General features: G+C 34.9%; 3 protein-coding genes across 3 annotated transcripts; 1 reads left to right on the top strand and 2 right to left on the bottom strand.

Moving 5' to 3' along the window:
* Nucleotides 1-40,981: 40,981 nt before the first annotated feature.
* On the bottom strand, nucleotides 40,982-61,870 carry LOC124355524. The gene is made up of 4 exons (XM_046806688.1): nucleotides 61,717-61,870; nucleotides 49,667-49,871; nucleotides 46,493-46,743; nucleotides 40,982-42,114 (listed from the first exon to the last, which is right to left on the bottom strand). The coding sequence occupies exons 2-4, from the start codon at nucleotides 49,737-49,739 to the stop codon at nucleotides 41,062-41,064; spliced, it is 1,377 nt and encodes a 458-aa protein (XP_046662644.1). The 5' UTR covers nucleotides 49,740-49,871; nucleotides 61,717-61,870; the 3' UTR covers nucleotides 40,982-41,061.
* Nucleotides 61,871-64,130: 2,260 nt separating this feature from the next.
* On the bottom strand, nucleotides 64,131-107,016 carry LOC124355523 (very long-chain-fatty-acid--CoA ligase bubblegum-like). Its single transcript, XM_046806687.1, has 18 exons — nucleotides 106,941-107,016; nucleotides 102,581-102,843; nucleotides 94,108-94,184; nucleotides 93,250-93,287; nucleotides 92,315-92,522; nucleotides 90,356-90,490; nucleotides 82,196-82,391; nucleotides 81,019-81,120; nucleotides 79,970-80,116; nucleotides 76,715-76,783; nucleotides 72,898-73,079; nucleotides 72,319-72,484; nucleotides 72,091-72,225; nucleotides 70,621-70,770; nucleotides 69,853-69,993; nucleotides 66,861-66,986; nucleotides 66,195-66,315; nucleotides 64,131-64,688 (listed from the first exon to the last, which is right to left on the bottom strand). The coding sequence occupies exons 1-18, from the start codon at nucleotides 106,999-107,001 to the stop codon at nucleotides 64,612-64,614; spliced, it is 2,394 nt and encodes a 797-aa protein (XP_046662643.1). The 5' UTR covers nucleotides 107,002-107,016; the 3' UTR covers nucleotides 64,131-64,611.
* Nucleotides 107,017-121,103: 14,087 nt separating this feature from the next.
* LOC124355522 (E3 ubiquitin-protein ligase AMFR-like) lies at nucleotides 121,104-133,895 on the top strand. The gene is made up of 3 exons (XM_046806686.1): nucleotides 121,104-121,248; nucleotides 124,420-124,614; nucleotides 132,527-133,895. Exons 1-3 carry the CDS (start codon nucleotides 121,237-121,239, stop codon nucleotides 132,527-132,529), a joined length of 210 nt encoding a protein of 69 aa, XP_046662642.1. The 5' UTR covers nucleotides 121,104-121,236; the 3' UTR covers nucleotides 132,530-133,895.
* Nucleotides 133,896-144,179: the final 10,284 nt, after the last annotated feature.

Raw genomic sequence — 144,179 nt, 5'->3', positions numbered from 1 at the left:
GGCGTCTTGTTCTAAAGATTTACTAAAGACGTACAAATTGGAATAAGGAATCAACCTATTGTAGATGAAATTCAATAATAAAGTTGTTTTTCCACATCCACTTGAACCAACAATTAACAATCTGATTGGTTGATCTTTCTTATTTTCTTCAAACGTTTGAAGTTTTATCTGATCTTTTTGCTTTAAAAATTTCTCCATTTAAATAGAAGATTTTCATCTTGAAGCAACGCTTGCGAAAATGAAGCTGTTCAAGTTGACTTCAGAAAGCTCTAAATTAGTTTTAAACTTGGAACATCCTATTCATTTAGAGGAAGAATCAAATTATTTTATCGGTTTAAGCGGATTTTATTCTGATAATTTTGTAATAAATATTAGTGAAAGTTCTCCTTATTGTATAGGATTTAGTGAGAAGAACGTAACAAAATATTATGGTTTAAACAAAGGATATTATACTTTCGATCAAATAAAAAATTCCCTTAAAAATTATCTGAAAACATTCAAACAATCAGATAAATCTTTAAACTTTGACGAAAACAAGTTTGAAATGCAAAAAAATTATCTCTCTAATAAAATTCAAATAAAATCACCAGTAAGAATAATGTTTTCAGCAATTATAGTACATTTATTAGGGTTTGTTCAAGAAACTATTGAGCCAAATCAGGTATATTTAGGAAATAAAACGCCAAAATTTAGACCGTTCGATGTAATTGAAGTACATTGTAATCTCGTTGAACCTAGTTTTGAAAATCATTCCGAACATCTTCACAAAGAATCGGAAATTTTGTACACTTTTTTCCCAAATGTTGCTTATGGATCAAAAATCAGTGAAAAAACCAAATGAAATCGATTATATTCCAATTAGAAAAAATATTAAAAGAATTCAAAAAATCGTTCTGACTATTCAAGACTCTGAAGGAAATCTATTAAATAATGAGAGTAAAACAACAATATATTTAAGATTGCAAGTAACTAGTTAAATTTCTTTCTATCTAAATGGAGTCAGTTGTAGACCTACTCAACAATCAACTTACATTCAATAATAAAGACATTTGCACGATTGTTGACGAAAATAATGAATTTTGGTTTAAGGCTAAAGATGTTGCAGAAATTTTACAATATGAAAATACTAGACAAGCTATCATAAATAATATTGATAATGACGAGAAAATAGCCTTTAAATATATAAATTACAAGAGTCTATGCCATAGACCCTTTCAAAATCTTTATCCTGACACTATTTTCGTTAATGAATCTGGCCTTTATTCTCGAAATAAAAATTACTAGTTAAATTTCTTTTCTATCTAAATGGAGTCAGTTGTAGACCTACTCAATAATCAACTTAGATTTAAAAGCAAACATATCTTTACAATTGTTGACGAAAATAATGAATTTTGGTTTAAGGCGAAAGATGTTGCAGAGGTGTTAGAATATAAAGATACGAAGAAAGCAATTAAAGAACATGTTAAAGAAAAATATAAAAAAAGCTTCGAAAACATACATTCTGAAGGTAGGGGTGATTCGCCCCCGCCTTCAAACTTTCAAAAAAAACGCTGTTTTCATTAGTGAAGCAGGCATATATTCTTTAATCTTGAAATCTAAAATGAAAATAGCAGAAATGTTTCAAGATTGGGTTTTAGAAGAAGTTTTTGCCAAGTATTCGTAAATTTGGTGAGTACAAACTTGAAAACAAGATTAAATATTTAGAGGATGAAGTAAAACACTTGCAAATTAAAGATGAAATCAAAACGGAAATAATCGCAAAAACAAAGTGTAAAAATTGACTTGATGAAACCAGACCTTGTTTGTAAAGATTTTGATAAGAAAAAACACCATGTTTTTGTGTTAATTAAGAAGAATCACATGTGGGAATGGCCTTATTACGTTATCAGAGCTCAAAAGAGAGAAATACCGAAAAAGATTAAAACATCTAAAAATAAATTATCCTGAATTAGATATTTTTGTTCATTGATGACGAACCAAATTCTATCAATCTGTATAACCAAATGAAAGAATCTTTGAATATTTTATACAACGGAAAATCATTTTACTACAAATATGGCAGAATCTCGACTGATTTATAGAATATCTAAATTACACGATGAAAATGTTAAACATTCGAATTATGATAGTTTGTTTGTAAATGTCTTTTAAGACTATAGAAATGTTGAATTTCTCTTCCGCATACGCAAAGAACTGGTCTAGCAAAGATTTGTTTTAGCACAATCTTTACAATATGCTTGTTTGTTGTCTTTACTATAATGGAGATTATAAAATTCTGAAATATTCTTAACCTTTTTACACCGTGTGCACTCTTTCTCTTCTAAAGTTAATTTTTCCATTTTATCATATAATTCTTTTCTATATTTTCTTATTACAATCCTTACAATAATAGCATAATCCATCTTTTCTAGTCTTATCTTGAAAAAAACTTCGACAAATCTTTAAATTCTTGACACTTTATACATTTCTTTTGGGCCTCCATTTATATAGAAAAAATTACAGCTTTGACTTTTTCAATTCATATTCGTAAAAACTTCCGGTTATTTCTCAATTTTCAAAGTTTCCAAGTTTATTTAATTCGTCTAATATATCAGATTTTGCTTCATTTTTATAGCCATAAGGTACTGTATCGATCTTATTTTCTAGAACGATTCTCTTATCATCTTTAGCGTTCAGTGCCAGCTTGTTTATGGTGATGGTATACAAATCATGTTTATAGCTTTTGATTACTGTCATCTCCCTAAATTCTTCTTTATCTTCGAACAAACATCTCTTCAAGTTTTCGATATTTATTGTTTTATTTACAAACGCTTCTCTTAATTCCTTTACACCTAACTGGATTTTTGTCTAGATATTTGTACGAGTACATCTTTGATCTCAATCCACAAAATTCTTCTAATATCTCGCCGTTCAATTCGTCTTTGAATTTCCCTATTACCTTCTTATTTTTAGTAGTGAAACATTCGTGATCTTTTGGATAATCGCTCGTATCAAAGTCCTCTATATTTTCTTTAATAATTTTGTAAGGATCACGTTTTAATTCTAGAAAATAACTGTCTGTATCCATGTAACACAGATTCAAATCTGGATCAAACTTCTTTAATTTATCGTAATAAAACTCGTACATTAGCAATTTTGAGAGGTCGAGAACTGAAAAGCCTATGTAGATTGGCTTGTTAAATTTAACCTTTTGTTTGTACATGTGACTCGCTATACAGTTGTCGTCAAAGATGTTAAAGCATTTGAAATTTGTTTTCTTAGCTTGTTTCATTGAAAATTCTTCATTTCCTAGTTTGATATCAACATCTATTTCGCACATTTTCCATAGATTTTCCAAAAACTGAGTTGTTCATTAACTTGTAAAAATCTTTCTCAAAGTCACTTGTAGCTTTGGTTCTCATGTTTGTGTTAAAATCAATGTACTTTTTCATAAAAGGCTTCTGATCAAATGCAATAACTCTATTCACATGTTTCAAAATCATACCTTGTTTCCAGATAGAATTTCAAATTTCTTGAATGAACAACGTATTCAGTTTTATCCAGTAAAGTTGTGCAAAGTTTGTTTTTATAATGTTCGGGAGCAAGAGGTAAATCCTTGTGATGTTCGTGTAAATTTGTTGGATATTCTAGATCGACTTCAAGAATATAGCCATAATCTTCGTCGCCAGTGAGTTCCAAAATTGTTTCTTTCCATTCTGCAGTTGTATACGTTTTAGGATCCATCCACTTGATTTCGTTATATGGTAAATTTTGCATAAGACCATACCCATAAAGGTTGTTTGCATCGACGTACAACAAATAGTTTTCGGGCTTTGTCTTATCAAAATCTTTTAAATATTTGTTATTTGCTTTCACATATCGTTTAATACACTGAGAAATGCCTCCGCGAATACCTTTTTCGATCATCAAATACATATTATAATCACTAATTAACTGTAATTCTATCTTCGTTAATTTTAACATAGCGTCCCATGCGAGACTTGGAGCTGTTAGATAATGTGCTGGATCAAGTTTGTAACAATTTAGACAAATATTTCTGAAATTTTCGAATATATCAGCGAGCAATAATACATCTTGGATATTGTACAAATCAGAGTAATTTCCTAGATTTTTCACTTTTAATTTGTTCCAAACGCTCAAGTAGTGTTGATAATCTTTCTCAGATATGCTCTCGTCTGTCAAAAGTGAATAGAAATCTTGAATTCTCAATTCTTCTGTGTAATCAAGTTTTTCAATACTGTCGATAAATTCGTAAGGAAATATGCCTTTTCCAGATAGAATTTTAAAGATTTCTTCTTCGTCATTTGGTTGTCTATCTAGAATTGCGTTCAGACCATCTTGTATAAAATGATTTGTATGCTTGAAATCATCTTTTTTTGAGGTTTTTAGCTAACTTTTCTATAGACGAGGCCATGAATCTGAACGTATCTACGAATGAAAACTTGATGAACTTTCTTGGTTTATCATCTTCAAACTCATACCCATATCCTGAATTTACTGAATAATTTATATATTTCTCATCTGTGTTTGCGATCAAATCAACATTACCATACTGTTTTGCCAATTCTTTTATGTACAAATGAGTATCATAATTTGACATATTGTGACAGAAAACTGGAATATTTTGAGGAAATTTGAGATTCAGATTACAAGATAAATGAGCAGCACCTCGAAATTTGCCGGTTAAATGACAATGATCTCGTACTTTTTTTCTTGTTTGATTATCAAAACCCTCACATTCACAAATATGACAAAGACTGGAATTTTGGTACGCTAATTCTTCTTCTTCGGTCAATTTCATAGGTTTTTTGTTCTAAGAATTATACTTTTTAGCTATGTATTTTGATATTTTATTGAGTTCTTCAAACAATTTTGCAGGAACATTTGGCAAATCTTCTTCATTTTTTGCTCTATAACATATAGGTTTGTACATGCGATTTGTCACATTTGACACTAAATATAGAGTAAAACCATAAGAAATGTGCTTCTGAATCTTGGTTGTAATCGATCTTTGGGGATTGTTTCTTGCATGTCGGAATTTTTTCTAATATGCTCTCAAAATCCATATAAATAACGTAAGGATGAGAAAATTTCTTTTGATAATTAGTAAATGATGTTGTTTGACCTGGAAAGGGCATAATTGGCTTACAAACTTCGTGTTGCTTGCAAATTTCTAAATGATCTGTTAAATCTCCAGATTTGTAGAAATGGCTTAAACATCTTCTGCATAGAAATTTTTTATTTTTACACTTAGATAACTGAGAAAATACAAGTTTGTTTAAATCTGTTATCAAAACATAATGAGATTTTTTCATCTTGTTTTACATACAATAAATTGATTTCTAATTTGGCGTCATAAACTTCTAAAAATTTGCAACGGAACAATATTGAGTTTTTCATCAAAACTATAGACATTTACAGACATTTTCGGATAATTATACTTTGCTTTACTGCTTCGTTTTTCAAATAATTGTATATCTTTTAAAGACATAGGATAGTCGAACCCAGAAAATATCTCGTCATTTACAAATTTTTTGTATTGCTTTGCGCGTTCACAGTCTCTTTCGGGTTTTTCAATAGCACATCTGATTGAGTAAATAAAGCAAAAATCATCTTTATTTTTTATATTTACACAAGCTTTCTTCACCTTTATCTCTGGGGGTAAATCGATATATGATCCTGCGTTCATAAATTCGTGTTTATTAAGGCTCAAAACTAGTTGTTTGCAGCTTTTAAATGTCCATCCAGAACCCTTATTTGGATGATTTGTTTGTTCACGATGTGTTAATTTATTAAATTGTTTTAGAAATAAAGTCGTTTACATCAAATATTTCGTCTGCTTTTATAGTAAAATACATTGGGCAAATTTGCGTTTCACCGTTCACTAAAGTTCGTTCATATTCACATTCCAAAGAGATATATCCTTTACTGTTTTTCACAGTTTCTTGAAATTTTTCTATTAAACTCTTAATCTCTGGCCGCAAAATAGAAAGATATTTGTAAAGTGGCATGAAATTATCGTTTAAATTCGTTAAAATGTATTGCTTGAAAAGACCGTGTATAGACGATAAAACTTCTACATCAATGATATTTTCAGATTTGTGTTTATCAATTTTCTTCGATCATTTCAGACTTTGTTTTATCATTAGTTTCGATAGCCAATTTTTCAGCGATTGAATTAATTTTTTCATCATTAAATAGATTGAGATTTTTCTTTTCAACTTTGAAATTTCTCTTTAATTCTTGTAATTGTTCAATATTGAACATCTTTTCGTGATCGTCAATTTGATTTTCTTTGGCCCATTGTCTTAAATGATTCAATTCCTTGTAGTAAATGTCTTTGTTCTTTAAGTGAATCTTTGAGTTGTAATGTCGATCGAAGTTTCTTCTTAAAATTTCTTTTTTGCAGAATGGACATGACATTTTGTCACCCGCCATTTATTAAGGAAAATTTTGAATGCTTCAATTTTCACTATTTAGTAAAAATATCTTTTTTATTAAGGAAAAATCAACTTTTATGGTTAAAATCCGCAATAATTCAGTAGATTTTAAGGATTTTTCAAAAAAACTCTAGTGTGTTTGCACATTAAGATGCGCGATTTTGACCCTAAAAACCGTGTTTTTAGGGTCAAAACCCGGGATTTTGTATTTAAAAAATGTTTGATTTTCAATTTTGTTACTAAATTTTCTTCCTACTAAATAATGGAGCTACTAAAGGAGCTGAATGAAGTTGGTGAACTAAGATTCAAAGAGTATAAGAAAATTAATGGAATTAGAAGAAAAAAAGAAATATAAGATTTTGAATTTGGAGAAACTGAAAAGATAAATTTGGGATGACTATAATTGCCGAGTTAGAAGATTATAAAGTACACTTGCCGAACAGATTTTTGACTGTTTTGGATGAAAAAAAGATTAAAGAATTGAATAAAAGAGAATTCCACTTGATTGTTACTGGAAAGAAGACTATTAAAGATAAAGACTGTGTTACAATTAACTTTGTAGAATAAAGATTTCGAAGATTTGACAGCTTAAGAAAGTAGAAGCAATAGATTCGGTTATTGTTTGATTTTTACAGATTCGTTTATTATCCTTTAGACAGTATTTTCCGTTGGTTTTCTGTTTACTCCAAAAAGTGCGCTAGAACCCTCATATTCATATCTACTCCTATCAACGCATATAAAAGGTGTTTGCCATTGGTTTACTTCTACCAATTCGTTAGCGTACCATGTCAATTAGGATAATACTTATAAGGCATTACACAATTATTTGTTTATGTTGTGTGGGGGGTAAGTTTTTGTATGAGCTTGTTGGTAAGAAGTGTACTTATATTTCAAAATTTAAAAAAATTAAAACGGGTTCTGCACCCTACCGTCAATCCGTTTCAAAACTCGTATGTTTCCGGTTGACATGTTTTAAACGAACATATTTTTCAAGATCATGTTTCAAACCATCGGACCTTAGCAGCAATGATTTGACATAAAATTAAAACGACACCAACGACAGTTTATGGTATTCTCGTACATATCGTAGAAACAGTAGTGCCAGAAAACTCATTAAAGCAATGCCTGCAGAATTCTGCAATCCCCATTTTTTGGGATCACTCTTATAGCTTTCTTCTACAGAATAAAGTTTCTTTGAAAATATTATGTTTTGCACATCATATACAGTAGGTTATGTAGTATGGAGTGTTACCAAATAATGCCATAATACACAGTTTTTAATGCTGAAGATACAACACATTCAACAAAGTTTCTATACAAATTATAGATTCCCTAGTATATTCTACCACAGACTGTGTCCATTAATGTTAATTGTTATAAATGTCAATGGTACAAAACAATCAAATTTAATTTCGAATCGTTCCCAAACCCCAAATGGCTGTGTCACCGAGGTGAGTTGTTACATTAAATTATCAAACATTTTGGGGTTCAGAATAAATTGAAAATTACAGATGATACTATTGACGCGTAATGCAATGGCCTCTCTGAAGAACTTTAGAGTGGGACATTCATTTAATATTGTAAAATACTTTGATTTTATCAGTTAAGAAAGAGGCAGACATCATGTAATCTAGGTAGTTCTGCGGAAAAAAATATTCAAGAACATATGTCCCAACTAGGAACCTTGTGGTACAAATACCTTTACCAATATATAGACCATGTAATTTTTATATTAGGCGACAGTTCAATAGTTACTCGTCAAAGTATCTATTAAGATAACTAAATAGTACACTTCCCAAGAATTTCAATTTTTTTACTAGGTGGTGATGACTAACTACTGAAGTTATAGATCTTGAGTAATTTTAGATCATGTCCGTTAACAAAATTTCATCGACAGTCTTCTGAAGCACTATAGTGCGAAACTGTTACCATAGCAATAACCAATAATAGAAAACAAGAAAAGATATCGAAAACATTGTGGTAAAGAAGTCCGATGTACAAGGTGGCACGGGCGGCGGCTAGCAGACTGCATAAGTCAGCGCTCTCAATATTAATAAATCCCACCCCATAACTCTCCAATAAACCCCCGCCGCACCCCGCAAAACCAAATCTGCCTTTCAACACCTCAACCTCTATCTCAGGCCGCAATAAAACATCTCATCCCCACTGCTTGGTTTATTGCCTGCAATAAATGTAAACCTGCGACACAGGGTGCCGACTATGCATTTCTCGTTTATTTAATATGGGAGGTAAAATATTTAGACTTCATAAACGGAGGAGGGTTGTGTCATTATGCTACAAGTGCATAATACCATCATTGACGCTAAGAGAAAAATATAAATATCGTCTGTTAAAGCCTAAATATTTATTTATTTAATAATTACGATTGGGAATACCTATTTACTATGATTAGCGAAGCAAAAATAAAGAAAACACATGTGCAAAAACACAAATTCCTGTAGTACATGAACGATAGTAAAGATTAAAATACATGCAGCTTAAATACTTCTAAATAATATGCGAATGAAAAAGAGAAACTAAATGTACACCAATCTACTTCATAATACGATAAAACACAGAAAACAAAATGTAAAAGTAGGATAAAAATATAACAGAAACTTAGCAACAACAAGCTATGATAAATATAGCAAAGTTGATACAGTAATGGAGCAAAAAACATATGACCATAAAGTTCATTATTAAAGTTTAAACAAGAATAATAACATATTGTATAGTTTATACAGTGTTATAGCACAGTGTAGGTCCAATACTTGCAGTTCATTTAACAATTCTCTTCAGGCCTCTACTTGCTTCTGGAGTCTTTCCATCAAAACTTGAAGCAGAGCTATGTAATCCCAATATTTAAGTCTGGAGATAGAGGGAACATAAGAGACTATAGACCCATTGTGATACAGTCTGCTCTCGCTAAGGTGTTTGAAAAGTATCATCTTGAACAATATATATTCTCAACTCAAGAGTCGCATCTGTTTGGAGCAACATGGTTTCTTGAAGGGCCGCTCTACCACAACCAATCTACTGATGTTTCAGGAATATATAATGTCAGCTTTTGCAAATTCTCACAGGTAGATTGCATATATCTAGATTTTAGCAAAGCATTCGATAAGATTAATCACAGTCTACTTATATCAAAGCTTGAAGGCTATGGCATTTGGGGACCTCTGCTTCGTTGGATGAGTAGCTATTTGCGGGAACGTACTCTTATAGTCAAGTACGATGGAGGTACGTCCTTGCCATTCTCTGTCCCCTCAGGTGTACCACAGGGATCTCATCTGGGCCCACTGCTTTTTAACCTGTTTATCAATGATATTTCTAGTGCAATATCATCGAAGTTTCTTCTGTTTGCTGATGATATTAAGGTTTTCAGCAGGGTTACATCTCCTCATGACCAAGAGGAACTCCAACATTCCCTTGACAGGATAAGTACCTGGTGCAGAGTAAATGCTTATGGAGCTTAATATAGCCAAGTGTCTTGTCATCAGCTACACTCGAAGCAACACAGCCAGGCCCTTTGACTATTCTCTAAATGGATCCCCTCTTAAGATAGTAGACAGAGTCAGGGGACCTCGGAGTTATTATGACACCCTCCCTAAGCCCTTACGAACACATAATGCATGTTACAAATAAGGCCTCTTCTATGCTTGGGTTTATTGCCCGAACTTGCAAAGACTTCAGATCCCCTCTACATTGGCTATCCTCTATAAGACTCTTGTGCGTCCTTTGTTGGAGTACTGTTCCGTTGTTTGGTCTCCATATCAAGCAGGCCACATTGTGCTGCTGAACAGAGTACAGGTGCGTTGCTTAAGACTTCTTGGAGTCAAACTGGGATATAATTATCTTGCAACCCCCGTCGCTGAGATTGAGATGCTATATGGACTGCAACCTCTCCAGGAAAGAAGAAAATATATTGATATTTTATTCCTGTACAGGCTGGTGAACGGCTTCCTCGACTGCCCTCATCTAGTGTCGGATATAGACTTCTCTATACCAAGAGGTACCCGCTCTAAGACACTTTTCTGCAGAAGATTTAGGCCCACATATTATGCATCAAACCATGGAATATGCAGACTTCTAAAACTGGGGTAGCGAGGCAGCGCACATCGACTTTTTTCACGATTCAAAATACACCCTGAAAAACAAATTATTAAATGTAAACACCTAACACATGCTTAAACAGATCCACTTACAGTAACTAACAGCTACGATTGTAATAATTATTGATAGTATATTGTTGAATTTCTAAATTTTATTAATGTTATAGCATTGGTCAACTATTTATTTATCGTTGCTGTTACTGTATTGTTATTATTCCTTGTTATTTATTGTTGTTTTTGTTATTTATATTTATAGTATATCACTCTGTTATTGCCTATGTTGTTCAAGTTAGATCTTACATAAGACTGTGTATATTGATTATGATTTGTCATCTTGATTGCTAAGTACTTGATTTGTTGAATTACTTTTGTAAAAATGGTGGAACCGTTGAAATAAATAAATAAACACACTGAATGCGACAGACGCCCTAGTGCACTTGATGTCTTAAGAGATCAGTTATTTGATAAAACCGTTCCCCTGGGTGAGTGCGGTTGCAAAGAAACGTACTCAGCATGTTGATCACAAAAATTATGTGCCATTTACGTCCTTTTTAATTAGTGCCAATTAGCACGGCCACTGGCTTAATATTTATAAAAACATTAACATACTTTCAATCGAGAATTTATATTTAATCTAATCTATCAAGTAATATAGATTACAAGAGCTGCATACTTTATTACATGTCAGTGGAAAGTGCGCATGTCACACCTCGTCATCAAATGTTACTCAGGGCCCCGTTACATGCCAGATACGAATTGCACAAAGCCATCTGCTCCAGAATATGGCTTGTAATATTCTCAGTCCAGATGTTCTTTATCGCACAAGTCAGCACCGACCAGTTACAGACTACTCGACATCTTGGCACCGATATTGTTACTGCTCATATTGGAGTGTCTTTAATGGCTTGTGCAGACTACAGAATATGGCCTGTAATATTCTCAGTCCAGATGTTCTTTATCGCACAAGTCAGCACCGTCCAGTTACAGACTACTCGACATCTTGGCACCGATATTGTTACTGCTCATATTGGAGTGTCTTTAATGGCTTGTGCAGGCTACAGAATATGGCCTGTAATATTCTCAGTCCAGATGTTCTTTATCGCACAAGTCAGCACCGTCCAGTTACAGACTACTCGATATCTCGGCACCGATATTGTTACTGCTCATATTGGAGTGTCTTTAATGGCTTGTGCAGGCTACAGAATATGGCCTGTAATATTCTCAGTCCAGATGTTCTTTATCGCACAAGTCAGCACCGTCCAGTTACAGACTACTCGATATCTCGGCACCGATATTGTTACTGCTCATATTGGAGTGTCTTTAATGGCTTGTGCAGGCTACAGAATATGGCCTGTAATATTCTCAGTCCAGATGTTCTTTATCGCACAAGTCAGCACCGACCAGTTACAGACTACTCGACATCTCGGGCACCGATATTGTTACTGCTCATATTGGAGTGTCTTTAATGGCTTGTGCAGGCTACAGAATATGGCCTGTAATATTCTCAGTCCAGATGTTCTTTATCGCACAAGTCAGCACCGACCAGTTACAGACTACTCGACATCTCGGCACCGATATTGTTACTGCTCATATTGGAGTGTTTTTTAATGGCTTGTGCAGGCTACAGAATATGGCCTGTAATATTCTCAGTCCAGATGTTCTTTATCGCACAAGTCAGCACCGTCCAGTTACAGGACTACTCGACATCTTGGCACCGATATTGTTACTGCTCATATTGGAGTGTCTTTAATGGCTTGTGCAGGCTACAGAATATGGCCTTGTAATATTCTCAGTCCAGATGTTCTTTATCGCACAAGTCAGCACCGACCAGTTACAGACTACTCGACATCTTGGCACCGATATTGTTACTGCTCATATTGGAGTGTCTTTAATGGCTTGTGCAGGCTACAGAATATGGCCTGTAATATTCTCAGTCCAGATGTTCTTTATTGCACAAGTCAGCACCGACCAGTTACAGACTACTCGACATCTTGGCACCGATATTGTTACTGCTCATATTGGAGTGTCTTTAATAGCTTGTGCAGGCTACAGAATATGTCTTGTAATATTCTCAGTCCAGATGTTCTTTATCGCACAAGTCAGCACCGACCAGTTACAGACTACTCGACATCTCGGCACCGATATTGTTACTGCTCATATTGGAGTGTCTTTAATGGCTTGTGCAGGCTACAGAATATGGCCTGTAATATTCTCAGTCCAGATGTTCTTTATCGCACAAGTCAGCACCGACCAGTTACAAACTACTCGACATCTTGGCACCGATATTGTTACTGCTCATATTGGAGTGTCTTTAATGGCTTGTGCAGGCTACAGAATATGGCCTGTAATATTCTCAGTCCAGATGTTCTTTATCGCACAAGTCAGCACCGACCAGTTACAGACTACTCGACATCTTGGCACCGATATTGTTACTGCTCATATTGGAGTGTCTTTAATGGCTTGTGCAGGCTACAGAATATGTCTTGTAATATTCTCAGTCCAGATGTTCTTTATCGCACAAGTCGGCACCGACCAGTTACAGACTACTAGACATCTTGGCACCGATATTGTTACTGCTCATATTGGGAGTGTCTTTAATGGCTTGTGCAGGCTACAGAATATGGCCTGTAATATTCTCAGTCCAGATGTTCTTTATTGCACAAGTCAGCACCGACCAGTTACAGACTACTCGACATCTTGGCACCGATATTGTTACTGCTCATATTGGAGTGTCTTTAATAGCTTGTGCAGGCTACAGAATATGTCTTGTAATATTCTCAGTCCAGATGTTCTTTATCGCACAAGTCAGCACCGACCAGTTACAGACTACTCGACATCTCGGCACCGATATTGTTACTGCTCATATTGGAGTGTCTTTAATGGCTTGTGCAGGCTACAGAATATGGCCTGTAATATTCTCAGTCCAGATGTTCTTTATCGCACAAGTCGGCACCGACCAGTTACAGACTACTAGACATCTTGGCACCGATATTGTTACTGCTCATATTGGAGTGTCTTTAATGGCTTGTGCAGGCTACAGAATATGGCCTGTAATATTCTCAGTCCAGATGTTCTTTATCGCACAAGTCAGCACCGACCAGTTACAGACTACTCGACATCTTGGCACTGATATTGTTACTGCTCATATTGGAGTGTCTTTAATAGCTTGTGCAGGCTACAGAATATGGCCTGCAATATTCTCAGTCCAGATGTTCTTTATCGCACAAGTCAGCACCGACCAGTTACAGACTACTCGACATCTTGGCACCGATATTGTTACTGCTCATATTGGAGTTTCTTTAATGGCTTGTGCAGGCTACAGAATATGTCTTTTAATATTCTTAGTCCAGATGTTCTTTATCGCACAAGTCAGCACCGACCAGTTACAGACTACTCGACATCTTGGCACCGATATTGTTACTGCTCAAATTGGAGTGTCTTTAATGGCTTGTGCAGACTACAGAATATGGCTTGTAATATTCTCAGTTCAGATGTTCTATATCGCACATGTCAGCACCGACCAGTTTACAGAATACTCGACATCTTGGCACCGATATTGTTACTGCTCATATTGGAGTGTCTTTAATGGCTTGTGCAGACTACAGAATATGGCTTGTAATATTCTCAGTCCAGATGTTCTTTATCGCACAAGTCAGCACCGACCAGTTTCAGAATACTCGACATCTTGGCACCAATATTGTTACTGCTCATATTGGAGTGTCTTTAATGGCTTGTGCAGGCTACAGAATATGGCTTGTAATATTCTCAGTCCAGATGTTCTTTATCGCTCAAGTCAGCACCGACCAGTTTCAGAATACTCGACATCTTGGCACCGATATTGTTACTGCTCATATTGGAGTGTCTTTAATGGCTTGTGCAGGCTACAGAATATGGCCTGTAATATTCTCAGTCCAGATGTTCTTTTATCACAAGTCAGCACCGACCAGTTACAGAATACTCGACATCTTGGCACCGATATTGTTACTGCTCATATTGGAGTGTCTTTAATGGCTTGTGCAGGCTACAGAATATGGCTTGTAATATTCTCAGTCCAGATGTTCTTTATCGCACAAGTCAGCACCGACCAGTTACAGAATACTCGACACTTGGCACCGATATAGTTACTGCTCATATTGGAGTGTCTTTAATGGCTTGTGCAGACTACAGAATATGGCTTGTAATATTCTCAGTCCAGATGTTCTTTATCGCACAAGTCAGCACCGACCAGTTTCAGAATACTCGACATCTTGTCACCGATTATTGTTACTACTGCTCATATTGGAGTGTCTTTAATGGCTTGTACAGGCTACAGAATATGGCTTGTAATATTCTCAGTCCAGATGTTCTTTATCGCACAAGTCAGCACCGACCAGTTACAGAATACTCGACATCTTGGCACCGATATTGTTACTGCTCATATTGGAGTGTCTTTAATGGCTTGTGCAGGCTACAGAATATGGCTTGTAATATTCTCAGTCCAGATGTTCTTTATCGCACAAGTCAGCACCGACCAGTTTCAGAATACTCGACATCTTGGCACCGATATTGTTACTGCTCATATTGGAGTGTCTTTAATGGCTTGTGCAGGCTACAGAATATGGCTTGTAAATATTCTCAGTCCAGATGTTCTTTATCGCACAAGTCAGCACCGACCAGTTACAGACTACTCGACATCTTGGCACCGATATTGTTACTGCTCATATTGGAGTGTCTTTAATGGCTTGTGCAGGCTACAGAATATGGCTTGTAATATTCTCAGTCCAGATGTTCTTTATCGCACAGGCAGCACCGACCAGTTACAGAATACTCGACATCTTGGCACCGATATTGTTACTGCTCATATTGGAGTGTCCTTTAATGGCTTGTGCAGGCTACAGAATATGGCTTGTAATATTCTCAGTCCAGATGTTCTTTATCGCACAAGTCAGCACCGACCAGTTACAGAATACTCGACACTTGGCACCGATATAGTTACTGCTCATATTGGAGTGTCTTTAATGGCTTGTGCAGACTACAGAATATGGCTTGTAATATTCTCAGTCCAGATGTTCTTTATCGCACAAGTCAGCACCGACCAGTTTCAGAATACTCGACATCTTGTCACCGATATTGTTACTGCTCATATTGGAGTGTCTTTAATGGCTTGTACAGGCTACAGAATATGGCTTGTAATATTCTCAGTCCAGATGTTCTTTATCGCACAAGTCAGCACCGACCAGTTACAGAATACTCGACATCTTGGCACCGATATTGTTACTGCTCATATTGGAGTGTCTTTAATGGCTTGTGCAGGCTACAGAATATGGCTTGTAATATTCTCAGTCCAGATGTTCTTTATCGCACAAGTCAGCACCGACCAGTTTCAGAATACTCGACATCTTGGCACTGATATTGTTACTGCTCATATTGGAGTGTCTTTAATGGCTTGTGCAGGCTACAGAATATGGCTTGTAATATTCTCAGTCCAGATGTTCTTTATCGCACAAGTCAGCACCGACCAGTTACAGAATACTCGACATCTTGGCACCGATATTGTTACTGCTCATATTGGAGTGTCTTTAATGGCTTGTGCAGGCTACAGAATATAATTTACACTTTATTTTCTTTAAACTACAGGAGATTGGTGAATTTGTACGAACATAATTAACAACTAGGGAAAATTAAACAATCAATAAATGCTTCTATTTTCACTACCAATAACAGTAGTAGAGTTATTGGTAGTTTCTTTAGAAACTTTCTGGCCCCTATTACAAGTAGCTTGATAGATTTTATAAAAATAAAATCACCAACAAATAACTAATATAGAATATATATAGTAATTATATATATATTCTAGACCGAGGCAATAAGGCAAACGCATCTAGGACAACGGGAATAATGCACATCGAAAGAAGATTATAAGGTCCAAAGATAGACACTTTTTTATTAAAGGGGTTTTCTCAGACCAGGTATGAATATATGTATTTTTATATTTTAGCAATAGAGGAAGCTCTACTATAGCATGTTAAAATATAACTTTTTCGAACATTAAATGCTCCTTCACGGTGCTAAACCTGAATAAGAGTCAGTGGTACTTCCCCCCTCCAATTTCAACCTCTTACCAACATGAAAACTTAAATAGTCTGTACAATCTTATGTATTTTTCTCTAGCGACAGGACGTGGTGCGCTAAAGTTACATAGCAGAGTGAGTAGTACCTTTTCCGCTTCGCGGAAGGAACTGACATGTTCTTGGTTTTCTTTCTTAAATTAGTTAATTTTCTGAATATAATTAAACTTTAATTACTTAAATTTTCATTTGTTTACTTAATATAATGGGTAAAAATTAGTGGCATTGTTGTTAATTTTATTCAGCAAATCAATCAATTTAAATTATAAAACCTACCATGTAAACCTAATTTTATGCTAAATTCAGCGTTAATGACCTTCATGTTGGGTTTGCAAACATATTGAATTGTAATTATTTGTTGAAGTGAATACTTCGTATGGCGAGCTATTGATGTATGTTTTGCACGGGGGAAAACTTACGTTTCGCGTCAAGCGTCACGTCACGCTTGCTTGCTCTGTAGCCGCTATATAGGACGGGACTATCGCGACTATTTTTATGTCAGAGCGATAATTGATTTTTTTAAATAAATTTAATTTAATAATGTCCAATGATAAAACATAAGTACAACGATATACTGCATAACAATAGATGCTGTGGTTACAACATTTGTTTTGCAAAAGTTTGTTCCGTTTTTTTTTTTAATTTCTTATTATAAACCTATAATTTAATATTTAGAATATGACTATGAAAATGAAGCGATTATAATTCTGCAATGAAAATGATACTGACCAAATTATAGAAACTAATATAAATAATAGTAATGAAAATGTATTAATATAAAATGTTTAGAAGTCAGTGATACAATATATAAAATTGTTTTTAAATATAAAAAAATATGTTTCTAAACTAATATAAAGTATACCGCTTTTTTATTTTAAAGAATTGATTGTCTAATATGATATTAAAATATAAAAAAATATCCATTTTTCTAGATAAATATTCACAGCTCGTAATAAGAAATTTTCACTTCCACTAGTCAGTCCCACGATTCCCTTTGCATTTTTACATTCTTGAACGGTAAACCAGGCATAAGTCTTGTATTCTCCCCTTAACATTTAACGACGTTAATTACTTCACTACAACTCACAGTACATTTATTACAAATATTTATGATATATTAATATAATTTTCAACTAACCACCTTGTATCTATACTGTGCGTGGAAACATGTCTGGAACAAAGTTGCCGGAGTTTATACCACTTAAGGGCAGTTAACTAGTTGGTTACAAAGTAAAGTTAGAACTCTCGCTTGTAGCAGGGGAGAGGTGGGGAGAGGAAGGGGTACTTTCAAAGACTTGACAGTCACGTGATTAATGGAATTCCCGTGTTTTGGTGGCAAGTGTTCCAGAACAGGTGGTCACTCTACCGTTAAACCTTTATATGACTGATACTGGACTTTCCGGAAACCGACTTGGTTTCGATTGTGGCTTTACTTTACCCTGTGATGTTGCACTGGCACTGTAATGCTTGGTTTTGAAATGTTTATTGTTACACTAGTTTACCTACTTGTCCCTATGATTCACAAATGTACTGAAATGTCAATGGACGAAATACTACTAAAGAAAATCCCAACCTATGAAATTTTACCTGTATTTATGTTATTATATAAAGATCTAATTGTCCCTTAACGTGTGTTTGTTTACGTGTTACTCACTCACGTAAAATCTACTGAGCCGATTGTACTGAAATTTTATTAGTAAATTTAGGATATCTGGTAAACCTACAGGCATATACCACATAAGAACCCCTTAGGAATACGCTCAACTGATCTTGAAAACCCTCATAGCCACTCTATTATCCATTACATTTAGTGACGACTTAATCATCATCATACCACATAAGAACCCCTCAGGAATACGCTCAACTGATCTTGAAAACCACTCATAGCACTCTATTATCAATTACATTTAGTGACGACTTAATCATCATCATACCACATAAGAACCCCTCAGGAATACGCTCAACTGATCTTGAAAACCCTCATAGCACTCTATTATCCATTACATTTAGTGACGACTTAATCATCACGTGTAAAACTCAAGATTAATAAGTATGACACTTTATATATATTTCAACAGGTGATAGTACTTGTTTGTTGTTCAAATCAGTCAAATTTATTTACGCTTTACAAATTTGATGTTATATCTAGAAGCTTTTCTTTCTCTGGGTTTATTTTTGAATGGTATTATTTTAATTAACTACAGTAAAGTCTTAATATTTTACATCAAAGGTGTACTAAATAAAAAACTTTAGACTAACTTTAGATCTAGGTTTTTTTTTCACACTGGCCTAAAATACTTTAATTCGTACTGAAATTGTTGCAACTATTCAATAAAATATTTAAAAAAATATTGGAGAGAAATTCGATAAATTTCGGTTGTACTTATAGAAAACAGTTTTCAATCTCCGACTTCAGGATCTCATCGTTAACCTCAAATCTTAACAGAGTCAATACATCGGATATTTGTCAGTGAGTACCTTAGGATTGGTTATAATTCCATTTAAACAGAATATGCTCATGGTGTCTCTGCCTTTACAAATGTAATTGCATACGGAACCTCGGGTAACTAAAAATTTAGAAAAAATATTGCTTTGCCTGATACTTCAATTTTTTATTTTTGTAACACACTTTTTACTTTTTATCTTTGTTCATTTTTACACTGAAACCTTGTTTTGGTACAAAATTTTTAATTTCCGATTGTAAAAAAAATAACTGCCCTTAAAGAAACCCTTTAAATCACTCCCAAATTATTAAAAATCAACCCTATCCATTCATTCAAATTTGAAATGATAGTGTTTAACATAGATAAAGGCGTAAAATTACCCTTTTACTTTAATAAGTCAGCTAAACTACTGATCAATTCAATTCTGTAATGCTGAATTAAATACTTTTCGTGGCTGTAAGGAAATTTTAAATAAATACGGAAATTTACACGCACATTTTCATGTTAAAGATGGTTGTAATAAACTTCTATCCCATACAATGTTTTATTGCAGTTCAAATTGATTGTTTAAAAACGAGCACGATTCCTATATGATTGATTTTATCAGACTTGCTAATTAGTAGTATTAACAGTTCATCGATTTTTTTACCTTACTCCACGAGATAAACTCGAACCACTAAAATGCTCATAATGTTTATAACATATTTGTCCATCAAAGCACATTTGGTTTCAATAGTATATATTTTAAATAAGAGGCATGCTTATGACATAAATACGTCGTTTTAAGATCACAAATTCAATCCTCCGTTTAAATTTATTCCGATCTTGATATGTAAATAAATCATCACCTATGTATAAATCAAAATTTTACATAACAAAATAATTACATCATGTCATGCACGATCTACAAAATAGATGATAAGGCTTAAGTTGTTACGGTGCGAGGTACGCCTTGAGTATTGGAATAAATTGTTTGTCTATTAATAAAACACTGGCTGAAACTGAAAAACTACTATTACAGCGATTATTATTTGACTTATACGTTGATGACGTGATACTCTTGACACTCGTAGTCTACAATACTGTCCTGTCTATAAATGTCCTATAAATGAATCCGGCTCGAAAGACCATGCTGCGGTGCGAGGTACGCCTTGAGTATTGGAATAAATTGTTGTCTACTAATAAAACACTGGCTGAAACTGAAACTATGTAACACAAACTACTATTACAGCGATTATTATTTGACTGTATTATAACGTTGATGACGTTATACTCTTGACACTCGTAGTCTACAATAATGTCCTGTCTATAATGTCCTATAAATGAATCCGGCTCGAAAGACCATGCTGCGGTGCGTGGTACGCCTTGAGTATTGGAATAAATTGTTGTCTATTAATAAAACACTGGCTGAAACTGAAACTATGTAACACAAACTACTATTACAGCGATTATTATTTGACTGTATTATACGTTGATGACGTTATACTCTTGACACTCGTAGTCTACAATAATGTCCTGTCTATAATGTCCTATAAATGAATCCGGCTCGAAAGACCATGCTGCGGTCCGAGGTACGCCTTGAGTATTGGAATAAATTGTTGTCTACTAATAAAACACTGGCTGAAACTGAAACTATGTAACACAAACTACTATTACAGCGATTATTATTTGACTGTATTATACGTTGATGACGTTATACTCTTGACACTCGTAGTCTACAATAATGTCCTGTCTATAATGTCCTATAAATGAAATCCGGCTCGAAAGACCATGCTGCGGTCCGTGGTACGCCTTGAGTATTGGAATAAATTGTTGTCTATTAATAAAACACTGGCTGAAACTGAAACTATGTAACACAAACTACTATTACAGCGATTATTATTTGACTGTATTATACGTTGATGACGTTATACTCTTGACACTCGTAGTCTACAATAATGTCCTGTCTATAATGTCCTATAAATGAATCCGGCTCGAAAGACCATGCTGCGGTGCGAGGTACGCCTTGAGTATTGGAATAAATTGTTGTCTATTAATAAAACACTGGCTGAAACTGAAAACTATGTAACACAAACTACTATTACAGCGATTATTATTTGACTGTATTATACGTTGATGACGTTATACTCTTGACACTCGTAGTCTGCAATAATGTCCTGTCTATAATGTCCTATAAATGAATCCGGCTCGAAAGACCATGCTGCGGTGCGAGGTTACGCCTTGAGTATTGGAATAAATTGTTTCCTATAAATAAAACACTTTGAAAATTTGAAATTGAATTTTATATGAAAATAAAACTAACTACCATAAAAAATAACTAATAATAATGTGAACTGTATTTGCAACTTGAATTATTACTAGAGTTACCTGAATGACATATAGAGAGCTGCTTCCCTCTGTCCTAATCAATTTATGAGATTTAAAGAAGTGGTAATCTACTATAGCGAGTTCCGAACTGAACTGATTTCAAGGAAAGGGGTTCTGACCCCGTTTTTGAGGTGAAAATATTGCTCTCCCCCGCGAGGCGTGAGGTCCAACACTTCACATCCCATTACAACCCTACCATAAACTTGGGGTGACGTCCTTTGGTTAGTAGAAGGCCTTTTTCTATGTCTGGGTGTGAAAACTCTGTCGCTTCTCACCTTGTGAGAACTTGCAGTTACCACCTCTAGGCAACCCTCTCCTAAATATTATCGATGTCACCCTTAATATTTAAGACTTTACCAATTGTCCTCTGTAATAATCAAATAATGTCTACAGGAACGTACACTAAGATAATAAGCTGATTACAATGTATTTACATAAAAGACATGATTAATAAACAAATAATATTAAAAGAAACAAAGCCGGGCCTGTAAGTGTATTTATTCAGTCATTTGAACAAATGGAGGGAACCCTAAAGGAAAATCGGTTTCGTATACAATTACTCTAGATTCCTTATGATCGCATAGGGTTCAAGCAAAAGTGACAACGATCTATGAGACAAAACTTTAACCATGGGTAATTCGTGGACATGAGCCTACCTTGTCAAACGTAAAGAATATTACAACAGATTTATTTTCTCACACACAATATTTGCTACTTTAAATACATGTGAATATATTCTAATAATAAATAGCAACGGTTTAGTCCCAAACCTCTAAATTCACAGGTGCAGAGAAGCACAGCTTTAATGTCTGTTCATGATGAGGTCATTTATGATTAGTACGAAGGCTTCCCTTGTAGAGCAACCCCAACCTAACCCCGACTTGACCTAAGGCATAAATCAGCCCGTCATGTTTGTCAGTAAGTGTACACTTGTGGCTAGTGCCACATTAAAGGTAAGTCTATCACTACTACTGGTTTTTGGTGACGTTCACATAAGTCAGTATTGTATGGTCAGTGAAGAATGAATCATTCCTAATATCCCCAATTAATGATGCAATTAAATTGCTGACGTTCAGAAAAACTCCTATTTCCTAATTAGCTAGAGAACTTGTAGGTTTTTTGTTATTTATTGTTAAAGGAAAACATGTAAAAATACTTATAAGACTGTATTTTTTAACTCCGATATTTCCAACCATGACAAATTGAAAGTAGTGTTATCATTATCACGAGGCCTCTAAGCATTGTTGGTTTGATTTGTCTGCTAGGTATTTTATTTCCTTTGTATTAATTTTCTTTTTTTACAACTACTTTTACATTTTACATCAAAGCATGTGCATGACAAACCCATCTACTTAGTACATTTTAATAATTCCAAACAGTGGTATAACAACTTAGAAATGGTAGAAATACAACCTAAAGGTTGGAATCGGTCAGATGTAATTCAATAGGTTTTTCTTTTTTAATCAAAAGAAAACCTTTTTTTAATAGAGTACATTTCGCTAGAGAACCCAGCATTTGTTTCTTGCCAGTTTAATGGGGGGGTGGGGGGGGGGGGGGGTGGGGGGGGGGGGGGGTGGGGGGGGGGGGGGGTGGGGGGGGGGGGGGGTGGGGGGGGGGGGGGGTGGGGGGGGGGGAGGTAACGTGCAATGTACTCGTACTTGTTTAGAATCATACGTTACAGAGTAGCCTACTCTTAAAATGCTACAGGTACATGCTCCAGTACTGTCACTGCTAAACCCAGGAACGACGGTAACCGTGCAATGTAATGGTACTTGTTTAGAATCATACGTTACAGAGTAGCCTACTCTTAAAATGCTACAGGTACATGCTCCAGTACTGTCACTGCTAAACCCAGGAACGACGGTAAACCGTGCAATGTAATGGTACTTGTTTAGAATCATACGTTACAGAGTAGCCTACTCTTAAAATGCTACAGGTACATGCTCCAGTACTGTCACTGCTAAACCCAGGAACGACGGTAACCGTGCAATGTACTCATACTTGTTTAGAATCATACGTTACAGAGTAGCCTACTCTTAAAATGCTACAGGTACATGCTCCAGTACTGTCACTGCTAAACCCAGGAACCACGGTAACCGTGCAATGTACTCGTACTTGTTTAGAATCATACGTTACAGAGTAGCCTACTCTTAAAATGCTACAGGTACATGCTCCAGTACTGTCACTGCTAAACCCAGGAACGACGGTAACCGTGCAATGTACTCATACTTGTTTAGAATCATACGTTACAGAGTAGCCTACTCTTAAAATGCTACAGGTACATGCTCCAGTACTGTCACTGCTAAACCCAGGAACGACGGTAACCGTGCAATGTACTGGTACTTGTTTAGAATCATACGTTACAGAGTAGCCTACTCTTAAAATGCTACAGGTACATGCTCCAGTACTGTCACTGCTAAACCCAGGAACGACGGTAACCGTGCAATGTACTGGTACTTGTTTAGAATCATACGTTACAGAGTAGCCTACTCTTAAAAATGCTACAGGTACATGCTCCAGTACTGTCACTGCTAAACCCAGGAACGACGGTAACCGTGCAATGTACTCGTACTTGTTTAGAATCATACGTTACAGAGTAGCCTACTCTTAAAATGCTACAGGTACATGCTCCAGTACTGTCACTGCTAAACCCAGGAACGACGGTAACCGTGCAATGTACTCGTACTTGTTTAGAATCATACGTTACAGAGTAGCCTACTCTTAAAATGCTACAGGTACATGCTCCAGTACTGTCACTGCTAAACCCAGGAACGACGGTAACCGTGCAATGTACTCGTACTTGTTTAGAATCATACGTTACAGAGTAGCCTACTCTTAAAATGCTACAGGTACATGCTCCAGTACTGTCACTGCTAAACCCAGGAACGACGGTAACCGTGCAATGTAATGGTACTTGTTTAGAATCATACGTTACAGAGTAGCCTACTCTTAAAATGCTACAGGTACATGCTCCAGTACTGTCACTGCTAAACCCAGGAAACCACGGTAACCGTGCAATGTACTCGTACTTGTTTAGAATCATACGTTACAGAGTAGCCTACTCTTAAAATGCTACAGGTACATGCTCCAGTACTGTCACTGCTAAACCCAGGAACGACGGTAACCGTGCAATGTAATGGTACTTGTTTAGAATCATACGTTACAGAGTAGCCTACTCTTAAAATGCTACAGGTACATGCTCCAGTACTGTCACTGCTAAACCCAGGAACCACGGTAACCGTGCAATGTACTCGTACTTGTTTAGAATCATACGTTACAGAGTAGCCTACTCTTAAAATGCTACAGGTACATGCTCCAGTACTGTCACTGCTAAACCCAGGAACGACGGTAACCGTGCAATGTACTCGTACTTGTTTAGAATCATACGTTACAGAGTAGCCTACTCTTAAAATGCTACAGGTACATGCTCCAGTACTGTCACTGCTAAACCCAGGAACGACGGTAACCGTGCAATGTACTCGTACTTGTTTAGAATCATACGTTACAGAGTAGCCTACTCTTAAAATGCTACAGGTACATGCTCCAGTACTGTCACTGCTAAACCCAGGAACGACGGTAACCGTGCAATGTACTCGTACTTGTTTAGAATCATACGTTACAGAGTAGCCTACTCTTAAAATGCTACAGGTACATGCTCCAGTACTGTCACTGCTAAACCCAGGAACGACGGTAACCGTGCAATGTACTCGTACTTGTTTAGAATCATACGTTACAGAGTAGCCTACTCTTAAAATGCTACAGGTACATGCTCCAGTACTGTCACTGCTAAACCCAGGAACCACGGTAACCGTGCAATGTACTGGTACTTGTTTAGAATCATACGTTACAGAGTAGCCTACTCTTAAAATGCTACAGGTACATGCTCCAGTACTGTCACTGCTAAACCCAGGAACCACGGTAACCGTGCAATGTACTCGTACTTGTTTAGAATCATACGTTACAGAGTAGCCTACTCTTAAAATGCTACAGGTACATGCTCCAGTACTGTCACTGCTAAAACCCAGGAACGACGGTAACCGTGCAATGTACTCGTACTTGTTTAGAATCATACGTTACAGAGTAGCCTACTCTTAAAATGCTACAGGTACATGCTCCAGTACTGTCACTGCTAAACCCAGGAACCACGGTAACCGTGCAATGTAATGGTACTTGTTTAGAATCATACGTTACAGAGTACTACTTAAAATGCTACAGGTACATGCTCCAGTACTGTCACTGCTAAACCCAGGAACGACGGTAACCGTGCAATGTACTCATACTTGTTTAGAATCATACGTTACAGAGTAGCCTACTCTTAAAATGCTACAGGTACATGCTCCAGTACTGTCACTGCTAAACCCAGGAACCACGGTAACCGTGCAATGTACTCGTACTTGTTTAGAATCATACGTTACAGAGTAGCCTACTCTTAAAATGCTACAGGTACATGCTCCAGTACTGTCACTGCTAAACCCAGGAACGACGGTAACCGTGCAATGTACTCGTACTTGTTTAGAATCATACGTTACAGAGTAGCCTACTCTTAAAATGCTACAGGTACATGCTCCAGTACTGTCACTGCTAAACCCAGGAACGACGGTAACCGTGCAATGTAATGGTACTTGTTTAGAATCATACGTTACAGAGTAGCCTACTCTTAAAATGCTACAGGTACATGCTCCAGTACTGTCACTGCTAAACCCAGGAACCGACGGTAACCGTGCAATGTACTCGTACTTGTTTAGAATCATACGTTACAGAGTAGCCTACTCTTAAAATGCTACATACAGGTACATGCTCCAGTACTGTCACTGCTAAACCCAGTAACGACGGTAACCGTGCAATGTACTCATACTTGTTTAGAATCATACGTTACAGAGTAGCCTACTCTTAAAATGCTACAGGTACATGCTCCAGTACTGTCACTGCTAAACCCAGGAACGACGGTAACCGTGCAATGTACTCGTACTTGTTTAGAATCATACGTTACAGAGTAGCCTACTCTTAAAATGCTACAGGTACATGCTCCAGTACTGTCACTGCTAAACCCAGGAACGACGGTAACCGTGCAATGTAATGGTACTTGTTTAGAATCATACGTTACAGAGTAGCCTACTCTTAAAATGCTACAGGTACATGCTCCAGTACTGTCACTGCTAAACCCAGGAACGACGGTAACCGTGCAATGTAATGGTACTTGTTTAGAATCATACGTTACAGAGTACTCTTAAAATGCTACAGGTACATGCCCCAGTACTGTCACTGCTAACCCCAGGAACCACGGTAACCGTGCAATGTACTCATACTTGTTTAGAATCATACGTTACAGAGTAGCCTACTCTTAAAATGCTACAGGTACATGCTCCAGTACTGTCACTGCTAAACCCAGGAACCACGGTAACCGTGCAATGTACTCGTACTTGTTTAGAATCATACGTTACAGAGTAGCCTACTCTTAAAATGCTACAGGTACATGCTCCAGTACTGTCACTGCTAAACCCAGGAACGACGGTAACCGTGCAATGTACTCATACTTGTTTAGAATCATACGTTACAGAGTAGCCTACTCTTAAAATGCTACAGGTACATGCTCCAGTACTGTCACTGCTAAACCCAGGAACCACGGTAACCGTGCAATGTACTCATACTTGTTTAGAATCATACGTTACAGAGTAGCCTACTCTTAAAATGCTACAGGTACATGCTCCAGTACTGTCACTGCTAAACCCAGTAACGACGGTAACCGTGCAATGTACTCATACTTGTTTAGAATCATACGTTACAGAGTAGCCTACTCTTAAAATGCTACAGGTACATGCTCCAGTACTGTCACTGCTAAACCCAGTAACGACGGTAACCGTGCAATGTACTCATACTTGTTTAGAATCATACGTTACAGAGTAGCCTACTCTTAAAATGCTACAGGTACATGCTCCAGTACTGTCACTGCTAAACCCAGTAACGACGGTAACCGTGCAATGTACTCATACTTGTTTAGAATCATACGTTACAGAGTACTCTTAAAATGCTACAGGTACATGCTCCAGTACTGTCACTGCTAAACCCAGGAACGACGGTAACCGTGCAATGTACTCGTACTTGTTTAGAATCATACGTTACAGAGTAGCCTACTCTTAAAATGCTACAGGTACATGCTCCAGTACTGTCACTGCTAAACCCAGGAACCACGGTAACCGTGCAATGTACTCGTACTTGTTTAGAATCATACGTTACAGAGTAGCCTACTCTTAAAATGCTACAGGTACATGCTCCAGTACTGTCACTGCTAAACCCAGTAACGACGGTAACCGTGCAATGTACTCATACTTGTTTAGAATCATACGTTACAGAGTAGCCTACTCTTAAAATGCTACAGGTACATGCTCCAGTACTGTCACTGCTAAACCCAGGAACCACGGTAACCGTGCAATGTACTCGTACTTGTTTAGAATCATACGTTACAGAGTAGCCTACTCTTAAAACGCTACAGGTACATGCTCCAGTACTGTCCCTGCTAAACCCAGTAACGACGGTAACCGTGCAATGTACTCATACTTGTTTAGAATCATACGTTACAGAGTAGCCTACTCTTAAAATGCTACAGGTACATGCTCCAGTACTGTCACTGCTAAACCCAGGAACGACGGTAACCGTGCAATGTAATGGTACTTGTTTAGAATCATACGTTACAGAGTAGCCTACTCTAAAAATGCTACAGGTACATGCTCCAGTACTGTCACTGCTAAACCCAGGAACCACGGTAACCGTGCATTGTAATGGTACTTGTTTAGAATCATACGTTACAGAGTAGCCTACTCTTAAAATGCTACAGGTACATGCTCCAGTACTGTCACTGCTAAACCCAGTAACGACGGTAACCGTGCAATGTACTCATACTTGTTTAGAATCATACGTTTACAGATTACTCTTAAAATGCTACAGGTACATGCTCCAGTACTGTCACTGCTAAACCCAGGAACGACGGTAACCGTGCAATGTAATGGTACTTGCTTAGAATCATACGTTACAGAGTAGCCTACTCTTAAAATGCTACAGGTACATGCTCCAGTACTGTCACTGCTAAACCCAGTAACGACGGTAACCGTGCAATGTACTCATACTTGTTTAGAATCATACGTTACAGAGTAGCCTACTCTTAACCCTTTCCGGGCCAGGCGGCAATATATTGCCGCCATAGATCGTGTCTGAAAAGTGCCAGGCGGTTAGATTAAAAAGATTAAAATTTATAACTTTTCATAAACATTAGAGAATGACCTAAAAGTTGCACCAAATTACTCGTATAGATATATACTATCAACAAAAAAATATATAGATGTAGTTTTAAGTAATTTAAAATTTTAAAAAAATAATGTTTTAATGGATTACATAAAAAAAAAAAATTATTTTTTAATTTTTTTGTTAAATAACTAAAAAAGGAAAAATAATTTTACAGTAGGAAGCTATGTTATTATATTGTACATTTATAACGAAACAACCATACAAAATTTTGTGTTATTTCTCTCATAAATAAATTTTTTATGACACATTTTGTATAAATACGCACAATTGTACTTCGCAACAAGTGATAAAGCAACTGACTCTTACACTGCAAGAAACTTAAAATAAATATTCACATTATGGATGTACCGGTAAACAGATGATTGTAGGATCCATAAGCAGTTTCAATACAGTTAAAAACACTATTTACCAAGAAATATTTACACAATTTTATTTGAAATTTATTTATTTTCTATTTACAAATATGCTACTTACAATTACACTCCCGTGAGATCGCAAATTGTCAGTCATTGTAACTACTACACACAATAGCTAAGCAGGTAACACTACTAATATTTACAACCACTAAATAAAATAATGAAGAAGAATCCAGCATACAATAGTACGATTACACTAAAGCATAAAGAATTAACAACAATAGATCGAGTCACCTGATAATGTCACGTGACAATTACGAAATAAAAATGCATAGACTCCAAAATAAAAATTATATTCATATTAACTATCTACAAATATAACAGGGAATAAAAAAACATAAAACTTTAATCATTTGACATCGTATTTATTTAAGAAAACAACGAATATCAGGAACGAATATAATGGTACTTGTTTAGAATCATACGTTACAGAGTACTCTTAAAATGCTACAGGTACATGCCCCAGTACTGTCACTGCTAACCCCAGGAACCACGGTAACCGTGCAATGTACTCATACTTGTTTAGAATCATACGTTACAGAGTAGCCTACTCTTAAAATGCTACAGGTACATGCTCCAGTACTGTCACTGCTAAACCCAGGAACGACGGTAACCGTGCAATGTACTCGTACTTATTTAGAATCATACGTTACAGAGTAGCCTACTCTTAAAATGCTACAGGTACATGCTCCAGTACTGTCACTGCTAAACCCAGGAACCACGGTAACCGTGCAATGTACTCGTACTTGTTTAGAATCATACGTTACAGAGTAGCCTACTCTTAAAATGCTACAGGTACATGCTCCAGTACTGTCACTGCTAAACCCAGTAACGACGGTAACCGTGCAATGTACTCATACTTGTTTAGAATCATACGTTACAGAGTAGCCTACTCTTAAAATGCTACAGGTACATGCTCCAGTACTGTCACTGCTAAACCCAGGAACCACGGTAACCGTGCAATGTACTCATACTTGTTTAGAATCATACGTTACAGAGTAGCCTACTCTTAAAATGCTACAGGTACATGCTCCAGTACTGTCACTGCTAAACCCAGGAACGACGGTAACCGTGCAATGTACTCATACTTGTTTAGAATCATACGTTACAGAGTAGCCTACTCTTAAAATGCTACAGGTACATGCTCCAGTACTGTCACTGCTAAACCCAGGAACGACGGTAACCGTGCAATGTACTCATACTTGTTTAGAATCATACGTTACAGAGTAGCCTACTCTTAAAATGCTACAGGTACATGCTCCAGTACTGTCACTGCTAAACCCAGGAACGACGGTAACCGTGCAATGTACTCATACTTGTTTAGAATCATACGTTACAGAGTAGCCTACTCTTAAAATGCTACAGGTACATGCTCCAGTACTGTCACTGCTAAACCCAGGAACGACGGTAACCGTGCAATGTACTCGTACTTGTTTAGAATCATACGTTACAGAGTAGCCTACTCTTAAAATGCTACAGGTACATGCCCCAGTACTGTCACTGCTAAACCCAATAACGACGGTAACCGTGCAATGTACTCATACTTGTTTAGAATCATACGTTACAGAGTAGCCTACTCTTAAAATGCTACAGGTACATGCTCCAGTACTGTCACTGCTAAACCCAGGAACCACGGTAACCGTGCAATGTACTCGTACTTGTTTAGAATCATACGTTACAGAGTAGCCTACTCTTAAAATGCTACAGGTACATGCTCCAGTACTGTCACTGCTAAACCCAGTAACGACGGTAACCGTGCAATGTACTCATACTTGTTTAGAATCATACGTTACAGAGTAGCCTACTCTTAAAATGCTACAGGTACATGCTCCAGTACTGTCACTGCTAAACCCAGGAACCACGGTAACCGTGCAATGTACTCGTACTTGTTTAGAATCATACGTTACAGAGTAGCCTACTCTTAAAATGCTACAGGTACATGCTCCAGTACTGTCACTGCTAAACCCAGTAACGACGGTAACCGTGCAATGTACTCATACTTGTTTAGAATCATACGTTACAGAGTAGCCTACTCTTAAAATGCTACAGGTACATGCTCCAGTACTGTCACTGCTAAACCCAGGAACGACGGTAACCGTGCAATGTAATGGTACTTGTTTAGAATCATACGTTACAGAGTAGCCTACTCTAAAAATGCTACAGGTACATGCTCCAGTACTGTCACTGCTAAACCCAGGAACCACGGTAACCGTGCAATGTAATGGTACTTGTTTAGAATCATACGTTACAGAGTAGCCTACTCTTAAAATGCTACAGGTACATGCTCCAGTACTGTCACTGCTAAACCCAGTAACCACGGTAACCGTGCAATGTACTCATACTTGTTTAGAATCATACGTTACAGAGTAGCCTACTCTTAAAATGCTACAGGTACATGCTCCAGTACTGTCACTGCTAAACCCAGGAACGACGGTAACCGTGCAATGTAATGGTACTTGTTTAGAATCATACGTTACAGAGTAGCCTACTCTTAAAATGCTACAGGTACATGCTCCAGTACTGTCACTGCTAAACCCAGTAACGACGGTAACCGTGCAATGTACTCATACTTGTTTAGAATCATACGTTACAGAGTAGCCTACTCTTAACCCTTTCCGGGCCAGGCGGCAATATATTGCCGCCATAGATCGTGTCTGAAAAGTGCCAGGCGGTTAGATTAAAAAGATTAAAATTTATAACTTTTCATAAACATTAGAGAATGACCTAAAAGTTGCACCAAATTACTCGTATAGATATATACTATCAACAAAAAAAATATATAGATGTAGTTTTAAGTAATTTAAAAATTTTAAAAAAATAATGTTTTAATGGATTACATAAAAAAAAAAAATTTATTTTTTAATTTTTTTGTTAAATAACTAAAAAAGGAAAAATAATTTTACAGTAGGAAGCTATGTTATTATATTGTACATTTATAAAGAAACAACCATACAAAATTTTGTGTTATTTCTCTCATAAATAAATTTTTTATGACACATTTTGTATAAATACGCACAATTGTACTTCGCAACAAGTGATAAAGCAACTGACTCTTACACTGCAAGAAACTTAAAATAAATATTCACATTATGGATGTACCGGTAAACAGATGATTGTAGGATCCATAAGCAGTTTCAATACAGTTAAAAACACTATTTACCAAGAAATATTTACACAATTTTATTTGAAATTTATTTATTTTCTATTTACAAATATGCTACTTACAATTACACTCCCGTGAGATCGCAAATTGTCAGTCATTGTAACTACTACACACAATAGCTAAGCAGGTAACACTACTAATATTTACAACCACTAAATAAAATAATGAAGAAGAATCCAGCATACAATAGTACGATTACACTAAAGCATAAAGAATTAACAACAATAGATCGAGTCACCTGATAATGTCACGTGACAATTACGAAATAAAAATGCATAGACCTCCAAAAATAAAAATTATATTCATATTAACTATCTACAAATATAACAGGGAATAAAAAAACATAAAACTTTAATCATTTGACATCGTATTTATTTAAGAAAACAACGAATATCAGGAACGACGGTAACCGTGCAATGTACTCGTACTTGTTTAGAATCATACGTTACAGAGTAGCCTACTCTTAAAATGCTACAGGTACATGCTCCAGTACTGTCACTGCTAAACCCAGGAACGACGGTAACCGTGCAATGTACTGGTACTTGTTTAGAATCATACGTTACAGAGTAGCCTACTCTTAAAATGCTACAGGTACATGCTCCAGTACTGTCACTGCTAAACCCAGGAACCACGGTAACCGTGCAATGTACTCGTACTTGTTTAGAATCATACGTTACAGAGTAGCCTACTCTTAAAATGCTACAGGTACATGCTCCAGTACTGTCACTGCTAAACCCAGGAACCACGGTAACCGTGCAATGTAATGGTACTTGTTTAGAATCATACGTTACAGAGTAGCCTACTCTTAAAATGCTACAGGTACATGCTCCAGTACTGTCACTGCTAAACCCAGGAACCACGGTAACCGTGCAATGTACTCGTACTTGTTTAGAATCATACGTTACAGAGTAGCCTACTCTTAAAATGCTACAGGTACATGCTCCAGTACTGTCACTGCTAAACCCAGTAACGACGGTAACCGTGCAATGTACTCATACTTGTTTAGAATCATACGTTACAGAGTAGCCTACTCTTAAAATGCTACAGGTACATGCTCCAGTACTGTCACTGCTAAACCCAGTAACGACGGTAACCGTGCAATGTACTCATACTTGTTTAGAATCATACGTTACAGAGTAGCCTACTCTTAAAATGCTACAGGTACATGCTCCAGTACTGTCACTGCTAAACCCAGGAACGACGGTAACCGTGCAATGTAATGGTACTTGTTTAGAATCATACGTTACAGAGTAGCCTACTCTTAAAATGCTACAGGTACATGCTCCAGTACTGTCACTGCTAAACCCAGGAACGACGGTAACCGTGCAATGTACTCGTACTTGTTTAGAATCATACGTTACAGAGTAGCCTACTCTTAAAATGCTACAGGTACATGCTCCAGTACTGTCACTGCTAAACCCAGGAACGACGGTAACCGTGCAATGTAATGGTACTTGTTTAGAATCATACGTTACAGAGTAGCCTACTCTTAAAATGCTACAGGTACATGCTCCAGTACTGTCACTGCTAAACCCAGGAACGACGGTAACCGTGCAATGTAATGGTACTTGTTTAGAATCATACGTTACAGAGTAGCCTACTCTTAAAATGCTACAGGTACATGCTCCAGTACTGTCACTGCTAAACCCAGGAACCACGGTAACCGTGCAATGTACTCGTACTTGTTTAGAATCATACGTTACAGAGTAGCCTACTCTTAAAATGCTACAGGTACATGCTCCAGTACTGTCACTGCTAAACCCAGGAACGACGGTAACCGTGCAATGTACTCATACTTGTTTAGAATCATACGTTACAGAGTAGCCTACTCTTAAAATGCTACAGGTACATGCTCCAGTACTGTCACTGCTAAACCCAGGAACGACGGTAACCGTGCAATGTAATGGTACTTGTTTAGAATCATACGTTACAGAGTAGCCTACTCTTAAAATGCTACAGGTACATGCTCCAGTACTGTCACTGCTAAACCCAGGAACGACGGTAACCGTGCAATGTAATGGTACTTGTTTAGAATCATACGTTACAGAGTACTCTTAAAATGCTACAGGTACATGCCCCAGTACTGTCACTGCTAACCCCAGGAACCACGGTAACCGTGCAATGTACTCATACTTGTTTAGAATCATACGTTACAGAGTACTCTTAAAATGCTACAGGTACATGCTCCAGTACTGTCACTGCTAAACCCAGGAACGACGGTAACCGTGCAATGTACTCGTACTTGTTTAGAATCATACGTTACAGAGTAGCCTACTCTTAAAATGCTACAGGTACATGCTCCAGTACTGTCACTGCTAAACCCAGGAACCACGGTAACCGTGCAATGTACTCGTACTTGTTTAGAATCATACGTTACAGAGTAGCCTACTCTTAAAATGCTACAGGTACATGCTCCAGTACTGTCACTGCTAAACCCAGGAACCACGGCAACCGTGCAATGTACTCGTACTTGTTTAGAATCATACGTTACAGAGTAGCCTACTCTTAAAATGCTACAGGTACATGCTCCAGTACTGTCACTGCTAAACCCAGTAACGACGGTAACCGTGCAATGTACTCATACTTGTTTAGAATCATACGTTACAGAGTAGCCTACTCTTAAAATGCTACAGGTACATGCTCCAGTACTGTCACTGCTAAACCCAGGAACGACGGTAACCGTGCAATGTAATGGTACTTGTTTAGAATCATACGTTACAGAGTAGCCTACTCTTAAAATGCTACAGGTACATGCTCCAGTACTGTCACTGCTAAACCCAGGAACGACGGTAACCGTGCAATGTACTCGTACTTGTTTAGAATCATACGTTACAGAGTAGCCTACTCTTAAAATGCTACAGGTACATGCTCCAGTACTGTCACTGCTAAACCCAGGAACGACGGTAACCGTGCAATGTACTCGTACTTGTTTAGAATCATACGTTACAGAGTAGCCTACTCTTAAAATGCTACAGGTACATGCTCCAGTACTGTCACTGCTAAACCCAGGAACCACGGTAACCGTGCAATGTACTCGTACTTGTTTAGAATCATACGTTACAGAGTAGCCTACTCTTAAAATGCTACAGGTACATGCTCCAGTACTGTCACTGCTAAACCCAGGAACCACGGTAACCGTGCAATGTACTCGTACTTGTTTAGAATCATACGTTACAGAGTAGCCTACTCTTAAAATGCTACAGGTACATGCTCCAGTACTGTCACTGCTAAACCCAGGAACGACGGTAACCGTGCAATGTACTCGTACTTGTTTAGAATCATACGTTACAGAGTAGCCTACTCTTAAAATGCTACAGGTACATGCTCCAGTACTGTCACTGCTAAACCCAGGAACGACGGTAACCGTGCAATGTAATGGTACTTGTTTAGAATCATACGTTACAGAGTACTCTTAAAATGCTACAGGTACATGCTCCAGTACTGTCACTGCTAAACCCAGGAACCACGGTAACCGTGCAATGTAATGGTACTGTGTTTAGAATCATACGTTACAGAGTACTCTCTAAAATGCTACAGGTACATGCTCCAGTACTGTCACTGCTAAACCCAGGAACCACGGTAACCGTGCAATGTACTCGTACTTGTTTAGAATCATACGTTACAGAGTAGCCTACTCTTAAAATGCTACAGGTACATGCTCCAGTACTGTCACTGCTAAACCCAGGAACGACGGTAACCGTGCAATGTACTCGTACTTGTTTAGAATCATACGTTACAGAGTAGCCTACTCTTAAAATGCTACAGGTACATGCTCCAGTACTGTCACTGCTAAACCCAGGAACGACGGTAACCGTGCAATGTACTCGTACTTGTTTAGAATCATACGTTACAGAGTAGCCTACTCTTAAAATGCTACAGGTACATGCTCCAGTACTGTCACTGCTAAACCCAGGAACGACGGTAACCGTGCAATGTACTCGTACTTGTTTAGAATCATACGTTACAGAGTAGCCTACTCTTAAAATGCTACAGGTACATGCTCCAGTACTGTCACTGCTAAACCCAGGAACGACGGTAACCGTGCAATGTACTCGTACTTGTTTAGAATCATACGTTACAGAGTAGCCTACTCTTAAAATGCTACAGGTACATGCTCCAGTACTGTCACTGCTAAACCCAGGAACGACGGTAACCGTGCAATGTACTCATACTTGTTTAGAATCATACGTTACAGAGTAGCCTACTCTTAAAATGCTACAGGTACATGCTCCAGTACTGTCACTGCTAAACCCAGGAACGACGGTAACCGTGCAATGTAATGGTACTTGTTTAGAATCATACGTTACAGAGTAGCCTACTCTTAAAATGCTACAGGTACATGCTCCAGTACTGTCACTGCTAAACCCAGGAACCACGGTAACCGTGCAATGTACTCGTACTTGTTTAGAATCATACGTTACAGAGTACTCTCTTAAAATGCTACAGGTACATGCTCCAGTACTGTCACTGCTAAACCCAGGAACGACGGTAACCGTGCAATGTACTCGTACTTGTTTAGAATCATACGTTACAGAGTAGCCTACTCTTAAAATGCTACAGGTACATGCTCCAGTACTGTCACTGCTAAACCCAGGAACGACGGTAACCGTGCAATGTAATGGTACTTGTTTAGAATCATACGTTACAGAGTAGCCTACTCTTAAAATGCTACAGGTACATGCTCCAGTACTGTCACTGCTAAACCCAGGAACGACGGTAACCGTGCAATGTACTCGTACTTGTTTAGAATCATACGTTACAGAGTAGCCTACTCTTAAAATGCTACAGGTACATGCTCCAGTACTGTCACTGCTAAACCCAGGAACGACGGTAACCGTGCAATGTACTCATACTTGTTTAGAATCATACGTTACAGAGTAGCCTACTCTTAAAATGCTACAGGTACATGCTCCAGTACTGTCACTGCTAAACCCAGGAACGACGGTAACCGTGCAATGTACTCATACTTGTTTAGAATCATACGTTACAGAGTAGCCTACTCTTAAAATGCTACAGGTACATGCTCCAGTACTGTCACTGCTAAACCCAGGAACCACGGTAACCGTGCACTGTACTCGTACTTGTTTATAATCATACGTTACAGAGTATTCCTAAAATGGTACAGTTACATGTTCCAGCAGTACTGCTAAACGAGCCTGATTATTTTGTACAGCACGAGTACCGTATCCAAAGATCTGAAGCTGCTTATGTACATTAAATCTGTTCATCGCTTTTGAAGAATGCTCAATTTCATGGGGTATACATCCCGAACCGTAATACTATTCTAAGCTGACCAATAACCTCTTAAGTGTTCAAATGCATTCATTTATGCAGTAACAGTGGGAATTCGATAAAATAAAGGGTTATGTTGACTTCTGCTTCATAGTGAGCATTTATTATGTAAAACTTCTTAATCCTACAAGAATACCAGCAGGTGCATCAACATTGGGAATGGGTGGTGTCAATACAGCAAAAAAATTACAATCAATATGTAGACTAGTGTCATTTCACACATTGTCAGATATTGATAAGACTACTCAAACATAGAAAGTAAATGTAGCGATTGTCTGTACTGAACAAATGAAAAGAATTTATTTTTGGCAAACAATTTCTATTGAAACAAATCACAAGTAACCTACAACTAAATATGTTTAAAAAAACCACCTTTTTCAAAATTTAAAACAAATTTTAAATATAGCATTTAATAGTATATGCTGGGAAGTTTTTAAATCAGGACTCAGGTATCTCCTTGTTATCACGTACTTACTTAGTATGTATTAATCCAGGCTACATTCAAGAAATCATAAATGTGAGTACTAGCTCTGTACTCTTGCGTTGTTTGTTTAAAACTCAATGTCCATTACCCAGAGTGCTTGACTTTAACTGCACATTGGGAAACGGTTGTAACAATAAAGAGGTATTTTTCTGGCAAAACCACATACATAAGTTCAATTTGGTTTACTTATCTAGTGAGTAATGTGTGTGTGTGTGTGTGTGTGTGTGTTTTTGATTTTGTTTAAGTTAGGCATTCAAAAGTTGTGAGAAGTTTAACAACTTTTGCATACGGTTTAGCAGTATGTTTCAAACAAAATAAATACTGCTTGTGTTAAATCATACACGTAGCAGTTGTACTTTTCGGTAGTCAAATATGTTGTTATAGAAGTTAATTACAAAAAAATGTATTATTCTTGAAAAAAGCAGTCAGAATTTTCTGTGATACACGTTTAATATTTTACTACCATATGGATCCAGAAAGTGTATACACTGTCTGTGTCGTCCTTATCTCTTTACACTAAATTGACTCCAGATCCCACTAAACTGTCTTGCCTCACTTCAACCTTAAGTACTTTTGTGACCTTGACCTTCTTTACTCTTTCTGTTTTACATTGTAGGAGAAATGAATTCTCAGAAGACTTTTTTAACGCATTGCTTATAGTAGGATACACTAGTGCTAATAAAAGATGGGCACATTTTTAAAGTTTGTTTTAAAGGCATGTTAGTGGAAGAAAAAAATAACTAATGGCTTTAATTTTGAATTTTCTTTGATTTTCAAGTGTCACATGTTTGAACAGAACTCTATCATATTCGTGCAACAAATGTTCACAAATACATGTATTGCTGCTAGATTTATATAATATTGGTATCGGTCTATGATTTCATATTTGGTATATGAAATACCAGTTCTATAATATGCTGTAATTCCAAACAATTTATATACAAGGTGTGTAAAATGTATTGTTGTCAATGCAATGTTATTCCCAATATTAATTTTAATAACTTTAAGTTTCAATACTTTTAAAAAATGCAGTACTGTTAATACTCAAAGTGATTTATTTTGTGATAGATTGATTCCTTCAACTTTTATCCATTACAAAACACCAACTGTTGAAAGGTTAAATATTGAACTTATTTCAATAGCCACCATATTGTAATGAATAAGCTTGTGAAGTGTGGTTTGCAGCATTATGTTCTAATAATAATAATTTTTTAGATTATATGTGCAGGCTGTCTCTATTTAGGTTATTATTGCACAAAAAGTTGTTACAATAGATTTGTAACATTCTGCAAAGTTTGTAACTTTTATTTGCTTTGATTTACAGATTTCATATGACATGTTAATAAAAATATAGATTTGTTTTCAGACAATTACACAGCCTGTATATATTCAATCAAATATAAAACCAATTAAGGACTCAATGACTGACTAGACACAATGAGATATCTTTACTGTAAACATCTGATTACAGAATTTAATGTCCAAAATTGGATTACAGGATGGGAGCGTGCTTTTATATTTGTAATTCCAGAAAATATATTATTATATTTATATTATTATATAATTTTATATTTGTATGACTCCAAGTCCTTGAAGTCTGGACTTTATGGTGTGCAAAAGGGTCAGTTCAAGGAGATAAGGCTTGATTGCTTCCAATTACCATATCTGCAGTCAAAATGCTTATAGGCATCTCCAAGATCCAGTAATTGGTTCTCGGTTTGTTTGGATACCTGTTAAAAGCCGCAAACTTCTGATTTTAATTAGGTAGTTAATAGTATTGTGAATTTTTAACAATGATGACCATTGATATTAAGATACTAAGGATTGATAGAACTGGAAGGTGAATAGGAATAAATATTTTCCTCGTTAACCATCATTAACTGTATTGATCCCCTTCACCAACCTGATTCTGCTTTTTTTATGTTGGATATAGATACTTGGGAGTTTAATGCAGTCTTTATAACGGTGGTTACCTGTGATCCTGCTGTTAGAGGATGTAAAAATTCAAGGTGTGTTATAAGAAGATATAGGGCAAGGATGTTTATTGCTTCCAATTACTCCAAGTAACCTCAGGGTTGCTTCAACATCTTTACTATCATGGTAATGCCCTTGAGGAAAGTCCTGAGATCTCAGACCTTGAATAACGAAAGGGAATATGAATGTTGAGTTTAGCTCCAGTTTACTTTCCTCTTGATGGTGAAGCTTAGAACTGGAGCTGAACTCAACATTAAAATGTATTCAACTCTTCCAAACATAGCTACATTATGTGTAGAAAAGGAATATTTTACTGTAATGAAACTTCTCCAATTGTATATGACTGATCTCAGGAGTGCGTTGGGATTTTCAACATTTTCATGTCTGCAATGTAGTCACACTTACAACCATATATTTACAAAATTGTAAAAAAAGACAATGCCAACATTCTCACAAAGTTATAAAGTGGCTGGTATAATTGCGTCATTTAGCAGCTCTTGTAGATTTCATAATAAAATATTTGTTTAGTTCTGTGTTTGTTTGATTAACTTACTAGCATCAATAAGTGTAGGCAAAGACTGTTAGTTCAGAAAGGTATTTGAGGTAATATTAAACGCTTTGTAAAATGTGTATCGAATATTTAATTTTTAAACGTGCAACTCTAATCTACAAGTTAAAATTTTACTGCTTGTGTTGACCACATAATATGTTGATTATGGTAGAGGGGAGGCATAACCAAATGTCAGTATTCCAAGGGAGGCACAAAGCCTGGAAAGTTTAGAACCCTATACTTAGACCATGTAGACATCAGTTCTCCTATAATTTCATACAATGTATCAACAATTGAGCCAAAGAGGGTTTTCATAAATAATAAAAGTCCATGTCAATTTCTACTTTACTATAATTTAATAAGATATATTTACAAATAAATAACTATATACCACTAATTTAAAACCATGTTAACTAGAAAATACTTTCATCCAACCGTGATTCATCTACAGTTAGTCCTTCTTCATGTGGTGGTCTTTCCAGGGAATGTTCTTGATTCTCATTTTCTACATCATCCAATTGTTGTAATTCTTTTTTTATGGTCTTTTCTACATCAATATCGCTAAAAATCTCTTGCATTTTTATTTTTAGTGGTTCTTCAATCGCAAGCATTATTTGGTGGCGTAGCAGGTTTGGTAAAATGTTCACAATCGCCTCAATCACATAATCTAGTGTTCCGATGCCATCAAACTGCAACTGAAAGTTTCCAAGAGTAATTTGGAGATCTTCGAGGTTTGGTCTGTTTCTTACATCCAATGACTGATTTACTTTAGCATTGACCTCCAAGTATTCAATGGTAAAACTAACTTTTCCTGTAGTACTCAGCAAACCTGCCATAGAAATCTCCCAGTGGCATCGTCCCTCAAGTTGTTGCGTTCCAACAGAGGCTTCGAAATAAACAGTTTTATTCTCCATGGTAACAGTAATGTTCCCAACTCGATGAAACGTTGCCAATCCACTTACCCATATTTGAGTGACTTCTAGTCCCAGGATTCCTGTAGTGTGGGTAAAATCTTTAATCTTGTAAGGATCATATCCCATCTTCCGAACGATTTTCCTTCCTTCAGCAAAACCCATATCTACAGGTGCCAAAGAATTGGGAAAAGTCATTTTAAAACCTCTCAAGTTTTTGTTGACATCTCCTAAGACATTAGTATTAACCTTGTTCAATATGAAAGGCTTCATAGTTTCAAATACAAAAGTACCGATCGTATTTAAAAACCCTTGAAACATGGAGCCGAGTAAGCCACGATTCTCAAGGTGCACATCGATGTCCGCTACGGTCAGATCCAGTAAGATTTCTGTGGCTTCTAGGTGACCCTCTCTTGCTACCTCCAGCTTAGCAATGCCTTCAGCATACAGGCCTTTCAGGGTAATGTTGGATGCACCCTCACTTCTTGACCAAAAAGAACCAAGTGAGTAGTTTCCTAGAACCTGAAGAACGTCCACGCTCAATCCAATAAACACCTGAAAAATATAATGCAAATAATTTTTAGAATAACACTCAACCTTTTTGTATAAAACATCAAGCAACAAATGTCATTGAGCAGTGCATCAATAATAATAATAATACTTTCAGAAGCATTGAGAGCCCATGTAGGCCCAAAAGGATAAATATAGTCTGATATAATAAATTTTATTTAAATGTTCTTTAGAGTAGAATGTGACAGTAAACACTGCTAAGTACGCAATTAATCCTTGGTTCCAATGTAAATAAATTATAAAATATCACTTAAGATGAAATAATCTTCAATAGCTTCACAATCGCTAGTACATATAAAGAATTCCAAACAAATATTCATAAACCTTGACATAATGACCACTCTAAAGTTGTATTTAGTGATTATTTTATCAGAACTTTAGCATTGAATATGTTCGCCAAAAATATTGTTGTGGTGTTTTCTTCCTAACGATATTTTAAGTGTTTCTAATGTTCTGTTCTAAGTTAGTAATTAATGATCTGTTATAGCTGCTTATAAACCTCACTTTTATTAGTGTCTCAATTTTCTTTTCAATATGATCATAATGAAAATTAGTTTTAAGTATGGCAGTAATTTTTATAATGGAAAGTGAGTGCAGATGTATCTGTATTACTATCACATAATTTCAAAGTATTCCATGTAAATTTATAATTATTTATCATTATTAAGACATTGATTAGATCTTAGCAGCAATAAGCCTCATTTACCCAATTAAAAACATTTATCATCATGTTTGCGTTAAAATATATACTTGTATTTATGCCTTCATTAGTATTTTTATTGCAATCAGAAGTGGTACACTAAACTTCTAATTATCTAAAACCCTTTGAATTTTAATATTTCCCCTAACAAGTTTAATATTTCCCTTTTAGTTCAAAATTTAAAAAATTACTAAAAAACCTTATACTCTCACTCAGATGCTAGGATGAAAAACTATTTATAACCTATAAAACAGTTAGGTAGATTGCTTTGTGTTACATCTACATATCCCAATGTACAGTATATATGTAAATAATGTCTTTTTTCATTAACTTAGTACGGACATTCTACAATTGAAATCTACAGTCAAATTTATTGTTGGGGTAAATTGGACCTGACAGAGACTCAAGGGCGAAGCTTTTTCTACACAACTACTATAAACATAAAATAGTGGTCAATTTTATTAAAACAATACTTTTCAAATTTAGTTTATTTTTTGGATGAGGCCTTTCGAAACCAAAGGTTTCATCACAGACTACTCCACAAATAAATATTTATATTATTTTTATTACAATTAATATTAAAATATCATATGGTGTAAATGATGATGTGAATACAAAAATTTGGAAATATTTCAGCCAGCATGAAAAATTAGATACTTCCTGTGGTTTTGGAAGGCCTCAACCAAAAAATAAACTATATTGGAAAAGTATTGTTTTAATAACATTTACTACTATTTAATAATTTTTTTCCAATTTCTCCCAGTGTTTTCAATACTTTAAACATGTTACAGTTCGATAGATTTTAACTGAACCTATTAATTTCAATTGGACATTATTTGTAAACAGTGTACATGCACGATGAATTTTCTGTGCACTTATGAGACAATGGGGTGGATCACTGGAGTAAAAACATTTTATAAAGAATTAAACTAGACACATTGAAATTGGATGGATATTAAACGACAGTTACATGAATGTTCTATAGAAGCAATAATAATCAGCTCATAACTGGCTTTGGGACCTAAGAGGCTCCAGAACAAAATCATTTTCTACACACAAGTCAATACATTATACAAGTAAATGGCATTGTAAACTTAGTTGTTGATGCCAATTGGATGAAAGGAGATGGAGCACCAGTAAAAGAATGTAGTAGTCTCCTGCCTTAGGTGGCAATATATGGCAACCTCTAGTTGTTCAATGTCTCTATTGCTGTTAGCAACACAGTGTCATCAGCACACATCATCTTTGCTATCCTTCTCAAAATGCAGGAAAGTTATTAATGAGCAGCACGAACAAAACTGGATCCAAAACTGAACCTTTGAGAACTCCTCTGTTAATTGGTAGAAGTTTATATTTTGCTGTGCTTGTTAATCCTTTTTTTATTTGCTTTATTTTGACCATTTCAGTCTTTTAAATAACTCTCAAACTACTTCAGCCCTGTTTGCTCAATTAACAATCTTTTCTGATTTAGATAATTTATAAGATTATAGCAATCAAAAGTTTTCCCAGAGTTAAATATGATGATAAATAAAACTATATTTTAAGTAATGTCTGTTACTAGGCTAACAATAATGTTCCCCACTTCAAAGTTTTCAATTAAATATTCAGCAAGATCAATAATTGCCATTGTAACTGAATTTCCAGTTGAAAATCCATGCTGTGGGTCACCTTGTTTGTCTTTTGGGCAGATTTTATCTGTCTTCGATTTGGAACGGAAAATACCTTCTGCCATTGACATGTTGTTAATATATAGAGGTGTTAATAGTTAATTTCCAAATATTTTGAGAATTTTTGAAGTGCTATTTTCTGTCATCATTTGCTCCATAAAACATTCATACTAGTTTTTTATTAAAATCCATCCAAGCACAAGACGTTTAGAGTAACTGTATGTCCAATGGTTAAATATCTAGCGCTTCTCACTCTTGTCGCAAATGTGCTGAAAAACCATCCTTGGTTAGCATTATTCATATAGAACATTCATGCCAATTTGTCTAAAACATATTCAATCGCTGGGTGTCTATGGTAGGTAAGTAAAAACGGATTTTGTACTCAAAAGTATAAATTTTATAAGGAAAATTAAAAAGGTTTGGATATACATTAATTAATTCTATTAGGTATAGCCAAAACTTTAGGAATAAGATTGTTTGAGGTTCAACATTGTTCTTATGAGTGAAAACTCACGATCGTTTCACCACAGCTGGTTCTTAAAATTCCAAGTGACATGCTAAAAGATTACTTTTCTATGTTTACATTTACATCCCCCCACTTATTATTTATTCTAACCTAATCTATCTTGTATTTCTTACACAGTATTATTACTCAGAATTAGACTTGACGACAAGTTTGAGATTACTCTGATAACTCTAACTACTAAGTGACAAAATGGCTCAGTTCGGTTACTTCTACTGTAAAGTTAGGCACCTAAATTAAGATTACAAAAAATTAAGCTGAGAAAAAAAATTTTGAAAGGTTTATAGACTATGAACAACTTTGACAACGAAGAATTCCTTTAATATTTAAATTATTGAAAACAGACCGATAATAACAGAGAAATCCCCTAACGCAGTAAAAATAGTAATAATAAATCTGTATTCAACGAAGATGCATATATATAACAATACACCACAACAAAACTTATACACCAACAACAACCACACATATTTACCAAACTGCATCTTCCACGAAATACCTTAGTATATGTTATATAACGTAGTATGCATCATTACCAGAGTGATAAAAAAATGTGTTATATGAATGTCCTTGTCTGGCTTACAATAACAAAAACGCAACAGTTTTTTTTTTTTTTAAGTACTAGCTACGTTACATGAGACAGAAATTAAAAAATGATTCATCTATATCCTCATCTCTAGATTTGGTTCTTTTCGATTACCATCTATCCTATGGTATAAAATGTACATTGGAAATAAATTTCTATAATACCGGTATGTAGAATACTATAATATGAAATTTATATACTATTATAGAAATTTCTATAATATGTAGATACCAAACTATATAATAAATGATCATATAAATGAAAATATAAATTTAGGAAACAGTTTAAATAAATTTTAATTGAAAAAGCAATTTACTCCATAGATAAGTTCTGCAATTCAATACAAATTAACTTCTGCATTTTTGCTAATCTAGTATTTTTAGATTTTAATTCATACTTTTAAGAAATGGCAATAATTAATTTTAATGTTATTTTCTTTTAGTGACACTATTCAATGTACCAAGAAAGTACATAATGATTAATTGATTTTGAAGTTGAAATATAAAAATACTCCAGAGAGTTTTTTTTGTTCACACTAGGATGAAATTGAGGGAAAGAAAGGGTACTTTAAAATCTTTTTCCTTTGCATGAGTGAAATGAGGGCTAAATACAGAATAATAATCTATTATGGCTAAAAACTGATGTTAGTTTGTTAAGTAACTTAATATAGTATAACCTACTAATAGAAAAAATCTTAAGATATGCACTAGTGTTCTCATCTCTTAGACATTGTACAGACTCTTAAATGCAGTTAGTTTTACACTGGAAAAGTAGTTTTAGTTAAAACTATTGCTATTCTACTTTGAATTATAACTGTGCTAGCTTGAACAAACATTCAATAAAAATATAAAGAAACAAGACCATAAACTGAATTGACTAATAATTACCTCCATGTCACCAAGATTTGAATTGGCAAACTCTATCCGAAATTTTGATAGCCCATAAACAGACTGTTCTTTTAAAGTTAGAGTCCCAAGGGCTATGCTAGTCTTCATATCTGGGATTGGCATTGGGTCCGGGATAGGTGCTCCAGGCAGTCCCACGGGATCTGAGGACTTGTAGTGTTCGAGCACTGCCAATACCTGCTCACTGAGCCGGTTGACTCGTACATCAGCATCTGGCACCTCTTCATTGGCATCTATAAAGTGTTACAGTCCATTTTCACATGGATTTAAAAGCTAAATTATTCAATAATAAATGCTAAATGAATGGAATGTTATTTTTGCAAAACCCTGATGTTTTGTATTTTTTGACTAGTTTTATGAATGCTTTGATTCATTTTTTTTTTTATTTAGGACAAGAAGCATGGGAATCCCCTCATTGTACACAGTCCTACAAAGAACCTTTGTACTTACTTCTGCAGTGACGAGTTAATCAGGATGTGTAAGTTTGAGGGAGGTGTAGTCTCTTGTCAAGATTCCATGAGGAGGGATAGTGGATATTATATCTCAGTCAATGTCACCCTTGAAGAAGAAGGGGCTAGCTCTGTTTAAGTTATATGAATGAATCCAGTGAATGTTGAGTTTAACTCTATAGTTCACCTTCGTCCTACTTGCATCTTTCCTCTAGTTCACACTGTCACGGACTTGACTCCTGGAATTTGGAGTCATGTTTGTCTGAAGAGATCCAAAAACAGTCAGTGAAGAAGTAGCTCAAAATCAACTCTTTACATCTCGACATCAGCGACACTCAGACTATAAAATCAGGCGTCCATGCACAGTTCACTCAGAAAATATTCTCACTCGATTTTCAGTATGATGATTTTGCAAAGGAGATTAATACAAAATTTTAAAAATTATCTCAAAAACATCCTTAAAATAATTTTAAATGTTTGTTTATGACATTTTTTCTAACAAATGACAATTATTCTGAAAAAAAAAACTTTAAAAACCAGCTGTTTTGGTGGCCATCTTTATTTTAGCTCCGTAATAACAATGTTAAAATCTTTAACGACCATAATTTTAGTTGTAGAATAATAGGAGTTGTCTCATTTTAAAAACATAATCAAACACTATCTTATTTTGCATTTTTAGTGGTTATTCAGACAAAAATTCCCGACCTTTTGGAAGTTCATGATTTAAATATTAAACAGTACACACTAAAAAGGAAAAGCTTTGAATGCATATTAACCATATCTTTAAAATGAGACATCACCTTTCACTCTACAATAAAAATATGAGCATAAAAAATTAAATTTAACATTAATTTTTAGAGATAAAACTTAAGGTTTTTTCACTTCAACTAGCTCTTAACATTTTCAGTTATCATTATCTCTAAGCTTCACGTGGGGCTAAGAGTGTTAAAACTGCGCACTTCAGCTAGTCTAGTACTACTATTTAATTTCAAAAGAACCATCCAGCACCTTTGGGTATCAATGTACAAAATGAGATAAATACAGTTTGGGACAAACAGGACCTGTCCATGAGACCATTGGATTTCAAAATAATATATTGCCTAATTGTAGTCTATTTTTGAATAAAAATAAAATGTACATTGGAACTTTGAAATCACTCATAGTCTAAAATATAAATTAAACTGTACAAGTATTTTAATTGACAAAACACATGCACTGCACATATAATTATTCAATTTTGTTCAAAGCACTAAATATATAAATTTAACCGTCACGCATTAGCTACGAAAGTGGTTCTTATTTTTTGTGGCTTCTACCTGTACCCGATACTTTCAATGACCGAGTACAAAATGCTCTTGTACCGGTACTGATTTAGAATCATACATTAAAGAGTACTTCTAAAATGGTATAAGTACATGTTCCATTTACTGTTACTGTTAAATTAAATGAGTCCAAGTACTTTGAACCAGAAACGGCTGTAAACTTGTAAAGTGTCTATCTCGTTAAAGTGCCTGAACAGTAACCTGTACCGGTTTGTGGACAAACAAGTACCTGGTACAAAGTATCTGTTACAGTAATCCCGACATGACCAGTTGTCATAGTAGTGAGTGAATTGCTCAACTCTGAGCAATTCTGTACTGCGTTAGTTTTTTGTCATTCGTTGTTACTTGAGAGCTCTCTAACATGGTGACTAATACCAAAATATTAGACCACCCTTTTATTTAAAAAAATAAAAGTTAAAATAGTAACTCAATAACAACTTTATTTTTATGCTGTTCTGACCTTCTAAGATTATTAATTAGAATACACTTGTATCTACCTTGTATAAACGTTTGGTCGTAATCATATCACAAGTTTCCGAGTTATAAATTTTCAAAATTGAAAATTTGTTAAAAGCCACAAAAAATCAGTATTTTTGGTTGTTATTTATGTAAAACTTAAAGATACCGTTTGTAAACAGTTTTATATGTCGAAACGAAGAAATAAACAAGCTAATTGTAATATAACTCCAGTTATTCTAGATTTATTAATTAGTGATCAACTTTCAAATCAGATATCAATACTTTTTGATCCAGAGTAAACATTAAGATTTAGATTTAGTCTTTATTTTTTTATTTAAACCTAACTATTTTCTTAATATTATGATTAAATACTGTTTTAGTTAAATACACTTCATACTAACTGTATTTGTTGCAGAAGATTATAATTATTCATGTATAAGCTTCCTGGTGATTAACAGTAGAGTGGTTTTACTGTATACTTTATTCACTCTGACCTATAAACTGTCCTCCTTTTATAAGTTCAGAAGTACTACAAAATAACGATTTTAGGACCTAACTGTTTTTGTTATTTTCCAGGATGGCCCCCTGGATTTCCCCCTACCAATCTGGAGGGTTTTCTTTATTCCCCGGTGTTCCGGACACCCCCCAGAGAACTATCCATCAAGTTTGTTGAGGAAGTATTAGAGTAAATACCTCAGTTGCATTAGACTGATAATAAACTGAATATTCCAGTCAGTTACTACAGTAACTAAAGAGCAAGGTGATTCATTTTAGTTATCATTACACTATTTTACTTAGAAATCCAATATTTACTAAATACTGATGACTTAAAGTATTCTACTAATGTGGCTGCTTGTCATATTCCAACTACAACTACAATGTAACCTTATTTAAATAGTAAGAGCTATTAAATATGTCCTACTTACTTATGGCAATAACAGACAGAAGAAAAACCAGGCTGAGGTAGAAACTAGATGCTTTTAAGTTTTCAGAATACATTGTTTGATAAAATTAGTCACTCACTGTTTACAAATATAAAGATCCCACTCAATCTATGAAAACTGTTGAAGCAATGGCTTGTTAAATGACCACGCCACCATTGTGCCTGACGCCGTGAACTTTAGCCTGAAACTGATTACACAAATTTATCACAAAGACCGTCATTCCACACAAAAATATCTGATTGAGTAAATAGCAAAATGCTAGATCAGACTTTTTTCACAAATGAAAATAAATGCTTTAAAGAAGTTTCTTTTGATTAAAGTGTACTTGTAGGCTATGTGGTGCACATTGTACACAGGAAAGTCACTTTGGCAATCAATGCCTTAATTAATTTAGTATTAAATGTTGCTGTATAATACCTAACTGATGGAAATAGATTTTTACATGTACACTACATTATAACTTAAAATAACATACGTTTTAATAACCACAATTAAATTTACATTTTTAAGTAATGAATGAATGTGCAAGCAAAAATTACATATATTACTTGTACATAATTTTGACATTCACAAAGAGTTATGAAACAGAATTCATTGTTTGAACTATCTTGTCTACTCGTATACGTCTATTCTACATCCGAACTAACTAATATTAGACGTAAAACTAACACCCTTAGCTTTCTGTAAAAAACTTGATCAGTTTGTATTATTACGGAAACAAATAAAATAGAAGTACAGCATGACAGAGAGTTGATGAAAGGTAACAATAACAGATTTATTTAATGACTAATTTACAAATGTAACTGAAGAAATATTTAAAACAGGCAGTGTAACTAATAATTCTGTAATGACCACAGTGGCGGTTTTTCCATTTGAGCACATGAGCACGTGAGCCCCCTAGGGTAAAAATAATAATTAAAAATACTTTCTTATTGAATCCACAACATAAATAACATTCAGTTAGTACGGAGTAAACGAATTATTAACAACAATGACGCGTTAAACTCGAAGCGAATCGAGCAGAGACGCGCGCGGACAGTGCATGTGCAGTGAGCTGCCTGGCATCTAAGCGGGGATAGGCGAAGGGCATGCGGGGGGAAGCGATGGGAGGAGGGTCTCATATAACAGCGTGGGTGCACGAGCCAGTAGTGCGACGGCTAGTCGCAGCTGATGTATATATAACCTCATTTCGTTGCGTCTCTGCTGTGTGAATGTCATAATGACCGCTGTTTTGTGAATTATTGTGCCTCTTTTGTGTTGTTTTTTTGTTTCAGAGATTTGTATGTGAGTGTTTTGTAATATTTTATTATTCATTTGATTAATATGGCAGTGACAGTAACTGAACTTAAAGAACTTAGGTTTTCTAACTTAGCCTATCTCTCGAAAGAAAGGTTGAAATTAAAGTAAGTGGAAAACCGACCCCCCAACTTAACATTGTTCACATAACCAAAGGTAAGAATAGAGACTTTAAGAGGGAATTCAATCAAACGTATATACCAGAACCCCGTGGATTTGTGGATGTGAACAAAGCAATAGATTTTATTGCTTCCCCTGTTTACTTTTTTCGAAGCAAACTGGTGAATCTAACTGGGTAAAATATGGGGGTTGCTGATCTTTCCCATTTGCAATCAAAAATCAGAAAACATGAATGTTCTCACACTTAAACTCAGTTTTGGAACTCAGCTTACATACACCGATGCTGTGCGAACAAAAAAAAAATGTAAAAACATTTATTGAATGCGTCGAAAAAGAAAGGCAAAACATGGATAGTGTCAAAATTGATGTTGATCAACTACCTATGCCTGTGAAAAGAGCCCGACGTGATGAAAATATTCTTGTGACGAGGACAATTGCCGCAAAAGAGGTGTGTGATGTTATTTCCAATCAAATAAAAGAGAGATACTCTTTTTTGACACACCATTCAGCGGTTTCTCTGTTTGATTCAAAAAAGTTCACGCACTATGAGAAAACGTTTCCCATTCAACTTTTGGAAGAAACAGTGCAGGTGTATTCATTTTTAGACAAAGAACGATTGAAAACAGAACTTTCAGTGATCCTACAAACGAAAAGATTTTCAAGTCATGAACGGGACTGTGCCGTTGTTACAGTTCGTTATTGAGAATGGCATACAGACTTCATTTTCAGAAACTCACAAACTTTTGACCATTGTTTCTACCATCCCTATGACTACTGCGGAAGCGGAAACGGTGCTTTTCGACCTTAAAACGCATCAAGACATTTTTGAGAAGTACCATGGGGCAAGAAAGACTAACAGCATTGGCTATGTTGTCTGTGGAAAAGGGTATGATCAGGAGTATACCTAACTTTAATGAGGTGTAATCGATGTTTTTGCTAGGCAAAAAGAAAGAAGGATGGACTTCAACTTTAAAAACTGTACATGAACTAATCATCTTACAAAGAGTGTTTTTGGAGAAAAACTGTGTATAAAATGCTGAACTATGATTTCATGAAACATTTAGTTAATTTTCAATTAGCCTATTTAACCTATTTTCAAAGTTTACTTATAACCTTACATTTTTCTTTGTATCAAGAAAAATAAGATTGTATTCACATTATCTTTCTTTTATTTCCATTGTTCATAAACATTTTGTTAGCCATTAAATCAGTTATATTTGCTAATTACTTTCTGGGCTATAAGCAATTATTAAAATGCAAGTAGTCAAATATCGTTGCAAATTTTAAGGGTTTCTTTTTTACGAATTATTCATTCCACAGCACGAAATAACTCACAGTCTTGTACACCTTTTACAAACAAATCAATTTGGTGCTATAAAAGAGCCTAAAAGGACTGAAATATTTTGTTTACTATTATATTGAGACGATAACTATGTTGGCGACGTAAGTTAATTATCTAATCCTACTGTTATTTTCTTGTGTGCACCCCCCGTGACCACTTATCAGGAGCCGCCACTGAAATGACCAGTTCAACTTCCTACAAGCCTCCAGAAATTCTAAGGATTTTAGATTCAACAATACTTGAGGAGATATATTTTCAACATCAGTGGAAACAAATGATATCTCATCAAGGATCATTAAATATTGCACAGATGAGCGGATATCTTCTCTGCTAAAAATCATAAATACATCCATGAAGGAGTTTTTCTCTCTAATTAAAAGAAAACAGCTAAAATCTTTTTGAAATTAGAACTATAAGACCCAAGAAATATTTCCAGTTATAAACCATTCTCACTGATATCAGTTTCCAAAATTATTGGAAAACAATACTTTCTACACACATGAAATACTTAACAAATTATTAAGTGAATACATGAAGAGAAGCATGGTTTCATCCCTGTCAAATCTATGACCACAGCAATTTATGACCCACATAAGGAATTCAACAATCTTGGACATGACCTAATAAACTTTACAACCTTGGAATCCAACAAATGGCACTCAGGTGTTTGCAAGGTATCTCAAAGAACAAAGTCAGTTTAACTGAAAGAAACTATTAATCGCCTTGAACAATCAATACAGTCTAAACTTTTTCTGGTAAAAATAGGTGTTCCACAAGGCTCGGTGCTTGGGCCAATACTGTTCAATCTATCTATGCACGACTTCCCCAAACATTTAAGAGAATAATGTAAAACAACAATAATTGCAGGTCAGAACTACTACTCACAGCCAATAGAAGTACAGAACAAGTATAAATAAACACATGTACTGTATTGCATTCAGTATAGCCCAAGAATAAATATTCAAAAATGTATCTTGTTTTTGATGAAATAAAACCAAACAAAACTTATGTGCTACCAAGAATGCACTCCACTGAACTACCCAGGTTCTAAGTAGCAGGCACAATTAATCATCTTCATGTAATCTTGACGAAAACATGAATTGGAAATACCATATAGACAATCTTGCCTATAGTTTAGCATAGCGCTGGTAGCATTACAGAGGACCAAGACAGCTAGTACACCAGAAGCAACAAGAATAGCACACCCATGCACTATTTGAAAGCCACCTTATGTAATAGCATATCAGTCTGAGCCGGTTCTTCAGATAAAAATCTTCACTTAGTTCTTACATTACTTTGTTTGCTCTGAGTTGTTATACAGAAAAAAACAGTAAAATTTATGTCAGTAAGAGGATCTAGGTAGAGTTGTAAGACCTTTCTTAAATACTTAAACTACTAACAGTTACACCCATTTACGTCTTGAAGACAGTCATGTATTGCATAGGCAAGGATCATTCAAGATAAAATCTTAATCAAATTAATTATAAAATAGTATTCTGTAGTGCATAAACATGTGAAATATTCAAGTGAAATAACTTACTACACAATACACACTTTTTATCATGCTACACAAGTGGAGAGCACCGCAACATACCATAATTCTGAGGCTAAAAATAAGGACGTAAAAGTTTGTCATTGTTCTTGTGTAGCTAAAATCTAGATAGTTTTTAAATTGCAACGATAAATCATAACCATTCAATTATGGCTTCATAAAATAAATTATGTTTTGTAACTAATTTATCCTTTGCTCCATTAACAGTCTTCCAATTAATAACCGTGGTTTGAATGCCACTGCAACCCCCACAAATATATTTCCTTAGTTAATGTCCATACTAGATAAATAAAACAAGAATTCATACAGAAAAAAAAACAAGATACATCACAGAAAATAGAGAAATTTTAAAATTAAATTATTACAGCTAAAAGGTTTCATTTAAAACAGTTATAATTAAAAACACATTCAAAACAATTACAATTAAACCAGTTTTGGCGACAAAACTATCAATTATGAAAGCGCCCTACTTCGAATATCATCAGATTACAATTTATCAAAGGAATATATGGTCTTATGGATGAGAAACATTGTTAGTTTTATTTTAAATTTATTGAATTTATCCTCTGACTTAACTTCAATAGGAAGATTGTTATAAAATTTTTATCCAGTATAATTCGGTTTCTTTAAAAAAAATTTTAATGTATAGGGGCTTATTGCTACATTATTACGATTTATAGTTAAATAGTGTGATTACAAATTCCTGTTCCTGAAGTTTGCTTTCAATTGACAAAATAGTTTCAAAAATATATACCACATAATATACTGTCCTTTCTCCTCTAAAGTATTCTTCAAAAAATGCTCTATTATGAAGAGAAAAATTATTCTAATGGCTATTTTCTGCATTTTTAGAATAGAATTAAGATTATTTACAGCAGTAGCATCGCAAAGTGAGATTCCAACAGATATTATTGAGTGAATTTACAAAAAATAAATAAATTTTAAGGTTTCTTTTTGTACGTATTTCTCAGTTTAATTAATCAAAGTCAAAGTCAAATACTTTATTGCCATTGATCATTACAATGAAATAGGCACAGTCACATTTATACATTAAAAACAGGCTATTAAATAAGATACATAAATAAGACATTTCATGAATGAACAATTAGACAGATAAATAGGCTACTTATGCTTAAAAGATAAGGCAAACATCAGTTTGTAAAAAACTCCTCTACAGAATAAAATGGATTATTCTGTAACCAGGTGGTCAATTTGTGCTTAAAATTAGATAATGGAGTGTCATGAGCCGAAACGTGTAATTTGTTAAAAAATTTGACACAATTTACCTGATGTGAGGAGCCTGTTTTTTGATAGGCGATGCTGCGGCAAGTCAAGCTTATGGCTGAATTCTAGTCAAATGGCAATGAAAATGCTGCCTAGTGAAAAATAAATGTAAGTTAGTTTTTAGTGTAGATAAGGATATGGTAGATGTACAAATTGATCACTGTAAGAATTTTAGCTTGGATGAACAAGGTCGGCAGTGTTCAAGATACCTGGCTCCACACAGTGTTCTGACGACTTTCTTTTGTATGATGAGAATATCTGATACACCAGAAGAATGACCCCAAAGAATTAGACCATAAGATAAGTGTGATTGAAACAGTGCAAAATAGAAGACCTCAGATGTTCTATTGATATTAAAGCTCTTAATTTTCCATAGTAAAATAGCTGACTCTCGAGATTTTTATACACACATTATTTACATGCTGAGCCCCAGGTCAATTTCGAATCAATAACAAAGCCTAACAACTTTTACAGGATGAGGCTTTTCTTTAGATGTTAAACTCAGCAACAGATTTTGAGTTTTTTTCTGGATTGCAATGTAATTTGTTGGAGGTGAACCAATTTAATGCTCCGGTTTGAGCATTTTCAATCTCTGTTTGAAGAACGTCCAGATATCGGTTACTCGAGAAAAGAGACGTGTCATCCGCATAGATAACTGAGTTTTACATTTAAGTTCACTGACAGGTCATTAATTATTACAGTAAAAAGAAAGGTCCCAATACAGACCCCTGTGGGACTCCAATTGTTACCTCTTTCATTGAAGAATTACACCCCTTAATAGATACAAACTGCTTTCTATCCGATAGATAAGAGGTAATAATCTGACAAGCACTCTCAGAAATACCATAATATTTGAGTTTTTGAATGATTGAATCAAAGGGGACACAATCAAAAAGCTTTGCTTAAATCTAAGAGAGATAGAGCCGTTGATTCCCTCCTCTCGAAGGCCACAAGGGTATGACTAACAACCTCCAACATCGCTGAAGTTGTGGACCTGCCTGGCCGAAAACCAAATTGTGATTCAGACAGGAGATTGAAATATTCAAAATACAAAAAAAGCTGTTGGTGCATGATGGTTTTCCAAAATTTTAGAGAAAATGGGGACAATAGAAACTGGACGATAACTTTTGCGGCTTGTCCTTGTCACCTTTTTTGTAAATCGGAATAACTTTTGACACTTTTAAAGAGTCAGGGAAAAAACCCGCCTCCAGACATTTATTGAAGACAATAGCCAATGGCCTTTTGATTTCATGGATGGTTTTCTTGATTATATTGTTAGATAACCAGTAATAGTCCATACTTTTGGAATTTGAGAGTTTAGAAACCATTTTAACTAAATCATCTGGTTTAATTTCTTTCCACTGAAATGAGTTAGGAGGAACAGGAATATTACCCAATAAATCCATGAAAGGAGAATTAATTCTGTGGCAGATTGTTTGAGAGCTCAGTGACTGAATCAAGGAAAAACTGGTTAGTAAGTTCAGGATCTAAGTAAAATATCTTTGGAAGAAGCAGGAGATTTTTCCAAATTGATTATTTCCCAAGCAGCCTTACAACTGTTAGCTGATGTCTCTATATACTGCTCATAAGCTTGCCTTTTTTTGCGGTGGTCAGATTTGACCTGTAAGTTCTTTTAGAAGCTAAATACACGTTGTAGGCTACAGGTGTCTGCTCTGACCCCCTATCTCTAAGGCATTTATAAACATTAAAAAAATTTAACATAACATTTCTATCTTCTGCCAATTTATCATTATACCAGTTGATTTTCCTATTACTATTAATATTCTTCTTTTTTACTTTTACTGATTAGTGGAGAGCTAAAGTGCCACAAGTCTACATATTTCTTAAAAAAAATTATTAAAAAGTTGTTCTACCCCCTAAGTTTCAATAACATATTTTCATCCAATTCATTCCATTTTTCCTCCTTCAAAAACATAATAAATTTATTTATTTGTGCCGCATTTTTGTTTTTCTAAACTCAAATTTAATACTACCCATATTCTCTTTTGAATTCTTATTCTCCAATTGTCTTACATAAATATTAATCATGCTAGATTTATGATCGGCAAATTGATACTCCATATTGCAATTTTTATACAAGTCCTCTGAGAAATTGACCAGAATATTATCTATACATGCCTTTGCATGGGTTGGAGACTTGACAGTACAGTTTAAATTTAGAGATCTGAGTAAATTAGAGAAACTGATAGAAATATTTTGATCAATCAACGCCATTTCGATGTTGAAGTCACCACAGACTGTCACCAGGCTGTTTTTTTTAAAGATTGATTCATTGCCAATTCAAAATTGTCAAAAAAAACTTTGAGATTGCCCTGAGGAGACCTATAAAGACTTACAAAGGATGATATTCTGTTCAATCAGCCTGACACCACACAACTCAATATCTAACTCCGCATTATACTGACAAAATCGAAAACTTCAAACTTTATACTACTTTTTAAGAAATCCCCGACCCCCCATTCTTTTTTTCCTCTTCTACAATAGAAGCTTGCAGGCAAATATCCACTGTGCACAAACAAGTCAATTTCATTTTCTGTCATCCAGTGCTCCCGAAACACAAATTGCATCTATCTTATGACTTTCGCCCACATGTTCAAGCTCAAGTAGCTTGTTACATATGCATTGTACATTAGCCTGCAATATTCTTATAAATTTCCTACAGTTAGCTTTACTTTTGAAAGGAATGTCATTATTGTTATCCGACACCCTCATATCTTTACCAGACTTCTGATAACCAAGGCCTTGGTTACCTCTACAACAGTTTCACACTTTGTGAATACAATGCATACAAACCTGATTAATTTTGGAAAGTAATTTGTCTACACAAATGTCCCAAGAGTTTTTCTCTATTTCTAAACCCAAAACTTTAATACTATCCTTATTTTCAATTATTTTATTACAAATTGTGACAGTAGGGTGACTTTTTTGTAGTTTGCCGGTTTTGAAAATGAATTAGATTATAGGTTTGTCTGCATTTAGGACTATGTTATTAGAATTAAAAAAGTAATTTAATTTATCTCTGAATTTGCTTCGGTTTCTAGTTTGTTAATAGTTGAGGCTGTAGTTTTCAAATTGGTGTCATCAGCATAAAGCTATCATTTACTAGCCTCACTGAGTTGAGGGAAATCTTTTAGGTAACAAATGAACAATAAAGGACCCAAGATAGATCTGTGAGGTACTCCATACTTTACTTCTTCCACTGATAATTGATAAGAAGTTTTGTAATTGTTTTTAATTTGAAGAATTTCGACAAATTGTTTTCTGTTACAGAGGTATGACCCGATCTAGTTCAATGCGTTCTTTTGTATTCTTAAATTACCCAATTTTAATAATAATAATTCATGAGATATCAAGTCATATGCCTTTCTCAAATCCATAAACAAGCCAACAACTTTACATTTTCTATCTAGACTGTCGACAATTGATTCCACAAATTCAGAGGCTGCTTTTATAACAGACCTCCCACTTCAAAAGCCATGTTGAAAAGTTTCAAATAAGTTGTTTTGAAGATTTTTATACTCTTCTCATAATTTTTCATGTCCTAGATCAATAAAACTATAAAGTCCTAGTTTCATCAATTCTTATCCACATAACAATTGATAGATTTACTCTTCAGAGCAAGAAAAGTATCACAACCTGAGTTGTTAGTTACATGAAAAATCATTTACATATAATTGACTCACTGAAATAGGAAAAACACAGCGTATGTCAATGATGAAATAGTTAATCCTAGAATTCTGCAGATATGATGTAGTTTAGAAATCATGAAATGGTGTAACTTGTATCAATATTTTATTTAGCAGATAACAATACCCAGTAAATGTTTTGATTTAGTACAAAACAGATTTCTTAAAAATCCATGTTTTTTTTACCTTATGACCTTATTTTTCACCCTATACTGCTAATTTATGAAACCTATTGAAATGCTCCCATTCAAATTAAAGTCAAGATTATTCTTTCCGATCGGCATTAAACCTGTATGATTGTGATCTTAGATCACCTCACCGCAAGGGTGGTCATGCCTGTTCTCTGCATCAGGTCAGTTAGGTCATTGATTTATCACCATGACTTATTCCTATTCCTCGCTGTTTTGCTGTTCAGCTTATCAGACCACTGTGGCCCACAATATTTCGGTTCTAACATTCAATCCTTACTCAGTTGTAGCTGGATAGAGGTGCAATCATTCAGCCAAATAAGAAACTAAATTAATATTCCTCTATTTTCAGCACAAACCATAGTAAACATCGTTCAGAATTGTTTTTTATCCGTCTGTCAATGTCACTGTAGCTGCTATAGTGTATCTTATCAATTTATTGAAATACTAGTGCATTTGGTGGAAACAAATTTCAATATATAGAAACGAGTTTATATTCTGATGATACTAAGGACCTACTTAAGACAGATTTTATTTTTATTCTGCAAATAAAAAATACTTTTAAAACAAATCAAACTAAACTTAACTTAAACTCTACTTAACTACTAAAGTTAACTTAACTTAACTTAACTTAATCTAACTTAATTTAAATATTATTTGGTTCATTTTAACCAATCGATAAAGTTTCAACATTAAAACTAATAAACTTTGTAAATTATTTGAGAATTTAATTTAAATCTCAGCCATTTAAAGAGACGAGGGTCAAACACAGCTGTTTGAATCCAAGTAAAGTACATGGTTACGCAAATTCTGAGTGCTGAGGCAGAATGCAGAGCTGGCCACTATGGATGCTCAGAGAGCTGAGAGGACGACCACCTGAAACTCCATCCGAACTGAGCGACAAATAAGTTTTGGCCACATTAAAAGCCTTCCAATCACAAAGTGTTAAACCGGGAGTATAACTGAAAGTTGATGTGTTTTGACAACAATCTAAGCCATAAATGTTACATTTTTGTGTTTAATTATCAATTCATGAGTTTTCCTTTCTACTAATCTTTTACTGTTATAAATGCTATCAAAATATGAATTTTGGTCTTATTTCATCAATTGCTGTGAAAAAGTAATTAATTATAATGTACGTTTTCAGCTTTTAACAGACTTAAAGATAAAATTTACTACAATACTTTGTTAACACAGCTTAAAATTAGCAAAGTTTGTTTTTCTTCGCTGCTTTCAATAATATTTTAGAAGGCTTTTGTAATTGGCTCAAAACCTCTGCATTCTACTTCTCTTTATGCTTTGTGCTAATTAAACCATCTCATTATGCTTAATGATTGGACAGTCAGGTTCTTATCAACAGGGCTGAATAACAATGTTTTCATTTGAGAAGCTCCATGGAAATTGGAATGTCAGATTCAAAAGAAATACGTTGCTTGCAGGCAACAGTCAGTACGTCCACAGGACACGTACCAAGTACCTGTGAGCAGTGTACATACTGCTTCTTACCAATAGCTCCCTTCTTTGTAACATACAGAGAAACAGTCAGTACGTCCACAGGACACGTACCACGTACCTGTACGTGTACATACTGCTTCTTACCGTACGCCCCACAGGACACGTACCATACCTGTGAGCAGTGTACATACTTGCTTCTTACCAATAGCTCCCTTCTTTGTGGACATACAGAGAAAACAGTCAGGTACGTCCACAGGACATGTACCACTCGTACCTGTGAGCAGTTGTACATACTGCTTCTTACCAATAGCTCCCTTCTTTGTAACATGCAGAGAAACAGTCAATAATAATAATAATTTGTTGTTGTTTTGACATTGTTCCTACAAATACATTGTCTTTACATTACATTACTCTAAAAACAATATAAAGCAGCGTTTTTTGTACAGATTAAATTTATTTACCCTCAAATGTTGCTGCCCTGGGCCCAAGCCCGTGTGGCCCATACCTGAATCCATCCACATCTAAACAGATGTGATCACATTTCCCTTTGTCAGAGATTAAAACGAAGCACAATTTTCCTTTCACTTTTTCTTCTTATAAATAATTTACTTGAACAGGAATTCTAATCCAGAAGCAACAACTCAGAGAAATTTGAACTTGTCTAAATATGTGAACAATCTGAATACTACATTTCTAGTCTTCATACACAAACTTTCCAAACCTCCGTGTTCTATATTGAAAAAAGGTGTTCGCAAATATTTGAAATGAGAGAGAACAATAAGTAACTTTAAATGGCACAAGTATAGTTGACTATTGCAGGAGTAATACTTGTACATCACAGTCGCTTCCGAAGGGCACATTAGTAGTGAGATGACACGTATTAGAGACGCTACCTTGCTTGGCAGCCGTGTGTAAACATGAAATATACTTAGAAAATTTAGAAAACTAGTTTTGATGAGGTCATTGTTTTATTTCAATAAATTTGTTCAACTTTAGCATTTTAAGGGAGAAGTTAAAACCCGTAAACAATGCAGCCATAAGGCCATCTTTATAACCTACAATGACCTTAAAACTGATGACGGACTCACCTGTACTGCTACGGCATGAACCTGTCACCAATCACAGGAAGTTTAGTTCACACAATCACAAACACGCAAGTGTCTGTCTCCCTGTCTGCCGGTAATGGGTCAATGAGGGGAACTGGTCAATTACTACAGCACTGCAGTCAATCTCAGAGGCACAGTCAATTGTGGCTGACATGCTGTGCATGATTATGATACAATGCCCCTTTATCATATGCATGCCTTTGTTGAGGTATCAGAAATAAACTACACACTAAGACTGAGGCTTGGATTAAACCAAACCTTATATTTAATATTCTTTGTAAGGTAATAAGTCATTTAAGCTTAATGTTTACTTGTGTTTTTGATTACAACTGCAACAATTTAATTTTATAACAGCCATTTGTTTCTTGAACAGCGCTGTAGTCATGAAATGGGATATTAGCAGTTTGGGTAAAATAAAGTGTTGGCATATTATACTTACATAATTATTACAACCATTTTTTATGTGCATGGAAATAAATCTCCGTATAGTTCTTTTGAAGTAAAATCCTTGATAAACTCACTCTTTGCCAATATCAATTCAATAAATTTTCATATCCCTGCACCTTCAAAATCTCACTTCTCACTTAAGATATAAAAAGGTAAACTACTAAAATATAAATCATAATTACAATATAATTTCTTGTGTTAATGATTCTTTCAACCATTCCTGAATAAGTAAATTCTAGTCAAGCTAGGATGATTACAAACAAAAGTTTTGAACTTTGGTGTGAATGATGGGTTTTGCTCTGGTTCAACTTCCTCTTACTGCAGCATCTGAAATCTGACGTGGGCAATGCTCCAGTTCGGCACTTCAGTAATCCAGCCTATTTCGACAGGCATGAAGTGGGGGATTCAAGTTGAGATACATTACAGAAAACTGTGTTAACAAACAACCTACGATTGCCTCAGTTGTCTCGTGGTTTACCTTCTGTTTACATCAACAGTGCCAGTGTTATCCATGTTATTGCTACTGTGTTTGTGTTGTAGTTTTTGCTTAATTTATACTTCAAGGCAGTAAGTGAAAAATGTCTCAGAGTAAATAAAAATATAACTCCTTAACTCTGCTTCAGAAAAGCGAAATTTAAAAGAGGCAATGTATGCATTAAACTTGCTAACCTGAACTTAAGAATGCCTTTGCAACTTCTGAGAAGTGGGCAGAAGACAATGACGTGTACACTAGTAATATTTTTGTTTTAAAGATGCTTTAAGAGAAATTACTAAAGGTGTCTTTTCACTTTTAGCCAAGAAACTAAAGAAAATTGAAATTTGTTGCTCCAATGGAATAGACCTACTGCACCGTAAGTTAAGGTTAGCCTATGTTTACTTCTAGTGTGGTACAACACTAATAAAAACTAATTATTACACACATAAAAAGAATGTTTAAAGAAAATGTTTGTGAATACCTTTAATTAAAAGTGTAAACGGGTAGTGTAGTAGTAATTTTTAACAGTGTTCAATGTAATATAACACATTTTAAGCATTTTTATTTACAGCCTTCCAATAATCCGTTTTCACTAATCCGGTAGTACCGTGGTCTGATATCTGAGTCTATTGAGCAGTGTTAGATTCCAGATACTCCACTAAGAGGAAGGTAAACTGGAAATTAATTCAACATTAACAAATCATGTATATGTTGTTTGTAATAACTTTGTTCATAAGTTAGTATCATTAGAATTAAAATGAAGGGATCTATAAGTTAGACTGTCACTCCTTACTTTCAGTATGGTATTAATAATTTGAGCCTCTCAAGAAAATTTGCTACTGTTACACGGTAGATGCACACCCAACTTCAAGTCATTTCATCTCAGATGTCCTTCACTTACACCCACCTCATCCTCTTTCCTATATCTTTGTTCATAAGGATTTATAACCTGTCCCAACAAAGCTGGATTGTTGGTTGTTTGTTAGCTCCAACTTTAAAATACGGTTTTAATAAGTAGCTCATTGTTGCTAAAAACTTTTCCTTTCATTTTGCCTTGTTGTCAATATTGGGATTAAATAAAATAGTGTACAACCCTTTTTCCCCTATGTTTAACATTTTAGATATTTTTTATTAACTTTTATTTCAGAAAAAATTGTGGAAATAAAAATGCTGCTAGTAAATTTGTTTACTAATATTTTGGGTTTCATTGTTCAAACTAAATAATTGTATCAACTTGCCATTTGAATAAAAAAGTATTGATTGATTTTGTCTCCATGGCTTAACTAATTACTTTTCCGATTGTTAAAATATTTCCAAACAAGATGTTTGGCTGGTTGTGGAATTTCAGTGATTAAAATTTAGATTAAGAGCAATTAATTAAAGGTGGGTAGGAGAGCGGGAAGGTGAATATATAAAATAAGGATTACTGCCAAGGAAAGGTGCTGAATTTGATTGACAGGTTGAAACCAACCAATTTGTACTTACAGTATTTTTCTTTATTTATATACATTTTGATTCATAATCATGGTAAACTTTACTAAGTACATAACAAAGAATATTGCACATTTTGGTTCCTTTGTGTATAAACTTATTAAAAAATATAACGAATCTAGGAGAAAATATAATTATTCTACTTTTCTTTCAAAAACACACATAAATACCTATATGTGTATGCAACTATATACAAACAGATTAGAAAAGCACAAAACCATATACAACGTTTCATACACATTATAAATCTATCAACAACAAATCACAGAATATCAATTAATAACATGCTTAGAACCACAACATTTATTTACTTTTTCAGTTGAGCCATTCAGTATAGGACAGATAGACTACTTCTTATTTGAGCACCTTTTGATTTAAACGATGTTAGGAAAATAATCCTTTATTTAAGTACAACAGATTAAGTTGTAACCCTCTTGAGGTGTTAGTACAGTAATGAATTATTTTCATTCTTTGTAAAAGTTTTCAATTATATCTGCATATTTCTCGTACACAACATTCCTCTTCAACTTCAACGTTGGCCCTGTAACAGAAAAATAATTTATAATTTTAAACAAACTTGCCTTGTTGCATTATATGTTGTGTTTGTTTTATAAATTGAAAATCAATATTTCCTCACTTAGATGTAGCAACCGTACATGGATAAACATCAATTAAAAAGCATTACTATAATTGAAACATAAATATAAAGTTAAGATATTAAGCCTTGTCATATAACTCCTTATTGGCTGGACATTTTGTATTGTTCTGTAAGTCTCGCTACAATACGTGTCATACAGGCTTCACTGAGGTTCCATGCAAGGTTTCAAATCTATACCTAATCTCACTCTTGAGATAGACAGAAAGACAGTCATAAAAAAAGCTGATACGAAAACGACATATCATAAAAATCATTGTTGTAAGTTGAAATTTCGTGTAAAATTTAAATTCAACTAATGAAATCTTTCTCAAGATATCTTTTTTTTTAATTGGGCTTCATAAACAATGTTTGAATATTAAACTTCTACACACCAAGTCACCATAACATGATGTTTTATGTTTTAGGATAGTCAGTCTATTTGTGTTAATATGTCACACACTTGACTCTCTTATGGTGTATTGAGTTTGTTTACAAACTTATTTATTCTGCTTTTTTCTCATTGCCATCATGGTTACCCGTAAGACCAATGTAAACTTATTCTTTATCTCAGCCAAATCCCATAGAGTGACATGTACCTTCATCAGATCAAATTGTTCAAAATATTCATTTTCAATATAATGTGCAGAAATAAAAAAACACAGAAATTAAATTTTTCCAGCCCCACAAGTAATAGGCTTAGCTGAAGCTCAGCCAATTACAAAAATAGAAATTAAGTAGAACCCTTCATATCCGTCTTCGGCATAACCGACTCCTCGGGATATCCGACTGTATGCTTGTTTCCGATATGAGTCGATAATGTTAAACAGGTTCAGATTTTTTTGGATTTTTGCCGTTATTATACAGTACAAAATATACTCTAATTTTTAGCTAAAAATCATTTCACTAAAACTGTATACACCGTTATATATTCGTATTACTGTACAAGTGTTTTGTATCAAATATATTAGACATTTTGCTTAGGAAAGAGCTTTTTTGTTCCTTGGGTTCTCTAACTTTTTGCAATTTTGACCATGGCCCAGATCCATCAACATCATTTATATGAGGGGTTCTATTGTCCATACTAATATAAATATTGCTATTATCCTTTGTTTTTACAAAGAAATTGATAGTTTTACTATGTTGAAATAAAATAATGTATTTATTTGTATTTCTTATTTACATATTTGAAGAAAAATGCCAAAAATGGAAAGGACTATACTTTAAAATTGTATAAATTTTGAAAAAATGACAAATCTGAGATAGCCATTAGCTTGCAAATGTTATGTAGTTCCTAAAAATACAAAATCTGTCACATAATATAAAATAATACGATAGTTACCAATAGAAATGTGATAAAGTGTATCAAACTGACAAAAGTTATTTTATTAGCAAACAATCGAAAATTCTCACCTAATTCTCCTGTCGGAACGGAGAAATCCGCTGGAAGGATAGCGAATTTCTGTATTCTCTGAGCATTAGATACAGCCTGTGTATTCGCACGGTCAATTCCAGCTTGAATTGCATCTAAGATCTAAGAGAAAAACAAAATAGTTATATTTTATTCATTATTATAGCAAAAATATTTTTAAAGTTTAAAATCATCTTTACAAAAAAAAACATTAGGTTTTAACACCTTCACTGCTAGATGAATACTGAGTAAAACCAATTACTCTCACTGTAATCGTGCACCGAAAAATCATCTGCTGCAGTCAACATGTTAAAGGTTATGGGAGTAACATTTATTTCAGTTTTAAAGAAACTTTTACAATGGTGACTTTCTAAATTAAGTTCAATTTTAATCAAACTTCATATTTACTATTCATAAAAAGTTCACTAAATATGTTTTTAATTAACATTTCAATTTCTTAGTTAGGATTTCATATTAATAATAAACCATACTTTTTTTGTTCATAAAACCATTTAAAACAAAAATAAATCCAAGAAAAACAAAAAAAATCTGTGATTATATATATATATATTTTTACCAGATTTTCTTAAAACAAGAATTTAAAATGTGTGAGAACAGGAGTTTATTAGAATGAGAATACAGAATTGAAATTAGTGGTAATGAATTACTTCTTTCTTTGGTCCTTGTAAAACATCAGTCACTGTGTTGACCTCGCAGCCTAGACTCTTGCACCAGGTCTTCACTTCCGGGGTCAACTCGTCCTTGGGTGCTCCACTCTCCAGATCCATTTCAGTCTGAAACAAATATTACGAACTTTAATACATCAATCATAAAAGTACAGCTAATAATAATTATTATTTTTATCACTTTGGTATCATCTCACTTGTGGAGTTCTCAAATTAAGGCTTCCCGTCTTGGAATTGGATACATGGGTATGAATATGATATAAGAACACACCACAACAACAGGTTGAGGGGAGGGGGTGATTCAGATAAATCTGAATAGCCTGCATGTTGGATTGCTTTAATATTCAAGAGATTACAATTGACACTAATTGTTCATTAAAGAGTAGATCACACGACAGGCAATACAAATATAAATGGCTCATTAAGGACAAGACAACAAAAATTGCTAATAATGCAGTGTACACTAGTGGCTCTTCTGTGGACTACATTATTATTCAAATTTCAGTTGGTAAAATAAAAAAAGTAGTTAATAATCTGTTATTTGAAATGTACTCACACTTTAGGAAACATTTCTATCTATAATATGTGTTTATATAATTACAATGAATAATGTATCTGCCATGCAAGAATGTAGCCAGGATGGGGGGTCAAGACAAATGATATTTTCCTGTAGTGGACAGAAAGTAAGGCAAGTTCAATCAACTGCTCATTTCCTGTTTTTTCTTTAAAAAATTATTTACCCGTTTCAATGTTGAGAATGATCTTTCAGCAATGTCATTAATACTGAATTATTTAAATTATAATAATCATTTGCTAAAAAGTAATTGCACAAAATTTTAAATTTGAGGGGTCCCTTGGATTCCCTTGCTGGTTATGTCCTTCCTGTCAAGCTCTGATGATATCCGATAATAAAACTGAATTAATTTACTATATGGATGAATACTATATAAAACAATCAAGATACCTTCTTTCCAATGTCCTGGTCTTCAACTCATCACTGGATGCAGCAGTTACAAAAATAATTGTCAGTAATAAAACAACCATACATTTATTTAAAATTACTCATTTCTTTTATCATATTAAGGTAATAAATCATAACTGTATGTAAGCCAGTGAATAAAAACTTTGGGTGATTACACAACAATGCAGTTTTATTACATTATCGTAACTCAACAAATTAACTATCATTACAGGTAAAAAGTTAATTAATCAACAATAGAGTTCTATCAGTATGTTTTTATGGTTTGAGAATAATTAAAAAGTTTTTCTTTACTATGTAGATTTTCAAATATTGGTCCTACAGGTTTGTTTATGGGAAACTGATATGGAAGAAACAAATCAAATGGGAAATTGAATTTTAAATTTTTAAATCTTTTGTGTTACAAGATTCAGAGATTTTGGATTTACAAGATATATGTATAAAAGTAAACATACATTTTATAAGTTTTGCTGATTTGGAGATTGTTATTGTCAATATTTTTTAGAATTATATTGGTACGTACACTTCTGAAGTACAACAAAATTTCCAGCTGTATTCATTATTTACTTTTTCAATGGCAGCTGCTAAGGTTAGATGTGTTTTATAAACTCAGCAATTTTCGTTAGTTAAAATAAATTGATCAAAGAATTTGTATCAAATTTTGTGTGAAAAATTAAATAAAGGTAAATCAGTGTGGGAAACATTAACAAAGTCCCATTGTGAGTCTGTTACGAGTATAACAGGGGGTTTAAAATGTTTTAAAGATGGTTGTGAAGCCATTGAAGATGAAGAACGTTCCGAACACCCCAGCACATCATCAACCAATGAAAACGTGAAAAAGTGGAAGAAATGGTTATGTAAGATTACTATATTACAATCAGAGAAGTTGCTGATAATGTTGCTACATCAATTGCTTCACACCATGAAATTGTTTTTTTTGAATGTTTTAGGTATGAAACGTGTGGCAGCAAAATTTATTCTAAAATTGTATTTTGAATAGATACAGTGGCGAATAAAAGTTGCTCAGGAGTCATTAAATGAAGTCAACAATGATACAGAATCATTGAAACATATTATAACAGGTGACAAAACATAGGTTTATGGATATAATGTTGAAACTAAGGCTTAATCATCCCACTGGAGAAATTCAAGACATGTATATCAAGACAAAAAAAAAGGCTCAACAAGTGCAATCGAATGTGAAGGTTAGGCTCAATGTGTTCTTAAATTTTAATGACATAATTCATCATGAAGTCTTGCCACAAGGTCAATAAGGAGTACTACCTGCCAGTTCAACGCCATTTTTGTGAAGAAATTAGAAAAAACCTCTGGATTTGTGCCAAACTCACACTTCATTGCTTGTTCGTGAAATTTTGGCCAAAATCATTACTGTGATGATGCCCTAGACTCCATATTCTCAAGACATGGTTCTATGTGATTTTTTTATTTCCAAAAATATAGAGAACCTTAAAGGGCCATCCTTTTACAAGCATAGATGACATTAAACGTGTATCACTGAAAGAGCTAATGGCTATCCCAGATATCGAGTTGTAGAAGTGTTTCGAGGATTGGAAGAAAGACTGGCACAAGTGCATTTATAATCGGGACTATTTTTAAGGTGACAACATTAATATAGACAAATAAATATTTTTTCAAAATATTAAAATTCTAGTTACTTTTTGGACATATCTCGTAAATCCAAAAACTAATTACAAATATTTTCCTGCCCCTAGGACGATTCACTTCTGGAAGGCACTTCCAGTTGAATCACTTCAACAACCACGACTTTTACTTTATTCATTATTTTGTAATTAAATACTTAGAAAATATTGATACCAGAATCAGGTGAAAAAAGGTACACTGTCGAGAATAAACTTCATCCATACCACTAATTATAGGGGTATTGAGGTACTTACTATTGGAAATATGAGCAAGTAAAGATTGAATTAAAATGATCACAACACATCAAGTTTACTTAAATTGTCACAATCTTACCTTCAATGTGAGCAGGATGGAGAGAAACTTGCGTCTGTCACCAATGAGTTGTGCGTTGCTGATACAAGGCAGCTCTTGTTTCACTACGTGTTCTATTATAACAGGGGGAATGTTCTCTCCTCCCGCAGTGATCAGCAGCTCCTGTCAGTCAACAAAGGATTCATGTATACAAGCTTAACAAGACAGTAATTAATTACGGTACTTGGTTAGTAAAGATATCACAACAGCCATTAATGCTGTACTTTATTAGGATTAAAATATTGTTTAGTAATGGATAAACTAGTCACAATTAATTAGAATGAATGTTTGTACAACTCAACAAGTTAACAACCAATGCTACAAATATCTGTTAACTCAGATATAGTTACAAAACTATATTATAGTTAATCCCGATAACGTTATAAAAATATTATTATAAGTAGTAGTAGCAATATTAAACATGTTTATGATATTTTTAATCCTATGTAGAGGGGAAACAACATTTTTATATTCGAAGTTCATGTTTTAAGTGATATAACTTTTTAAGCAAATAAATTAAAGATTTATTTTAATAACTCTTTAGATTCCTTAAAAACATAAATAATTACAAAATATTTTTTCAATTTTTGTCTGTAAATTATAATTTGAATCTTAATTCCAAATATTTATAAATCTGCATGAACACCAGTGTCTTTTTGCTTTAAATTTTTAACACTTATATTATGGCTATTAAAAAATATAATTGTAATTAATTACATTATATCAGGATTATTATATTATATTAGTCACCTTGATCCTGCCTGTGATACGTAAGTACCCCTTACTGTCCAATGTTCCGACATCTCCGGAATGCAGCCAACCTTCAGAGTCCATAGCCTTCTCTGTCTTTCCAGGTTCCTTCAGGTATCCCATGAAGACATGCCTTCCTTTCATGCAAATCTGGAAGTCCAAAATCATTGTTATTGACAAATCACATCTCGTTTTATAACATTGAACTAACAATGCTAGTTTTATAGTGGAACAAACATATTTTAGAGTGCTTGTACTAAAGTGACCACATTCAGTATGTAATTTATAGTTCCTAATTTTAATTTATAACCATATATTTGGTGAATCACTGAGATAAAGATCAGATGTATAGTTTTAAAAATTCAATAAGTTTAGTTTACAGTGTGGCACGTCACACTTGGTGCACTTTGTGAGTCAAGTCTTAATAACGGCCTTATAACTTTGTAAAGATAAACATCTTTAAATATGACACCATATTATTTTTATTTTCTTAAGTATTAGGTGAAATGTAAGGTGATCAATGCATATAATTGAATTGTCTTTATTGAAATACTTTATTGAACTGTTTAGACGTTTTCTCTTTTGTTTGTGCAGGATAACTACTGACTATCGACTTTAGGTTAAACAAACTACAAATAAGTACAGTGCTATTCTGGTGTGTGGGGGTGTGTGTGTGTGTGTGTGTGTGTGTGTGCGTGCGTGCGTGCGTGCGTGCGTGCGTGCGTGCGTGCGTGCGTGCGTGCGTGCGTGCGTGCGTGCGTGCGTGCGTGCGTGCGTGCGTGCGTGCGTGCGTGCGTGCGTGTGTGTGTGTGTGGATGTTATTATATGTTATATTTTACTGTGTGCACTTATTGAAAACAAAACACAAAATATTTACTAAAAGTTTTTTATACCAATGGTATTTTTAAACAAATTCTATAATGTAGGTTAAACTTTATTTTCTTTTACACATTTCACAAAATAAAAGGTTTCTCACATTCTAACCCTTACTGACCTATCACTAACTACAACTCAATCTTTTACTGATATTTTTCATGTTATAATACAAAATGAGACTTATATTATGATGCCATATTTTCGGACAAACATGATTTGCAATCCAACATTTGAATATGTGTCTTTTGTACTTGCAATTCAACTAGCAGTTAACCGTAGCTTTACTCGCAATTTATAACTGAATAACATATAAATCATAGGTATATCCTTTTTAAATGGCTTAGAAACTCCTGATCAACTTCAGAATTATTGTCCTGAAGTCAGAGAGTGAAATAAGTTAAATGAGTAGTTAAATTTCATACCAATGAAATACACTAATCTTCATGACATTTGAATGAATAGCTCCATCAATTTCAGAAGCACTTTAAAACTTTTAAACCTTCAAGGGCAAAATACAGATAGTACAAAAAATGATGGTGTTTGTAGTTTTAAAAAGCTTTTAAAAATAAAAATACATTAATCAAATCCTATTACCTCTCCTTGCCCATCCTTGTCCACATTGTCTAACTTGGTCTCAGCTCCGTCAATGGCTCTTCCTATGCTGTCTATCTGGAAGTCGTCCGGTTTAGACATTGTATGAGCCCCTGTACTCTCTGACATGCCAAAGGCCTGAAAACCACAACCAATGCAATTATTAATAACTACTTGCTAATTAACTAGTTTGTCTATTTTAGTATATTCTAGATGTAAACAAATACTAACGTCAGTAACGGGAATATCAAGGCTCATGAAGTATTTCTTTATGTCTGTAGAGATTGGAGCAGCTGCGGACAAAAATATTTTACACCTGTCTAGCCCCAGAGCAGCTTTAACCCTGCTGAAGACCAACCATCGGTAAAACCTATAGCGGTAAGATTCACTAGTGTTCCTGCAACAAGAAATGAAATAGGTCACATACATTACAAAAACTCATTATAGTATAAATAAAGCTAATCTCTTACAAGTTTCAACATTAAAAATGTTATAACTCTATTTGTGCATTTGGAGAACGGATGACAGGAGTGGCAATGAATTGCCCATGAGCTGTGCTATTTACTGTATTTTATAAAGTTACTTATTTCAATGCAACATAGAGTTTCAAATATAATAAAATAAGGCATATATATTGGTTTAACAGGCTCTATGTTTGGACCTTGTACTATAAAGTTGCTAGAATAATTAGGTTAGTTTAATTTTATTATGTATCCAATTCTTATATTTATCGTAAGTTTCATGGAACAAAGGAATTTTAACTTATGAAGAAATACATATATAAATGTTACGTAGTTTTAACAATTTTACCCATTCATGACGTTTATGTGATGATTCAGACAACAAGCCTTGCCCCAACTTGCTATCATTTTCTTCAGTCCGGTGGTCTGTGCCCCGATGCTCATCATTCTTTCGTTTATCTTCTCCCAGACTCGAGGCACACCAAGGAACACTGTGGGTCGCACCTCTCCTAGGGTCTTTACCAAGCTGCCCTGCACAATGCAACAGAAAATGTGACACTTGGAGAGATGATTGGTGATAAATTTTCATTAAATCTTAAACAATTAAAAAATTAAACACTACTTCTTACTAAGTTACACATATTGAAATTTCCAAGTAGACCAAATAAAAATAGTCCTTCATTTCACAATTAGCTGGATTTTGTTATGGGAATACCTGAAAGATCAAGCAGATAATTTTGTTTACTGTAATATAGACGGACGGCACTTCATGGTTTAGTGATAGTTGCAGTACTTTCATAGTACATACATAATATATTTGGTGAATGGTAAATATAATCCACAATTTATACTAATCAAAAATTCTGAGACTATAATGAAATTCAATACTAGTAATGTATTTGCTCTTGGAGTATAATCACTACTCCAGGAGGGTTCACTTTTGGCTGGTTTATACCTTCAAGTTGAACATACACTGGGCACATCAAAAACTGATGTATCACTTAGATCTGGGCAACCCTATGCCTGATGTCCTGGAGCGGCACATCACTATCCACAAAAGTTGAGATATTGGGGTGGAAGGGTAGATCAATAGGTCTAGTCTGCTGTGGAACATGGCTGTTGGAGTTGGAGGAGCTCTCTAAATTTTGAAGGCAATTGCTAGTCTAGAGCATGTCACTCCTGCCCGCTTTGACTGGAGAGGCTGGTTCAGAGCTGGCCTTTCCCTCTTCCAAGGATACATCACTTAGAAATTCCTCCTCATGAATATCCTTTCACTCTAGAAGCAGCCAAAGGTCCTTTTAAGACTAATTGTGATTAGGAATATCTCAGCTTCTTGTTTTGTGATCAAAAATTATCACGCTGTTTCTCAGATCCAAGCAATCTACAATTTTAACTGTTTGTAAATACATTAAAAGAAAGCTATAAATGCATTTTTGACTGTATAACTTTGTTTTGAAGGTATAGTGCAGCAAATAGAAAACACAACTTAAATATTGTAAATTTTCTTCTCTACTCCAAACCCAATATACTTTAAAGACATTCAAACACTTCAAGTTGAAAACAGAGCTTATGTGAACTAATTACTAATTTAAGTATAATTAATAATCTATAATTCGTCTCCTTGATTAGTAAGAATGTTTCTCTTAACCAGCTTTTACTCATTCACAAATATATGTCCCAAGAGTTGACATAGTGTTTATAGTGTTAAATATTTGTACTAACTCATACAATATTAATGTTTTGTAATTATAGTAGTTGATACTTGAGCTTTCCTTCATTTTTGTCAATTCTTCCACTTTTATATTATTTGATAAATATTTGTAAAACAAATTGTATTAGAATGATTTCAACAAAAACCAAATTTTTCTCATGAAATATGGAAACATAAGTAGTAAAAAAATCAAAGGTTTTTTTTATGAAATTACTAAGACATTAAAACCATAAACAAACACAGACGCTGACAGTATACTTTGTAAAACCGAAAATCATGAGCATGGTATGCATGCAAGGATCTAAGCAGCATACTAGTTCCCAAAATGTTTCCAGAACAACAAATCAACATTTTAGAAGTTACATTTTAGTTAAACCATTAGACAATTTTATTTTATTTATTTACATACGGTATACACCATTTCACATTTGTTATAGGTATTCACAATTATCGTACATTAAAGAGAAAGTTCTCTAGAAGAACAAGATGGGTTAAAAAAGTATATGGAGGAGACATTTGTAAAAGCTTAAAAGGTACATTTATATTTAACATTGAAGAGATTAATAATTGCTTTGTATAAAAAGTTTCCTAAAATTTCACAGTTAATCATGATGTTTAATTAAAAAATTCTATATTCTTAAGGTAGATTAGGTTTAGTGAAGTCAACTGAAACCTAATTTGACTACAAAGGGCTAACTGACTAATTTGGCCCAATTTGGCAAACAATTTTCAGCATTATGTACATGGGTTGAAAAAAAACTACAACATTATGAACATCTGCCATAGTTGTGTTGTTACTTGTAAAGGGTGATTTTTTTATTGGTGTGGTTTTTAAGTTGGCACCACTATTAAACACAACAATTAAATTTGAATAAAACAGCTGATCTTTGTTTATTATCTTATGTCATTTCAATATTTGTATTGTCTAGTGCGTATTATTGTATAGTAACCATGAACAGACTTACAAAAGAAGAGCGTTTGCGAATAGTGCAAATTTATTTTGAAAACCGCAGTTCAGTTCGGGCAACTTACCGAGCTCTTCGTCCGATTTACGGACCTCATAATCGTCCATCAGAGTCAGGTATTCGAGCTTTGGTTAATCGTTTTCGTAATACCCACACTCTTGTTGACAAGCATCGGCAGAGACGCCGCACAGTAAGGACCGAAGAGGCTGTTGATGCTGTTGCTCATAGTGTTGAAGAGGATCCAAGTGTGTCGATTCGTCATCGTGCGCAGCAATTAGCGATCTGCTACTCAACTCTATGGAATATTTTACGGAAGGATCTACGCCTATATCCATACAAGATTCAGTTGGTGCAAGAACTGAAACGATTAGACTATCGCAAGCGTCTTGATTTCGTTGAATGGGCTCAACATAAGATAACACGTGACCCAGCTTTCGCAGGCAAGATTTTTTTCAGTGATGAGGCTCATTTCTGGTTATGCGGCTTTGTCAACAAACAGAATTGTCGGATTTAGAGTGATGAAAACCCAAAAGAATTTGTTGGTATGCCCCTTCCTTCATCCACAAAAACTTACCGTTTGGTGCGCCATTTGGGCAGGTGGTGTTATTGGCCCTTATTTTTTTAAAGACAATGCTGGCCAGACTGTTACGGTAAATGGTCAACGCTATCGGGCAATGTTACGGGACTTTTTCTTTCCTCAGCTAAACGAACTTGAAGTGGATTTAGAAAATGTCTGGTTCCAACAAGACGGCGCGACGTGCCACACGGCAAACGAGACAATTGGCCTCTTGGCAGAAACATTTGGTGAACGTATCATCTCATTTAGAGGTAGTGTCAACTGGCCCCCACGGTCGTGTGATATCACGCCAACAGACTACTTTCTGTGGGGATATGTTAAGTCTCAAGTATACGCTGACAAGCCACAAACTTTAAATGACTTGGAAGCTAACATTCGTCGAGTTATTGGCGGAATTCAACCACAGCTGCTGGAAAGAGTATTCGAAAATTGGATTTCTCGATTGGGCTTTCTACGCGAACGAAATGGAGCCCATATGCCAGAAATCATTTTTAAACGTTAATGTCATGACACTGTAGTTCAAATAAATGCATTTTTATGTCAATGCAGGTTGTTTTTCATTTTTTTATTTAGTTTTAAAAACCGCACCAATAAAAAAAATCACCTTTTAAAAGACAAGATTCTTAAACTTGTGACTTGTGTTTTAGAGTTTGATATGCAAGCAATTTACTGGTTACAGAACGTTGTGTTAGGTTTTTTTTTCAACACAATGATAGCAAATTTCTATGATAGTGTTACAATTAAGAATAATAAATTAGTGAAGATTTTGATTGAATTCATCTCATGAAGGAGCTTTTTCAAAAAACGTTTCTATCAAGTAGTATTACAACACTGAACAGACTTGATATCTAATGAATAATATGAATCCTACACCAAAATTGAATAATAGTCTATTATACAAAACCATTCTCACCTTAAGAGCATCACTGTCCGCAAAGATTGTTTTTGCAGCAATAAATATAGGGATGTATATATCAGCCAACTGTAAAAAAAAAACAGAAAATGTCAGTCATAGAAAGTTTAATTTTATATTACATGGTCAGCATGATGCCAGGTGTTGTTTATCAACATCAGTGTTGGTCATCACAGTTATATGTAAATAAATATCTCACTATCTATATGATATCTCAATATAATAATGATAATGGCTGGAATATGACCATGAGAGAATTGTACAAACATTTTCAAAAACTGTAAAATACTGACATTAACATAATTTACATTGTGAAAACTATACGATACTGTTCTGCAGGGCCAAACTTAGTTCTGGCAGGCCCCGGAAAAGATATTCGGCCGGGCCCTGTCAAGTCCTGCCACCATGCCCCCGTCACACCCCCCCTCCCCCATAATAAATGTATAAATAAATGGATAAATGTATCCCATTAACAACTTCTTATTATTTTGTTAGTGATAATTAATATAGAAATTCACTGCTTAGTATTCGAACGTGATAGTAACAATTTAGAAGTAATAGTCACAGTTTCTACGAAATTGTAATGAACCATATTACAAATTAAGCCTATAATAGCGTTACAGTTATTAGATTGAGCTATCTCATCCGTTGAAACGGTCCCTTCAAATAGAGGTGTGATGGGGTCTGGCACAGGCACAGGCCCTCAGTTAAAAATTGTCCAAAAAACCAGTCTGAGTATGGCTCTGCGGTTTTGTATGACTATGGACCCTCCAAAACAAGACATCTACACAGCCACACTAGACAAGCAAGCATTCTACCAATACACAGAACAGCATTATTGGAAGAAAACCCTTCATATACTGGAATGAAATTATTTAAAAAAAAACTACCAAAACATCTAAAAAGCAACCTAATAGCTTTAAAGATAGACTTGCCATACGTCCCGGTTTGGCCGGGACAGTCCCGGTTTTGCAAGCTTGTCCCGGTGTCCCGCCCGGTTGCCTGCTTGTCCCGGTCACGTCAGAGGAGCCGAATGTTTAAAACAATTGAGCTAGGCCTAGTTGTAGTTTAGTCTAGAGGTTCACGACTACACAACTATAAAAGACTACAAAAAAATAGTTAAACTTGTTCCTATAGTTGTGCGTTATTTTTTAAACAGGAATCTGGTGTGCAAGTCAAGCTATTAGACTTTTAAGTCTGTACCAGGCGAAACCGCTGGAATATTTTTGAATCACCTGTGACAGTTGTTAAAGAAAACAAATTAGAAGAGAAAGTTGTAGGATTTTGTGGTGATAACTGCAATATAAACTTTGGTGGAGTAAAGTGAAGAGGGAAAAACAATGTATTTGCTCTTATAAAGAATGAACTTGGAACATCAATAAATGGTATTGGTTGTGGTGCTCATATCGTCCACAACGCTGTCCAGACTGCTGTAGATGTGCTTCCCATTGAAATCGAAGCCCTTGTTGTGAAAATCTACAAGTATTTTCACATTTACACTGTAAGAGTTACTCAACTCAAAGAATTCTGCGAATTTGCAGACATTGAACACCGCAAATTAATACAACACGGAAATACTAGATTTCTCTCCCTTATGCCAACAATTGAAAGGATGATTCAAATGTTTTCTGCTTTGAAAGAGTACTTCTTGTCTCAGGAAATGTGTCCATCTCTGATAAAGAACTTCTTTGATGATGAGCGAGGTGTATTGTTCCTACGGTTTGTACATGGTCAACTAGCATTGTTTAATAAAACAATTTTAGCCATGGAGAAAAACAAATCCAGTGCTATTGATGTTGTACATGCCTTAAAAAAGTTGAAGGAAAATTTGCATGAAAGAAAGGAGTCTAACTTCATCCCATATGGAGCAAAAACGGTCCTTAAAACACTTAAGGGTAAAAGCAATGTTGACTGTAACCAAATGACCAGTGATTTTAATGAATTTTACAGTAGGTCTATTTCTTACATTACACTTTGGGAAAATAGTTTTGGAGAAGCTCAAGATTTCGTCTGGATCAATGAAAACAGCATTTCATGGGAAAACATTGAAAGAATTGCAGAAGTAATTAATAAAAGTACCGGCAAACTCAAGATAAACACGACGAACTTTTTGATGAGCTTGTCCTTGCCCAGAGATTTTGGGCCTCAAAAGTAGAAGTATGGGAAAAAAGAAGATGAGAAGAAACCAAGTGAAGAAAAATGGATGGAGCTGTTCCATTCTTTTAAACAGCAGAATATTTCAGTGCCAAATCTTGGACTTATAATTGAATATGTTTACTGTCTTCCTGGAACATCTGCTCCAGTTGAAAGAGTTTTCTCCATGATGAACATTGCCTGGAGTGATGATCGAGGATTAATTCATGAATCCACAGTTCGAAATTTAATGTTATGCAAAGTTAACTTTGCAGTTAGCTGCACTGAATTTTATGAAAAAATAAAAAACAAAAAAGACTTACGTATTGAGAAAGATTTGCTCTAGTGAAAAATACGAATGGTATAAAAAATAAGCCTTGCTTTTACATTTTATAGCTGTCAATGTTTTTAAGGTATAGCCTGAAGTAAGCTTGTATTGCTTAATGGTTTCAATTTATTTAATGAAAGCCGTGCAAAAATATATAACCCAAACTGTATTTTTATTGTTATAAGATATAATCACTTTTATATTATTTAGAAATTAAATTAAATTCATACAATTATACACAAAGTTTTTTGGTTTTCTTAAAATTTGACTTCATATTTATCCCTCCCCCCCACGCATTTCGAACAGAGGCGTCCCGGTTGGCCGGTGAAAAATTATGGCAAGCCTATTTAAAGAGGACACAAGGAGTTGGCTATATGACCACACATTCTATATGCTGGATGAGTTCTTCTCATGGAATAACGAGCCTTAACTAGAAATCACATCCATAAAATATTTTACAACTGTATGACTCTGTAATAAGTCTCAAAGATATTGTCTAGTGTCTATTAATCCTCATTTTATGTTCAACACCGACACTATCAGTTATTCTGAGAATTTGTATTGCCCAACTGCAACAGTGGTGGCCGTCAAAGCGTAAAAATCATTGTATAGATACAGCTGATCACATTAATTTCTTGAATTAGTAATGGCTTAAATGCAGAAAATTAATATTTTAAATTTTTTTCTCTAATTATATTTTTTATGGATATTTTGAGTATAGGCTAAGTATGGATATATTAAGTTACGCTTTAGATCTTATTTATTAATGTATATGACAGTGTCTGATAGCCTACCTGGGCAGCTATATGACTCAGCGGCAAATAAGAGACTATACTGTCAGAAGCCTCTTCCAGTTGCAAGTATTTGCTGACAGCGTAGCTATCCCACGTCAGGTTGTCATGGCTGAGCATTACTGCCTTAGACAATCCTTCGGTGCCAGACTGAAAAAAAAACAAATTATTAGAACTGTTGTAGAACTACTTTTTGTTCCCAACTCACACGTGACTTTAACCAGATGTAGCCTAATGAGTAAACAGTCTAGAAATAGATGTGGGGATCAATAAAAGGAAGTGGTCAATCTGTAAGGGTTTCAGGGATCCTTTCTAAAGGAAAGTTAAAAATGTAATTGTGTAATATGAATTGTTTCTGAATTAATCAGAGTATACATTTTTAATTATTATCTTGTAACAATTTCATATGGATAGTCAGTACAGGATACATCTCAATTTAATCCTTTGTTGTTGTCACAAAGGGGTTGTAATTTATTTATGTTAAATTACTCATAAAAATGATGTAATGTTCTGTCTTAATGAGTACAATTGATCAGATATACTGAAGACTTAAGGAGCAAGAGAACTTAGGCATAAAAGAGCTTTAGGATAATAGAATAATAGAGCACAGGTTAACAAAAGAACCTTATGCAAAGACCCTAGGATTATTTCACATTTACATAGATAGTAATATTCTTAACTAAATCATAAAATAACAACCTTTTAAACTACTCTACAGCTATTAAAGTGCACTGTACAATACACATCTTAGAATTTGAAGTTTACAATATAGACACTTTTCAAGCAATAAACTGCTTAATGCAATTTTGTTTCCTTTTCAAACATAGAAAGAGGTGCTATACCCTTAGCCTTTCTTTTTAGTTAATCAATATAAATTACTTTTTATCTACATAATTTTAAGTTAAAACAACAACCATAGTGATATCTTTATGAGGAAATAGAAAATAACATATTGTTATTGCTTACAAATGTATTAAAATGCTTCATTTAGTATTTCTGAGAATAAATCAACTCCAAACAATTCTAGACATAATATTATTGCTAAAACTTACTGTGAATACCAGGGTACAGCATTCATTGATCGCTATCTTTTTCAGAGCTGCGTTTAGTTGTGTATCATCTTGGTTCTTTCCAAGTTCCATCAACTCTGTCCACTGAAACAAATAATTTATAATTTCCTCTGTTATATCATCCAGTATTGAAGATTTATTGTCACAATGGTCATAAGAAACAAAAGTTGCTCACTGCTAATTACGCACTTAACTTATAAGTACATGTGTGATGTGTTTTATATCCAGATTTTAACGTATGTGCATACCAGATTCCATTAGATACATGGGTTGGAAATATAAGAAAATTTATTACACTAATTATAAAATTGTGGTAATTCAATTTGAACTTGCCTCTAAACCTATTTTCAAGCATAAGTCACGGGCTTTACAGAATGAGAATATTCGTCTGCGATAGAGGAGTAAGACGGTTACCATTTTCAGGCAGCAGGCAACATGGAGACGTAGGACTCTTGTGTGTTCAACTCCAAACTTTGACTGATAATGTTATCAAGTCGTTTCATTCCTTGGTATCAACAGTATGTGACTGTACGTTGGGTTTCTTGTCAAGAGGAGGTCTCTGGAAAGGAAAGAGCTGATGCCCTGGCCAACTTGGGCTTGGTGTCCAACATGATGGGGCCTGAACCGTACTGTGGTATTTCTAGCTGTGAATCCATCAGAGTTGTCTCGAAGTCAGTTCACACTGAACATCAGTGAGAGAAGGTGGAGGCTGTATACGGGTCTGAGTATGAGTAGGTTAGTCCTGCAGTCGCCTTTCCTCGTGATGGTGTCTGATCTTTTCTCTTTAGGTCAGTGTCTTCTGAGGTTGTGGGTCTAATTACAGGATATGGTCACCTGAGGAAGCATCTTTACAGAGTTGGTATTTTATGGGAGGATCTGCTGTGTAGATTGTGTGACAGGCAGGAGGAAACTTCTGAACACCTGCTATTTGATTGAACTGCAATAGCAAGAGAGTGTAATATTTGGTAGTCTTGACAAGTGTCGTGAATTTCTCCACAAGGACCTGGTCAGTTGTTTTCTGCAGTTTATAGAACTGACTGGTCTGTGGAGTGCGCATTAGGCCCTTGAGGCTTAAGTGTATGGCAATAGGCCACCCATTATAAGAAGGAAAACAAACCTATAGAAAACCAGTGACAACTCATATAAACAATCAACTCACGCTCATCACGCCAGGGTTACTAGGAGTGCCCGAGTACTGGATGATCGCCCGAAGGTGCGGCAACTGGTCTCGAATCTTGAGGATTTTCTGCAGCTGCTTGTCATCCTCCACCACACATATGTTGGCCTCACTGGTGTGCAGACAATGGTAGCAAGCGTCAGGGTTGTTTGTGGTGTACATTCCAACTGCGAAACCTCTGCAATACAGTTGTGTGTGATCAAAATTGTTATCAAACTTTAAAGTATAATTCATGTTGAGGAGAACTTTATGATACTGGACTTCTTAAACAACACGTTAACTTTCCATTACAATACTTTAAAATATTGTTCCGTATTTCCCATTTATCAGGACTTTTATTTACATAGTTCACCTCCAGGGATTAGACTATATTGAGCTATATTGGAGCAATAGTTAAAATAATCTAAACAGAAACTGTAATTCTATACAGTATTTTTGGCACATTATATGACAATTATGATTAAGGTCAGAGTGAAAGTCAGCATTGCGCTTAATCAATTTACATAAAATTACAGAGGAAAATCATATTGTTGCAGGTCAAGAGAAAATTTTGAGATCGCTGTGCAATGGAAATATTTATTATGATTGGAATACTAACAGATATCTAAACTAAAGTGCCTTAGATATCAAGGGAAGTTAAAAGGATAAGATTATTAATTATCCTGAAAAAGAGGAGCAAAAGAGGAGTGATGTGTACTGTGTTTCTAATTTATTTCCACTAAACATGGAACTTCAATATAAGAGGTGTCGCCCGCTTAGGCTCACTGTTTGTGGAGGCTATCTCCGCAGCTTTGCAACTTCCCGATGCACAAAACACCTGTCCCCCGTGTTTTCAGGATGAAGTTGTCTCAAATCTCGGCCTGAGTCCCGAACCCGTGCAGGACATTGATGACAACCACGATGCTTGTGGAAGTCTGGACACCTCGCGGGTGTCGGGAAACTAGCCGAGAGGGGGGGTGAAAGACGTCTCAAGGTCGCGCATCTAAACATGAGGTCTCTTAATACAGGCTTTGATGAGATGAGTTCTTTCGTGCGTGACTTTGATTTTGATGCGTTTAGGGTTTCTGAGACCTGGCTTCGTCCTGAAACCTCATCAGTTGGTTTCAATATACCGGGGTACACGCTACTTCGTTGTGATCGCCAAGGTACCCTAAACGACTCCTCTATTGATACGACAGGTGGAGGTGTGGCCCTGTACGTGAGAGAGAGTATTCCTTTCGAGCGATACACTCTAGCGGATGTGGGCCCTGGAGTTGAAACTCTTTGCATTATTAATTGCCAAAGTGGAAGGGGTGAGGTTTGGTCTGTGTGTGGTTTACAGGCCGCCACACGTGAGGTACACTTCGATGTCAGCTCTTCTACACTCTCTCTTTGTTTGCCTGGCTATGAAAGTAAACACAGTAATGTGTTTCGGGGATTTTAACATTAATTTATTATTAAAGACATGCCATGAAGCTAAATGTTTACGCCGACTCTTGAAAGAATCAAACGCATTACAACTTATAAATGAACCAACAAGAGTTACTGCAACTTCAGCCACCTTGTTAGACCACATAATCGTGGACAGGTCGGCTGAAATCGAGAGGACCGGCGTCATAGACGCACCTAGTATTATAGATCAAAGAGGAATAAAAATAACGGATCACAGGCTTATTTATTGCACGGTTAAAGTTCCTAAATATAAGAAAAAAAACGCCTAAAATGATTATTTACAGAGATTTTAAACATTTCAATGAAGAAAGGGCTGTAGCTGCAATCGCAAATGTTAACTGGAATAGTGCAACGCAATTAGATGGAATAGATAATATTGAACAATCTATTTCAAGGAATATTAAAAAGGTATTTGATGAAAACGCCCCTCTTGTTTATAAAAGAGTCACAAAAGAGAAGGCTCCTTGGAGAAATGATGAAATAATTAAGAATACAAAAATTAAAAATAGACTGCATAGAAAATATTGGAAGTCCAGAACTAATGGAGACTGGGAACTGTACAAAGAGGCACGAAATAAATTGAACCTGATCATATGGAAAGCAAAAAAGGCATATTTCACTGAATTTCATCTTGGCTGATAGCTTCTGCAGGACATCTTCATATGGTGGAGCTGCAATTTTTGTAAAGGAAGCCTTTCCACACCCTTTTTTCGGTTGTAAATATTGACTCTATTTGTGAACCTAAACTGTTTGAATCTGTAATGATAGCCTTTGGTACTATAAAATTGTTAGTCATAGCTGTATATTCGTACCCCTGATTCATCTTTAGATGGTTTTGTATATAAGTTGGTCTCAGCTTCTTGATTTTGTTAACAACAATGCTAAGTATCGAAATTTTAAGATTGTTATTGCGGGAGACCTAAATGTTGATCTCAATAGATGCAGCTCTTCAAAAACTAAATTTATATCAACACCCTCAAGTCCTACGACTGTTTTTGCCTCAACCATTTACCTACTAGAGGAAATTCATGCTTAGATAATTTTGTTGTCTCAAACCTTCACCCCTCAATGTATAGTTGTAAAACAGTACAGGCTCATATTTCTGACCACCTGGGTCTGCTTTTAATATTTAAATTAGTCTGCACGAATGCTGATGTCTCTTCCTCGCCTGCTAATATGTCTGTAAAAATCAAACTATACTTACAGAGTATTAAATGATGTTAGTATTAATAAATTAAAGTATAGACTAAGCAACACTGACTGGACAGAGGCAATTGCTGGAGATGATCTTGATGTAGCTTTTAACAACTTTATGGAAGTTGTGTCTCACAACTTTAATGACTGCTGTCCTTTGAAAACTAAGTTAGGAAATAATCTTGGCAATAAGGTACTAAAGCCCAAATGTTGGTATACACCTCTGTTAGCTAAAATTAAGATACTACTTGATGTAAGTTATGAAAAATGTAAAATTAATCCTGACCTATTAGAAAAAACCATAGGAGAATTAAGAAGTTATATCGGAAACCAGATAATCTTAGCAAAAAAGAACGCCAATGATGAATTCATATTACAGTCGCATAACCTATGCAAAGCAGCTTGGAGAGTAATTAATACAGAAACAGGGCGTGCTTCAAAAAAATGCTCTCAAACGCTACCTCCTATCTCTGTTAATGAATTTAACAACTATTTTGTAAATATTTCTAGTCATGTAAATAGTACAAATGTTAATTTAGGCTTAAATACAGCTAGTTCCAGTGATATGATAGAGTCGTCTGGCATAAATAGACCTAAGGCACCATCTTTAAAATGGCACACTGTAAATCCTACTGATATTCTTAAGACAACCACTAGGCTTAGTAACTCAAGAGCTGAGGATGTCTTTGGACTCTCCAATTTTGTAATTAAAAAAATAATTTGTGAAATTTTGTATCCTTTTACTTTTCTTGTAAACTGGATGTTCAACGCTGGACTCTTCCCACAGTGCCTAAAAGTAACAGTCACTGTCCCTATTTATAAGAAAAGGTGATAAAAATAATGTAAATAACTACAGGACCTATTGCCTTGGTACCTGTCTTATCTAAGTTGGTTGAATATATTATTAAGTGTCAAATTGAGTATTATTTTTGAATTTAACCACCTGCTTTTATCTGCACAGTTTGGTTTTAGGCAAAGCTTATCTACTATTAAGGCTGTTGAGAGTGTCGTCTCATATATTATTAATAGTTTTGAAAATAAAGAAGAAGTTAACACTTTGCTATTGGACTTAAGCAAGGCTTTTTGATACTGTGCCTCACCAAGAACTTATTAAGAAACTAAAGTACTATGGAGTTGAAGGTAACGAAATTATCACTTATAACTTCTTATATATCACAGCGATACCAGTTTGTTAAAATAGGCGAACAGAGGTCGGATCTTAAGCAGGTGGTAAGCGGGGTTCCCCAGGGCTCTGTCCTGGGTCCCTTCTTATTCACTGTCTTTATTAACGATTTTCCAAATTTTGTTCCTAATAAATGTGTACTTTATGCTGATGACACTACGTTAATGTGCTCTAACTTAAATCCTGAAATCAATCATTGCAGCCATGATCACATATATGAGAGAAAGGTCCAACCTCTGGTTTTCTGCCAATGGCCTATGTGTGAATGAAGATAAGACAGAAAACATCATCTTTAGCCTAAGCAACCAGTTCTGTAACTAAGTCAGTTAAGCTACTTGGAATTAACTTAGACTCTAAGCTTACCTGGAAACATTCACACAGATGCTATTTGTGCTCGGTTGTCTAGAGTTATATTTTTACTAAAAAAACTTAAAACCTGTACAAGCTGTAGTCTATTAATGAAAGCATACTTTGCATTATTCCACTCACATCTTTTGTATGGAACTTTTCTTTGGGGGAAATTCAGGTGGGGCTAAGGAGGTTCTTCTCATGCCAAAAGAAAGCTTTGCGCATAATGTTTAATTTTTAATGTCACTGACTCTTGTAAGCCACTATTTATAAAGCATAGTATACTCACTGTTCCTTCCATTTATATCTTGCAAAGCTTAATGTATGTTAAGGAAAATCTAGATTTATTTAAAACTTAGACGCTCTAAGCATGACTACTGCACTAGGACAAACGAGACCTTATTGACCTAAAGCACGCTAGACTAACAAAAAACTCAGCACGCATACTCTTATATTGGTATCAAAACTGTTTAACAAGCTGCCTATGTCTGCTAAGGATGTTACCTGTAAAAAACTTTAAAAATGTTGTAATTAAGTGGTTAAAAGAAAAAGCCTTTTATAGTATAGATGAAATGCTTCTGTGTAGTATAGACGATTTAGCCTTTTAGATTTTTATTTCCTTTTGACTTGTACTTTTAACCATAAGTGTCTAGTATGTATTTTATTTTATACTATCTTGTTATACTGTGTAAATGTATAACAAAATGACTTTGTCAATGCATTGTAATATTGTGGGACGACAATAAACAGATTCTTGATTCTTGATTCTTGAAAAATTATCATCTTCAAAGTAACCCAAAAGATTTCTGGACGTGCCTCAAGAAATTTAATGTAGTTGGAAATTCTACCAATAACTGTTTGCCTCATAATTTGAATATAAATTATATTAACAGATACTTTGTTGAGATGGGCAGTGCAAATGAGGTTAGCAAAGAAAAAATAATTTATTTCAACTCGAACAAGATAAATAATGATGCCGTTAATTTTAACTTCCATGCAGTCACTGACAAGGACGTGAAATCAGCAATGAATGAAATAAAAACCAGAGCAGCGGGCAGCGATGAAATTACTATTCAGATGATTAAAGCCGTGAGTCCATATGCACTAGGTGCCATCACACATTTGATAAATGAGTCCTTGTCTGAAGACATGTTTCCACAAAGATGGAAAGAAAGTATAGTTCATCCCTTACCTAAGGTACCCACCCCTCATAGTATTAATCAACTTAGGCCAATATCGATTTTACTAGCGATGTCCAAAATATTGGAGAAAATTGTTACTAAGCAATTGATGAAGCACATGGATGATAAGAACATTCTTCCTAAAACTCAATCTGGCTTCAGACATAATCATAGTACTTGCACTGCCCTGATCAACTTATTTTCAGATTTGATTGACTCTAAAGACAGTGGAAAATACAACTCCATTGTTATGTTGGATTATTCGCAGGCATTTGACTCAATTAGTCACAAAATGTTGTTGGCCAAGATGCACTATTGCAGCTTTGGAGAAAATGCTATTGAGTGGGTGAAGTCTTATCTTGAAGGAAGAAGCCAGGTGACAAGGGTTGAGGACGAGACATCTGCCTCTCTAAGTAGGGAGCGAGGTGTGCCTCAGGGAAGTTGTCTTGGTCCTGTACTGTTTAACCTGTACACCTCTGACTTCCCAAAGTGTATTAAACACTGTACGGCTCATATGTATGCTGATGACTGCCAGTTGCATTTGTCCTATGACCCTAGCTCAGTTCAGGTGGCTTTTGCCCATATAAACTCTGATCTTGAAAACATCAGTAAATGGTCTGTAGACAATGGGTTAAAGCTCAATGTAGGCAAGTGCACTGTCCTTCATACTATACCACACAACACAATACAGGCCTTGACAGACAGTGGTGTGGGGATTGCTCTTGATGGGGAGTTTTTGACCTTGTGTGACAGGGTGAAAACGCTCGGCATCATGCTTGATAGCGATCTAACATTCTCTGAACACATCACTTATGTCATACAACGTGCACTTGGCAGATTAAGAGGTCTATACAGATTCAGATCTCTACTGCCGGAATTTGCGAAGCTTCAGCTTATGCAGTCGATGGTTTTTTCCGTCATTTACTACTGCTATCCAGCCTATTGTAACAGCATCTCGCGGGGGGACTTAGAACGTATTCAGAGACTTCAAAACTCTGCTGTGCGTTTCATTTTCAACTTGAAACGTTTTGATCACGTGTCCCCCTTTCGAGATGCTGCCAGCCTGCTACCAGTGGAGTCCGTCTGCAGGATGTTGATTTGCTCATTGGTCCATAAGGTCCTATCACACCAGGAACCGCAGTACCTGAGCGAGCGGTTGTTGTTCCGGGAGGGGGTCTCGCAACACAGTACCCGCCATGGCTACCTTCTTGACTTTCGAAAAGTCAGGCATGAAGTCGGGAGGAGAAGTTTTTCGTATTTCGGCCCTAAATTGTAAAATGACCTCCCCCTTAGCCTTAAGCAATACAGTTGCAATTCTTTTAAATTAAAACTTAAGGACTACATATGTGTTGATAAATAACTTAGTTAAGTTGTTAGTGTATAAGTTTTAGTATTTAGTATAATCCAATGTTGTTCCTTTTAGTTTTAATCACAAGTCTTTGTTATTTAGTATGTAAGGCCATTAATAATGACTTGAGTTGTTCTGCAAAACAGTGTATGTACTGAGAAACGCTTGTAAATAAAGGCATTTTGATTTGATTTGAACTTGAATGGTTGCTATAAGACAAAAAAATGGTACTGATACTGGAATTGCAGGGGCAAGCAGCAATGTAGGAAACTGGAGGTCACTCTAAGATTTTGCTCTACAGTATTTCAAGCGGTGGTCACTGCCATTAAGAATTGGACTTGTGAGAGTCATTTCTATGATACAGAAGAAACACAATAAAAACTTTCTCTGATAGCCAGGCATTTTTGAAGGCATCGCATAAACTTGAGATAGTTACAAAGTCATCACTTAAATCTGAAGGATCAACATCACTGTTTGTTGGATTCCAAGGGATCATGGAAAATGAGGGTTGATACTTTGGAATACTTGTGCACAGCATTGAAAACATGACAAAATCACAACTGTTCTATGGAATCCCAACTTTGTATCCTACAGAGCTATTTTGAACTAGATGCACACTGAACATACAAGAAGATGGTAAATGTAGAAGACCTCAAGGATAATTAAACTCTTTTAATTCAGCTTCCATAAGAGTAGGATATGATCTTCTTTCCAAGAGAAGATGATTATCCTCTTGGATAGCGATACTCACAAAGCATGGCTATCTGGGATAATATCTTCACAAAGAGGGTATTTAAAAATATAATCAATTTTATAAGTTATGCAATGAGGTAATAAATACTTAAATTATCTAGCTAGAAAAATTATTAGCAATGATTTATAAAGCTTTCCAACAATTATATCTGACCATTTTGTTAGCTAGGTATAATTTTACAATGTTTGATTGAACAAGACTGGTGAGAAAGACCTCATTGGCTGTTTTTTGTCAGTGTTTTCTGGGACAACTGAAACTGTCAGCTACTAAGCGTTTTTTTGTACTTCTAGTGTGCAGTAAGTTTTAGAAGTCTCACTATCCAGCAACAACCCCTGTCCCTTAGAAGAAAATTATCTTATTCTACTTTTAAATTTCTATTCTACTAATTAACTTCACAAATAATTCAGGCATACAAAATAAAGCTATACACGAAGGAAAATAGTTTGAAATGAACAATATAATTTGTTAATTAATCATGCCATTAACAGTTTTAGTTGTTTAAAAACTTGTTAGTACACAATTTTGTTTACATTACCAATTTTATTGGGTATGATGCCTTAAAATATGAATGTTTTAACACTTAAGATAAGTAATTTTAAGACCAACCATTTGAAGGGTATTTCCAACATTTCCTAACACTTTTTGCAATTGCTGCAGAATATGTATGAAATCATTCTGAGTGCAATTTACGAATGTAATTTACCCAGCATAGATTGCTCCAAGATCAGCATAGAACCACTCTGGAGAGTTGAACCCGATGATGCAAACCCCGTGATACTTCTGAAGTCCCAGCTGGATGAAGGCCTTGGCAACCGTTCTCACATTCTCTTCATATTCCCTGTGCAACAAAACAGTAAATCAAAATTAACATCCACCAAAATCTTTTCTGAGCTACAGTACTAGGTAGATTTGTAGTTACTATGATTAATAGTTGACAAAATCTTCTTTTCCTTTTGATTCCTCTCCTTTCTGTCAGTATGTAGGAAGAAGATATGGTAACTCATATGAGGTTTCCTACATACTGTAGTAATAGATAACTGGAGATAGTGATTCTGAAACTTAATCTGAGAAGTAATTACTACTCCCACTGAGAGCCTCTTTCACATTGGTCAAACAGCCTGGTCCATCAGCCAGATGAACAGTACCGGCACCAGCATGGAAGATCTTTCCACATTTGCCCGGTACCATCACTGCCTGGCACTCATTTGATGATTCAATTTCATATTGTTTCTATTCTAAATAGCTGAAACTGGATTGTTCACTGGATTGGAAAACAAATAGATGAAAACAGTTGGCAGGGATTTTATGTTTGAAAGATTTTAAAGAGCTGACACGAAACATTGAATTCATCCAATAAGTAGTATAATAAATGATCAAATATAGTATCAAATATTGATGACATAATCCTACACGTAAACACTCATTTTGGATAATTGAAAGCAGTGAGTGTATTGAAAAGCTTTTAACATTAATTTAGGAAGGAAAAAGTATCATAATGAGTTCACACAATTTTGCTGCTAGCCATTTCCAGGTAAATGTAAAAGGATTCACTGCTTCCTAAAACATAAACACTTTTCTAGCTTTCAATTGTCATACATGAGTTAACATACTTCTGCTGCCAGCCATTTCCAGGTAAATGTAAAAGGATTCACTGCTTCCTAAAACATAAACACTTTTCTAGCTTTCAATTGTCATACATGAGTTAAACATACTTCTGCTGCTAGCCATTTCCAGGTAAATGTAAAAGGATTCACTGCTTCCTAAAACATAAACACTTTTCTAGCTTTCAATTGTCATACTTCTGCTGCCAGGTAAAAAGTGCCGTACATATTTGAAACACTCAATTACACTCTTTTAATATTGATAATTGGGGGCTGGCATCATTTCTCCAGCAAACAGGCAAGTGTAAAAGATACCACGTAAATACTAAATGGCTGAACTATTGTGACAATCGAATTTTGAGTTTAGCTCCAGTTCACCTTCCTTTTAAATGGAGTGTCTGGTATTTGATGCTGTCTCAGACATGACTCCTGGAATCTGGAGTCATGTTCATTTGAAGAGATCCAAAGAAAGTCAACGACAAAAAAGCTCAAAACTAAACATTAAAAGGAAGGTTTCATTGCAGAATTCCAGGAGTCAAGTCTAAGACAGCATCAGATAACAGACGCTGCAATTAAAAGGAAGGTGAACTGGAGCTAAACTCAAAATTCAATTGAATCCACCTTTCCTACCATAGCTACGTTATGTGTAGTTTGACAACCTAGACGTTTGACGACTTGGAGTCCATGATCAAACTCTGTCATCGCAGTCCTTAACAAGCTGCCCTAAAAAGCGGAGTAAAAACAAATAGCTGGAGATGGAGAGTATTATATCATTGAGAGAACATCAGGCTTACCGACAAGAAAGATCGCATCAACTATGGTTCCTACCAGCCTCAAATGGTAACAACAGCCATTCTCAACCTACTAAAAGTTGAATTACTTAACTAGTAGTTCCGTAAGTTTCACTGATGAGATGTGCTCATTTTTACGCTAATCCTTCTAATTCTGCCCAATGTACCTCGAGAATGTGTCTACTTCTTTGAGAAAAATTACTTGGAATTTCAGCTTAATTTTTAGCTTTGGATTTAATACTGCACTTCCCAGTTTTTGTATGTACATACTTGAAAGTGATGGCGGTCCAGGATCCGTCTGCATCCTTAAACTGCAGTGCCTGGTGGTTTGGGTAGCGTGTGGCAGTGCGGTGTAGCAGCCCCGGCACAGATATGGGTGGCTGTGCTGCCACTCCACTTGTCTCTGCCACCTGTAGTCTCACCCTCCCGTCGGCTTCTGATGTCCACAACGCCTCTGATGGCAGGATCTGGTCTGGGCCTGGACAATTCTATGTAAATGTTGAATATTGTTTAAACTCCCGCTTCATTGTATTTTACAAATTTATTTTTATTTTAAATAAGCATTTAGAAAAAAATGTTATGAACGAATACATAAATGTGAAAAAAATTACAAAGACCTTAGTAATTTAATAGCAAAATAAGTAGTCACTACATTTAATCAAGTTTTCATTAATGTTACTTACGCCTGAATGTAAATATTACTTGAAATTACTTGAATGAAATGGTACAGTCTTACACGTTGGCCTAGCTGATATTTTATGTTTGCTACAGTTAAACAATGTAGTTGTAATTCAATTTTGATTATAAAAACGTTTTTATTATATAATTATGAATGTATAATGAAGATTCTTGGAACACTGGAAAGATTTAAATATGACTAGTAAATCATTACACATTTTTAATTATCAATTTTATTTTTGTGAGGCCTTTCAGAATCAAAAATGTTATTGTCAGGCAACTTCACAAAAAATGTAACAATAGAATCTATGATTCTGAAAGGTCTTGCAAAAATAAAATTAATACGATATATATATATATATATATATATATATATATATATATATATATATATTATCTATGTTTGAAATTATTTATGTTTCCCTTTCCACCATGAGGAGGTTAAATCAAAAACCAATTTTGGTCAGGCTTTTACCTTATTATTATATTATAAAAGAAACAACAATATTATTTTTCTAAATACTCACCATCTTCAAATATTGAAACTTCTTCATCACCAGAAAATCTGGAAAATCCAATATTTAAGTTAACAGTAAAACTTGAAAAAATAAACATTCATTTGAATTTATCTATTGCTTCAAAGTTTGTATAATTTACTTTATAACAAATCACAATTGAAATTTTAGTATAATTTACATTTATAGGGGAATTAATGTAGCTTTGCCATAAAATTCATGATAAATTAAATAACAGACTATACACCAGCCTTTTTCTTTTACTCTATGGTAATTGGAATATTTGTGCTCACACAACAAAATTATTAAGTATGTATTTGATAATAATAATATGTTATAGTCAATAGTCAATAGTCAATAGTCAATAGCTAGTTTATCCGAAACTAATAATTTTCATTCAAAATTCATTAATGACAGAATTATTACAAATTTTGATAAAACAACCATATTTCTTTAATCTCTCAATTCACACTTAAAAATACAAGATATAGTTTCCTCTAATTGGAAGGACTCTATTTAATAAATAGTACATGATAAAATAATATATACATTTACAGAAGCAAGTTTAAAAATAACATTTAAACTATTCAAAGTAGTATGGGGATATGGAGAAGATATTTTCACAAGAAGTTTTCTTCTGAAAAGAGGCTGGCTTACATTTAAGTGCATGGATGAAAGTATTTTCTGTTTTCTTATATTACAGTTATTAACAGATATTAATTAATATTAATATTAGTTAATATTAATTAAATATTTTAATTTTAATTAAAACTCAGTAAGGGGGCAAAAAAAACTCTTAATCCAACAATAACATGGCCATAACACTATTCTACAATCCTAAGCAAGCCAAGAAATACAAAATGTACTTACTTTATGGAAGTAGTAACCTCAGGAGTTGATATCGATACAGATTTTTCTTCAAAGGATGGTGCACTTTTTAAACCACCCTGTAAGCAAAGAAAATGATTTATTATAGAACATTTTCTGATGGACCAATCTAAGTTTTTTAACCTGCAAATTCAGTATACAAAAATTATCACAAAAGAAGATCCAGCTGATATATGTTTGAGAGAGTTATACAACATCTAAATTTTTTAATTTCTGAATTCGATCATTCGTAACAACACTACTCTTAACTAAATTCGAGAATTAAATTATAAACTAAAAAGAGATAGGAGTTATAAAAAGACCTGGTAGAGTTCAGACAGGAGCTTGGTTGGTTGGTGCATGTTTCCCAGGTTGTTTGTCATTTATTGTAATACTAATCATAGATCTTCTAGCACCAAAAGTAGGGTTATGTGCATTACCAACAAAATTATGGAAAGTTTCATTTTAATTTTAAAGTTTCATAATAATTTGAATAATAATGCCTTCACATATTAGAGTGTATATGCTTATAAAGTAAACAACTCACTATTTAAAAAGAGTAATGTATTATTTATCAAGTGTAGTACTGTATATCATTGTGACAGATAAATGTTTATTTATAATACTTTTACTCCAGCTGATTTTTGTTTTCACATTAGTTATTAATATTAGGCTAGATTAATTCAGCTAATAAGGCAGTTTTTCATCTAGTAAAATAAGGCATTACTTTACTTTTTTGAATTTGGTTAAAAATGAAATGTTTTTTGTTTTAAAACTGTATGTACCTATCTTTGATTATACTGCCAGTCTTTTAATTTTAAAAGTGTATCACATTACTAGTGAACTTTGTATAAGTTCTCTAAGTTTTTGTTTTAAAAACTGTATGTACCTATCTTTGATTATACTGCCAGTCTTTTAATTTTAAAAGTGTATCACATTACTAGTGAACTTTGTATAAGTTCTCTAAGTTTTTGTTTTAAAACTGTATGTACCTATCTTTGATTATACTGCCAGTCTTTTAATTTTAAAAGTGTATCACATTACTAGTGAACTTTGTATAAGTTCTCTAAGTTTTTTGTTTTAAAACTGTATGTACCTATCTTTGATTATACTGCCAGTCTTTTAATTTTAAAAGTGTATCACATTACTAGTGAACTTTGTATAAGTTCTCTAAGTTTTTGTTTTAAAACTGTATGTACCTATCTTTGATTATACTGCCAGTCTTTTAATTTTAAAAGTGTATCACATTACTAGTGAACTTTGTATAAGTTCTCTAAGTTTTTGTTTTAAAACTGTATGTACCTATCTTTGATTATACTGCCAGTCTTTTAATTTTAAAAGTGTATCACATTACTAGTGAACATGTGAACTTTGTATAAGTTCTCTTTTTTGTTTTAAAACTGTATGTACCTATCTTTGATTATACTGCCAGTCTTTTAATTTTAAAAGTGTATCACATTACTAGTGAACTTTGTATAAGTTCTCTAAGTTTTTGTTTTAAAACTGTATGTACCTATCTTTGATTATACTGCCAGTCTTTTAATTTTAAAAGTGTATCACATTACTAGTGAACCTTTGTATAATTTTCTCTAAGTTTTTGAAAAGTATCTCACCCTCTCTCTTCTTTCATGGGACCTAATAAATTTTGCTCAGATATATGAAGCTGTATCACTTACATAGGTATGAATATAATTGGGCATATTCATTGATCTATAATGAATAATCGGTATGTTGATATTATCCTGAGGCTACTATTTTTGAAAGAGTTCTCTTGAAATGGACCTAAAAAACTACATTATTATAAATAAAAGACATTCTTTAAATTACTGTGAAAATCATGTCACTATGACGATCAGTTATTGTTTTCTGCCTCCCAAAAGGAAGCAATTTCGGTGAGAAGGAGGTCACTCTGTCTCTATGTACTACTTTTTATTATGCCATATAAGTAAGTTTAGATTAGGTTATCACAAATATGTTACTACTACTAGTACCAAGTTAAAGATAACCTTTACGAGCGTTCACATGAGCTTGAATTTGTTTATCATCTTATGGGATATTTTTCTTCTTTGCCAGAAGTGCAAGTTGGCGCCATCTAACGAAGCCTGCACTGATGGCCAGGGGTATTTCCGATTGGTATTTTCCTAGCCTAAGATCATGTCCCAGATCGTCCAAATTTTCCAATGTCAGATTACAATAAACGTTTTGCAATATTTTTAGCACACAAGTACAAAAGTAACAAATATGTATAATGACGCTAATTCATGTGTTGAAGATGTTGAATAAAGCATTCTGGTTTTTTATTTCAGAGGCGCCTTTGGAGCCACCCCACACTTCTGGTGTAAAAGAAAAACATCTCTCTAGATAGTGCCTAAGTACAGATCTTTGAGAACAACCTTTGACTTTTTATAATTCTTCTGTTACTTACATTGTCAATCATTGTGTTACCTTCATTGCGTGCTACATCGTTTGTGCCACAGGAGATCACTAAAATATCATCAGAGTTTAACTTTTCCCCTTCAATGTTATGTTGATTCAAGACTTGGGCAGCACGACCACCTGGCTTGAAAAAACCATAGGCTATGCATTTACCTACCTATATAGCCTAGTAACAAATAGTAAACAGAGACAGAGTGGCTCCCTTCTCGCCGACATTGCTCCCTTTTGGGAGGCAGAAAACAAGAACCGAATTGTCATAACAATATTTATTTTTTACAGTAAGACAAACAAGGTATGTTCTTTCTAATAATGTAGTTATTTTAAGTCCATGGTAAGAAAATCTTTTCCAAGTATAATACCAAAGTAATGGATAATCAATGGTCATATCTAGCAATTTTATAAAGCAATGTTACTTGTCTCATGTTATAATAATATAAAAGTCAAAATTAAATGTTAATTTTTCCTTTTGGCTTAAATCATAATGTATAATGCCATTTATTGCAACTATTTCCATAGTGAAATCATTTTTAATTCGCTCAACCCATGTATTTCATAGTTTAGTGCCTTGGAATGACATACGAGTAGAAATAGAAATTAGTTCTTTTATTTTTATCAGACTTATAAATGTCAAAATTTATTTTCCATGGACTGTAAAAATAGAAATGTCAAAATGTATTTTCCATGGACTGTAAAAATAGTTTAAATATTAGTCTGCCAGTATGATCCAGCATTTGAGTGTTTAATGATTCAGTGAACTGCTGTTTAATTCATACCATTTTAAATATATATTGTTAAAAATGTATTAATTTCTCTTTCTTTTTTAAATTTTGTTAGTAATGATCAGTTAATTTTTTCGACAACATACTAAAAGTAGACGTCCAAATTAAATTCTATTTCTATTAGCAAATTGTGATCAGATATTTTTCAATTCTGTTTTACACAGTCAAAACAAATTGATACAGCAAACATTTGATAGACAATAACTTTGTTTGAAAAATAATAAAATTCATTTAATTTATTGTTTAAAGTTACAAGTCCACACAGTAACTTAATTTCATAGATAATGTAACTAGTAAAGTGAAACTGCTTCCAGGTCAATTAAATTATGGGTGAAATTTTGGCCAAAGATGGTTGTGATCTCTTTTAAGAGAGATTGTTAAATTTTGTTGTATTTCAATGTTTTTCCTTAATTTTCAAAACTCATCCTCTCGTTTTGTAAAATCGAAATATTTGATTAAATACGAGTATGTGATCAATTGGTTTTTTTTAACACGACTTTTACATTTTGTACAATTAGGACTGTCTAATAGTTTAAACTGTTATGGTATATTAGTGTCACTACATTCTTCACTCTCATCCTACAGTACAGGTCCACTCATTCAACTACAACTTATTCTTGTAGAGTTCCAGGTTAAAACCATTTCTACGTTTCTGGGACACGCTCGACTTCGAAGCACTGTATAAAATACGGTTCTAGATATCAGTTGCAAACAAATGTTCTAACCTGTGTGACTAAAATAAAAATGACTTGATAATGAGCATTGTATTTCATATTGTAATTAAAGAAAAATATTTAATGTGTTGTAATGAGGAGTGCTATACTGGGATGCAAAAGGGAGCAAAAATATTAGTAACTTAGTACATATTTAAATAATTATTATTACTTAGGATTTATCCTTTCATCAAAATGGTTAACTTTCTTAATATGTTATTATAATAGTACATATTAAACATTTAGTCTTTATTTTTTAATAATTTCTTATACTTCTTCAAATTTGGTTACATTCCAACTCCATTACAAATAATATATGAGAATATTAAAAATGTTACAAAAGCTCACTTTTACAATTTTATAAAGCTAGAATTTTCATGAAATAAATTTTGGAACTTTGCATCTTTTCACTACACAGTACAAAATGTTCTTAGTACTTTAAAAGTATATACTTATTTAGGTTTTTAAAACATTTTAAAAGTATTTTTTTTGGGTTGTTGGCATTTTAATTATAGTAAATTTAAATTTGTTGTATGAACTCATGAGAAAACTTATTTATTAGTCATAGATTTATTCTTATTTAGGGGTGGAACATCTATTGTAATACTTATTACGGTCCTTACGTTGAAAAATATAAATCTCTTTAATTGTTGCAATAACAAAGACAAATTAGGAGGCAACACTAAATGACAGTGCAAGTAAGAACCCGCTTTTAACATGGAGATAAAGTTTAAAACCAAATTAAAAATGGGAACTCGTCTCAAATTTATAAATATTTAACTTTAGAAACTTACATGTTACTCTGTGTTAAATGATAATTTATATTAAGTGTAGATTTTCCCATGAGAAACTCTATTTTTAAGATTATTTAGAAACTATTATTATTAATTGATTATTGAATCTTTAACAATTTATTCATTAGTATAGAAACACTAAATATTGATTCCACTTAATGAAATAAACCCTTTACGTTACAAGGCTGAATATGACAAAAACATTGCAGTATATCTATAGGAACAGTTTGCTCAAGTGAGATTGATAATAGAATTGAAGGTCTCTGGTTCTATTCCTTTCACTAAACATTACAAATTTGTTATTTAATATAAGTTTTCTATGAAACTCATATCCAAGTACATCTCAGCAAGATAATTGTTCTAAAACTCCAATATGATCACATTCTAAAGGTCCTGGGTCCTAACCCTTTCACTAAATTTACAACTAGTTTTGTTTATTTACAAAATTTGTAAATTATTTTGTTTAATTTACACATGTTAAATGTAATACACATAAAATACATTTAATGTGTATTACATTTAAACTTAAAGCACAAAAGTTGGAGTACACCAGACCTCGTGTCGTGCAACAGGCTTTGAAGATGAAATCAAAAACATCCCATGAGCCATATCATCAAACTTGGTCTTGCCTATGTGAAGTGAAGTTCCATACACATTTATTACTTTATTATATAAGTAATAAAATATAGGACTTGCATTTTCAGAATTATTTATGTATTAAGTTGTTTCATTTGTAATGCATAAATTTGATATAATAAGGGAGATCGACTTAGTTGAGTTCTTGTATTACAATTTTTGGAAAAAAATGTAAATAGACATTTCCTGTAAGGTTAGCTTTAAAACGTGGTATTATAGAATGTGTATCCCTAGACATTTGTTTCACTTCTAGCTTGATATTGTTTGTCCATAGTGTCATGTCATTGAGGCAGGCAGGTCAAGTAACCATATGATTTGTATCATATTATTAACAATCACTTTATGTTGTTTATGTCAAGTCAAGTATTTGATTAGCATATTTTTGGTTATGTTTATGTTGTAAAAGTGTGTTTCTGTTGATTTGAAACATTTTATTTCAAACAAATTACTAACGAAATGTTGCACAACAATTAGTACCTTGTGGATTTTCTACATTGCAATCATTTTTTATGTTTATAAATTCTAATGTGACAATAAATATTTGCATGCTTGGTGTTGTAGTTATGGTTTTGAGGGTTATTGTTATGGAATCATGTGATTACAGGTAGGTATGCGATAACTCTCAAAATTTGTATTACAGTTTCAGTTTTATTTTAGTTTTATTAAGATTTTATTCTAATCAAAATTTTAAGGCCTGAAATTTTCTCCAAGATTGTGAAAGCTGAGGTCCTTCAAGTATTGTAATTGGTTGCAATAAGAGCACTCATACTCTCTCCAAGCTCTGTGCCATGCCCATGGCACAAGTGGAACAACTGTTATAGGCAATCTTGGCTATATCTGTCACATATGCTCTTAATCCTTCAGATTACAAATAGGAGAAAGGATTAGAACTCGCAACTTTCGGTATGTAATCGTATTAGAGATTTATAACCTTCTATGATTGTATCTCATACAAATCCTATGATTTGAACTTTCAAGCAAATCTGACAACAAATAACAAATTCTTAAGTTTTAATAAAAAGATTAGATTCTGGGACCTTTAGTACTACCTCCTACTTAACCCTTTGGATGCCAAGCAAATTTCAAGATTCGTTTTGAGTAATGCCATGCATGTGAGCTGTGGGTGTTTCCTGAGTGCCAGTGGTAAATGGCCTATAACAGCCAAGTGTGCCAAGCACAAAACAGCTATTTTGTTATGTTAGACTAAACATTGTATAACTCCTATCCTAATACTGATAAATGGACAATTTTTGTTTTGTTTTGTAGGTTATGAAATATACTGTTATTTAATAACAAAGTTTTAGGATAATATCCAAAAATATAAATAACTAAACTAAAAAAAAATAAAAATAAAAAAAAATTTATTTTTTATTTTTTTAATTAGAAAACTTATATTATTTTACTATTTATGTAAACATATGTTACATTTTACATTAGTATGTATAATTATGAACCAATATAGAAAATTTCAGAAAAAAATATTGAGAAATAAAAGTTTTATAAGATTTTTAATAAAACTTTACATTTGGACTAAAATGCTAAAATATTGACAATGTAATGTAAGGGCATGTTATTGTAAGGACTTTTCTAAACAAAAATATATTTATTAAACTAGCATTGAGATGGTTGAAAAACATTGGTTAGGACCCTAATGCATGTTCACAAAAAAATAAAATCATGACAAATAGCCTATTTTTTTATATTATTTGCTTTTACTCACCCTCAGTTATTGAAAGGCAGAAAAAGTCCAATCTTCAATCACTCACTATTTTTTAGTGCCTATAGTCTATAGCATAGGCCTATTGACAAATATTACTAAGTCTATAAAAAACTATGCAAAGAAATGTCTCTATATAAAATATATACATTGTTACATAAACGTTCAGTCTATTTACACTCGTGGCGGGGTGAGACAGTTAAGGTGGCAACCTCGGGTGCACTTGACACATACTGTCCTGGACCTTATACTATAACAAATTATATATCAATTTGTTAAGTAACTCTTCCCCTTTCGTTTGATGTATCTGTAATGAAGATTCGCTTACTATATGATTTAAAAAAAATAATATAATCGCAAAGCCGAAAATATCGGCCCGCGGCACACTTCGGTTAAACGTAAAGGGCCAAAAATATCGGCTCTCGGCACGCTTTGGTTAAATATAGTGAGCCGATAATATCGGCCCTTGGCACCCAAAGGGTTAATGAAAAAAAAAAATTCCACTTTCTATTTGGGTGCCAAATTTCAGCCTTAATCCTTTTAAAGAATTTATTTTGCGTTGAGATAACATGGAAATCATCATGTCTATTTCTAACTAAGATATCTTCTACGAATATGGCTCAAATTTTACTTGAAACTATGTACACCATTTCTACAGCTAATACTAGACATTATGTATTGAAATGATTCTCAAATGACAGATTACTGATTTTACTTAAATACTAAATTGTACTGTTCTGAAGGATGATAGTATTAATTTTTTTCCCATATTATACAGCCCTGAACTGCGGATTGACTAATAACAATAACTACGTACCTTCGTCAAACAGTTCAAACTTAATTCATACACAAATAGTTTCGACTTTTAATAAGTCATCTTCTGGTGTCAGTGTCAATAAATATTAAAAGCTAGGATTGTCCATCCGGAGTCGTCAAAGCTTAAAATTCATGAACACAGTACAAACACAACTAATAAATAATTATTATGATAGTATTCATTGTAATAAAAGTAAAATAGAGAAGTGGTAGAGTTTTAGACTTATTTTTGAGTCCAAAATGAATTCAAATAGAATGTTAAAGTCCAATTCCATTTTGTTCTGTAGTTGGCAATTTTCAACTATCACAAATTTCCTTAAGTGTTTAATTAGAAGGAAAAGCTGATGATGTTTGGAGAAGAGAGATGTTGACTGTTTTGGGAGAATGTTTGCAAATTTGAGATTGAGAAAAAGTATACCAATGGGTACTAATAGAAACAATTATTTAATTTATATATAATTTTATAAGTAATTATGAGGGGTAATATGATGTCAAATATGAGTTATTATATAATATATTAGGTGAAGATAAAATAGACGATTTAGGGTTATAATTAATACCCTAATAGGAATATAAATCAGTTACCTTGTGAGGAATTATCTTGGCTGACAACGGTTCTTTCTGTGGAATTTTTTCAAATTCATTTTCTTCTTGTTTGCCATATTCTTCTCGTTTGCCATTTTCTTCTTGTTTGCCATTTTCTTCTTGTTTGCCATTTATTTCTTGTTTGTCGTTATCTTCTTGTACATCATCTTCTTGCGAGTCTATGTCCTCATAATCATGTCCATTAATTTTGACTTCGTCATAACCATTTGTTATGACAGCATCCTGGACTGCTGCCATGTTTTCTGTAAAAATAAATATCACATCACAAGAATTCAATCCAGATAAAAGTTTTATTATTATAGTTAAGTTTATTATTACACTTTTTCGATATAGTATATTTGTATGGAAATATACTGACAGTATATAGGATATTGTGACAAATAATATTTTATTTAATAAAATAATATATTACAAACAAAATTCTTAGTTCAAAACTAAATATGTATGAAGGAAACACTGTATTAGATATCGAGGCTTAGAAGAAGCAGAAAATATTTCAAGAATGCAAAATAAACCTACAGAATCATATTTGTATTTAACAAAGAAACACATACGATTATGGGTATAGACTCATTGGTCTGTTTGGAGCAATCCGAAGGGCTTTTGCTGATTTTTTGGAGAGTAAGGATCAATCAGTCTAGTTTAGTTTAGGGAAGAGATGGTGTGTGTTGGATGGTTACTTGATTTTGTTGAGAATTGATCTTTGAGTTAAATGTGTGGAGGCATTTAAGTTAAGAAGAACATGGCAGTGCAAGTTAGGTAGTTGTGAAGAGTTAATTAATTAGAAAACTTGATTAGACGCAAATCAAACTCTGACATTACTGTATGGGTGGTTCCCGCAGTCCACTGGTACCATTGTAATACCTACAAAGGATTTAATGCCTGAAAATTGATCACAGCTAACAGAGACCAATTACAGAACTGGTATTCCAGAGGACATACACCACATGATACACAAGATATATACAATTTATTGAGATTTGTGTAGTGGTGAATAAATGATGAGCCGCACATCAGCTGAATTTAACATTGATTCATTAAACAAAAGAGAAATAAGTAAAATTTATTACTTTTTATTTTCATTATGGTTTTACCATTGTATAAATTATTAAAGAAACTTTAATCCAAAGTCAAGTGAGTAAAAGGGGCACTAAAAATATTTTTTTAAGCACTAAAAATATCAAAATTTCAGTTAGCTGAGATAACAAAAATTTTTATTGAAAATTAAAAATGCAATATTTAGTGTTTAAAATTCAAATAACAAGAAAGCCACCTTATCACACTCTATAAGGTGATCTAAAGTCTGTTTTTCTAGTAATTTTTCAACGATATCACAAAAATGAGACTTGGGGATTAGATAACGGGAATCAAGTTTTTATAGTGATAGTGGCTAGATTTAGTACACACCATGGGCTATTTGTCATTAGTTTGATTTCATTCAAAAAGAATCTCAGCTGATATATAAGCATTTTTGTTTCAAAAATTATCTATAAGATTAAGATTATTTTATATGACTAAAATTTAAACTGGTATAGGGGAATTTCCAAATAAATATTGTATAGGATTTAAAAAAATAATTATGTAGAGTTCTATTATTGCTCAGAACATCTGATTTTCAACTGAGCTCCACTTGCTTCTGCACTGTCACAACCGAGGGGTGAGTTGTAGAGGTAACAACTCCTCCCCCTTCATACAAGGATCCCAAATTAGGGTTGAAGAAAAAAGTGTTGGAAAAAGATGTATTACACAGTTACTAACCACACTATTTCTACTGAATATAAATCTGAATTATTTGGTTTTTTTGGGGTTGCCTGAATGTGCATTGTAAACAAACTCTTCCAAGCCCAGCACTAAGCGCAATGGCCACACGTGACTGTTTCACTTGGCAACTGTTTAAGTATCCATACTTAAATCTAAGTATGAAATAAAAACACACCAGCAACACTTTAGATAGTTTCTCTTCTTCACAGCAAGCAAAGCTCCCTACAGTACCAGCTCTCTTAAACGGCTTTAAGTCACGTCAAGTAGATTCATTTGTCAACATTTCTCTATTTTGTCCTCTTGATTCTTAGAATTAATTGATTGTTAAAATTTAGGGGTTATATAATTATATTAAGTTGTGATATAGGCTAATATGTAGACACATTTATGTAGCTAATACTTTGAAAAGTTTCACTATTTAAATTGAATTTATAGAAAAGCAAAAGAAAATGAGATGGGAGGTATATACGAGGTGTGATCAAAAAATTCCAGGACTTTTTATCTACTATGGGAATGCAATGTCTCACAGCGATGCGGTTGGCAGCATTATATTCCCTGACTCAGCAGTAACACAGCTGTGTTTGCAGATCAATCATAACATCACTGAAAGTAACTTTAGCACAGTTTGATTGAGATTAGTTTTATAGAGTTTGGCTATTTTTTTGTTTAATGAAAATGAATGTGAAAGAAGAGCAACGCGTTTGTGTGAAGTTTTGTGTGAAACTGAACAAAACGTTTTCTGAAACCTTTTTGATGTTACAAGAGGCTTTTGGTGAAGAATGTCTAAGCCGATCATGCTGCCATCAGTGGTTCAAGAGGTTTAAAGATGGCCGAACATCCACAGACGACGATGCTCGTTCCGGACACCCTTCAACGTCAATCAATGATGACAATGTTGCTAAAGTGAACGCTCTCGTACGATCAGACCGTCGACTAACAATCCGTGAAATTGCAGAATAGTGTAACATTTCATTTGGGTCATGTCAGCAAATTTTAACTGAAAAACTTCAAATGCGTCGTGTTGCAGCAAAGTTTGTGCCAAAACTGTTGACTGAAGACCAAAAACAACACCGAATTCATGTTTCTGAGGAACTTCTTCAAAAGGAAAATTACGACAAAAGCTTCTTGGATCATGTCATCACGGGAGACGAGACATGGGTTTTTGGTTACGATGTGGAAAACAAAAGCCTAATCATCACAATGGACATCAAAAGGCTCTCCAAGACCCAAGAAAGCACGTCAAGTAAAAATCAAATGTGAAGGTCAAGCTTACGGTTTTCTTTGATTGTAAAGGTGTCGTCTACTATGAATTCCTTCCACAAGGTCAAACAATTAATCGTTTTGTTTATCTTGAAACCCTCAGAAAATTGCGTAATGCTGTGAGAAGAAAGAGACCTGAGCTATGGCAAAGTGGTGATTGGTTCCTTCACCATGACAATGCTCCTGTTCACTCTGCATTAGTTATCCGTGACTTTTGTGTAAAAAACGCAATTACTGTCATTCCTCAGCCCCCCTACTCACCTGACCTGGCTCCAGCAGACTTTTTTCCCTTCCCAAAGCTCAAGAAACCCCAGAAAGGACGAAGATTTCAAACAGTTGACCAAATTAAAGAAAAAACGACGGAGCTGCTAAACACCTTTACAAAAGAATAGTTTTCTGGGGCCTTTTGATCAGTGGAAACACCGGCGGGAAAAGTGTGTAGCTTCCCAAGGGGAGTACTTTGAAGGAGAAAAATTCGAATAACCTGTATTTTGTATGAATAAATGTATAAAAATTCAGTCCTGGAACTTTTTGATCACACCTCGTATTTTTAAAATCAACTTCAACAATGTTTTAACTTCAAGCAAAAAAGCGTGTTTTGTTTTTATTTAACAAACGAAGATACATGAGAGATACGTAAGTAAACACGAGCATGAAGATCAGAACACGAAGAACACGTATTTTATAGAATTATAGGATCGATGATGCTTTTTACGAAGGTAAAAAATTACCTTGATAAATTAAACATTTTATTAGGGTATTTTAGAGTGATAGGCGGTCCAGTTGGCGAATCTTCCAGTTTAGTTGCTGACCAAACAGAGAGTCAGTCCTAGGAAATTTATACATTTACTTAATTACAATATGATATACTCATATGATCGGCAACGTTAAGAAGTATATTGATTGTACTGTATTCAATCAAAATTCTCTGCAATAGTTTTCTTTTATAACACTTAAGTATGTTTTAACCTAATCGTTTTTTGACAAGTAAGAAGTAGATTACTGCAGGATTAGTTTTTTATGATTGGTGAGTAAACCTGTTAAGTTTAACTTTTGTATTTGAAATACTTACTATATATGTGAATACTTAAGGCCGTGTTTAAATTAGTTAGATATTAGCAAAGTTACGGTGGTCATCTGATTGAATATGATGGGATGGACCATTTTCAAATGCCTAATTTGATCGTCTCGTCAATTTTTGCAAAGCTCCTACTCTACAACGCCGCCACTCTTAATTAGTTCTTGGTCGTGAAGTATATTTTTGCGAAGTCTCTTTCTGCAGCGGCAAAGCGAACCCATGAGGCGAGTGTGTACTTACCCCACGCCTCGCCCAAGCTGCCGTAGATTCGCCTGGCGCGAGGTTTATTGACTGGTAGCATTAGTGCAAATTAGAGACTACTCGCCTTCTGAGCTGCTGAAAATCCTATAAAAATAATTAGTCTAAAACACAGAAACACTGAACCACTGACGTCTGCAGTAAAATGTCCAGAGTTACACTACATTCTTGAATAAGAATTCATTTAAATTTTAAGTTCAGTACACCTACAACAGTGAGCGTGAACTTGTTACTGCATACGGAACTTGATACAGAAACAGCCACGTCATTAGTGTATATAAATAGCAGTTTTCCTTGTAGTTTCCTGAGAAGGTCGAAGCAATATCACGGCTATAGCTACGCACACGTTTACCTTTAATAGCTACTAAATTCTCACTGCTCGGCTATTGATAATGGCTGCTACTACTCATGTAACATTGGCTAGTAGCAGCAAGTAGCCACTACCTCGTCGGTGGCTAATAAAGTAGTCTAGTGTAACACAACCTCAATTTAAGACCAGCAAGCAGGAAATGTAAGGTTCGAGTAATTTTTTTCTTAAATGTAACGAACCATTTTCTACTTAATCGAAAGAAAGTCGATGTTTTACCGATTTAAAAATACCATATGTGTTATACTTTTCTTATGGTTTTCATCTAATAATTCATAAAAACCCATTTTTGTATGGTTGTGCGAAGGCAATATTAATCCTACTATTCGGATAGTTGGTAAAACTGACTTGTATTTCACTGCACACACTGTGGGAATCAGCTGTTTAGTGAAATAAAGAAAATAATATCTGACAAGGTCAGTCTAAATATGGCTGTCATAGACATTTTTTGTAAATGATTGCAGGTATTGAAAACTTTTAAATTGTAAAATTTGAAAACTTGGAAGAAATTTCATGTAGATTTCATGTAAAAATGTTTCAATATATGTGAGCACGAAAAAATGAGTACTCGCGCTCAGATAGTAAAAATTAGAACGGTAACAATCAAAGCCCTAGCGTTGGACCTCAAAACTAACTGAAATATTCTCCCGAACTCAGTAGGTACAACCCCCCCCCCGTCCGTATGAGTTAGAGATGGGAAATACCTTCATTTGTCAATAACCTATTACCAAAATAACGTGGTTACTTAGTATTACGTTCCAGTAACCTATTACCGTGGTAACATGTTACCAGCTGATCCACGCTCAGTACTAATACTAATAGCAGCATGCTGTTACTGAACGGACGTTGTTAAGTTGTTAGTAAACTGAGTCAGACTAAATCTACATGTGTGGCGCTATTTAGACATAGTATACGAATATATAACTGTCAGTAACAATGTAATGTTATAATGATAGACTACTATGAAATATACTAATTAATTATAAACTGATTATTTGAGTTGTTCACTGCAAAATTCAAGCAGTTTTACGTAAAATAGTTTAGATAATAGGCTAATTTTAAATACACACCGGGTATGTTTTTAATTTAATAGCCTCTGCTGTTACTCAGTAATTAGATTACTGAGTAACCTAATACCAGAAAGACGTTATGAGAACGCCAAATCATTCCGCACTCCTGTTATTAAATACGTTATTCTGGTAATAGGTTACCACTGAATAACAATGTTACCGACACTAATACGTTATATACCTCCCATCTCTAGTACGATTGCTTTATCTCCTTTATAACTAATACAATCAATGGTCTTATGCAGTAAAGCCTCTCCGATCATCACTCGCTACAGTTGTGTTTTGTTTCAAAATCTCTTGTAACAAAGTTATAACCACATAAGTTACATAACATGTATAAAAAATAATTGACAAATAACACTGGCGCCGCAGAATTAGATACAACGCATGTGCCCAGCTCTAAGGAATGTTCGCAGGTGTCACTGGACCATTGTTCACAGCGAAATCCGGCGCTCAAATTGCGGGAAATAGTGCAACATTAGCGCATTCTGTTGGCTGGTCCTAGTTATTAAGCCTGGAATTCGTCCCCTCAGATGACGACGGGCCAATCAGATCAATAACATAATCAGGTGTTATTTTAGCCTCTATTCTTAACTGCTTAGCCATCTTGGTTCGACCATTTTTTTTTCCAACATTCTTTATCGGTAAAAGGGTGGTTTTACTTTGGAAAATCCCTGGTTAGAGTCTACAAAATATTGACTACGACCTATTTATGTAAATTGCATTGGCCATCTAGTAAGAACCCTGAGAGCAACGTTAAACTTCAAACCCTTTACGCCCTTATTTTAGACTTAGAATTATGGAAGATGCCCATTCGTAACGTTTTTTAATATCTCTTCTAAAGTGTTTGTTTTTAAGAATTCAATAATTACAATTCATTTTGCTGTTTTACAATTTGCTGTCGCTACAATTTTGCATGAAGAAGTGTTAGTCAAAATAATGGGTCCCGCGTTTGACAACCGGGAACAATAAGGTTTCGGTGGCCAAAATGGCTGAATTGAAGTTCGAAACGTTGCAACATCCACCGCATTAGCCAGATTTGGCCCCCAGTGACTTTTTCCTGTTTTTCGAATTTGAAAGAAATGGCTTGACGGACGAAGCTTCACTTTAAACAAGGAGGCTATTAAGCACTTGAATGATTTCAAAATCTTTTTTATTCGGCGGCTTAAAATTTCTGGAAAAAAGATTGTAAAAATGTTTAGAGCTGAAAGGAGATGATATTGATAAATAAACAAAAATTTTTGCCCAAAAAATATATTTTCTTTCCTTTTCTATGGACTTATTGAACGACCCTCGTGTATGGGTGTTTTTAAACTACTCACCTAATGATGAGACTTACCCACATAAAATATAGCAGGGACTTTAAACTAAAAATTCCAAAATATCCCAAAAGTTTGAGACCAAACACCTCCTAAGAGCATGGAGTTAAGATGATACGTGTGTAAACTTTGAAAGTCTTTAAAATCTTAGACTTTCCAGGCCATTCCAGTTTCAGTATTACTTTTATTATGAGTGCCTTCATATAATGACTACAGTAATTTCTCTAGTCTGAATCAACTGGGGCAAAGTCAAAGTGACCTCTAACACAGCCGGCTCTGAAACACTTCTTTTAATTAATCCAATTAATTTACTGTTTTAATGAGACTGATAAAAATATTACTTTGGGTTTACTGTTGCCGTGCCCTGTTTTACATTCAAAACATCGCACGCTTTCTTCCTATACATTTTTATGTTACCACAATGCTAACGAATATAGTATACTAAGTATGTTTAGATCAGATTTATTTGATGAAAATATTGATTGTGATATGGTAGATGTTGATTGCTAGTTAGATTGATCATCTACTCTAGGATCTAAAATTACAGATACCCGAGTTTCAAGGTTAACCACACATTAACTAGTGGAGTTACAAAACTGTATACTTTTGATCCGAGAGTAGAATCCGGTAATGAACGGCCTGTAGAGTGTAGGCTGTCAGAAATATTTTCACTAGACTATCTCTTTTTAAAAAGGGAATTTGGATTTCCTTAGGTACCAAAGGATTTAATTTTATCTCGGACCCGGTACATTGTCTCTGGAGTACCAACATCAAGGACACTGTTGAGAAAGTCGTTGCCTGGGGTTGCGGTCTGAATGTAGATGGTGCTACACCGGAAGTTACCGTACCGTCCGCCTTGGCTAGACTGATGACCTGGGCTACACCTACCTTGCCAGTCCCGTGTGGTCTAGGTCGTCAGGTGGTCGAGGGCACGGCCGGGTGTGTAGCGGACAGCAAGTTGTGTGAATCAAGGCCTTTCTCAGGCACTTCTCTCGACTCCCATGCTGTGTTCTGCCAGTGTGTGTGTTCTGGACTGACGTATGCTACGTGCGAGGTGCGTGTCACAGCGCTTCGCCAGTCATGCATCAGCCATGTCAACAGAACGCTCCTAATCACTTGCGCAGGCTGCGTAATTTGTTGGGATTGAGTCATCTTTTTCACTTCCTTCCATCTGTTGGGATGACGAATCTCGACAACATAATTTGTAGATGTCACCTGAGATGTGTTTAGTGATTCTGTAGACAAATACCAAACCTTTTCGTAAGTTTTCACCTAATTGAAGCTCGATGATCAATGGCAGCCAAGGAAGCCGCTCAGTATTATGTATCATCCGAACACGTTTCCGGTTGTGGCTATATTGGCAGATTGCTAGAAACAACCTTTCATTGCCAAATCCGTCCACTCACCACCGAAAGTTAACTTGCGACACTGTAAAAGCTTCCCACATCACCCACAAGGACAACACAGATAGATTACCTAAGAAAACAGGCTCCAGTAAAAACCTATCTTCGAATCGTCCTCCTTGAGGAACTTCTAGTACGGTAGCTAAAATGCAGTACACTTCATTATGCAGTTCTACACGCCAGCAGACCCAGAAAACAAGAAATCACCTATCATATGTATTATCTGTTATCATCATCCATTTTATGTCTAAAATATCTCAAAGGTACTATAACCGATATTAATTATGGTACGGATTTTTCCAAGTGCTATGGTATTCAATGCTTTCAGTATAGGATCACTAGTATTTTAAAACAATTAAACATTATTGTTTTATCAACGTACTATAATTATAATGCATATACATTTAAAAAGATCTACCAAAATGGCGTAGATTTATTTACTTCCTTTAATATTAAAATTGAGCTGCTTTCTTACAGACATAAGTAGTCATTTGACTCATTCATTATTTATTATTTTATACCAGAAATTATGAAATACATTCTGGGACATCATTATTATAAACCTAACTTAGTTAAGTAACGTCGTCTTCAAATATTTGTAGACATACAAATGTCATGAAGTATAAGTTAATACATAAATAAATTATGTAACACGCCTAGGATATTATCTTGTAATAGTTTTTGGCTGAGTTTTAGCCAAGCCTATTACGTAGGGGCCTGACAAAAAGTGTTTTGTTTACCAGTCAGTGTCTTCTCAGGATATCTCGGAAACAGCTTGCGCTATAGATTTTAAATTTTACACGAAACTTCATTTCTATGTAGGCAAGATCGAGGTCGATGATGTAGCATATCCCTCCATCCAGGATGCCGTCAAGGATACGGTGAAGGCGGGGGCTCCAGAGAGGCGCAAACCCCCTAGCACAAATAGAGGGCAACTTGTAGTACTTTTTGGTGAAAATTATGACTTAGCAGTTTTTAGAATAATAGAAGGAACTATATATTCTCAGGATACTGTCCACAAAACGCACAGGGCCTAGGAACGGAAAGTTACACGACTCAAATTTAAAAGTTAAAACTTGTTAGTGTGGCGTACTTAAAGTCCCGCCTGAAAACGTGCAATAAAGCCAATCTTATATCATAACAACTACACAAAAAATGGTTAAATTTATGTAATATTTTGGCATAATACGTTTAATTGATATCCAGCGTCCAAAAACTTATGATGCCCACATTATTTCCAGGTCTAACCAAATTTAATTATTATACAATTTTTATCATCTCGTCAAACCTTTTACAATGATTTAAAATATTATCTGTTCCTCTATGAGTTAAAAAGTGTTTGATTTATTGCGATCCCAAAGTGGTAAATAATTACTTATTTCAAAAAGTATTTGTTTCAGGTCCTATATTAAAGTATAAAAGCTCTACTTTGGTGATAGACCGTCAGCACAGACCTGTGCGACACGCGTATTGTGACAGTCACCGAGTACTAGTACTTGCATAACTTGTTGCAACATTGTGATTATTGAAATCTTAAGAATGCGTCTCAATCATACATATTTATGTGAAAAGTTCCTCATTAGTTAACTTTTTGAGCAAAACCCGCATTTACCCAACGAGATATTCAATTCTGTTTACTTATAATTTCTTATTAATACTGTAATACAATTATGTTAACGACTTCAAAGTTAGGACGTCGCTATAAAACATTTCACTAGAAAGATTTCAAGGGTGAAACACCTCTGGCCAAAGTTAGAGGTTTCCAAGACTGTTATGATTCAGGTTACTGTGGTATTGCTGATAGAGTGGCATGTTCCTACTGTTGACAAGATATATTCTCGGTGTGGTGTGCCAAGCCGGTAGTGTGTCAGTAGTCCAGCCCGACCGTCTGCTACCGTCTCACTACCACTCTCAGTTTCTTGTGGTATTGCTGATAGAGTGATATGCTCATACTGTTGACAGGAGATATTCTCGGTGTGGTGTGCCAAGCCGGTAGTGTGTCAGTAGTCCAGCCCGACCGTCTGCTACCGTCTCACTACCACTCTCAGTTTCTTGTGGTATTGCTGATAGAGTGATATGCTCATACTGTTGACAGGAGATATTCTCGGTGTGGTGTGCCAAGCCGGTAGTGTGTGTCAGTAGTCCAGCCCGACCGTCTGCTACCGTCTCACTACCACTCTCAGTTTCTTGTGGTATTGCTGATAGAGTGATATGCTCATACTGTTGACAGGAGATATTCTCGGTGTGGTGTGCCAAGCCGGTAGTGTGTCAGTAGTCCAGCCCGACCGTCTGCTACCGTCTCACTACCACTCTCAGTTTCTTGTGGTATTGCTGATAGAGTGATATGCTCATACTGTTGACAGGAGATATTCTCGGTGTGGTGTGCCAAGCCGGTAGTGTGTCAGTAGTCCAGCCCGACCGTCTGCTACCGTCTCACTGCCACTCTCAGTTTCTTGTGGTATTGCTGATAGAGTGATATGCTCATACTGTTGACAGGAGATATTCTCGGTGTGGTGTGCCAAGCCGGTAGTGTGTCAGTAGTCCAGCCCGACCGTCTGCTACCGTCTCACTACCACTCTCAGTTTCTTGTGGTATTGCTGATAGAGTGATATGCTCATACTGTTGACAGGAGATATTCTCGGTGTGGTGTGCCAAGCCGGTAGTGTGTCAGTAGTCCAGCCCGACCGTCTGCTACCGTCTCACTACCACTCTCAGTTTCTTGTGGTATTGCTGATAGAGTGATATGCTCATACTGTTGACAGGAGATATTCTCGGTGTGGTGTGCCAAGCCGGTAGTGTGTCAGTAGTCCAGCCCGACCGTCTGCTACCGTCTCACTACCACTCTCAGTTTCTTGTGGTATTGCTGATAGAGTGATATGCTCATACTGTTGACAGGAGATATTCTCGGTGTGGTGTGCCAAGCCGGTAGTGTGTCAGTAGTCCAGCCCGACCGTCTGCTACCGTCTCACTACCACTCTCAGTTTCTTGTGGTATTGCTGATAGAGTGATATGCTCATACTGTTGACAGGAGATATTCTCGGTGTGGTGTGCCAAGCCGGTAGTGTGTCAGTAGTCCAGCCCGACCGTCTGCTACCGTCTCACTACCACTCTCAGTTTCTTGTGGTATTGCTGATAGAGTGATATGCTCATACTGTTGACAGGAGATATTCTCGGTGTGGTGTGCCAAGCCGGTAGTGTGTCAGTAGTCCAGCCCGACCGTCTGCTACCGTCTCACTGCCACTCTCAGTTTCTTGTGGTATTGCTGATAGAGTGATATGCTCATGTTTTTGACAGGAGATATTCTCGGTGTGGTGTGCCAAGCCGGTAGTGTGTCAGTAGTCCAGCCCGACCGTCTGCTACCGTCTCACTGCCACTCTCAGTTTCTTGTGGTATTGCTGATAGAGTGATATGCTCATACTGTTGACAGGAGATATTCTCGGTGTGGTGTGCCAAGCCGGTAGTGTGTCAGTAGTCCAGCCCGACCGTCTACTACCGTCTCACTACCACTCTCAGTTTCTTGTGGTATTGCTGATAGAGTGATATGCTCATACTGTTGACAGGAGATATTCTCGGTGTGGTGTGCCAAGCCGGTAGTGTGTCAGTAGTCCAGCCCGACCGTCTGCTACCGTCTCACTACCACTCTCAGTTTCTTGTGGTATTGCTGATAGAGTGATATGCTCATACTGTTGACAGGAGATATTCTCGGTGTGGTGTGCCAAGCCGCTAGTGTGTCAGTAGTCCAGCCCGACCGTCTGCTACCGTCTCACTACCACTCTCAGTTTCTTGTGGTATTGCTGATAGAGTGATATGCTCATACTGTTGACAGGAGATATTCTCGGTGTGGTGTGCCAAGCCGGTAGTGTGTCAGTAGTCCAGCCCGACCGTCTGCTACCGTCTCACTACCACTCTCAGTTTCTTGTGGTATTGCTGATAGAGTGATATGCTCATACTGTTGACAGGAGATATTCTCGGTGTGGTGTGCCAAGCCGGTAGTGTGTCAGTAGTCCAGCCCGACCGTCTGCTACCGTCTCACTACCACTCTCAGTTTCTTGTGGTATTGCTGATAGAGTGATATGCTCATACTGTTGACAGGAGATATTCTCGGTGTGGTGTGCCAAGCCGGTAGTGTGTCAGTAGTCCAGCCCGACCGTCTGCTACCGCTACGCACACTTTCTTGTGGTAAAGAGGAATTTCATACATGTGTTACTCACTTCGCCTTGTACTTTCGAGATATTTCATATTATTTACCCTTTTTAATTGAGTATTAAATGTCGAGCTCAATTCTTAGGCGTAAATCCTGACTTCAAATTATGTATCAAATTGTGTATCAAGGTGATTTTGAAGTCGAGTGTACAGTTTACATATTACACTTATGGTATTAAAATCTTTTTTCTTTCATTTTCTAGTTAGGAACCACCAAAAAATCTGAATTCTTGTTGTTATAATGGATTTAATATGATTGGTAGATTTCTTCAGAAGCAATTGATGACAAACTCGTGTGTATTTAAGGAAAAGTGCAGAAAACTGGGTCATTTCTTAAGGAGCGAGAACAAAAAACTGGTTTTATACACATCTCTGAGCGTACATCCGGTTCCTTAAACATGACCAACGTAACACGTTCTGGATGTAATAAGTGACTTTCAAATAAAAGGAACACGACTTTTTGATCTGTCAGTATAAAAATTCCATGCTTATGGATAAAACAGACTTTTCTAAAAAAGGAAAATACTTAACATAAAGTTTACTTAACTCGGATTTAAATTAAGATACTTCTTTCCCTCAAACATAGCGTTGAAACTTTGATTCTATTTATAAAAAATCGTATTACAGTTATATATGTAATTTAATAAGTTTTAGAAAACTGTGTGACATGTTATTTGTGAAGAATAAGCTATCACACATACGTATAAAAAATGAACATTTATAAAAAATTTATTTTAATTTTCAAAATTGGGATTTATTACAATAACAGTTTTGACTTCAAAATGAGTTGTGCATCTTTTCACTATTTACTTCTTGAAAAGCGGTAAAAAAATCATTAATGGGGATAAAATTCTGTGAAACTCAGCTCTTAGGGTACCTTCACAAATAACATGTTCTGATCCTTGTTGGGTAAGTTATGAACAATCATAAGTAGTTCATAGTTAATTCCTTCATCCTTTAAATACATATGTCAAAAAACCGAATTGTTTACTTATGGGTAAAAGTTAACTACGCTTTTTACGTCATAGTTACGTACAGGATCAAGTTTTATGGAATTTCAATCTTCTCAAGACCAATCTTATTCTGATTTTTAAACTTAATTGTTGCTGGTAAATAGTTGTTTGTAAATTTGAACTACTCCTATAACAAGTCCAAAAACTGTTCGCAAACACAAGCTGGGACATTGGGTGGATGACTTGCGGAGTGTACAATTGAAGATACTAACTAGAATTCCTGTCTCTACTGTAATTTAATATACCCAGTGACTAAGTATTGCACTATAACCGAAACACTTCTACAGTGTGTCTTTACACCATCTTCATTTTAGTTCCTCTAATTTCAGTAATAACTCCACGAACTGCAGCATCACTCACTATAGTACTACACCATCCACAAGCAGCACGCCTTCTTATCTTGAAACCGGAAGCGGAAATATGAATCAAGCAGGCGAGATAATAAGACGTCATTACATGTAGTCAAGCTGACATCTTGATAATCGGGCGATAATCTAATATCGATTATAATGATAAAGTTTAGATTATGCCAGACAAATCGAAAGTGGTGGTGTTTTCATTTAAATTCATACAGACACGAATTTTTACGGCTGGTTTTGTACAACAAATATTGCTCTATACGCCTTTGGAATAATGCTTTTCATATGCAGTAATAGTGCTTTTCAACATACAGTAATTACCTTTCTAACAGCACGCATTAGATTGACCGATTAACGCAGATTACACTATTTAATGAAATACAAATCAACACAGAATGTATTTTTATAACATGTACTTAACAGATGGCCAACACATATTGTTGTGTTGCTTCACCATTCATTGATATTTCTCATTGTATTGCAATAAATTTCCTCCATATAAACTTCCACACTGCCTGTTTATAGCATTCATTACGTGCAATAAATTTGTTTTATGATTACTAATTCATTACTCAACAATATTCTTACTATATCATTAAACACATTAATTTAATGTCTTCGCCTGAACATTTGACGATGAAAGGTTTGTAAAGGAAACAGGGTTTTCTGGACATTTGCCATCAAAGCATTACTATCGACATCTGCAATCTGATCTCTTCTTCAGGTAAATAACTAACCTAACACATAATTACAATCTAGATTATGATTTTTTTATTTTAACCTATACTGTAATCATGAGATCAGATTTCAGATCTCGAAACGTAGTGCTATTAATATTTTGTATCACTAAACGATGGCAAATATCAGGAAAAAGAACATTTTGTGTTTGGTCATTAAAAGGTGACATTAAACAACTCGATACAGAATTTTCACTCTTTTCAAGAGCTCCACGTAAGGCGTAAACACCCTTTGCGAAAGTTCGAGCTTTTGGATATAATTAGAACAGAGTTACGGAAAAACCAATGTGTCTCCAGACAACGTCTCTACCTGATGTAGTCAGTAAGATATTGATTTACTTTACATGTGCTACAGAGCATAATTTTTTTTGTATATTTCACGTGATATATTTCAATATTAGAACAGAGTTACGGAAAAACCAAGGTGTCCCCAGACAACGTCTCTACCTGATGTAGTCAGTAAGATATTTATTTACTTTACATGTGCTACAGAGCATCATTTTTTTTGTATATTTCACGTGATATATTTCAATATTAGAACAGAGTTACGGAAAAACCAAGGTGTCTCCAGACAACGTCTCTACCTGATGTAGTCAGTAAGATATTGATTTACTTTACATGTGCTACAGAGCATCATTTTTTTTGTATATTTCACGTGATATATTTCAATATTAGAACAGAGTTACGGAAATATCAAGGTGTCTCCAGACAACGTCTCTACCTGATGTAGTCAGTAAGATATTGATTTACTTTACATGTGCTACAGAGCATCATTTTTTTTGTATATTTCACGTGATATATTTCAATATTAGAACAGAGTTACGGAAAAACCAAGGTGTCTCCAGACAACGTCTCTACCTGATGTAGTCAGTAAGATATTGATTTACTTTACATGTGCTACAGAGCATCATTTTTTTTGTATATTTCACGTGATATATTTCAATATTAGAACAGAGTTACGGAAATATCAAGGTGTCTCCAGACAACGTCTCTACCTGATGTAGTCAGTAAGATATTGATTTACTTTACATGTGCTACAGAGCATCATTTTTTTTGTATATTTCACGTGATATATTTCAATATTAGAACAGAGTTACGGAAATATCAAGGTGTCTCCAGACAACGTCTCTACCTGATGTAGTCAGTAAGATATTTATTTACTTTACATGTGCTACAGAGCATCATTTTTTTTGTATATTTCACGTGATATATTTCAATATTAGAACAGAGTTACGGAAAAACCAAGGTGTCTCCAGACAACGTCTCTACCTGATGTAGTCAGTAAGATATTGATTTACTTTACATGTGCTACAGAGCATAATTTTTTTGTATATTTCACGTGATATATTTCAATATTAGAACAGAGTTACGGAAAAACCAAGGTGTCCCCAGACAACGTCTCTACCTGATGTAGTCAGTAAGATATTTATTTACTTTACATGTGCTACAGAGCATCATTTTTTTTGTATATTTCACGTGATATATTTCAATATTAGAACAGAGTTACGGAAAAACCAAGGTGTCTCCAGACAACGTCTCTACCTGATGTAGTCAGTAAGATATTGATTTACTTTACATGTGCTACAGAGCATCATTTTTTTGTATATTTCACGTGATATATTTCAATATTAGAACAGAGTTACGGAATAAAACCAAGGTGTCTCCAGACAACGTCTCTACCTGATGTAGTCAGTAAGATATTGATTTACTTTACATGTGCTACAGAGCATCATTTTTTTTGTATATTTCACGTGATATATTTCAATATTAGAACAGAGTTACGGAAAAAACCAAGGTGTCTCCAGACAACGTCTCTACCTGATGTAGTCAGTAAGATATTGATTTACTTTACATGTGCTACAGAGCATCATTTTTTTTGTATATTTCACGTGATATATTTCAATATTAGAACAGAGTTACGGAAAAACCAAGGTGTCCCCAGACAACGTCTCTACCTGATGTAGTCAGTAAGATATTTATTTACTTTACATGTGCTACAGAGCATCATTTTTTTGTATATTTCGCGTGATATATTTCAATATTAGAACAGAGTTACGGAAAAACCAAGGTGTCTCCAGACAACGTCTCTACCTGATGTAGTCAGTAAGATATTGATTTACTTTACATGTGCTACAGAGCATCATTTTTTTGTATATTTCACGTGATATATTTCAATATTAGAACAGAGTTACGGAAAAACCAAGGTGTCTCCAGACAACGTCTCTACCTGATGTAGTCAGTAAGGTATTGATTTACTTTACATGTGCTACAGAGCATCATTTTTTTTGTATATTTCACGTGATATATTTCAATATTAGAACAGAGTTACGGAAAAACCAAGGTGTCTCCAGGACAACGTCTCTACCTGATGTAGTCAGTAAGATATTGATTTACTTTACATGTGCTACAGAGCATCATTTTTTTTGGGGGGGGGGGTGGGGGGGGGGGGGGGTGGGGGGGGGGGGGGGTGGGGGGGGGGGGGGGTGGGGGGGGGGGGGGGTGGGGGGGGGGGGGGGTGGGGGGGGTTTCTATTTTGGATTATGAATAACATCCATAGATAAAATATAATTGAAATAAATTTTATGTATATATGTAAAAATGAGTAATCTGAAATCTAGAAACAAATTTTAAATCTAAATATAAAAGTTGTAAAATAGATCCATCTAAAGATCAATTTGTTTTGTTATCAGCTTATACTTGATTTCTGCAACTGAAGGAATAGAGTGGTTTCAGTTTATGGTTAAAATTATTACTCGAGCCTCCTTCATAATAAGAAGTCTTTCTGTTAAAGATCTGCTCCCAGGAGAGTTTATGTCTGGCTGGTTATACCTTCCAGTTGAACCTACACTAGATAAAACAAAGACCGATGTGTCACTAAAATCTGGGCAACCTTATGAGAGTCCATGAGCGACACATCATTAATAGCAAATGAGATATTGTGGTGCAAGGGTAGATCGATTGATAGGTCTAGTCTATTGTAGATTGCTGGTGGGCCTCCATAAGTGTTAGGGGCTGTTGCTAGCCTAGACATGAGGATGTGGCACCTCCTGCCTTTTGACTGGGGGAGGCTAGAACAGATCTGGCTTCCCCTTCTTCCAATGAAACATGACCGAGATTAATGCCAAAAATTCTTCCTCATGGATCTTGACAGGAGGCGGCCCCTACCCCCAACCTTATCCATCTAGAATATCCTGTCACTCCGGAAGCAGTGCAAAGGTCATTAGGACTATGTAACATTTCTCAGCTTCTTGTCCTAAAACAACAACAAAAATTAAAGATCTGGATGCCTGCCAATTGTGTGTAAAAAACTGTCAGATTCTTTTGCATGAGACCCTATTGTTTACAATTTTAACCTGTATGTGAAGTGCATTATTGTCAAGTATTGTGTTACTGTATTATTAAATATGTGAATATCATGAGCATAGCCCAATTCAGGAGGTGCATATTTTATTCTTGCAGAAGTTTATTTTACAAATGACAAATAAACGTGCTTCCTAGAATTGTGTAAATTTATATTTAGATTAATCAAAGGTTAGATTAAAATAAATGTCTCGTTGATAAATAAACTATTCTAAAATACCTGTATATTTATAAGTAATAGTATTTCTCTTTATACAATTTATTTGTTAAAGTTTATTGACATCAACACAGTTTTTTTTTACCTTATCAATATGTTGCTGTGTTAACTGAGTGACTGATCTGATAGGTTCCCGGTATGTGTCTTGGTTGCCCAGTTTCTCGGTGGAAGTGACTCATACCCAACTCCTGCACACCAACCAGCCAACTCACACTTCACAACTAGACGCCATGGCCCGAACTGTGAGTAAGCTAATGTTTTTAGTGATATTTTCCCAAGTATGGCCATTTGCTCATTTATAAATCTGCCAATTGTTACAAACTGTGTCCTCAAAACTCATAAATAATTATTTCAGTTCCATCAAAGCGGAGGGATAGTAACGTCTGTGTATAGTTGTTTTACTATTATCAGTTTCGTTGCTTCATAATACGATCAAGCGCAGCCATATTTACACAACACCATAGTGGCATAACCAGGATTGAATGTTTTAAACTATATACTTGCATAAATTTTAATTATTTAGTAATTTTTTCTAAGATTTAACATTTAATATTGGATGAATTAAGGAGTTGTGTTCCTTTTCTGATATTACTTGACTACCTGAGACTGGAGCTTCTTTATACATTGTTGAAACAACATTTAAGATATTCCCATTCCATTTCTCAAAAATCCATACTAAATGTGCTTTGATTAGTGTGCCAGAAATGATCCTAGATTTTCAATCATCAGACAAGAAATGTTAGTAGGTAATTTAAAACTATTGTTTCATCATTCAATAGAACTACTTTACGTAATTCCTATTCTTATTATCTCACCATCTGGATTTCCTCATATCCAGCTCTATACAATACCTTATGAGTTTTGAATAAAATAACAATTAAATAAAAAACATTTAGCTACTTCATAAGAATTTCAAATTAAAGGAATACATCTACTGGACTTTTTGTTGATTAGCATGATAATTATTAGTAAAATTTACTATAGTTTAATAATATTAAAGACCTGTGGCCTGTTCTGTGACCTCCAGAAGGCTTTTGATTGTGTAGACCATGAAATTTTGTTAAATAAATTGGAGTATTATGGCATCAGGGGAGTTGCTCTTAATTGGTTTAGTAGCTTTCTGAGGGATCGCAGCCAGGTAGTAGAGATAGTTCAAAACAGTGCTGGTTCTGTTCATAAATATGTATCTCCTGCCCGCTATTTGGAGGCAGGCGTACCCCAAGGGTCAGTTTTTAGGTCCAATATTATTTTTAATTTTTATAAACGACTTACCCAAGCAGTTCAATTTATGTGACAAATTAATTCTCTTTGCTGATGACACCACTAGTTTGATTAAATCTGACAATAAAACTGAACTATCTCAAAAATTATATGATAACATTAGTTTGATTTTTAAACTGGCTTAAAGCTAACAAAACTATCCTTAAATATTTCCAAAACATCCATACTTAATTTTCACTTTATTAGAAACTTTAGAGAACAACTTGAAATAACTTTTTACCAAAGTAAACTTACTTCTACAAAAAATTGTAAATTTCTTGGTGTTACTTTAGATGACAATCTTAGATGGGAAAATCACATCAGTCAGTTAAATGGGAAACTAAATTCAGCATGTTATGCTATTCGTAAAATTAGAGACTTGACTGACTTAAGAACAGCAAAAACTATTTATTTTGGCTATTTCGAATCTGTGTTGAGATATGGAATTGTTTCCTGGGGAAGTTCACCATTTATTGAACAGGTTTTCAAAACTCAAAAGAGAGCAATCCGAATTCTAAGAAATTTTGAAATTTAATCAGTCATGTAGAGGACATTTTTTTAATCTTCAAATTTTAACAGTAAGAAGTATTTACATAATGGAAGTTTTAACTCAAACATATAAAAGAATACAGTCCAATCCCTTTATCTCCCATCATAACTACACAACACGTAATAGTTATTCTCTACCTGTTCCTATACACAGAACAACCCATTTTAAAACATCTTTCTCTTACAATAGTCAGCATTTTTTTAACAAATTACCTTTAGCATGGAGAGAGATTCCTACATTAAAGGCTTTCAAAAAAATTATTAAAGAATACATGCGTCAAACTGAAATTTATACTTTTGACGATTTTCGTCCGAATTCACCAGAAAATAATTAAGATGTGAAATATCATACCACCTAGTATTAGCTATATGTTACTTGTGTTGTAGTTAGTATTTTTTAAATTGTTATTTAGTATTTAGTGTTATTATTTCTTGACGAGCCTTATAACATTGTAATGTTCTATTGGGCTAATAAATCATTTCATTTCATTAATTTATCTATTTTTTTATTCCCTCTGATTACATGGTTCAAGCACACATATCATAACTCAAACAGTGATATTCAAAGTAACATGACAAATGTACTGTAACATGTATTTTTTATACTATAATAAAACTATGAACAAAAATAATTGTTTTATTTTACTACAGTACAAGACATATCAAATCAAAGTGATAAAAATGTAATAAAAATATCAGTTATACAAATATTTTTCATCCTTGTGTTGTTTTTGAGATTATAATATAAATATCTATATAAGTTTTTTACTTGTTCCTATTAATACAGTAGTTTACTATACTCTCAAGTTTGAGAACAATATCTGCAGCATTGTACATTATCTGATAGTTATAAATGTCCATCACAGTCAATATTTAACATATATTTTGAAATCTTGCTGTTTACAAATCTGCTAAATTGCTGTTAAATTCTGGTTGGGAATTCATCCGCCGCTGTGATGATTGTTGATTGCAGCATCTACTTGTTGTAGATTTCTAGTGGTTTCAAATAGGGTTAGCAAAGCCTGTAACAGTGTGAAGTAATAAATTAAGCTTTTAAATTTGAATTTTTTTATTTTGCTTAGCTAAGGTTCCTAGCAAATTCTCTTTTGTCAGCTTATTTGCCTGTGTGTCTGTTTTCCGCTGGTTATTTCAATTGAGCTATGAACTTGAAATTTTGCATGTAACGTAACTTTTTACACAGGCAATGTAGTATTTGGTGATAGGTAAGATACCTATGTATCTACAGGATGTATCAAGAACTTTTTCATCTGTAGACTTCAAATGTTGTATTAAATTTAATTTCTACATAGACAAGAATTAGTTTGAAGAAGGTGCATATCTCTGAACTTTCACTGAGTGTCATTGAAGTTTTATCAGTAGGCCAGCAGATTTCCTCTTTAATCTGCTTTGTCCAAATTTTCTTTCTGGCTGTCCACAAGACATGTCGAGAATGAAATGAGGTATAGACTTGAACAGTGGTGTGGCGTATACTTGCCTTGTATATAATTACACATTTTTTTAATTTTCATCATTTAAAGTTTACAGATTGCAGATAGAAAATGTAATATGTAAAAGATATGATTTTTATTTTGTGATTGTTGCAGGTACAACAGCTGTTCCCACATCTGCCGCTGAGTGTAATCATTGATGACCTCCACATTACCCGCTCCGTGGAGCTCACAGTGGAGAATGTGTTGGAGGGCCATGTGCAGGCCCCCACTGCAAAGCCCCCCGCCTTCTCCACCCACTCCGACTACCACCTCGCCACCCCCACTCACTTGGCAGCATACCACATCCAGGTATAGGAGCAATAGTTTGCAGATTAGTGGATGCATTGGAAAATGTAAACTTATTTACTATCTGAAGGATCAGTAAATGATCGTCGTAATAGGATGTTTGTTGTGCTATTGCCTTGTAAATTGCCTTGACTCATAAGCTGTCTACAATAATGTCCTAATATGAGTTGACAATAATGAATCATTAGAATAAGAAGCAAAATTAATGTAGTTTGTTTGCTATTTGGTGCAGAACAAAAAATAAAAATCACATTTTCCCCACAAATTACTGAAAATAAAGAATTCATATTAAAAAATAGAAAATTAATGTAGCATTTGGGTGTCAAATGGTAATACAATAATTCTAAATAGTTAACATTAAATAATTTGATGCTAAATAACATAAAAAACCTAGTAAAAACAGCATTTATGATAAGTATTAATTTGCTACCTAATATCTGTTTAATTGGGAATGAACCCTTTATGGATCTTAATGGCCAGTGCGTTAAGTTTAAAATTTTAGGTTTAGGATTTTCTTCTTAAGCAGTGTGTAGATTAATTTAATACAACTTTAACTGAAAGAAGTAATCTTAAATGGAATAAATTATGGATATGACTTAAGAATTCTGATAATTAGCAATCTTGTAGAGAAAATAAACAAACCATATAAAAATGAGTGAACAAAAATTAATAAAAAGATGGTAATACTTACTAAGTTAAAGCAGATTTTTCTGTCTTGTTTGGAGAGGGGGGGGGGGGACAATCCCGTCAGTCAGTTGTCAGTTAGTCTACAGAGATAAGTGACTCTATCTCCTCACTGCTGATAAAAACCAACAACTCCTTGATTTTCTTTCTTAAAAACCTCGAGAGAGGGGAGAATCAAACAGTTTGAAATTTCTAAAGTGATCATTTCGATATAAGGGATGTGCTAGATAAAAACTGTTTGTTGTTGCAAATGATTTGTGTTGGAATACCGACTATATTTGCATATCTTGTGTTATAAAATGTGGGATTATAGAATAACTTGAGCCGAAATGTTTGTAAATATGAATAAATAATACTTCAATAAAAATTATTTAATTGTCATAATTCCAGTTTATTAAAACAATAAATCAGATGGATGTCTTCTACACTTTGCAAAACAAACTTTTAAATTTCTTAACTAAAGCTTAACTTTTAATATGTGAAGAAAAAGCACCTCCAAGCTAGAATGCCATAAGAAAAAATGCCATTGTATTTGCTGGTTCTATGCGCAGACACTAGTGCTTGATGATAGGACAGAATTTTTTTTTTCTGTAAATATCCATACATTTTTACTGAAATTGAATATATTCTGGAAGCTCATTTTATAAGCTACCATGTCTATTATCTAAAAGGAGAAGGTAGGTGATATGACTTTTGTAGTTTTTAAAATATAAATCCCTGAAATGAAATTAATGGAAACATGGCATTCTTAGGCTTGTATTTCTCACAAGGTCAAGTTATAAGTAGAGTTCAAATGAAAGTATTTGGTGTATTTGTTGGTTGTACCGAACCGACCTTGTGTACTGGTAAAATCATTGTCTCGTACTGAAAGTTTGTGCACCGCAACCCTCTGACTCACAATGCTGAACTGTAGACTGCCTATGATAGCGCTGTGTTGGTAATTTTTAGTTCTCTTTATTTTTCCAAATTGGCTACATGTATGTTCTAAACATTACAGAAGGGAAAGTTATTAGGTACACACGATATTATGTTGATACATTGAGAAAAACCAAGCATCTTAAAATGGGTGGTATGTGTAGTGTATTTAGTGTGAGAAGTACTAAGTTGGTAGGTATCCATAGTGATATTTAATGTCTGCACCAGTGATGTTGGCAGTATGTATTGTCAGGCGATGTAACATACGATGTGGTCTAAAAGAATAAAGAATGCTCATAGGCTGCTCTCCTGTGACGTCACATCACGCCACTACCCTACAACCAACGGTCCAAGCTGGCCAGCCAGAGTCCACCCGGAGTCCACCACCAGACACCGTCATGTAAACCTCCGCGTCCCGTCCGTTCCTTTACGAGCGGTCCTAGAGCAATGTTACTCTAAATGTGTAGTTTAATTATTCTTCCCGACCCATAGAGAGTACAGTGTCGACCCGCATACATTACAGTGGCGACGAGGAAAACAACTGCAACAGTGGAACGTCGCTTACAGTGGCGACGAGGAAAACAACTGCAACAGTGGAACGTCGCTTACAGTGGCGACGAGGAAAACAACTGCAACAGTGAATTACAGTGATTTAGTGCGGAAGGGCAACAAGCGTAATGAACACGTGCAAATAACAACGAATGTGCAGGGACATTCGGGACATTGAAAACAGTGAATTACAGTGATATAGTGCGGAAGGGCAACTATCGTAATGAACACGTGCAAATAAACCGCGAATGTGCAAGGACATTCCGGACATTCCAACGGTCGGGAGTAGTATGGTACGCCGATCGATATAAACTATTCTTGGTGTAAGCAAGCGCACAAGCTGATTTTAATCGTTGCAATTAATGCCGTTAGACGATTATTTTTACCGGGGGACATTTTAAACAGTTATTACGGAGTGTACAAGAAAACAAAATGGCAACTATCGGGTCTATGGGTTATTTTGATAGTGCGGAAGAATCGTGGCAGTCTTATATAGAGAGATTTGAGTTTTTTTATTGATTGTAATGATATCGATAATTCAAAGAAACTAAGCACTTTGTTGACAGTTATGGGTGTAAGGACCTATACGTTACTGAAAGACTTAATTACACCAGACAAACCGTCTGACAAGTCGTACAAGGAAATTGTGGACACTATAGCGAATCATCTGCATCCCAAGCCTTCTTTTATCACGGAAAGATTTAAATTTAGTAGGCGGAATCAATTGGATCATGAAACGGTTAGCGATTATATTGTGCATTTAAAACAGTTATCTAAGTATTGTGAATTTGGTGATAAATTGCCAGACTACTTAAGGGACAGATTAGTCGCGGGTCTGCGAGACCAACAGATACAGAAAAGACTTCTCGGGGAGGAGAACCTCACTTATGAAAAAGCCGTGCAACTAGCTACTGCAATGGAATTTGCTGAGAAGGGGGCGGCCCAGATGACAACTGCAGGAGGACGTATTCACCGGATGCAGAGCAGCGGGTCGATACCGAAAAGGACACAGGCGGCGAGCATCGCAGCGAGACGGTCATCGGACGGCGGGAAGGCGCTGGGAGACATCACCTGCTATTGTTGCGGCAAGCGAGGATCACACACAGCATCGCAATGTCGGTTTCGTGAGTACACGTGTAATCATTGTAAAAAGAAGGGACACCTTGAAAGAGTTTGTAGATCGAAAAATTATGTTAACAAACCTAATGAGAACAAACCAAATGTTTTTACAAATAGGTCTAAGGAGCCTTCAGCTAAAGGGAAACAGTTTTACAGCAATAAAAAGCAATATGTTTATAAAGGTAGGCAGCACTATGTAGAGGAAAGTAAAGAATCAGCAGAGTCCGGTTCAGATAATCACGGGAAACATAAAGACAATGACGATGTGTATGACATTTCCAATCTATTTACGGTTAAAGAAATAGAAACTAAGATTAATAAAATTGAGCCAATAACGGTACAGTTATTAGTGGAAAGTAAGGAAATTGTATTTGAAGTCGATAGTGGAGCTTGTGTTTCAGTTATGTCAGAAAAAGATTGTAAGACTAAGTTAGGAAATATAAACATGTATCCAACTAGCTTAGTATTAAGTTCATATACACATGAAAAGATCAGGCCTTTAGGTAAGGTTATGGTCAATGTACAACATAGAGGTAAAGAGAAACAATTAGCTTTATACATCGTAGCTAATGGGGCTAATCCCTTGTTAGGGCGTGATTGGATGCAAGCATTAGATTTAACAGTTAGAGTGCCTAGTAATGTAAACAATGTACAGTCAGCTGATCGCACGAGCATGGTGGGGGTTGTGCCAACTGCAGGCGGCAGCGCGGCAGACGCATGCACGCCTGTCAGTGGAAGCCACAACACACCTGTAGAGGTAAACAAACAAACATCTGTCAATCCGTCTGTTGTCAACAACAACAAACAAGTATAATTACTGTACAATGAGTTTCCAAATGTATTTACGGATAAGTTGGGATGTTTCAAGGGTGCACCAGTTAAATTAAAGTTAAAAGAAAATGTAGTACCAAAATACTTTAAACCTAGGACGTTACCTTTTACACTTAAAGAAAAAGTAGAAGCCGAGCTGACTAGACTAGAAACAAGCGGAGAACGTTATTTCACCAGTAGATACCAGTGAATGGGGGACTCCCATTGTACCAATTATTAAGGCTAATGGGAAAATAAGAATTTGTGGGGATTATAAAATAACTGTAAATCCTTTCTTGGAGGTAGACCCGACACCCGTTACCGAAAATTGAAGAAAATATTTGCCAGCCTACAAAAATTCTCTAAAATAGATTTATCTTCAGCTTATCAGCAGCTTAAACTAGATGTAGATAGTCAAACGTATTGTACAATTAGCACACACAAAGGATTGTATGCTTACAATCGCCTATGTTTTGGTATCAGTTCAGCACCGGGAATATTTCCAGAGAATAATAGAACGAACATTACAAGGTATCCCGGGGGTAACTGTATTTTTAGATGACATTCTAGTAACAGGTAAAAACAATGAGGAACACATGCATAGACTTAGACTAGTGTGTCAAAGACTTGAAGACAATGGGTTCACAGTGAGCAAGAACAAATGTAAATTTTTCTGTGACAGTTTAGAATATTTAGGTTTTGTTATCAGTAAACAAGGGTTGCATACCGCACCTAGTAAGGTTGAAGCAATTGTCAAGGCACCTGAACCTCAAAATGTTGACACAGCTTAAAGCCTTCCTTGGTCTTGTTAATTACTATTTCACGTTTCATTCCTAGGATATCCACTATTTTAACCCAATGTATCAGTTGTTAAGAAAGGATACCGATTTTGTATTTAATTTAGCATGTAAGAAGGCACTACAAGAGATTAAGCAAAAGTTAATCTCTGCTGAAGTTTTAGCGCATTATGATCCTGCATTACCACTAGTGGTAGCCAGTGATGCTAGTCCATATGGCATTGCATCAGTTTTGAGTCAGATTCAATACGACGGTACAGAAAGACCTATATCATTCGCAAGTAGAGTGTTAAATAGCGCTGAGAAAAACTATTCACAAATAGATAAGGAAGCATTAAGCATTGTATTTGGTGTTAAGAAATTTAGTCAATATTTATATGGTACACAGTTTTTGTTAAAGACTGATCATAAGCCTTTAGTGGCTATTTTTGGACCAAAGAAAGGGTTACCTGCTTTCGCAGCCAGTAGGTTACAACGATACGCTTTGTTTTTAAGTGGTTTCCAATATGAGATTGTGTATGTTAAGTCCCAAAACCATGGCAATGCCGATGGTTTATCTAGATTACCTGTAAATAGTGAGATTAAAGATGAAATCTCGGATGATGACCTTAATATTAAATGTCATAGGTACCTATTTGCAGTGTTTTAGCTGAAAATGACATACCATTAAGCTATGTAGACATAAAAAGAGAATCAATGGTAGATAGTGAAATCAAAAAGGTAATATCCTATGTAGAATTAGGTTGGCCTATTGTAACTGAACCAGATCTAAAGCCATTTGAAATTAGACAGTCGGAATTAACCTTGGAGCAAGGAATCCTAATGTGGGGGTACAGGGTGGTAATACCTAAAAGGTTTCAGAATAAACATTCTGAACGAATTGCATACTTCACACATAGGTATTGTTCGCATGAAGGCATTAGCCCGTGCATATGTATGGTGGCCTAATATCGACCGGGACATAGAACAACTAGCTAACAGCTGTGCAGCCTGTTTGGAGGAACGAGCAAAACCGCCCAAGGCTTTCCTGCATCATTGGAATGTTCCGGAACGAGTTTGGTCTCGAATTCATATTGATTTTTTTGGACCTTTTCAGTCCAAGTTATTTTTGGTGGTAAAAGATGCGTACTCTAAGTGGCCAGAGGTGTTGCCCGTTGCTTCAACGGCAGCTGTTCACACGATTGTGAAATTAAGGGAATTATTTAGTAGGTATGGTATTGTAGACCACATAGTGTCCGACAACGGACCACCTTTTACCAGTCAAGAGTTTAAAGAATTTTTGATGTCAAATGGTATCAAACACACGTTTTCACCACCATACCACCCAGAAACCAATGGTTTGGCAGAACGGTCAGTCAGAACTATTAAAAATAAATTGAAAACAGCTCTTCATAATTCCAAGGATTTAGAATTAGCTTTGAGTAACTTCCTGTTCACTTATAGAAATACAGTGCATTCTACTACCAATCTATCGCCAGCTCAATTAATGTTGGGCAGATCGCTAAAGTCTAGGTTAGATTTAATTCGCCCAAATGTTAAAGCAATAATGTCAGATAATCAAGAAAAACAACGATTGTACTATAGGGGTAGTAAAACTAGACAGTTAGCTATTGGACAACCAATCATAGCCAGAGATTACAGAGGTAGAAATAAGTGGATACCAGGTGTGGTAGTTTCACGATTAGGACCAGTCACGTATTTAGTTGAACTGAATACGGGCATGAGGTGGAAACGACATATCGACCAGTTGGTAGGTTTACAGTGTAGTCCGGAAATGTCTGAGTTGACAACAATGCCTAGACTCCCAGACGCAAGCGTGGCAACAGAGCACACGCAGGAAACGATCGATATACAGTCGCGGGACAGAGCGAGCGCAAGGTCGCCAGTACTTTTAGCAACGACCTTGCCCCCCTCTCCGCAAAACCATAACAATAACAGAAACGCTCAGGGGCAAAGCCCCAGCCCACGTACAAATGTAAACAATAACAGTTCCAGCGTTTCACCCAAACAAATGACACCTGTTAGACGATACCCACTAAGGGATCGTAAACCTTTAGTCAAAATGGACTTGTAAATACAACCCAATTGTGACTTGTATATAATTAATATTGTTTAAGCATTATTATTATCGATTTGTTAATTGTGTTCATTCAATGTGTTATTAATTGCTATATTCTGATTTATTGGTTTTGATTGAAGTGTTTGTGATTTGTGTTAAATGATTATATTGAGTTTGTGTTTTGTTCTCTATAATCTATACTTACAAAAATAAAGAGTATAATGTCAATTTTCTTATTCATTGTAATTGATTTAAAATTGGAGAATTGTAAGACAAATTGTAATTGATAAATTTCTAAAATTGTAGGGGACTTATGTATTTAAGGGGAGGATTGTAGTGTATTTAGTGTGAGAAGTACTAAGTTGGTAGGTATCCATAGTGATATTTTAATGTCTGCACCAGTGATGTTGGCAGTATGTATTGTCAGGCGATGTAACATACGATGTGGTCTAAAAGAATAAAGAATGCTCATAGGCTGCTCTCCTGTGACGTCACATCACGCCACTACCCTACAACCAACGGTCCAAGCTGGCCAGCCAGAGTCCACCCGGAGTCCACCACCAGACACCGTCATGTAACCTCCGCGTCCCGTCCGTTCCTTTACGAGCGGTCCTAGAGCAATGTTACTCTAAATGTGTAGTTTAATTATTCTTCCCGACCCATAGAGAGTACAGTGTCGACCCGCATACATTACAGTATGATGGATTGTCGATGAATTTCTCGCATATCCGCTAACGACAAAATTTGTTAATCACCGCAGCATCTTGGAATTTCCTACAAATACAGCTGGTGACTAAACATTCACCTTTCACCTCTGTTTAAGGGTTAAATATAGTATTTCAGTTGTTTATTTGGTTTAAAAATGAACTAGAAAATCAGAAATTTTTGACTGGGAATTTGAGAAGAGGTTTTGAGTGGCCACCCTGATATATGAATTTGATATTTAAAAAAAAAATGCTAATAGTACTACTCTTGTTTGTAGTGAGTCTGCAGAAGAAGAAGATGAACCTTTGAATGCAGGAAGCCGATTTTCCAAGTCTCCAAGCGAACGCGAAAGGATCCTCCATGTGCGGAAGGAGAAGTTACTTCTGGGGGCACGACGCCGATACTTGGAGAGACATCCTACCACCAGCTGAAGTGTCTGATATTGCCAACCACCGCTGAATCACTTTGTACTGTCAAAGCTTGTTTTCAAATTTGAACCGCTAAATATAGATTCACTTAAAACATTCACTTTATTTTCGTTATAAATTAATTGTATAGTTTGTAAATTCACTGTTATGTTATTCATAGATTCAGTAAGTTTAAACTCTTCCCTTCTTAAATTTTTATGGAAATTTTCGTCCCAATAGTAAATTTAAAGCCAAGCTTCTAGAGATGTAATTAAATTTTTTATAATACGGGCTTATTATCACTATCTGATGATTCGGCACTTAATCTAACAAGTAATATTTTAATGAGTACTTTTGTAAATGAAGAAATGAAAGACTGTATTATTTAATAAGAAGATATCGTGATATTTTTAGAATGGTTATGACGTACTTTCAATTATGTTTTCACATAGCTTTAAGGTAATTAGTGTAATGTAAAGATTTATGTTGTACATATACTGTATTATTTATTTTCTAAGATCACACAAAACTCCTGCTCTTGTATTCTGCTAGGCGATCTGAATCTAGTCTAGTTTTGTATTATATTTGTAGCTATTATAAAGTAAATGCTTAATCCTTCGCAAGCATAACTTATGTCAATTTAACTGCCCTTGCATAACACTAAATTAAGGCAAATGAATTAACTTTACATTCTGCGGAAAGTCTGTTACTTACAGGTGTTAAGAAGGATGATCCATTAAATTATGAGAATAATAGTTGCAAAGCTAATTTTTTAATGACCTAATTAAAACATGATCAGATGGCCTATTGATCAGATCAGTTGAGTTCTGCCAGTTAAATACACAGTGAATGCGTTAGTTCTGTAAATTTGTGTTTAGTAATGTCAACATGCTTGTTTCAGAGAACTCGGTCAGTTAATCTTCAATTACCTTTAAAAGAAATTTGATTTGCATTAAATCCATGCAACAGTCTAGTTTTTAATTTTTAAACAAGTTCAAGATGACAAAGAGTTATTATTTCATTTTTCCCCATCAGTGTACCTATTTATCACCACATATTGTTTTATTGGGTATTCTCCTGGATGTATGTGTAAGCCATACCCTAAGTTCGTAAACTGTTGTAGTAATAATAGGTTACATGTGTATTGTATTTGTGTACAAACTTAAGTTTTGACTAGTGACTGAATTTAGCATAACGATATTATATTCTGCATTAGAATAAAATATTCTTTGTGCATAACTGAATTTATTTAGTCTTCCTGTTCCTTGTAATATGACATTGACAAAAATGTGCACAAGTAGTTCCAAATTTGAATCCACACATTTGTAATGTTTCCAGAACCGTTTACTTTATTTTCCTTTGTTCAATATTATTTTGCTTGAGAGTTTTGTTACGTTTTGTTTTTAGATGACATGAGTTGTACAGGTTTAATAAAGTTTTGTTAGATATTTTGTGTTTTTTTAGTCTTTTGTTTCTATTAATTTTTATATTATCACGAGAAGTGCAGATTGACCCTCCAGTTAATCATCCTGGAAGATTAGTGCTAGGCCAATGGCAATACACTTAATGAGGTGAACAAAGACATAAATTATATTGGCTTGTATTTTTAAACAAGGAGACAATAATTCTTATCAAATAGTGTCAATTTTATATATGTATGGGCTTCATAAAGTTGATGTACAGCAGTTGTGTAAGTTCTGTCATAACTTTACTCACCAGTGTAAAGGCAGCTTCAGAAAAAGAAAACAAGGAATTCACAGTCATATAATAAGTGACAACTTTATTACTGGATGACAAAATGGTAAAAGACTATTAATATAAATAACTGAGGAAAAGCAATTAATTATAGTTCCACCTATTCAATTGGTTAATTTGTCACTACTGTCAAATCAAATCAAATCAAATCAAAAATTCTTTATTTGTAATTTCATGGAGAAATACAATGGCGTCATGGTAGTAAAGTCATATTTTATATACAAAAGTGGTTTTTAATTGTACAAATTTTGATGTTGTTGTTTTAAGTCAGTGAATTCTTTGATCGAGTAAAAAGACCACTCCAGGAGCCATTCTTGAAGTTTCCTCTTAAAATGTTTTTGTCTGGAGATCTTCTTCAGGTAGTCAGGAAGGCAGTTAAACAATTTTGGTCCCATGTAGCTTGGCTTCTCTTCATATAGGCTGAGACGGTGGTTCGGCAAAATGAAATTGTTTCCATGCCTGGTGTTGTAATAATGGAGCTGTCCTGTTCTTGTTAGATTTTGATTAGTAGTGTAAAGAATAACTTCCTGGATGTAGAGGGATACTGATGTTAGTATCTTTAGTTCTTTAAATGTACTTCTGCAGGAGTCAAGTGGATTGAGGTTGGCTAAGATCCTAATCGCTTTTTTTTAATTACCAGGATACGTTGCACATTTTTTGCTGAGGAGTTGCCCCAGACTGTTATGCCATATCGAAGATGAGCCTCAAAAAGTGCAAAATAGGCAATTCTAGTTATCTCCTGAGTATTGGTAGCCTTTAGTCTTTTAAGGACATAGATGCAGGAGTTAAGTTTTGAACAAATTTTATCAATATGTGGTGTCCAGGTGAGTTTGTCATCAATAGTTACTCCCAAGTATTTCGCTTTATTATCTAGGTCAACTTCTGAGAGTCCTGTAAATTCAATTGTTCTTCTTCCAAAGTTTAGTTGTTGAGTCTTATGGTCGTTTAATACTAAGTCATTCTGATTACAATATTGTTTTGCTGTATTTAGAGCGATAAAGGATGCTATTTCTAGTTCTTGTACTTGTTTATTTGCTATGAGGAGGACAGTATCATCAGCATACATGAGTACCTGGCTAAGCTCTTGGAGATAGTTTGGGAGATCGTTGGTTAGCAGAATAAAAAGTACCGGTCCCAAGACAGATCCTTGAGGGACGCCTCTACTTAGAGGGAGTGGTGTTGATGTTACACGATATGAGGTGTTGTTTTTGGTATATGATATTTCTACCATTTGTGTTCTTCCCTCCAGGTAGCTTGCAAACCAACTGGCTGCATTTCCTCTGACTCCCATATTATTCATCTTTTGAAGGAGGATATTATGGTCCAGGCAGTCCAAATGCTTTAGTAAAATCCAGAAAAAGGCTAGTCACAGCAGCTCCATCTTCCACTTGATCTATAATGAATTCTGTGAGTTCTATCAGTGCTGAAATTGTTGATCTTCCTTTCAGAAACCCATGTTGTTGGGTGGTTAGGACATTGTGGTCGGTCAAATGTGTTATAAGCCGGTTTAACATTACTTTTTCAATCACTTTTGAAACTGTAGAGAGGAGGGATATAGGTCTGTAGTTGTTGATGTCAGTTGGAGATCCTTTTTTTAGTTTTGGAAACACTTTTGCCAACTTTAGAGCTCTAGGGAAAATGCCTTGGGAGAAAGTTTTGTTGATAATAGATGTCAGAGGTGGTACAAGTTCCTCTGAGCAGCCTTTCAAAAGGATTGATGAGATGTCATCCACCCCAGCCGAAGGCTTTTGTTTGAGGTTAGAAATGGCTTCTTCTGTTTCTTTCAGGGTACAAGGCCATAACGATATATCAGGTATTTGATTCTGTGGCTGGTTGAGTTGTTTGCTTGTTTGTGTGAGTCCCATTTCTGTTAATGTTTTGTCAGCTACCGTTGTAAAATATAGATTAAGGTGGTTTGCAACAAGTAGTGGGTCTGATTGGAGTTTCCCATCAATTTCTAGTTCTATGGAGTCTGAAGTCCTGTTGTCCCGGCATCTTTCATAATTTATCACTTGCCATAGGGCTTTTTGCTTGTTACTAGATTGCTTAATGAAATGTGATGTAGCCTGCTTTCTGAGTTCCTTAAGCTGCAGATCATACGCCCTTTTTTTTGCAACAGTTTCAAGTTTGTCTATGTCTCTTCCATATAAATTTTGTTTGTCCAAGGCCTTCAGATAGTCAGTTTTTAACCTATGAGATTCTTCGTTATACACCTTTCTATACTTTTGTTTCTTCTTTGCCCTCGTTTTTTTATATGGACAAGCTGCATTGAGTGTTCTACACAACACATTACTAAAGAACTCATATGCTTTGTCAGCGTCATGTGTATTGTATACATAGTCAAAAGATTCAAAGCTGAGTAAGTTTTTAAAATGATGCATATTGTCTTTAGTAAAATGCCTACAGGTTGAGCTAGGATAGGTTTTTTTCTGTATTTGCAGGTTTACAGTGCATAATTGTGCTGTATGGTCTGACAGACCTGTTATGATGACTTCAACACCAATGTCCTCTTCGTTAAGATTTGTGCACACTACATCGATTGAAGATGCAGAGTTGTGCACAACTCTTGTTGCTGGAAGTTCTAGTCTTACAATGTTATGACTGGTTAACATTTCTTCAAGTTTCTTCTTTGAGTTGTTAGAAACCTGAGGGAGTCTGTCAATATTAATATCTCCTATAATTATAATGGGATGTTTCCAGATTGGTAGAAGGTCAAGGGTGTCAGAAAGAGCGTCCAAAGCATAGTCCACATTTCCACTTGGAGGTCGGTAGAGGCCGAGGATATAGATGTCTTTATTTTTGAAATTAACTTTTATTATATGTTGTTCATATATAAGTTCAGTGGAGTTAATACCAGTTTGTACATTTTGTGTTGAGTTCCCTAGCTCTTCATTAGTATATATGGCTACTCCTCCTTTCTTGAAGTTTTTTCTGGAGAAGCCCCCAGCCAGCAGATATCCAGGTAGTCTAGTGTTCAGGAGCTGGTCTTCTTTTAATCCATGTTCACTCAAGATAACTACATCAGGTTTAATTTTTTGAAGAAGATGGTCAAGTCTGTTTATTTTTGAAGCTAGTGAATCCATATTTTGATGTAAGATGGTTAGTTTATTGGTTTCACCCTTTCTGTTTTTTTTCTGAGGAAAGCCTAAAAAATTTATAGATTTAGAGGAGCTGAGAGGTTGGTTTGTTTGAAGATCTTCCAAAAAAGATTCATGGTGGTGAACATCTGCCTGAACTAGGATTTGCTGCCTGGATATGGGAAGATCGTCTAGCACCACAGGAGTGGATGATGTATCTGTATCAATGTTGTCAGTATTCAGTCGATCACTGTGGTTCTTTGTCATGAGCTCCATGTAGAAATCTGTATTATTGGTATAGAATTCCTCTATACTCACATCATTGCCTCGTGGTTTTGCATTGACTGGTGGTTCTCGTGGCATAGTAGACTGTAATGTTTGTGTTTTTTTGCATCTTGCCATTTTCTTTTTGTTCTCCAGGAAGTGCAGGTACTGGAAGAATATTGGTGAGCATTTTTTCCTAAGCTTTAGATGGATAAAAGTCAGGAGTTTCATTTTGTTTTTGGCTGAGTACTCTACTTTTGGCCATTTGGAGGGATACGCTAATTTGGCTGTTTGGTCTGTACTTATTTCTATTAGAATATATGCGGGATGGTGGCCTTTGTTGAGTTTTATCAGTGTAATTTTGAATTTGGTACTTGAGTGCTTTCACGGTATCCTCAACTTGGTTTTGATGGGTTTTCAAGTTTTCCAAGCTGTGTATTAAGAGAGTACTATGGCTTTGCTCAAAAAAGTGGACAGGTGATTTGATGTTTTTCAGTTTGTGTTTCAGAGTGTTTAAAGGCTTTGCTTTGTATAATTTAAATCAGGTTTCTCGCTGCTGGTACGTTTCAGGTTTTGTATAGTTGCATACAATTTTTTAATCTCCTTTTTTTGATCCAAAATTGTCAACTCTTTTTCCCTATCTTGTTCTTCAAAATCTTGTATAAGTTTGGTCTGTAATTCCTTTTCTTTAACAAGTTGAAATTCAGCTTCTTGCAAAGTTTCAGTTAAACTGGAATTTTTGTTTTCAAGAGCTTCAGCTTTTAGTTCAAGATCTTCAATTTTTGCCTCATACTGATTTTTTTCAAATTCAGTCTTGGCCCTATAATGCTGACTTAGTTGGGAATATTTTTGAGTTAACTCATGTATTTCTTGCTTTAATTTGCTGTTTTCAGCTAATAAAGCACTTCCGGCTTCAGCAGCTAGAGTAAGGGATGTTTCTAGATCATCGGCATCTCGGAGGTTTTTGATTTTAGAATGAACTTCCTCAATATTTATGTGAGGTTCAGTTTGACTTGTCAGTAATGAAGAATTGGTGTCTGAGGTTATTTGGAGGCTGGGGTAGTCAAAAGCAGGTTTGGAGAGCCTGTAGTACATTTGTTACATTTCCAGTTACCTGTTTTATTGGAGGACATTTTTTTCAACATTTTTTCACTGATATCTTGACAGCCGGCATGGTACCACAGTCCACATAGACCAGTGCACTTTAGTCCTGAGTACTTTACTCCTACTGAACATATACCACAGGGATATCTTGTCGGCATTCTTGGAGGGAAAGAAAGAAAAATCCAGAGGTTAAAAATGAGATGTTCAGTTTTTTAAAGTTTGGCTGCTTCTTTATGTCAAGAGTCTTGATGTTAAGAAATAAAATTAAGATCAGTTTTTTAAAGTTTGGCTGGTTCTTTATGTCAAAAATATTGAGGTTCAGACATCAAAATCCAAAAAACAGTTTTTTAAAGTTTGGCTGGTTCTTTATGTCAATAATTGAGGACCAAAAATATAAAAATCAAATCAGTTTTGTAAAGTTTGGCTGTTTCTTTATGTCATAAAACTTGAGGTCCAGGTGTATAAAATTGCACAGTATTATTGGATTGATAAGCTGGAATCTTCTTCCTATGAACCCAACAGGTGAGACATATGAAAATCGACTTTAGCATTATAAAGTTTCTCCAGTGTGGATAGCACGACCCCAAAATCTGCCAAATGTTTCTTATAATAATGGCCAAAAGGAGCAAATATATTTTTTAATCCCTTTCACGAACACTTACTTGTAACACTCTTGAGGAAGAGTTCAGAGGACTTCATATTTTATTCTTAGACGGAGTCATCTCATATATCAAAGAGCTAAGGTTTTAAAACACTGATAGAAAGGAGAGACTTTTGATTATGATTGATTAGTGTCAGTACTCATAGTAAGTATCCAAAATGCGTCTTATCAGTGACTGACATCTAGTTGACCTCAATTTATGCTGGGAAAAATTCACTAATTCTTTGTTAACGTGAATTTAAGTAACAAAATTGTAACCTTCTCCCACATGCACGGATCTGCACTTGTCCTGCCTCCCACCAGTAATGCAGTAATATATATAAAGCAGTCCCGGCTTCCCAAGAAATTTAATTTTTGATAAACAGGAACATCAAGAACGTATTTTTTTTAATGGCAATTTCAAAAAGTCCTGAAAAAAGTGAAATCACTGAAAGTCATTCCAATCTCGTTGCATTTTAGATTTAAGAGACCCAAACCCATACAAAAAAAAAGCTTTTGCACGTAACATGACATTTTTAAGTGCAACTGACTTATAGTTGAATATCAACAAACACTCACTATCACACCTATTTGCCCTTGAACTGACATGACAGTACTAAAGACCTATAGTGGCCATCATTGTATAATATACTCCCTGGATTGCATGCTTAGACCACTTCGGTTCTGAAAACGGTCTGCTGCTGCTGCAATATGGCCACCAAGGGAAGGAAAAAGGACTCCCCCTTAGAGTCAAGAGTCACGACCGTTCGTGCCACCTGCCTCGATTTGTACTCATGACAGATTATATAGTCATTCACTGTTTATACTGTTCTAGGCTATGCATTTGGATGTTGTTGTTTTTTAATTAAGCACAATTGCATACGTTTTACAGATTAAATAGATGCTGATATTTTGCCAAATTTAATAAAATTGTCAACTATGAAACTTTGTGATATTAGAGTATGTATAGATAAAGGAGCGAGCACTAATATTGTTGCAGTAATTAAGCTTGATTGGTTACTATAAAAACCATATTTTTAAATTAAAGAGATAGAGGTTGTAAAATATTTGTTGTTAGACGCCTGCCATGTTCAAACTAGCAGGCATGCATTTAAAAGAATCAGAATATAGCGTAGTAGAGTTCAAGTATATAGAAGAATAGATCAATTGAAATTAAATATACTGTGTAGTGGAAGTGTTTTTATAAACCCAAATTGATGGTTTCAGACCACCCTATCAACTTGAAAACAAGGAAGAGCCTTTTGAAAACGTAGAATATTGGTCTACAGCTCTCTAGTAGTGATGGGAGAATCGAATACTTAAAAGAATCGAATACAGTGAATTCGAATTCACCCCTGTATTCGAATACTTTTGCTCAGCTGAGCGTTTCTAACAGACAGGTCTAGACCTGTCTTACTTCTTTCCCGCAATCTATTGTTCCTGGGTTATATCACTTGTTTGTCACGAATTCACCCCTGTATTCGAATACTTTTGCTTTTTGTGCCTCGTATAAACAAGTCATACCCATGATATACGAACTTCAGAAGAAATATCTTTGTTTACCTGCTACTTCAGTTCCGTCTGAAAGACTATTTTCCACAGCAGGTCTTGTTACTAATGACCGTAGAAATAGACTGAAGCCAGAAAACCTCAATAATATTTTGTTTTTACACAACAATATGAAATAAACATTCATATTTGTCTTTATTGCTTACAACTGTAACTCTTAAATAATATGTATTTTTTAATTTAAATAATTATACAATTATACATTTTTTCAAGTTATGAATCTCCCTTAAATTATTCTTTTCAAAGTCTCCTATACGTATTCATTTTAGACCTCATATGAATACGAATACAGCTCTTGAATATTTTATTTGAATACTATTTGTCAGAATAAACAAATACTCCACGTTTGAATTCAATTCTTCCAGAGAAATTGTATTCATTTCAAAAGTATTCGAATTCATTTTGATGTATTCGAATATGTGAATACTCTAGCTGTATTTGGAATACTATTCGATTCTCCCATCACTACTCTCTAGATGCTAGGAATTCCAATTCTTAAGCGAAGGCATCATAATTGCCTTCTTTAGAAGTTGGGTGAAAATAACCATTTGAAAAGATTAAAACTGTCAGGGGAATGTTGTGCCGAATTACAACTAAAAGTTCGGCACAAGAACTTCAGATGATATTGTATCCCAACCTAAAGAGTTACTGTTTCGGAGTGATTTGATGATTTTTTAAATCGCACTTTCATTAGTTGGAGCAGATGATATAGAAATCAGCTGATGAAGACTCGATGACAAGCTTATTCATGCTCCAATCTCACTAAAAAAATTCATTGAAGCCTTCATACATAACACACACAAGGATACAGTTCTACAATCCCCTCTGGTATAACAGATGAAAGGGGTTAGAAGCCTTTCTCTGTTTACTCGGATTCCAGTTGTTAATAATTTGCCGTATGACCATTTGATTGTTATTGGAATTTGATAATTTTGTTAAACTGACTCTGATGCTGTCTCTAAATTATTTTTTACTTTTCTATATTACATTTTTAATGGATGGTTAAAATCAAGATACTTAGAACTAGAGTACAATAACATTCTTTCTCTTTGGTTTCATTTTTTCTTAGACTAGTACAGAGGTTCCCAAACTTTTTTGGCCCACGGCTCCCTTTGAGTACAGACATGGCTTTGCGGCGCACCTAGTATAATTTATCCGTTTTGCATTGCACTTATATTACAATAATTAAATTTTTAGTATAAAAATTTAATAGTTATTTGTTATTATACTTTACGTATCATTGTTAATAAGATTGTTAATACTTTTTTAACAACACACCAGGTTTACCTTGTTCTTACAACGGTTAAAAAAAACATCATTAAACACACAAAAAGTTGGATTGTACTTGATTTATTGCAAAAAAATGTAATAATAATAACTTAAAACAGCCATAAGAAAAACACGACTCCCTTTATAAGGAAATTCTATAATAGAAATGAAATGCGAACTTGAAAAATATACATAAATAACAAAGTCCATAAGTTTCTGTTTCAATGGGACGGATGCGCTTGTTTGTCTTTTATAAGCTCATTCTACCTGGGTGTAAATTTTGATATAGCAACCCGAATTTCCTTTTCAATGTTACGCTTTGCTCTATACTTGGATTTTATCACTGCAACAGCGGAAAACCACACTCGCAAAGGTAAGAACTTGCCAATGGAATAACTGCACGCAAAGCTTTTTTGCTCAACAGTGGAAAATCGTTTTCAGTACCATTCCAAAACTCAAACAGGCATTGGGACTGAAATTTTGATTTCAATGACAAGTCCGTTGAAATGTCAATTAGCTATTCTGCTTCTTCATTGCTGAAGTTTTCAGGCATTTCAGTTTGAAAAGGGTCGTTTACCCACTGCTGCGCTTTGATTTCATCTTTTGGCAGGTAGTCTTCAAAATAACTTTGTACTCTAAACAAGTGCTGAGTCAACATTGTTTTCATTTCTTCTTTCAGAGTAAGATCGTTTTCTTTAAGAAACTGATTCAAAGTTGAAAACATCGAACAATCTCCATTCTTCAAACTTTTTTCCCAAAGCATAAGATTCTTGAATGCTTCAACTTTACTGGTCAATTGAAAAATATCCGTATTGTTCTCCTGCAAAGACTTGTTAAGAATGTTCAAAAAATATCTGTCAGGAACGCCAGTTTAAGGAGAAAACTTTCATCAATAAACGTATCAGCAAGAGCATTATTGTCTTCACTCAGAAAAATGTGGATTATTTCTTGCTTCAGCTCAAACAATCTTAGCAGAGAATTGCCCAGAGATAGCCATCGAGCACTGCTATAGTACAAAAGCGACGAGTGTTGAGCGCCTGTGTCATCACATAGTTAAAAAAAAACCGGGCTTTCATTGATCTTGTTTTGATAAAATTTATTACTTGGATTACGGTTTTTATAACTGCACTTAACTCTGAACTGAACTTTGCTGCTGCCAGTGCTTCTCCGTATATAATACAGTGTGTCCAAACAGTGTTTGGGGCTTTTTTCCCGAATGCGAGATTGCAGTCCTTGGTAGTGGCCTGACATTGACCGGCCTCCATCAGTACACACCCCAACACAGTCTTCCCAGTTAATATCATTCTCCGCCATAAAATTGTTAACAATATCAAACAACTCTTTACCAGAGGTGCCTCCTTCAATTTCCTTACAAAACAACAAATCTTCTATCAACTGGTTTTCATTCACATACCTAACGTAGCAAATTAAATTATCGTCTTTGTGACTGTCAGTAGCCTCGTCTAATTGAATTCCGAACTCTTTACCTCTCAAACTATTTATAAGCTGGTTGTTAATGTCCTCAGATATGTCATCAACCCTCCTGCTTATTATATTGTTTGACAGAGGAATTTTAAGAAGCTGCTTCCCTGCATCCTCGCCAATCATTATCTTAGCCATGTCAACGGCAGCTGGTAAAATTAGCTCTTCCCCAATTGTGTGAGGTTTTTTGCATTTTGCAATGTGATATGCCACTTTGAATGAAGCTAAAAGTGCATCGCTGTTAGCTTTGGAATGCTTAAAAAAAGAAGCCTTTTGTTTTACTACTGCCTCAGTTTCCTTTGTTTTTAAAGAACTCTCTTGGTTTCCCTATCAAGTTTGAGTGGACAGTTTCTAAACACCGTT

This window comes from Homalodisca vitripennis, chromosome 2 (genome assembly GCF_021130785.1).
Source record: "Homalodisca vitripennis isolate AUS2020 chromosome 2, UT_GWSS_2.1, whole genome shotgun sequence".
Lineage (NCBI taxonomy): Eukaryota > Metazoa > Arthropoda > Insecta > Hemiptera > Cicadellidae > Homalodisca > Homalodisca vitripennis.
Note: the sequence above shows the minus strand (reverse complement) of the source record. Positions and strands in the feature narration are given on the sequence as shown.

Coding starts and splice junctions, on each gene's coding strand:
- LOC124355524 (XM_046806688.1), bottom strand. CDS start 49,739: ATGTATTCTGAAAACTTAAAAGCATCTAGTTTCTACCTCAGCCTGGTT. Junction 46,744..49,666: donor TCTGTCTGTTATTGCCATAA/GTAAGTAGGACA, acceptor AACACTTTATAG/ATGCCAATGAAGAGGTGCCA. Junction 42,115..46,492: donor CAAATCTTGGTGACATGGAG/GTAATTATTAGT, acceptor TATATTTTTCAG/GTGTTTATTGGATTGAGCGT.
- LOC124355523 (XM_046806687.1), bottom strand. CDS start 107,001: ATGCTACCAGTCAATAAACCTCGCGCCAGGCGAATCTACGGCAGCTTG. Junction 69,994..70,620: donor GTATCACAGGCAGGATCAAG/GTGACTAATATA, acceptor GTTGACTGACAG/GAGCTGCTGATCACTGCGGG. Junction 64,689..66,194: donor CGTTCCGACAGGAGAATTAG/GTGAGAATTTTC, acceptor TTTCTGTTACAG/GGCCAACGTTGAAGTTGAAG.